The sequence below is a fragment of the Tursiops truncatus genome, chromosome 6 (assembly GCF_011762595.2).
Source record: "Tursiops truncatus isolate mTurTru1 chromosome 6, mTurTru1.mat.Y, whole genome shotgun sequence".
In the NCBI taxonomy this organism is placed as follows: domain Eukaryota; kingdom Metazoa; phylum Chordata; class Mammalia; order Artiodactyla; family Delphinidae; genus Tursiops; species Tursiops truncatus.
The window spans coordinates 82,504,743-82,632,757 of record NC_047039.1 but is presented as its reverse complement, the minus strand read 5'-3'; the positions used below and the strand labels follow the sequence as shown (position 1 = coordinate 82,632,757).

The 128,015-nt window shown below is 46.1% G+C and overlaps 2 protein-coding genes and 1 non-coding gene across 8 annotated transcripts; 2 read left to right on the top strand and 1 right to left on the bottom strand.

The window, feature by feature from the left end:
- Positions 1-10,550: 10,550 nt before the first annotated feature.
- On the bottom strand, positions 10,551-62,833 carry GALNT12 (polypeptide N-acetylgalactosaminyltransferase 12). 5 transcript variants are annotated; one of them, XM_073806330.1, is made up of 10 exons: positions 62,518-62,833; positions 35,222-35,391; positions 30,406-30,595; positions 27,525-27,710; positions 24,669-24,786; positions 23,107-23,283; positions 20,586-20,717; positions 18,552-18,665; positions 13,210-13,356; positions 10,551-10,996 (listed from the first exon to the last, which is right to left on the bottom strand). In XM_073806330.1, the coding sequence occupies exons 1-10, from the start codon at positions 62,580-62,582 to the stop codon at positions 10,856-10,858; spliced, it is 1,440 nt and encodes a 479-aa protein (XP_073662431.1). In that variant the 5' UTR covers positions 62,583-62,833; the 3' UTR covers positions 10,551-10,855. The 5 variants fall into 5 exon arrangements, with proteins under 5 accessions (XP_073662431.1, XP_004310864.1, XP_019804598.1 ...); XM_004310816.4 differs by lacking the exon at positions 62,518-62,833 and adding an exon at positions 49,044-49,463; XM_019949039.3 differs by lacking the exons at positions 13,210-13,356; positions 62,518-62,833 and adding an exon at positions 49,044-49,466.
- Positions 37,685-37,757, top strand: TRNAE-UUC (transfer RNA glutamic acid (anticodon UUC)). The gene has a single exon. It is a non-coding gene; the product is annotated as a tRNA-Glu (tRNA).
- Positions 62,834-63,439: 606 nt separating the features above from the next.
- Positions 63,440-118,236, top strand: ANKS6 (ankyrin repeat and sterile alpha motif domain containing 6). 2 transcript variants are annotated; one of them, XM_033858337.2, is made up of 15 exons: positions 63,440-63,971; positions 71,255-71,751; positions 76,390-76,434; positions 77,133-77,337; positions 78,340-78,446; positions 80,493-80,641; positions 81,956-82,154; positions 82,936-82,985; positions 86,104-86,307; positions 87,382-87,535; positions 89,612-89,781; positions 98,537-98,720; positions 103,641-103,708; positions 106,887-107,003; positions 114,515-118,236. In XM_033858337.2, the coding sequence occupies exons 1-15, from the start codon at positions 63,619-63,621 to the stop codon at positions 114,617-114,619; spliced, it is 2,607 nt and encodes an 868-aa protein (XP_033714228.1). In that variant the 5' UTR covers positions 63,440-63,618; the 3' UTR covers positions 114,620-118,236. The 2 variants fall into 2 exon arrangements, with proteins under 2 accessions (XP_033714228.1, XP_033714227.1); XM_033858336.2 differs by having other exon boundaries at positions 98,534-98,720.
- Positions 118,237-128,015: the final 9,779 nt, after the last annotated feature.

Sequence of the window (128,015 nt, the reverse complement as noted above, 5' to 3'; positions counted from 1 at the left end):
CATTAAAAAAACCCTGAAATTCATTCCCAATACAGGCAATGCAGTAGGAGGCATCCTGCCCTCACCCTCAGAGGACAGGGAACAGGCACCTAACAAAGTACCACTTCCAGCTCCAGAAGCACAGGGACCGACTGCTCCAACAGAAGGTGTCACCCAGGCTCTCAGCAGCCCGTGAAGTGGGGAGGGAGCTTTCCCCCCAGCATTAGGGTGAGCCTGGTCTCCTCACTGGGCAAGTTACCATCAGAGTGTGGCAGAGTTAAGTCTTCCCTCAACTTTTGATTAAGAAAACCACCTTGGGCTGGATTCTAAAAGGCAGGAGAGGCAGGGGTGGGTGATGAGACAGATGTTGGTACCGGCAGCAGCAGATGTGGCTTCTGGGTCCAGCCTTGTCTCCCCTCCATGTGTGATGCTGGGTAAGCCCCTTCCCTCTCTGGGCCTTGGGGTCCCCACCTGTAGTTTCAAGAGGTTGGACAGAATGAGTTCAAAGCTGTTTTACAGCTCGGAATCAGCAGCTGGAAGCCACAGGCCCTTGGCCATACTTTCTCGAAGTCTCCATGGCCCAATGGACCTCGGAAGTCTTTCAATCCCATTGCTCTACCCCTGACCTTAATGAAGCCACATCTGGAGTATATCTCCTCTGATCCCTGTTTTGTACAGTTCCTCACAGCTGGATCCCCATAAATCAATTTGTTTTGCAGACAAGTTCCCAGAACTGTCCAGAATCCTACCCAGAAAAGGCAGTTTTATTTTGCCTCAGTTTCTGGTTCCAAAAGGAGTGAGCTGAGCCTAGTCTACCTCGGGACAAGCTCCCCGAGTCTTCCAAATCCTGTGGCCTGCTAGGGTTTTGCAGAGAGGCTGAGGCTACTGCTCCTGTCCCCTACCCGCAGGCACAAAGGATGAACTGGCCTGGTGGCCCCCTTCTTGGCCGCTCTCGAGGAGCAGTGCCCCCACTTCATGGCCAAAAAATTGGACTGAAGTGACCCCCAACCCCCGGCTGCTCTTGGGTTCAAAGTTTTCCCAGAGATGAACTAGTTATGAGAGGAGAAGGGTTAAAAAACTAATTTCCGGGCTTCCCTGGCGGCACAGTGGTTGAGAGTCTGCCTGCCAACGCAGGGGACACGGGTTCGTGCCCCGGTCCGGGAAGATCCCACATGCCGCGGAGCGGCTGGGCCCGTGAGCCATGGCCGCTGAGCCTGCGTGTCCGGAGCCTGTGCTCCGCAACGGGAGAGGCCACAACGGTGAGAGGCCCACGTACCACACACACACACACAAAAAACTAATTTCCTTGAGGATGGAGAGGGAAGGAGGACTAGGAACCATTAAGGACTCCTGCTTGTTTGTTCTGCCATAAGGCACTGAATCCAGGACTTCTATGAAGAGCAAACATTCTGCAGGCAGGAGTTGAGACACGTGTTTTTTCTGACGGCTGCTCTGGTCCTCAGGATATCTCTGGGATCAAGCAACAGAGAATCTGTGGCCAGGAAATGGCCCCTGAGCCCCCATTCTGCTGGGTGCCCTGAGCCTGCCTCATCTCATTTAATCCTCACAACCCCCTAGAGTTAGCTCCTAGCACTGCCTCTATTTTACAGATAAGGAACTGTGGCTCAGAGAGGTTAAGTAACTTGCCCGAAGTCACAAAGCTGGCAAGTTCACCAGACCAAATTTATATCCAGGTCTGTCCTTCTACATATCTCAATGTCTTTTAAATCTACCCTGACAAATAAAGCCAAACCTAGGCCCCTAATTGTTTCCCTACTAACAAGACTTTGAGCCCAGACTCCATTTGGGAGAATTTTTAGAGATAATTTTCAACAAATACACTTAGCTTAAGTACATGTACTTAAAAAGCCTAATAGTACTCAAGGTTTATAATAAAATCAGCAGTCCCCTGTCCCAATCCTACCCAGATCTGGCTCTCAAGAGAGCCCCTCCTCTCAACATTTTCAGCAATTTCTTCCAGTATTTGCCTCAGAACTTCAAATAACACATTAGCCCTGCTTTCTCACGATTTTTCAGTTTTAGACCATTATTACTGACTTCCTATTATGGAAAATGAAGTTTCTCTTATACCATTTCTCTCCCTCTTGTTGTCCCACCCTACAGCCCACTAATGTCGTTTCACTGCCCTCAGAGCATTTGGGGGGTCCTGAGCTAGATGAGACTTCTCTGCAGGGATGGGGAATGGAGTCTTGACCTTTGGTTAAATGCAGAAGATTTAATGCAAGCGTCTATCTTTACTCCCTCACAGAACTCCAGTGAAAACCACATTCCATAATGATGTTTTGAAGAAGGGAGGGCTGACAGCCTGGAGGAGAGAAGATTGAGACACATATCCTCTCTCCTTGAATCTCTGAGGGGAAGAGAGAGCACACATGCTGGGTGGCCTCCAAGCGGGGGGTCCAGAGCAATAAGGAGGCTACAGAGAGACAGATTTCAGCCTCGTAAGAAGTTGTCCAAGAACACAACGGATGACCTGTGAAGAGGGGAGAATCCCCGCACCAGCAGTGGGCAAGCTAGGGCTGGCTGGCCACTGCTGGGGACAAGGAGGGACTCCTGCTTAGGAGGGAGTTGAACACATGACTTGTAAAGTCCCTGCAAATTCTATAACCCAGTAACTTGCTTCTTTTTATAACAGTTGGCAGTCAGAATCCAGTGGTGCTGTGCAATCACTGTTGAGTTAATAACCAGAGCTGCCCAATAGACACACCCATCGGGCAATTTCTTTTTAGGACACTGAAATAACCATCTTAACAGTCTGATGAGCAATCAGTTCCACTGACCCTTGCCTTGTAAAAGAAGGTTCGAGATGATTCACAGAGCAATCATGACATGGCAGATGGGACAGAACTCAGTCCCACGGGCTCTAAACCCTCCAAAGACAGCAAAGTGCTGGATGGGGCAACCGCAGGGGATCTGGCCACGGACTGTGGGCCTCCTTGGCTTTGCAGCAAGAATCTCAAAGGGGAAACTGAAGAAACACCCCCCACCCTCTTCTTGAATCCTGCCTTCCTACTCCTGCCTCGTTTTAAAGAGAAAGAGGGCAGAGTGTGGGTGTGGGCAAAACGGAGCCCACCAGGACAATGGCAGCTGGAGGAGCAGGTCTGCACCCCCAGCGGCTCTGAGCCTGGAGCTCTAGGCCTGGCTCTGCTCCCTGACTTGGCACTTGCCCAGAGACGTGACTCTGCTGTGACCCCTGTACTCTCCAAGCAGGACAGACTCTCATTAATTCTCGCGCCATGACCAGCAGTGTGCTGTAACTGGACTAAGAGTGAGGGGAGGGCTGTGGCCAGGGTGTACGAGCTGCCTGACTTGGGCAAGTCGCCTCCCCTCCCCTCCAGGAGGTACCAGGTCCCAGCAGTTACAACTGAGCTCTGGAGTTAGACCATCTGAGTTCAATTCTAGCACTGCCCCTGATTAGCTGTGTGACCTGAGACAAGTTCCCTACACTCTCTGAGCCTCAGTGTCCTCACCTTTAAATTGGGGATGGGGGAAGCTGGTAGGAGGTGAGGGGAGGACCAACACCTACGTTACTGGGTGTTTTCAGCATTAAATTAGCTCATTTACATGAAGTGCTTAGAGCAGTGCCCAACTCATGGTATTATTATTATTATTATCAGCAGATGCTGATAATAAAAAGGAGAGAGCAATCCTCACTCGGCTGACTTTATAGGAGCAAACAAAATAAAACTCTTGAAAACAAAACTCTAAAGTTGTGTATAAGTGTGAAAAATTTGGTGTACACTGCATTAAATCTCACAAACATTAGGAGACTGTAAGAGGCCAGCATTTCCAACCCCACTTGCTTAAATAAACGTTGCGGCTATGATACAACAAACCATGTGGCAAAGTCTTTAGAACTTCTTATCAAGATAGGAAACTAATTTTCCTTTTTATAATTTAATGTAATACAGCAAGCCAATATTTGAAGATACAATTTTTTTAAAAAGAGTACCAATTTAACACTTTAAGAAAAACACACCCAGGCCAAATTTAGAACACTGATTACTACATAGACTGACAGGTATTGACAAAGAAAACGCTGTCCCTAACTTGTTGTGTGATCTCAGGCAACCCCCTTCCCTCATGGGCCTCATTACCACCTCTACCCACTGGGCAAAGGATGATCTCTGGGTGCCTTCCAGGTCTGCATCCCATGGACCTGAGATTTGGAGGATTCTTTTAGATCAACAGACACGCCTGCAACTAAAGCATTGTGATATTTCCTGAGCTGACAACACCATCTAGTGTGTGTGTGAGAATAGACACCAGGGACCAGGCAACCAGGACCTGCATTCTTATTCTCACTTGAATAATCTGCTACTCAAAATTTGATCCAGTGTGGCATCATCTGCGTGCTTGTGAGAAATGCAGAATCTCAAGGCCTATCCCAGACCTGCTGAACCTGAATCTACCTTTTAACAAGATGTCAAGTGATTTCCATGCACATTAAATTGTGAAAAGTACTGCTTTCATAGGAGGAGAAAAGGGAAGCTAGTTAGCGCAGGAAATTTCCCTTTAACACATATCCAGAATCGACCCATATAAATAAAACAAATCCTTCCCAACTCATGTGTAAGGAGACTGTCATGCAATGAAGGTTCAGGTTCTTGGGAATTTTTACAAGTTTTCAAAAAGGAATCTTCTGGAATGGTAAGTAGGCATCTGATGAGATGGGCATCCCTGAGCCAGAGTTTCAAATGCACCTGCATGTTATTAATGTAATAATCATACTGATGAGTCTTTGTTTCCACAAATTCAACATGAACTTGACCACTCTGAGCTCCCATAGGCCACCTCAGGTCCCAGCCACAGGGCCCATCACAACATGGCAGCTGATTTCTTCAAAGCCAGCAGGAGAATCTCTCAGCAAGCGACCTCTAGAGGCTGAGGTTTGCAGTCCCACAACCTCAAGGAACTGAATTCTGCCAACAAACAGTGGGCTTGGAAGAGCCCAAGTCCCAGACGAGATAGCTGCCCTGGCCAACACTTTGATTTCAGCCAGTGAGATCCAGAGCAGAGAACCCAGCTAAGCCATGTCCAGACTTATGACCTACAGGAACCACTATATTTGCCGCTATATCTGAGGCAATCTATTACGCAGCAATAGAAAACTAATAAAGATTTTGGTACCTGGGAGTGAGATGACACTCTAAGAAATACCTAAAATGTAGGAGCAGCTTTAGAATTGGGCAGTAGGAGGAAGCTGGAGGAATTCTGCAGCACATAATAGAGAAAGCTTAAATTTCCTTAATTAAACAGACTGTTAGCAGAAATATAAATGTTGAGGATGCTGCTGGTGAAGGTTAAGAAGAAAGTGAGGAACATGTTATTAGAAAGTGGAAAAAGGAGATCCTTATTATATAGTGGCAGAAAGCTTAGCAAAATCGTCTCCAGCAGTTATGTAGAATTTTTAAGGGATGAACCTAGTTATATAGCTAAGGAGATTTCCAAGCCGTGCTGAAGATGCTGCCTGGTTTCTTCTTGCTGCTTATGGTAAAGTGAAAGAGGAGAGAGATTATATATGTATAATGTTATACATAACATTATATATATATAACTGTTATACAAAAATTAAGTAGGACTGAATTATTTAGAAAATTTTCAGCCACTCCAGATGGCAAAAGAGGCTAAAAATCAGAATGGCTACTGAAAATGTGGCACAGAGAAAAGACTGAGTGTGTGACTGTACAATCTTTTGTTAAAACCTCAGAGAGATCAAAAGCTCAGAACGTTCAGTCACACAAAGGGACCTTTTAAGAGATCAAGAGTGTGTGTATGTCATGGATCTTCTTGACTACACCAGGGGCATCCAGGAAGCTGAAGGTCATTATCACTCAGCCTTCTCAACAGGAGGCCAAGAGAGAAAAGGGATTTGTTTGAAAAGATCTAGTGGATGTGGCTTCTGTCTAATGGAGTGAAAGCAGTGAATCCATGAAAGACCACAAAGTTCTTGAGAATTATCTCAGCAGAAATCCTGCCAGCTGGGGGGACTTCCCTGGTGGTCCAGTGGCTAAGATTCCATGATCCCAATGCAGCGGGCCCAGGTTTGATCCCTGGTCAGGGAACTAGATCCCGCATGCCACAACTAAGACCCTGCACAGCCAAATAAATATATAAATAAATAAATATTAAAACAACAAAAAAAGAAAAGAAATCCTGTCAGCTTGGACAAAATGGGACAGAGAGAGAGAACAAAATGAAAAGAGGAGGTTGGACAACCAAAATTCTACTGGTGGGAAGCAGGCTCACAAAACGACTCAGCTGCAAACGTGTGTTACTTTTCATAAAATAGTAAGGATGACAAGAAGGTGGAACCACGTGCCCAGAGGGAAGAGCCAAAAGCCCCTCATGATTATTCCCAGGTCTTGAAATTGAATCAAGAAAAGTCAAATGTTTACCTGATTTCAAAACAATTATGGACCCATGACTCCTTTTGACTTTCATTTCCCCCTGTTTGAGCCAGAATATCTATAAACATTATCCTATGCCTTCCTACCACTGTATGTTGGGAGTATTGGGGTGGATAAATGGCCTCTTCAGTGTAACAGATGGAGAGCAATGGTGTCCTAGCAGCTGCATATACTGAAATGAGCTGCACCTGGACCTGGACCTGATTTAGATTTTGGACTTTTAGCTGATGAGATTTAGATTTGGATGATGAAAATTTAGACTTTGAACTCATGCTGTAATGAGATGAGACTCTTGGGAACCTTGGGAGGGAGTGAATGTATTTTGCGTGTAAGGGATGTGAATTATTGGGGATCAAAGGTGCACAGTGATAGGCAGAACTCTAAGATGACCCCCCAAGATTCCTGCCTCCTGGTACACATGCTGAATATAATGCCCTCCCCTTGAGTGTGTGCAGGATCTGTGAATATGATGACATATCACTCCAGAGAAGGAATTACCTGGATGTAATTAAGGTCCCTAATCGGTTGACTTCTGAGTTAACAGAAGGAAGATTATCCTGGGTCAACCTGACTAGATCAAGTGAGAACTTAAAAGAGATAAGAATCAGCAACAGACACTCTCCTACTGGCCTTGAAGAAGAAAACTGTCATGTTGTGTAGAAGGCCATATGGCAGGGAATGGAAAATGGCCTTTTAGAGCTGAGGTCCTCAGTTCTACAGTCTCAAGAAATTGAATTCAGCCAACAATCAGTGAGATCACAGATGAGATCACAGCCGTGGTGGACACCTTGACTGAAGCCTTGGGAGACCCTGAGCAGAGAATCCAGTCAAGCCATGTGCAAGGGACTTCCCTGGTGGCACAGCACAGTGGTTAAGAATCTGCCTGCCAATGCAGGGGACATGGGTTTGAGCCCTAGTTCGGGAAGATGCCGCGGAGCAACTAAGCCTGTGTACCACGACCACTGAGCCTGTGCTCTAGAGCCCACGAGCCACAACTACTGAAGCCCGAGCACCTAGAGCCCATGCTCTGCAACAAGACAAGCCACCACAATGAGAAGCCTGCGCACCGCAATGAAGAGTAGCCCCTGCTCGCCACAACTAGAGAAAGCCCGCACGCAGCAATGAAGACCCAACGCAGACAAAAAAAAAGAAAAAAAAAAAAGAGCCACGTGCAAACTTTTGACCTACAGGAACTGTAAGATAATATATTTAACGTTTTAAGCTGCTAAGTTACAAAGGCTTCAAAGCAGCTATTAAAAATATATTCAAATAATTAAAGAAAACTATAATTAAAGAACTAAAGGAAATATGCTAACAATGAGTCAGTATATAGGAAATCTCAACAGAGAAACAGATACTACTGAAAAGAACCAAATGGATATTCAGAGTTGAAAAAAAATGACTACAAAAAATGACTACTGGAATAAAATGACTACATAGCTCAATAGTTTGACTTGACAGAAGAAATCAGTGAATTTAAAGATAGATCATCAGAAATTATCCAATTTGAAGAACAGAGAAAGGGGCAGAAAAAATATTTGAAGAAATAATGGCTAAAACCTTCCCAAATTGATTTTTAAAACATTAAATTACATTCCAAGCTCAACAAACTCCAAGTACAATAAATACAAACCACATTTACACATATCTTAAACTCCTGAAAGACAAAGAGAACATCTTAAAGGCAGCAACAGAAAAATGATTCATCCCATACAGGTAACAAAATGATTAATGGATGACCTCTCAATCAAAACAATGGTGACACTATGGTAGTGTAATCCCAAATTCACTGTGCTGAAAGAAAAATTCCTTGTCAACTAGCATTCTATATCCAGCTAAACTATCTTTCCAAAAACTGAAAGCATAATAAAATCATTCCCAAATAAACAAAAACTGAGAGAATTTATTGCTAACATATCTATCCTAGATGAAATACCAAAGAAAAGCCTTATACTGAAAGAAAATTACACCAGAGGGTTACTCAGATTCACAGGAAGTAATGAAGAGCATGGAAAATGGTACATAGATGGGTAAATATAAGAGACTGTGTGTATATTATGTGTGCATATTTTTTCTTTTTCTCTTACTATTTAAAGCAAGACCTAAACCACTCTGTTACTGAGTTTATAACATATAGATATAACATATATGTCCATAATAGCACAGGGGAGGAGACAGGAGCTATACTGATACAAATTTGCTAAATTTTACTCAAATTAACTCAATACTAAGAATGAAGAAGATTGTAATAAATCCAGGAAGCATAATATAATCCCTTAGGGCAACTGCTAAAAAAGTAACTAAAAAATATATCTGAGAATTTAACAGAAGACATTCTTATCCATATCACGCAGATGAGGAAATGAGTGCTAGCAGGTGAAGCAACCTACCCCAGCTGGGGCTGGCCCCCAAGATCCTGACTCCATACAACAGGACTGGAGGCCAATCCATACCTTCCAGTGGGGCAGGTGGAGACCTACCCAGGCTGAGATTCCTCATCCATTAGTGAAGGGAAGATTCCTCAAAATATTGTAAATTGCCTTACAGTCTGAAAATATCTTCCTGGACACCCTGAATATTTTTATTAGTTCTTCCATCCTAAAAATTACCCCGTAGAAACTGCTGGCGAGAGTAAGAGGGATGACTTCTCAAGCAAAGCTAATTACCGGCAGTGTCCAGTGAACACACCCAAAAATGCTTGTGTAGACTCCCAGCACTCATTATGAATTTGATCAGCATTAATTTTCCGTCTGCCTGAACTGCCTTCCTATACCCTGGGAGGGGCTGACACCCCTTCAATGGAGCTCAGACTGACACTGCAGGAAGGGCGGGAGGAGGGGGCAGGGCAGGACTTCTTACCTCCATTACAGGCCGAGGGGGCATCTCACCTGCTTTGTAAGTTACCACAATGGAGGAGGGAAGCTTTGGCCTCACAGCATATTACATTTACAGGAGAACTGAGCTGTGCTGAAAGGAGTTCATATCGTATTCCTGCCTGCTGAGGAGCTATTTAATCCTGTAAAGATAAAATAACTAAATTATTTAATATTTATTTTTGAGTAAACACCTACTGATGTTTACTGTGCTTCACATTTTATAAAGTGCATTTTTGAAAACAGAAATTTAATGAACCCATACTGTATGCCAGGGACTAAGCTAAGCCCTCACCTGTTCTTTGTTATTTAATCCTCACAAGTGCCCCACAAGCTTGGTTTCATTATTCTCATTGCACAGATGAAGAAACTGAAGTTCAGAGTGGTTAAGATGCATCAGATTGATCCAAGCCAGGTGAACTGGATTTGTTCCTGGCTAATTGTTAAACTGCATCCCTCAAAGGGGAATGTGTAAAAAAGAGCCTGAGACAAAATTTGATGCTTTTTAATCAATTGAAGACATGTGTGTCATCTCTCACATCTGACTGACTGCAAAAACAAAGATTGTCAATGTTCTTGCTTTTTTTAAAAAAATCACTCATATTGACTTCATCAAGTTGACAAGATCTCAGAAGTAGATCTGGGATCGTTCACAAATCAGAATTATGAAGAGAAACTGCAGCAGCTGCTGTGGCACAAAATCTAACATGGATTGAAATGACCAAATATTATTAATGTACAAATTTGAAAACTGAATTTCACATACAGCATTACATTTCTCCCTGACACTAATGTGTGATAAAAATTAAAAATGATATAAACATGTTTTAAAGTCATTGTGGTAATTACTAAAAGTAGCCAGCCATCCCACAGCTAGGCATTGTCAGAAGTCTACTCTGTGCAGTTGAAGTTTATATTAGCCCAGTACATCAAATTGTTCCCCTGAAGTTTCAACTTTGGTGAGTCCTCTTCGACTAACATAAAGTTTTGACTATGACAGCAACACATAACCACATAGCATTCTTTATTAAATAAATCTAGATTATCTCAATGACCTGAAGGAATCAATATAATGTTCCAGTGTCCACCTATCTACAATGAGAAAAATCTTAACCCAATGTTTGAGGTATTATCAATTTATGCAAAGTACATTGCATGAGTCTAATTTCCATGCAAACATCTTCATACCTGGGAATCCTTTCAAATACCAAAATAAAATATTTACCTTTTTGCTAAGGGGAATAAAAAGACATGACAGTAGAATATACATCTTGATAGAAAAATAGTTAAAGCTTTTAATTCTCTGAATACCTAGAGTTAACATTTTATGACTACCCTTTGAAAACAGGGTATTTGGGAACAATTTTAAAGTTTTCAAAATCAGTACAAAGCTTATTCACATTTTTATTAAAGCCAACATCACTTTCACAAATCACAGAATGATTTCCTTATGAAAAGAAGAGCAGCCAAGTGTTTGGTGTGTCTGTCTCTGTGCTTAGCTAAGTCTGTTAAATACGGAGTCCAGGGGCTCCCCCCATCTCCTCTAGATGGGCTCCGTAGTACAGTGACACTTCATACCATGTGTTCCTTGAAGAACCATTTCTGATGATCTGAGTTGGTACAGTCTCGTAAGAGTGGTACAAAACTGTCGCTCAATTCCTTCCTCTCAGCCTGAACACATTTCTTGGACTGTACATGAAATAAAGAACCATCCTACAAAAGATAATAGACATTGGGTGTTCAAGATAATTATAAGCAATTCCTCAGAAAGTATCTTTTCCTTAAAATGTGTTGTTAAGTGCTCAGGGTGATTTTTATTATTTCAGAAATATTTATTGAGTAGTGAGTGTCTGCAGGTATGAAGGCAGCCCATGACTGTCTGTGCAGAGAGAGGGCCAGGCGTGTAGAAACGTATGTCATGCTTGTCTCTCCCCGGAGCTCTTCATGGGGTCCGTGACTCTACCGTCAGGGCCGATGGTGCCACCTGCTGGCCATTCTGGGATCGGTCAGACCCTATATCTCACCCTTACTGATGTTCTTTTCCTTCAGGGTAACCAGGACCAAAGATCCTTTATTAATCTCTTCCACTTCTCTTAGGTCAACTAATTCCATCTCTGGTAGTCTCTTTCTCCTATGTATTTAAGTGGAGAATCTGGAAACTTGGCTTTAGTCCCAGCTCAGCCACAGACCAGCTGGGTGAGGGTACAGGTCACCAGAGAGGAAACTGGTTCTGCAAACAATGCCAATTCCCAAACCCCGAAGGACAATGACCCTCTCTACCGCCTCTCCCATTTCTTCTTTCCCCAACTGTTGTTGAGTTAACTCGGCAAGTCTCTCCCCAAGTTCTGGAGTTTATTTTTTTCCCTCCGTCTCTCTCTGGTGTAAGCTGTACAGCCCCAAGGAACTTCATCATGGTTGAGAAGCAAAAGGGCAGAACAAGTGGCATACCTGTTCCAGGGAAACAGAACCCTTGGAAATAAAATTAGATGCAAAAGAATCTCTATAATATTAATCTGGAAAGCCCTTAAAGGTGCTCATAAGTTGCCTTTAGAATAATGTGAAAGTAAATAATTAAAACTTCCCTCCTCCCACCCTTCTAAAGAAACTTGCTTAAATGGTCACTGAAATTAAAGATTTTTAAGGTAAAATTTTAACGATATTTCAAACCAATTTCATGATTTCTTTTTTTTTTTTTTTTTTTTTACAGTACACAGGCCCCTCACCGCTGTGACCTCTCCCGTTGTGGAGCACAGGCTCCGATGGGCAGGCCCAGCAGCCACGGCTCAGGGGCCCAGCCACTCCACGGCATGTGGGATCTTCCCGGACCGGGGCACGAACCCGTGTCCCCCGCATCGGCAGGCAGACTCTCAACCACTGCGCCACCAGGGAAGCCCTATGATTTCTATCTTGCATTACTCTTCTTTGAGGGCTTACAATGGCTTCCAGTTGGAAGAAAGAAGGGCAAAACTTTCAGGGTTTACAAAAATATTTTTCCCTATTATTTTTTATATCACATAGACAGCACTATGGTGCCTGGTTTTTCCAGGAAACCTGCAAATTTCGTTGCTAATCATAACACTTTCTACAGGAAAGCATATTCCAACTTCTAATTATACTTAGAATTAATCCATTTATAAGTAGTATAGATGAATCTTTCTATCCCTGGGGCCAGGCTGGGAATGAAAGTTTTCCATTGACATAAAAGTGAACTAATTCTTTCTTCTGAATTATTTTCTTTGGATTTATTCCCTCAAGTGCTTTTTTAGTGAGTCTTTGGAGATGACTGGTGTATGAGTCCCACCACGGGCTTCCTGCAAACATGGTAGAGGTAGTGCCTTTCAGGCGTGAAATAACACCCAGTTCCAAATCAACAATGGCTCTTCTGATAGAGAACCAACTCCATCAGAGAGATTTTCTTGGTTATTATACAAGTAACAATTAATGTCTATAGAGCTTTACAGCTTCCAAAGACTCTTTCTGGCCATACATCTACTCTTCACTAGAGGTAGACAAGGCTGTGATTATTGTCCCCACTTTAGAGCTGGGAAAAATGAGACTTAGACAACGGGAGTGGCTTCTACTTGGATCTAACCTCATGTCCTCACACTTGGCAATTTGTTTCACTCGTTTGAACCCCACATGATCTCTGAACACATTGGCGACAGCGCCTCTTCCCATTCCAGCCAGTCGCAGCTCAACGTATAAGGAGGACAGGAAGACTGAAAGGGAGTGGACAGTGAGGAAAGAAGGAAAGTGCTATGAGTGCTGGATGCCACGGGATCCCTTGGGGTCACTGTGAAGTTCCTGGTCTCCTGTAGGGGGCACATCCCTGAGACTTGCTAGGGACTCGCTTTACTTCCAGACTCCCCTCTGCAGCCCATGGGACCAGGAGTGACAGCAAGGAAGGCGTGAGACAGCTCCCTTACCTCCTGCAAGATGAACTTCTGATCCTCTGGGGTGGCTCCCTCGCAAAGATGCATGATGAGAACATCCATTCCGGCCTCCACCGCCACGCAGCCTTCTGGCTGGTGGGTGTTATAGCGTATTTCATTCTGGGACGTGTACTCGAAAAACTAGAAACAGGGCGGCCAACATGTGCCAGTTACCCTCTGATGTGCAAAGAGGGAAGTCTTTAGAAAGAGGGATGAAAACCTGGGGTCACCAGGGCGTGGGTGCTGGGATCCAGCCTTCTCCCCTCACCCACCAACACCAGCCTGTGTCCCCGGAGCACCACGTGCACCTCTGGAGGGGTGCTTAGCAAGCATGAATGGAGGGGCCCTTTCTCATCCTTCTCGTTTGCTAGATTGTGAGGGTGGGGCTGGTTCCTGGGTCACCCCACACCCGCTGTGCCTATCCCCAGGCTGTTGCAGAACGGCAGGAAAGAAGATGGACTGGTCCCAGCAGTCAGGGGCTCTCTGTGACCTTGACCAGCCACTTCCTCTCCTTTTCTTCATTCCTTTCCTCCTCCTTCCCCTGAAATATAATGGAGGCAACCATACCTTGGAGACTATAAAATTTCTGTGCACAAGCAGGCAACAGGACTGCTAACAGGAGGACTTGTTCTTCAGAGCAATGGTTTTCCTACCCTAGTGTGCCTAGGAAAAATGCTGATTCCAGGCCCCACTCCCAAAGAGGGAATGAGGATTCCTTCTGTCTGAGATGGGGCCTAGGAAGCTGCACTTTTACACTTCTAACAAGACACACAGCCACCCATCCACCATGATCCATCCCCTTGCTTCCAGGAGATTCTGACACAGGTGACTGTTCGTAAGGCATATGGAGCACTGCTTCTCAAACAAATCTCCCTGAAAGCTGGTCAAGACAAGAGGTGGGTTAGGGAGGGATGGGATGGATCTGAGAATCTGCATTTCTAAGCTCTCAGGTGATGCTGATGGTACCACGTGGGGACACCTCTGAGGAGTGCTATTCTAAAGGGGGTTGAAGAACCTGAAAATTTTAAGGCTGTAGGGGTCCGAATTATGAAAGCTTACTGTTGACCATAATGGTGCATAATATTCAAATGGAATCGGGGTGACTCCAGGTTGGAGGAAAACTTGAATGCCCACCCCTCGTCTCCAGTGTCTGACACCTTACTTAGGACAGCAAGGCTTTGAAGGTCCAGAACCAATGCTTTGCTCTCTCCTGCATCCTCCCCTGGGCCCGCCCTGGCAGGCTTGCCTGCTTCCCGGGCAGGGTCCTGTTATGGTCCTCAGAACTTCCAGGTCTTGCTCCCCTGCCCAGCTTGCAGTTCAGCACTTAACCCAGACCGATCTACCTGGGCCCTGACTGATGAAACTGCCCTAAAAACAGCTTTGCAATGTGGCACTACACATCAAATCCTATAATTTCATTTAAGAATTAATTCTGGAGAGACCTTCAAGATGGCGGAAGAGTAAGACGTGGAGATCACCTTCCTCCCCACAAATACATCAGAAATACATCTACACGTGGAACAACTCCTACAGAACACCTACTGAACGCTGGCAGAAGACCTCAGACATCCCAAAAGGCAAGAAGCTCCCCATGTACCTGGGTAGGGCAAAAAAAAAAAGAATAAACAGAGACAAAAGAATAGGGACGGGACCTGCACTTCTGGGAGGGAGCTGTGAAGGAGGAGAAGTTTTCATGCACTAGGAAGACCCTTTACTGGTGGAGACAGGGGTGGGGTGAGGGAGAAGCTTCAGAGCCGCTGAGGAGAGCGCAGCCACAGGTGTGCGGAGGGCAAAGCGGAGAGACTGCCGCACAGAGGATCGGTGCCGACCGGCACTCACCAGCACGAGAGGCTTGTCTGCTCACCCGCCGGGGCGGGCGGGGCTGGGAGCTGAGGCTCGGGCTTCGGTTGGAGCGCAGGGAGAGGACTGGGGTTGGCGGCGTGAACACAGCCTGCAGGTGGTTAGTGCACCACGGCTAGCCGGGAGGGAGAGCAGGAAAAGGTCTGAAGCTGCCTAAGAGGCAAGAGACTTTTTCTTGCCTCTTTGTTTCCTGGTGCAAGAGGAGAGGGGATTAAGAGCGCTGCTTAAAGGAGCTCCAGAGACGGGAGCGAGCCACGGCTATCGGTGCGGACCCCAGAGACGGGCATGAGACGCTAAGGCTGCTGCTGCCGCCACCAAGAAGCCTGTGTGCAAACACAGGTCACTATCCACACCTCCCCTCCCGGGAGCCTGTGCAGCCCGCCACTGCCAGGGTCCCGTGATCCAGGAACAACTTCCCCGGGAGAACGCACAGCGGGCCTCAGGCTGCTGCAACGTCACACCGGCCTCTGCCGCCTCACGCTCGCCCCGCATCCGTACCCCTCCCTCCCCCTGGCCTAAGTGAGCCAGAGTCCCTGAATCAGCTGCTCCTTTAACCCCGTCCTGTCTGAGGAAGAACAGATGCCCTCAGGCAACCTACACACAGAGGCAGGGCCACATCCAAAGCTGAACCCGGGAGCTGTGCGAACAAAGAAGAGAAAGGGAAATTCCTCCCAGCAGCCTCAGGAGCAGCGGATTAAATCTCCACAACCAACTTGATGTACCCTGCATCTCTGGAATACCTGAATACACAATGAATCATCCCAAAAGGGGGTGGACTTTGGGAGCAACTGGAGACTTGGGGTTTGCTTTCTGCATCTAATTTGTTTCTGGTTTTATGTTTATCTTAGTTTAGTATTTAGAGTTTATCATTGGTAGATTTGTTTATTGATTTGGTTGCTCACTTCCTTTTTTTTTAATATATATATATATTTTTCCTTTTTCTTTTTGTGAGTTTATATGTGTATGCTTCTTTGTGTGATTTTGTCTATATAGCTTTGCTTTTACCATTTGTCCTAAGGTTCTGTCTGTCCGTTTTTTGCTTCTTGGTTTTTGTTTTGTTTTGTTTTGTTTTTGTGGTATGCGGGCCTCTCATTGCTGTGGCCTCTCCTGTTGCGGAGCACAGGCTCCGGACGCGCAGGCTCAGTGGCCATGGCTCACGGACCCAGCCACTCCGCGGCGTGTGGGATCTTCCCAGACCGGGGCATGAACCTGTGTACCCTGCATCGGTAGGCAGACTCTCAACCACTGCGCCACCAGGGAAGCCCTGTTTCTTGGGGTTTTTTTGTAGAGTTTTTAGCACTTGTTATCATTGGTGGATTTGTTTTTTGGTTTGGTTGCTCTCTTCTTTCTTTCTTTTTTTAAATTACTCTTTAATTTTTTATTTTTAATAATTATTATTTTTAATTTTAATAACTTTTTATTTTATCTTATTTTTTTCTTTCTTTCTTTTTTTCTCCCTTTTCTTCTGAGCCATGTGTCTGACAGGGTCTTGGTGCTCTGGCCAGGTGTCAGGCCTGTGCCTCTGAGGTGGGAGAGCCGAGTTCAGGACACTGGTCCACAAGAGACCTCCCAGCTCCACGTAATATCAAATGGCGAAAGCTCTCCCAGAGATCTCCATCTCAATGCTAAGACCCAGCTCCACTCAACGACCAGCAAGCTACAGTGTTGGACACCCCATGCCAAACAACTAGCAAGACAGGAACACAACCCCACCCATTAGCAGAGAGGCTGCCTAAAATCATAATAAGGTCACAGACACCCCAAAACATACCACCGGATGTGGTCCTGCCCACCAGAAAGACAAGATCCAGCCTCATCCTCCAGAACACAGGCACCAGTCCCCTCCACCAGGAAGCCTATGCAACCCACTGAACCAACCTTAGCCACTGGGGGCAGACACCAAAAACAACGGGAACTACGGACCTGCAGCCTGTGAAAAGGAGACCCCAAACACAGTAAGATAAGCAAAATGAGAAGACAGAGAAACACACAGCAGATGAAGGAGCAAGGTAAGCACCCACCAGACGTAACAAATGAAGAGGCAACAGGCAGTCTACTTTCCTGAAAAAACTTTCAAGAAGAAAGTTTTTCTACCTGAAAAATAATTCAGGGTAATGATAGTAAAGATGATCCAAAATTGTGGAAACAGAATGGAGAAAATACAAGAAACAAATACTGTATGCTAACACATATATATGAAAAAAAAATATGGTTCTGAAGAACCTAGGGGCAGGACAGGAATAAAGACACAGACGTAGAGAATGGACTTGAGGACATGGGGAGGGGGAAGGGTAAGCTGGGACGAAGTGAGAGAGTGGCATGGATATATATACACTACCAACTGTAAAACAGATAGCTAGTGGGAAGCAGCCACATAACACAGGGAGATCAGCTCGGTGCTTTGTGACCACCTAGAGGGGCGGGATAGGGAGGCTGGGAGGGAGACACAAGAGGGAGAGGATATGGGGATATATGTATATGTATAGCTGATTCACTTTGTTGTAAAGCAGAAACTAACACACCATTGTAAAGAAATTATACTCCAATAAAGATGTAAAGAAAAAAGTATTAATTGAGTAAGTCATCTGAAATGCAGATCTGTTGGTGTTTTTTCCCTCTTTTTTTTTTTTCTGACCAAAGATGTCAGTGGCAGGGTTATTTATAGTCACAAAAACAGAGAGAAAGGGAATCAGTTACCTCAACAGTAATTAATATAGCCACACAAAGGAATATCAAGGGGCCGTTAGGAATGATATTCTCAAAGGGTGTCTAACAATACAAGTAAAGTATGATTAAGTAATGGAAATAAGAGACTATAAAACATGTAGACATTATAACAACTATTTAAAATACATAATACCAAGCTCATGCATTAAAAGACATGGGGGGACTTCCCTGGTGTTACAGAGGTTAAGTATCCACCTGCCAATGCAGGGGACATGGGTTTGAGCCCTGGTCCAGGAAGATCCCACATGCCGTGGAGCAACTAAGCCCGTGAGCCACAACTACTGAGCCCGCGTGCCACAACTACTGAGCCCGTGCACCTGGAGCCCATGCTCTGCACAAGAGAAGCCACCGCAATGAGAAGCCCACGCACCACAACGAAGAGTAGCTCCCACTCACCGTAACTAGAGAAAGCCCGCACACAGCAACAAAGACCCAGCGCAGCCAAAAATAAATTAATTAATTAAAAAAAAAAGACACGGGAAGTAAATATATCTTAATTATAATGGTGGTCGCTCTGGGTCCTGTCATTTACTACTTGCTTCTACTTTTTATATTTCCCAAATGTTCTGTGATGAGTATATATTACCTTTATAATAAAAAGTCACATATTTAATGCTTTAAAAACACACAGATTTCCCCTCATCTCCCTCTTTAAAGGCCCACACCAATGATCCCTTGAGCACTGAGCATCCCATTGTCCATTGTCCCAGAGCTTGAGAATGTCAATCTATTAAAGAAGCAGCACCTACCTGGTTCTGACCCATCCCGTGACAGTGGTACAGAATGACCTGATGTCCTGTGATCTCGTGTTCATTGGGAGGGTTATAGTCAAAGCAGTAATCTTTTAGTCCTTTGTTCTGGAGCTAAACAAAACATAAAGGCATTTTAGTCCAGATTCCACCTAAGGCTGTGTGGGCGGGTAAATGGAGTAAGAGGAGTGGCTGCCTCAAGAACTGGACTCATTGCTAAGAGCCTCTGCCATTTCTAGTTTTAAAAGTGTTTTCCCATCCTATACCCCAGGCAGGAATCATAAGCTCCATTTTAAGATGATAAACCTGAGGAGCAGAGAGATGAACTCTTTATGGCCTGAGAGCTCATACCACTTCATGTCTCATTAGCGCAGCCTTACTGCTGCACTAGGCCAAACACAGCTGGATTGTCACCTTGCGTACGTACCAAGGAGCTCCTGCTATCGCACATCTGCGAAGGACACCCCAATTGAGAGACCCGGCATTCCACAGATCAGAAGTCCATCATTGTAGATTACAGGAACAGCATAATACAGAGCCAATGAGTCACACACAAAGTCACACAACAGGTAAGCGGAGATACCTGAGTCTTGAATCCAGGACCTCAGACTCCAAGTCCAGTACTCTCTCCATCACTCAACATTGCCTAATCTAATGTCATCTCTAAGGTACTTTTGGATCTAAATCCCTTTAATCATTCTAAGAGCAAAAAACCATGGGAGGTTCCATGCTCCTCCTCCCTTCCAGGAGCCTCCAGAGAAAGACTCAAACATCTTGCAAATCCCTTTCTGGAGAGTTTAAAGAACCTCCTTCTGAAGCCCACTCTTGCCCTGGCCCTTGTCCACCTTTGACTAGCCTGGTCCTGAGGATAAGACTCAGCCATATAGAAAGAAGAACCCACAATCCACTAGCTCATAAAACACAGAACAGCATGTTCTTGATGTCCCTTTGCTTGCGAAGGAATCTGGGAACAGGAGATGTGAATAATCAGAGCATCTTATATCTAGAAGAACTCAAACGTCATTAAGCCAAGTTGTCCCCACTCCTGACCACCAAAGAACCTCAACCTCAAATCAGCTCCCTATGTTCAAAAGATGTGGTCTACCAAAGAAACTACAAGAAAAACTAAAAAAGAAGAAAAAAAAGGAGAACCCCCGAAAGATTAAAACAGATTGATTAAGCTAACTATATCAACTTGGTGATAGACAGAGAGAATGATTTTGAATGACTTGAGAGCATAGTATGTTTGATTACACTTCCTTAGTGAAATATATTTTATAAATAAATAGAGCTGCAAGAAATCTTAAACCTCATTCAGTATTACACTGTCAGTGGGAGGGTGGAGCAGAGAAGAGGGAAAGCAAGAGAGGCAAAATCTTGGTAATTGTAGAATCTCAGGGACAGGGCCCGTTACACCACTCTCTCTGCATTTCTGTATGTTTGAACATTTTCGTAATGCTAACTGAAATGAACACACCAATGCCCTGCTTTGTATTTATCAAGACTTCCAGCATGGAACACAGCTCTTCTGATGAACACAACACAGCAGAAGAGGCCTCCCTAAGTTGGTGGAGTTTCAAGCAAAAGCCAAAGGTGCTGGACATTTTAGTTGACCTCATCCCAACAACATTTCTTTTAGGTTTTTTGAAATAACACAAGTGACTCTCCTTCCCTACTACTGCTTTTGTGGATCCCTGAGTTGGGAATTAGTAACTGGTCCAGTTACTGAGACTTGAAGTCATGTGATAGGAGTTAGTATAAAAAAATAGGACTTGGGAACACCAAGTTTCCAAGCCTCAGTTTCCATCTGTAAAATAGGAGGCTGTACTCACCAATTCTGAGATGCTTCCTGTGCTGACATTCTGGACCTGAGGCCCAGAGACTCAAGGGGAGAAGGAAGGACAGTGGATGAAAAGGGGGGAGGGGTGTGGGAGAGGCCAGCTGTCGCCATGAAGGGGTCTTTCTTTCACAGAGTTCGTCAATCAGACCTGGAGGCCAGGAGCACCCTGCCCAGCATGGGCCCACCTCGCTCACCATCCCGAAGAAGCCAGGCCTGTCCTCAGGCACGTGCAGTTCTGGATACACGGTACTCAAGAACCACTTGAAGTCCTTACACTGGAGCCTTGCACGGAGCTGCCTCCTCTCTGTCACATCCCCAAAGGGTTCCTGAGAAAATGACAAAACAGTGAGCCCCTGCAGGCCACGGCGCTTCCTATCAAAGCCCCTCTCTCACTCACTCAGTAAGCTTTTATTGAGCACCTATTGTGTGTGTAGCCTGCACGGTGCATGGAGGATAAGGAATGGCCTCAGACATAGTTGCAGCATCTTAGTAGGAGAGACTGCTGCACAAACAATGACATCCCCAGGTGCTCTCACTGCAGGGAGGTGTGGCCAGGTACAGGAAGGAAGAACACAAAGCACCTGCAGATGGGACAGGGAGCTGAATTCTGGGGCTGCACCAGCATCCCTGGCCCCATGTGTCATCCATGAGCATGTGATCACAGACCAGCAACAAGTCAGTAGCACACGTATGCCATAATGTTCTGATTCACCACTGATACCTGAACACTCACTTCCAAACATAGGTAAGTATTCTAGAGGTAATTATGAATGAAAACCTTATATGCCCAATCTATTGAAGTCTAAATATGTTCTTCGGATAGTAAGAGCAAAATACTGCAATAATAAATACTTGTAGAAGTTTAGTTTTATGGACAAAACCAATGATTAAGAACTTTTTTTTTTAGTTTATTAATTAATTTATTTATTTTTGCTGTGTTGGGTCTTCGTTTCGGTGTGAGGGCTTTCTCTAGTTGTGGCAAGCGGGGGCCACTCTTCATTGCGGTGCGCAGGCCTCTCACTATCGCGGCCTCTCTTGTTGCGGAGCACAGGCTCCAGATGCGCAGGCTCAGTAGCTGTGGCTCACGGGCCTAGTTGCTCCGCGGCATGTGGGATCCTCCCAGACCAGGGCTCGAACCCGTGTCCCCTGCATTAGCAGGCAGACTCTCAACCACTGCACCACCAGGGAAGCCCCCAATGATTAAGAACTTCTGAATTATTAAATAAAGCAAGCATCTATTTAGCACAGCAAATGTGCAACCACAAGAGCAATGCTGAGCGCAAAGATAGGACTGTCCCTGACGTTAAACTATTAAAATTTGACAAGTTAAACATTTAACAAAATGGTAATGACAGGAAAAACATTTGAATAAAATTTCCAATTTCTCCTTATTTCCCAGAAGTTCATTCTTTGATGAGAGTCACTATGACCTCATCTTCAACCAAATGTCCATTTCAACACATGGCCACTGGTCATTCAGACAAAAGGTGCATGCAGTGCCCCTCTTACTAACATATTATTCTTTGGGAACCATCAGGAAGCGGGATCTGTGGGTTTCAGACTGGGTGACAGGGAAAAGCAGATGTTTCTACCCTGCAGCCCTGGGCAAGAGAGAGGAAACAATGACCCTGGAGCCCAGAGGCAGAGAGAGACCAAAGGGGAGGTCAGGGTGAGGGTCCCGAGGGTTCCACAGAGCAGAAAGAGATCCACTGGGGTGGACCCAGTTCTACCCGCATCAGCTATGAGGCCTTGGGCAAGTTCCTTAAATCACTCTCTCTCTGAGCTTCAGTGTTCTCACCTATAAAATGAAAATTTCAGAGCTACCCTGAAGGGCTGCTATAAGGATTCACAAGAAGAGAGTTTCATCAAGGGGCCAGGAAAGAGGTCTTGGGACAGAGCTTCTTGTCTTTCCACGTGGCCCCTTAGTTATGTGAACACAGGTAAGTGGGAACCCTGTCCTGGGGTGTGCAGAGGTGGTGTGTCAGAGGCAGTGAGGCTCTTTGCTAAAATGTATTTGTAACCCCAAAATCAATACTTGTGGTGTCTTCACGCTTTCAGTCATTCTAAAACATGACAGTCACCCAACGTGCATGTTCCCAGCTGAGGTCACGTCTCAGCTCTTGTTCTGAAAGCAAGTGTCCTGTTCATGGTCTGTTTAGTGGCACGGTTTTCAGATTGTTCTGCATTGTGTTGGTGATTTCACTGTTTTAAATGGCCCCCAAGCGTAGCGCTGAAGTGCTGTCCAGTGTTCCTAGGGCAAGAAGGCTATGATGTGCTGGAGGGAGAAAATAGGTGCATTGTATGAGCTTCACTTGGGCATGAGTTCAATGTAACCAATCAACAGTATATATTAAATAAATTATTTAAACAGAAACACACATAAAACCAAGTTATGTATTGATCGATCGACAAAAACGTCCACCTGCGAGAGGTTTGCAGGACTCTAACCCTGTACTTCCCCACGAGCAATGGCTCAAGAGTTGGTTCGAAATTCAGTGACTGCAGTGCCTGTACGCAGCATTAACTGCTGCGAATAGTGAGAATCAACTGTCTGTTGTTACTGTAAGTGAAGGAATAAAGTTTTCCCATACAAGTGTCATGAGCACCCAATTTCCTCTCTATTTCTGGAACTAGATCTACTATGGTAGGAGGACAGAATTAGCTGCTGTTGTTCGGATGCAGCCAGATGGAGCGTGGGCAGGCCGGGAAACTCACCAAGCGGGCCTGGGGGTTGCGATGGTAGTAGAGCTCTTTAAATTCATCCATCCACACTTCTGCTGCGCGGACACTGTTGGCCAGAGCCTTGTTGCGGGAGTAGGGAGCTTGCCTGGGGAAAACGTGGCCAACGTGCGAACACGGGTGTGTCTCCAGGGTCCCCCCGCACTGCCAGATCTGTACACAGAGCGGGTAGGAGGTGTGGAGTGGGGAGTGAGCGGGAAGTCAGCTGCAGGTCCACAATGCCCAGAGCAAGGAGGCTGGACACACGGAGGTCACGGTGAACACTGCCAAGGCCTCACCCCCCATGGGGCAGGGGGCCACTCCCCCAGGATACTCAGGACACGGGATGCAGTCAAAGAGCAAGAAAGCAGCCTCAAAGACAACTAAGCCATCGGAATCCAGACCCCAAAGTCCATGCACTAAGGCGCATGCGCTTGACTCCTAGGAGCACCGACAGTGGACCTCGCTGGGAACTTACTTATTATGTAAAGCACAGGCTGATTACCTGGTCTCCTAGCCACAGAAGATAGGAAAGCAGCAAGTAAGAAGAGAGGTTTGGAAGGGGGACAGGAAGAGCTTCTAGAGGCAGACAGAGCAGCCTGACACCTGGGGAAGAGGTAGAAAGACCATTAAAAGCACACCCCAAAACTCAGCAGGTGGAGTCATCTGAAGCCTTTTCATGCTGGGGCAAACGGCTGTGAATACCCCATTGTCCCCTGGATGTATGACCAAGGACAGCATCTGGTGCTTATAATGGGGGGGGGGGGGGCGGTGTGAGTCCTTAGTGGAGAGTCAAAGCCTTGTTTATTAACTCTTAAAGCAGGAAACCATATAAAATATTTGTAAAGTTTAAAATTTTCCATTTAAAAGCACGAACATCGACATAAGGTTTTGATACTTAAAATGCAAGATTCAATTAACTAGAAAATCCACCCAAATGCTTGGGCTTTCCCAAAGGGGCCTCTGTGGATCACATACAGCAGGATCAATAGATGGGCTCATTACAAAAGGCAGATTCCCAGTCCCTACCGTAAATCTATCAAATCTGACTTTCCAGAGACCATGCCTTTTAATCCGCATTTTTAACAAGTTTCCCTAACAATTCTTCTATGTGTCAAAGTTTGAAAGTCACTGTGCCAAATAAAGAGGCTACTTTATCAAGCAGTCAAGCAAATCAAGGCTCCAAAACATGGGATCAGGAGGCAGGGACCCGTGTTTTAGTCCAGTCTCTGCCATACACTCTGTGAGTGACCTTCAGCCAGTCGCTACCCGCCTCCGGCCTCTGCCCCTCCTCTTTATGGAGTGAGAGGAAAGAACCAGGTGAGACTTGCAAGACCCTTTCCAGCCCCAAATCTATTAAAAGTGTATTTTTTAAAAAAGTTTACACAAGAAGACAGGCGTGATTACAGGATATGTGTGCCACTGTCATCTTTGAGGATCGTTGGATAAACTGCCAATATGGAGGAAAAGTCCACCAGGCTCTCCTAGCAAATACATCCTTCCCAGAGAGAAAGAGAACAGGTTAAGAATGAGTCCAAACAGAAGACTGGAATACTTACTCTAAATGAGAATTCGAGGTTTTCTCCGCCCCAAACTTCCATTCCTGTATCGTAAGACCCCAGGTATTCAAAATATTTCTTACTCACAGAAAACAGCCCACCAGCCATGGTTGGAGACCTAGAAGCGTGTGAATCATAATTCAAGGTAAGCGGCAGGAAACCATCACAGTTAGTTGAATCCCTTCTCACCACAAGTCTGGAGTCCATTCATCCATATAAGCATACCCTGAGTTCACGTTCTGGGCCTGGTGCTGAACTGGGCTGGAGGCACAGACGTGCCCCATAGCCCCTGCCCTGGGGAAGCTCACAGACATCTCACCAGGGAAGCACAGAGCAAGGTGTGGGATGACTAAGGCCAACCTAGGGCCCAGCGGGAATGCAGAAGCAGCCATGAGATGCGGAGGGGGGCGGGTAGAGCTAAGTTTCTCGGAGGAGGCATGGTCTGCAGCACAAAGGGAAGTTAGCCAAGAAGAGGAATGGAATGGTCCTCCGAGAAGACAGGAGCATGAGCAAAGGCCTAAGGGTGAGAGAAAGCCTTGTACTTCTAGGAGCACAGACAACAAGGAGAGATGAGAAGAGAGAGACCAGGTTCTAAGAGGGTGGCAGAAGTAAGGGTGCGGTGGCCTTGCTCGTGCAGCCCTCACAGATGTCCTTTATGGGCCAGTAGAGGCCACTCTGGCATCTTAAAGCTCCCCAAGGGCTTGAGCCTCTCCTGCTGGAATGGCCTCCCCTGCAGGACCCACACGGCCAGCTCTGGCCTGCTGCCTCAGCCAGCCCTGTTTTCTCCCTTCCAGGTTCATCTAGGAGACGGCACTGGTTTCAGAAATGGCCCAAGGCTTCCATCCTACCCCCGCAGAAAGCTATAGCGTCAACACACCACAGAGATGCAGAGGAATAAATTTAAAAATGGGGAAATTATAACATGAAGAGCCTAACAGTTCAAAATTTTAAGATCCTCCAGTAGTGCTTCCAGGCCTTGACAAAGTATTGGCTTCTCCTGCACTCCAAGCTCTGGGCCAATGAGAACAGGACAGCAAGACTATGGAAGAGAAGGTTCTGGGCTACAAAGCATTTTCATGTGTGTTCATCCTAAAGGCTAGGAAATAGGTAGGGTGGATATGCTCATACCTATTTCACAAGTGAGAAAACTGAGGCCCAAGGATATTACGGGAGGGGAAGGATAGCTGGCCACAGTGTCCCTGAGCATGTGTGTGCGTGCGTGCATGCGTGTGTGGGGGGGGGCAGTTTGTGTCAGCATCACAGGCTGCATATGTGACGCTTGATATGATCCCTCCTACTTGGTGTCTCAGTTTCCAAACCTGTTAAATGAGGGGTTGGGCAGGATGCCGCCCCTCAGGGCTCCCGTAGAAGCCTACATGTCATCCTTGAGTCGTCCTCCCCTCATTCCCATTCAATTCCTCCCAATTTTCCCACCACAAAGTCTCTGGAGTCCACCATGTCCCTCCATCTTCTCCTGCACCATCATCTCTAAGCTGGAGGACTGCAACGCCTCCCAGTGGTGCCCCTGCCTGCAGCTCCACCCCCTCCAGGCCCCCACCCCCCATCATGTGGCATCCAGCACAGACTTTAGAGAATGCAACAGGCTAAATAAGGTCACTTCCAGTTCAAATCCCTTCAGTGGCTTCTGAACACCCACAGTAAAGTCCAAACCCCTTTCCTTGGCCTTCAAGGCTGGATATGACTTGGCCCCATTCACCTCTCCAGCCCTGTCTCTCAACACCGTCTCCACAGTTGTTCCTCTCCAGCCAGCACTGGGTCATCTCAAGGTCTGGACTCAGGTGGAAGGATTCAGAAGGCCAGCTGCCAAACATGGGTGCAGATCTACGACACCACTTCTGGGTCAATACCCCAGTGATAAAGCTGAAGTCCAACCTCCACCGGCCTGACTCCCACATCTGTCTCCCATTTGGTGCTAAACTTGGAAGGAGAGGAAGAAGCCAGACTATGACTTCAACACCTCAAGAATGAGGGCAACCCAGCACCGCTTGAGCCTTCTCTTCTCAGACCCAGGCTCACCCACTGGCCAAAGCTGGACCCTGTACCCCCAGGTCTACTCATCCCCTGCAGCTCAGAAGGAGCCTGACAGTGTGTCCTCAAAATATTAGCCATGGAATTACCATAGCAAGTCCAGTCCTAGGTATATACCCCAGAGAACTGAAAACAGGCACTCAAACAGACAATAGTGCACCGCTGTTCACAGCAGCATTATTTACAATAACCAAAAAGTGGAAATAACCCAAGTGTCCATCAACAGACAGATGGATAAAGAAAATGTGGATGCATACACAATGGAATATTATTCAGCCATTAAAAGGAATGAAGTTCTAGAAGGACCTTGAAAATACTTTGTTAAGGAAAAGAAGCCAGACACAAAAGGATAAATATTGTGTGATTCCACTTATATGATGTACATAAAATAGGGAAATCCATAGAGATGGAGAGTAGAGTAGAAGTTACCAGGGGCTGGAGGAGGGGAGGAAAGGGAATTATTGCTTAACAGGTATAGAGCTTCTATTTAGGTTGATGAAAAAGTTCTGGAAATATGTAGAGGTGATGGTTCTACAACATTGTGAATGTGCCTGATGCTACTGAATTGTGCATTTAAAAAATGGTTAAAATGGTAAATGTTATACGTATTTCAACACAATTTTTAAAATAAATTTAAAAAATATATATATATACACCAATATAAAATCCACATATATAGCAATGATATTTAATAAAAGTAAACAAATACTCTGGAAAAAGAAAAGAAAGGCAACAGCTAACCATCCCTCCTGAGGGCCTTCACTGACAAGTTGGCCAGATGCGTGCTCAGAGAAGTCAACCCCTGACCTGATGACATCGATGGGGGACCGCATGCGGATCCTCTCCCTCTCGGGAACCACGTGCCACGTGAACACCAGCCTCCAGTCGAAACCGCCAATCTGGGGCTCCCCAGCGTTCCCCAGGTACTCGAAGGTGTTCCAGTCGATCACATCGATCACAGGGCACACCACTGCCAACTCCTCTTCATGGATCCTGAAAACAGTCAGAACAGCCTTCCACTAGAAGGAGGAACACCTGTCTGAGAAAGGCCTGCTTCTCTTATTCCAGGGGTCTACAGCCAAGTCAGCCCTGGCAGGTGAGCAAAAGGGGGCTGCTGGGCAGTGGGGGGAGGCAGGGAGCTAGGACTCTGGCCCTGATATGAAAAGTCCCACAGCTTTAATATTCTGATTCCATCTAGGGATATTCTGGTTAAATTTGAATCCCTCTATGAAAGTCATGATGTCAAAATTAAAGCTAAATTTTAAAACGGAAAGCACATTTTCAGTTTCTTCAAGACTGCAAAAGATTTCTTCATTTAATTAAAATGAAACATCTTCAAGTCAAGAAATAATTATCTCCCTGTGAACAGAGATGCGCCCAGACCAAAGGGTCTGCTTTGCAGTTAGAAAATAAATTTTAATCCTGCCTCTTATTTACTGTGTAACATTAGCATTGTCACTTAACTGCTTAGAGCCTGTTGCCTCATGGGTTACACTGGAAAAATACACCTACTCATAGGTTAATGTGGACTCCCTACAGGAATGTTTGTAAGAGGCTGGCAGAGAACCTGGAACTACTGCTATATTTTTCTTTTAACCTTTTTTATTATTAAATGTTACACGTAGTGGAAAATGTGATAATTTCCTTTTGCAAGCATCAGCTTGTGCGTAGCCTTCAGCAGTTCTCTCCACAATCATTCTTACAAGCCCAGCCATCCCAGCAGGCTTCCGGACTGTGTTTCTTTGCATTTGACAGCACACCAGGAAACATGAGCTGAGACTGAACCACGTGTGAACGCTAGATTTCTCTGGGTTACATTTTGGGGGCAGTTCTCTAGAATTTGAGACCTATAAATCATTAACTTGTGACTTGCAGTCCAGCTGGTTGGAACCATGGGTAGTCTAATTTTTGCAAGAAAGGGAAAAACGGGGGGAGCCTGCACTGGAGTAAAGAATTCTAAATCACGGTTAGAGAACGTGCAGGCCCAGTAGCAGTGGTTACTGGGTAGTGTTTCCTGGCATCTTGTGAGCCAGGGACCAGGGATGCCAAACATCCTGCAGTGTGCAGTCCAGCCCTACACAGCAAAGAATGGTTCTGCCCCAGATGTCAACAGCAGCTTATAAAATGCCAGGAGCACTACCCAGTTGATGTGACAACCAAAAACATCTTCCACTTCCAAAAGCCCCTGGAGGAAAGGGGCTACTGTGCCTGGTTGGGACCACCTGAGGGACAGTCTACACTCCAGTGTCTCAACTCTGGTGCACCCTCAAGTCTTCAGGGAGCTTCTGAAACATCCAGAAGGCCAGGATCTACCCCTCCAAATAGTCCAGGAGTTTTTAAGGTTCCCCAGTTATTTCTAAAGGGTAACCAGGGGAGAATCCCTTTGTCTCCAGGTATGGAGCAAGGACGTGATTATGGGGAATGCTGCCTCGCTCTCTCCAAAGGGTGGGACGGGGTGAAGTGGAATTCTAGATGGCATTAATGAATCAGCTGAAGGGGAAAAGTGCCCCTACCATGACTTTAGACAGGCCTAGAGGCAGCCCTCTGTATGCACAGTGGGGGAAGGGGGAAGGATGAACTCACTAGTCCGGGTTCCAGAGTGAGCACCTAGCTGTCACTATGTTCTAAGTAATCTCAGAGTCCATCACTGGCCTGAGGAATCCTGAGTCCTTTCTGCGGGTGAAGCTCACCAGAGCTGAGCGGGAGAAAGAGGCAGCAAAGGACCAGGACAGCAGGAAGTGGCAGAGCAGAGCTCAGTCTCATGCAGGAACAGAGGCGAGGGGGTCCCTAGCTCTTTCAAACAGACCCTGACAACCAAGCGTTGGATGCCAAGGGAGAGCAGTTTGCCAAATGCACAGGCTCTGATCCTCCAGCCCTTCACCCACTCCACAGGGAGGGGACCAAACAGAGACCCCCCAGACTTTCCTCTCCCACCCGGAGGAGCTCTGGGCTTGCCAGCTCAGCTCCTGATGCTGAATCAGTAGGATGGAAAGGGAAAGAGAGAAGAGAAGAGAACAAAAGTAGGCCCAGGGGTAGATGAGAAGGTGAGTGTAAGAGACTGTGGGACAGCAGGGGAAATATCCTTGAAGACACAGCCATATTTATACTTTCATGACTCTATAAAAAATATATTAAAACAATATTTTATGACTATATTGGTAAAAAGACAAACAATCCAGGCTAGATTCATTATTATATATTCATTATTATGATATTCATTTTCCATTCTGATTTTAAAAGAAATTAACATAAAATTTTTGGGGGGGGGTCCCTTAAAGTTTCATGGGTGAGCCGTAGGTATTGTAGGTACTGCATGTAATAAATAAGTCAGCCCAGCTTGAAGGAAATACACCAAAATGTATACCCTCCAGGAGTGCAATTCTGTGTGACTGATCATATTTTTTTCTTGGTTGATCATACTAAGTTTTCTACAATAAACGTGTATAATAAGCAGTAATAAAAGCAAACACTCATCTAGGACCTCCCACATGCTGGCATGTTCTAAGCACTGTCCGTGTATTAAGTCATTTAACGGCCTCCACAGCCCCAGGAGGTAGGGACTGTTACCACGCTGTTACCAGGGACAGAGGCTTTGCCCAAGGGGCATCTGAGCCCAGCACCCCTGCCTCTCATGCCAGTTTGGTCAGGGCCCCCGCCTCCCCCCGCCCCCCACCGACGGTCCACGCACCTCTGCAGCAGCGGCTCCAGCCACCCTTCGTGGCACTCGCAGTGGCAGTCCAGGAAGGTCAGCACGTCGCCCTTGGCCGCGGAAGCCCCCAGCAGCCGTGCCCGCACCAGGCCCTCCCTCTTGTTGGCGCGGATCAGGCGGACCTTGGGCAGCCTGGCCAGCTCGGAGGCCAGGCGTTCCTTCAGGTGCTCTGGGGAGGCAAGCGGGACACCGAGGGTCACCGCCACACATCCCCAGCCGCGTCCTTGAAGGGCCTCCCTGTCCCCAAAAGAAGACTAAGTAGACACGAGCCTCCTTTGCTCTGCACCAGGGACGTGCTCACCGCACCCAGAACCAAGGCTGGAAGCCCCTGAAGGCCAGGGAGGCTGAGGTGGAGGATTCCAGAACCACCAAATGCTCCCGTTCAAAACACACGCACATTGAACTGTACTCCTGAAATGAGTGAATGTGTCATGTGGATGTATCTCAATAAAGCTATTACCTCCCAAAATTACCTTGACTTGTAAACATTTAAATAAAAAGCACAAGAACCATCCAACCACGATTTTTCCAAAAAATTGTGTTAATATAAACTTTGTTCATTTATGTTAATTATGCAACACATCATAAAATTTTCATTTATATGGAATTATATTAACATAAATTTTATTTATAATACAATTACGTTAACACAAATTTTCTCAGAAGTACGTTTCAGTTGACACAGTAATAATAGTAACAATGGCAGCCAACATGAGAAAGCCTGCTGTGCTAATTACAGTCCAAGTGATTCATAGAACTCACATGAGTCTCATAACAACCCTATGAGGTAAGTACTCCTACTGTCCCCATTTTATGAATGAGAACATTGATGGCAGAGAGGCTAAGTGACGTGCCGAGGTCCCAGACAAGCGAGCTGAGGAGTCATGATGTGAACCCAGGGACTCTGGCTCGAGTCTGCAGGCTTAACGCTGCCTCCAGAGCTTTCTCCCACAGCTGCCCATCCTTGTTAAACAAATCCAAAACTTGTCAGGAGGACATGCTTATCCCATTTTGTAAGAGAGGAAATGAGTCCTTAAGAGTTGAAAGGATGTGCCCACAGCTAGAACTGGCCCCAGGACTCCCAACTCCACACACAGGCTCTGGGACTAGAGGTTCCGATTCATGCCTCTCGATGGGTAGGTGGAGGCAGGTGAGAACCAGTCAGGTAAAATAAAAATGAGAGAATCTCCCCACATCAACATGGGCTTCATCTCAAAGTCCCCCTCAATCATCAGTGACGGGAAAACTTTGTATAATGTTCTCAGTTGCTTTGTTGTCTGTGAAATGTTTCCCTAAGTACTCTTGATACTCAAACAAGAAACAAAAAACATTCATTGGTTGATTTTTTTTCAACCCTAAATATAACTGCGTATAAGCTAATGGCAGGAATAAGGAAGGTGACTTCCCAAGCAAAGCTAATTAGTGGCAGTGCCCAGGGAACACACAGGAAAACTGTGGTGCAGCCACCCAGCACTCAGGATGGGTTTGGTCTGCATCAATTTTCTGTCTGCCTGAACTGTCTTCCCCAATCCTGGAAGGCGCTGACATCCCTCATCAGCTCAGACTGACCCTGCAGGAAGGGTGGGAGGAGGGGGCAGGGCAGGACTTCTTACCTCCAATACACGCTGAGAGGGGCATCCTGCTGACTTTACAAATTACCACGATGGGGAGGGGAAGTCCTGTCCCCCCCCAGTCTTGGCCTTACATTTATGGGAGCACTGAGCTGTACTGGGCTGTATTCCTGTCTGCTGAGCAGCTGCTTGATCCCATAAAGAGAAAATAATCTGATATTTGCTTCTGAATGAATACACTTCTGAAACGTTTTTGGCACTCTGCCGTTTTTTAAATAGTTCATAAAAGCAGAAGTTATCGCTGAACAAGTGCCAGCAATGGGCCAGGCCCTGACGTAGCAAGCTGCCACCTTCATCTCATTTAATCCTCAACAATGACCCTGAAAGGTAAGAACTACTATTATGCCATTTTACAGGGCTGGAAGGCAAGGTTGAAACTGGTTAAGCTCCTTGCTCAAGGCTATACGGCTGCAAAGTGCTGGAGCTGGGATTCTAGGCTATGTGGTGTGACCCAGAACCAGTGTCTACACAGACATATTTAAAACAACCCTGAGAGGAAAGGAAATGGAGATGCATGCCTACTATAAGCTGGCTGCTATGTGAGGTTCTGTCCTCCACATGATCTCATTTATTCCTCACCACAAGTCTCTGGTATTAGTGTAGATAAACCCATTTATAGATTAGAAACTAAGGCTCAGAAGACAAGTGACTTGCCCAAGGTGCCATGACGGGTTATGGTAAAGCTCGCCTAAGACCCCTGACCACAGAATTCAGCACCTTGTAGGCTACACTAGGCCTCAACCCCCAGTCTGGCTTGCCTGCCGCCATGGGGAATGCCAGCTGTCCCCTAAGACTCACTCTCCCCATGCTTTTCAGCTGAGCACATGGACACCCTCCATAGAGACGATGTTCCTAGCCTCCCTCACAGGTAGGTGTGGCCAGGTGACACTGTTCTACTCAGTGGGACTGAGGGCAACTTCCAGGTGTAGCTCCCAGTCCCCTTGAAACCCTCCTGCTGACAGGAGTGAACAGGAGGTGAAGACCCAGCCTGGGCTATGCAGACAGAGGCAGTGCACCATCCTCGAGAAGAAGGAGACTTAGGGCAGGAGGAGCTGGGCCCTAATAGCGCGGAGGGGCCACACCTGCCCTAGACTATTACCCCAGATTTGTGATGTGAGCGAGAAATCAATTTTTATCTCATGTAAATCACTGTTATTTTGAGTCTCTGTGAGAACAGCCCGGCACACCCACCAATTAGGACCTATACACCAGGCTCTGAAGTCAGACAGACCAGCCTCAGAGCCTGAAGCAGCAGATGCCCAATAAGCAGTGGCTCTACCCTGATGGGTGGTCCGGGGTGGTGATTTGGTTTGAAACGGGCTCTAGCAACCAAGTCCACAGCTCTCCCTCTTGCAGGGCCATGACATTTCCCCTCACTTCAGCTTAGCTGCCCTCACGTCAGCTAGTGGGCAAAGATGTACTGGCTGACTACCGCTCCATGGACAGGGCTAACCCCAGCCAGGCAAGGCCATGGCAGTCCCTACGCCCCTCCCCCTTCCATCCGTGTCCACCCCCAACGTCAGCCTTGCTCCACAGGGCAGCACAGTTGAGTCCCCAAGACCTAGCGACGTTCCAGCTCTCCCGATAGCCCTCAGGCGGCTCCCAACAGGCTCCTATTTAAGCTAAACCCCTTAGATTGGCCTCCGAGGCCCCACCTGATCTGGCCCCACCCACCCTGCAACCTCATCCCCCAGGTCACCCTCCACCAGCCGGTGGTCTGACCCAGAGAATGGCTGCTGTTCCAGCTTCTGCACCTGCTGCTTCCAGCCCGGCCCCTCTCCCCAGACCTTCACTGCGCTGCCTCTCTAGCTTCTGGCTTAAAGGCTACCTCCTCAAAGAGGCCTCCCTGACCTCCACCCGCTGGAGTAGGCCTGGTGCCCAAGCCCCACTCGCTCTCCTGTTCCCAGTATTCTTTCAGAGCACTTCCTACTCGTGCTGTAGTATAGTATCACGTTCCATTATGGTATGCTATGTTATACTGTGTTGTACTATGTGATGCATATATTATGTTATGTTCTTTATATGTTTATTGACCATCTCCACCCACCTCTCTAGAATGTGACTTTTATGAGAGCAGGGATTTGTCTTGTTTCCCACGGAATCCCCAGCGCCTTAGCACACATTCAGAAAACGTTCACTGAATCATAAAGGACCAGCCTTGGACTGCAGTGAATTGCTGGATCCCAGGTCACTGGTTAGGTCTGTAGGGACAACAACCACCCTTTCAATGGAATGCCTCTCCCTGGCTTCAGTTCTTCTGTCTAGGCTGCCCCTTTTTGATCTCATCCCAAACTCAACATGTTCAAGGCCAAATGCCCCCCTTCCCCTGCCAGACCTGCCCCTCCTGCCCTAAATGGCTTTTCTAGCTCTGGGACCGCATCACCCTTCACCAGGAGACCCAAGCCGGAAGCCCGAGGGTCCACCTCACACCTCAGCCAGTTTCTGGGCCTGTGGATGCCACCTCCCGGGTACCCCTCCCCCCACCCGCCTGCCCTTGCCCTGCCCTCCCCTCCCACCCGACTCCAAGCCTCCATCTCCCACCTGGGCCACCTCCACAGCCCCCTGGCCTCCCTGCAGAGCTCCCTAGTACCTCATTCTCCACACTCCAGCCTAGAGGGATTCCCCAAAGAGCAAAACTGGTCTCCTGCTTGAAATTCTGCCTTGGTTCTCCCTGCCCTCAGGACAAAGCCCCAACTCCTCAGCCTCGGGTCGAAGGCCTGAGCCCTCTCCCCCCACCCACCCCCGTTCATCTCTTGCTACTCACTGCAGCAGCCAGCCCTCCATTCTTCCTGAACTACTTGCAGATCCTACACAGTCCGCACAGCACTGCACCTCTAAGCCTTTCCATATTCTGTGCCCTCCACTTGAAACGCCTCCCTCCACCTTTGCTGTCTGCAAACCCAGCCTTCAAGATTAAGGTCAACCATCCCCTCCTGAGCACCCAGGTGGGGTGAGTCCCGTAGCACCGTGTGGTAGAGCCCTCTGCCATCACATCTGCCTCCCCCCACCTGGCTCTGAACTCCCTGAGGGGAGTGGCCAGCCACACAGGGGTGCAGGAAGCCTGTCCTTCCAGGCCTGTTCTATATGTCCCACGTCACACTCTCGCTTCCCAGGCACAGCCACAGAAGGGCAGGCTCTTCCAAGAGCCCACGTCAGGGGCTCACCTCGATCGCTGTAGTCATCTACAAGGATAACTTCTTCTAGCAGGGTGTCTGGGGATGTCTCGAGGACACTGTAAACTGTCCGAAGGAGAGTTGACCAGGCTTCATTATAAAATGTTATGATGACAGATGTCGTGGGCAATTGATCATAATTGTATTTCTTCTCTTTGCACCTGCGAACACAACACAACTTCAGGAATCAAGACCCCACTGTTGACTGTATGTACCAGGCCCAGGCTGGTGCTGGGGATGGAGTGATGAAAGGGACGTAGGTCACGGTCCTGGGGCCTCCCCCTGGGGAATGGCAAATAGCTGCTGGGATGTTCCAGAGTCCCCCGTGTTCCATTAGGAGACCCAGCAGATTCTTTAAAAAGGTTTTAAATACTTAACGAGCTTGAACTGCAGATGCTGTTTTTAAGCTTTAAAGCAATTTTCAGATTTGTGCAACATGCAAACTCAGCAGAATCAGAAGGGAGGGGGACTGTTACTTTTCCCCGCCCAACAGCTCTCCCATCTGTCCACGCCTTTCCAATCCCACTGAGGCCTTTGCTCAGACTGCGCCCTTTCCTCCCTTTCCTGCTTGGCACACTCTCTGTCCTCTTTCAAGAACAACTCACCCCGCCTTCTCTGGAAAAGTCTGGGGACACCTGTGTGGGGCAGGTGCTCGCCCCTCCTTGCTCCTACAGCACCTTGCCCACGTCTCCGTTTCAGCAGGTGTCACTCTCCGTGCTCCAGAACTCACCACCACTTGAGTCTCCCCCTATCTTCTCCCAGCACCTTTCCTACTCTGCATCCCAGCAGGGGCTATGCTTTCAAAGGTGATGCACTGAATGCATAAACTGGAACCATGGCTAGGATGTGTGAACATTCCAGGAAGGGCTCTGTAGAGAACACTGACTACCCCCTAGCCCCCATACCACTGCCACCACCCACCCTCCCGTTCCATTCTGAGGCAGTCTCGTGGTGAGGAGGGCGCTGAGCCCACCCATCTCTCTGGGGTTAGGCCTTGGCTGGCAGTGATAAGAACCATTTAGCTCCCTCTTTCTTTGGTAGGGTTTTCTGTTACTTTGCACAGAAGGTTCCAGGTTGACACAGAATTCTCTCCTCAGAGTAATGGATGACAAACTCCCAGTGTCATCCCAGGGAGGAGGCAGTGCCTGGAAATCAGGACATGGCTGACAGCAAGATAGGGGAGGAACAGAAACCCACAAGGGACACCAGAAGGACCAGGGTTTGAAGGCTGGCCTGGCTAAAGGCCAGACCAAGGGATGGGGTGGAAATTCGAGAAGAAGATAAATGTTGAGGCCTGGCCAGCCTCCGGGGGCAGAAAGGGAAGGTCTTACAGATAAGCTAAGTGCAAGATCAAAGAGATGGAGAACCAAGCAGGGTGAGGGGTGAAACCAACATCTATTGACTATCTACCACGTGCCAGGCACTGTAGCAGTGGGACCTGTATCAGTCAGTCACCGATCATTTCCTCATCGCCTACTATGTGCCAGGCACATAGGCAAAGCCCCTGCTTCCCAGAGCTTACAATCAGGGGGATAATAATCAAATAAGTAAACATATCAATAATTTCAGAAAGTTAGGGTGCTATGAAGAAAAGGAGGGGGATGAAAGAGAGAGCAACTACAGAGGGGAGTAGGAAGGGGGAATGGAGGCAACCAAAGAAGAGGTAATCAGGGAGGGCCCCTCCAGGAGGTGACATTTAGGATGAGGCCTGAATAATGAGGGACCCAGTCCCACAAAAAGCAGAGGAAAAGCCTTTTGTGTACACAACTTATTTCTTTTTTTCTCCTTTTATTTTATTATGAAAATTTTCAAACATGCAAAAAGTAGAGAGAACAGTATAAGAAAGTCCTGTGACCCTTTCACCTAACTTCAGTAGTCCTTAACACATGGTCTTGATTCATCTTTGTCTTCACCCACTACCCCCATCCCAGACTAATTTTAAGCAAAACCCAGCATACCACAGCATCCATAAATATTTCAATATATATATCTAAGGGATAAAGATTCTTTTCATAATGAACACAATATCATTGTAACACGTTAAAAGTTAGCAATTCCTTAGTGCTATCACATCTCCAGTCTATAAGCTTTCATCAAAATTAATGGTGTGTCTTCCAATGGTTGGAAGACACACCATTCTCTTATGAACCAATAAGAAAGACAAATGCTACCAATCATAACTGCAGAATGCTCTGATTTTAAGAGACATCCTAATTTCAGAAATGTTTAAATATTTTTTTTAAAGTGGCTTAGAGCAGCGGTACCCAGGGACCGGTTTCGTGGAAGACAATTCTTCCACGGATGGGGGGTGGGGGGTGGAGATGGTTCAGGCGGTAATGCAAGCAATGGGGAGCAGCAGATGAAGTACCGCTCGCTCCCCTGCCGCTCACCTCCTGCTGTGCGGCCCGGTTCCTAACAGGCCCGGGGTTTGGGGACCCCTGCCTTAGAGGGAATTCCCTGGTGGTCCAGTGGTTAGGACTCTGCACTTTCACTGCCGAGGGCCCAGGTTCAATCTCTGGTCAGGGAACTAAGATCCCACAAGCTGCACCACGTGGCCAAAAAAAAAAAGAAAGAAAAAATGCCTTAGAATTGATGAAATGTAGCACTTTATTTCACTCTCAAAACCTCTTCCTATGTTAGCATTCACTGTTCCTATTTTAAAGACAAGGCTGAGAGGCGGGGTAGCCTGGACAGTTCTCAGAGTGCCTGCAAGTATGTATGTACTTGGCTGAACTCCTTGTGTCCCTGTGCGATCTTGTCACAGGGTTCTGGCTCGTGCCTTTGACCCTGCGGGAGGCTCAGGTGGGCCATCAGAATCTAAACAAAGATCCCTACATCCCCTCTCCTCAACCAGCCCGCCCTCCTACCAAGAAACAGGAAATTTCTCCTCTCATCCCTCTCAGGGTCTTCTAAGTAGCTCCAGGTCCCTTTTCCTAAGCGCCAGCACAGTTTCTGTAGAGGGCTCTGAGGCTACCCAGGCAGCAGCCCAGGCTCTGCCATCACTGGGGTGGCCTTGCCACATGAATAGGCTTATCTGAGAGTCTCTGAGAGGGGCTGGCTCTTCTCAGCCCCCTTTACATTCTCATGCCTGCTTCATCTGTAGGCTGGAGGCATGACCACGCTGGTGCCCTGAAGCGATAAGGCATTCCCATCAGCCTTAGACAGCAGGACCTGAATTCTTGGACACGCTGGTCTTCTGAATCACGGAAGTGATTACTTAGCGCTGTGCTCCACAGAGGGGAGTCCAGCCCATACTCAAGGGGAGGAGAATTAGGCTCCTTCTTTTAAAGGGAAGACTATCAAAGAATTTGTAGGTATATTTTAAAACCACCACACATGAACAGAATGCAGCAGGAGTAACAGTATGTGGCTTCTAAGACCAGGTCATAAGACACCGAAGGTTCCTCTTTGTTCCCTCCCATGGACCATCCAATCTGGGGAAAGCCAGCCACTATGTAGTGAGGACACTCAAGTGTCCCATGAAGAGATCTATGTGGAGAGGAACTGAGGCTTCTGACAGCCAGGACAGCCCAGACAGACTTTCCAGCATATGATGGGCCATCCTAAAAGCAGATCCTCCAGCCTCAACAGTCCCAATCAAACCTTGAGATGACAAAAAACCCAGGTAGCATTTTGACTACAATCTCATGAGAGACTCCCAAGCCAGACCACTCAGATAACACACTCACAAATCCTTGACCCACAGAAATTATGCGAAATAATAAACGTTTATTGCTGTTTTAAGTCATTAAGTTTTACGGTCACACATGCGCTGAAATAAATCGCAAGGAAACTATCAGACAGGCCTGAATTGACATTTTATAAACCAACAGGCCTGTACTCTTTTAAAAAACGTGACTGTCCTAAAAGACAATGAGAGTCTGAGGAACCATTTCAGACTAAAGGAGACTAAAGAGGCAGGACAACTAAATGTCCTACTTGATTCTCAATTAGATACCGGGTAAGGAAGAAAAAAGTTGCTCTAAAAGTTGGGACAGTTGGAAACATCTGATATTGTATAAATTTCCTGAATTTGATAACTACCTTCATGGTATCATGAGAGAATGTCCTCGTTTTTAGAAAATACACACAGAAGTAACAAAGGATAAAAGATTATCATCTCTGTAACTTATTCTCAAATGTGTATAATATTATAGGATACATATAGAAAGAGAAAAATTAAGTAAATGTGGCAAAATAATGAGTGGGTCTAGGTGAAGGCTATAGAGGATTTTGGCTATTCTAGCAAATTTTCTCTAGGTTTGAATTTTTCAAAATTAAAAGTTTAATACAAAAAGAAGAAAAGAAAATTTTTAATGTTGCAAAGGGTGTACCCAAACACCAAGCCAATTCTGACCTACACGTATCTCAATCTTAGTGGCCCTGTCCAAGGCCCTCTCCTTTCTCACTCATTCCCACTTCTACCAAAACAGCTGCCCCCTGAGGATGTGGAGGAAAAAGAACACTTGTACACTGTTGGTGGGAATGTAAGTTGGTGCAGACTGTGGAAAACAGTACGGACATTCCTTGAAAAACTAAAAATAGAACTACCGTATGACCCAGGAATTCCACTCCTGGGTTTATGTCTGAAAAAACCCAAAAACACTAATTTGAAGATACATGCACCCCAAATATTCACAACACCATTATTTACAATTGCCAAGATATGGAAGCAACCTAAGTGTCCATCAACAGACGAATGGATAAGAAGATGTGGCAGAGGGCTTCCCTGGTGGCGCAGTGGTTGAGAGTCTGCCTGCCGATGCAGGGGACACGGATTCGTGCCCCGGTCCGGGAAGATCCCACATGCGGTGGAGCGGCTGGGCCCGTAAGCCATGGCCGCTGAGCCTGCGTGTCCAGAGCCTGTTCTCTGCAACGGGAGAGGCCACAACAGTGAGAGGCCCGCGTGCCGTTAAAAAAAAAAAAAAAAAAAAAGATGTGGCAGATATATACAATGGAATACTACTCAGCCATAAAAAAGAACAAAATTTTGCTATTTGCAGCAATGTGGATGGACTTGGAGGGCATTATGCTAAGTGAAATAAAATACGTCAGACAGAGAAAGACAAATACTATATGACATCACTTATATGTGGAGTCTAAAAAAATACAACAAACTAGTGAATATAACAAAAAAGAAGCAGACTCACAGATACAGAGAACAAACCAGTGGTTATCAGTGGTGGGGGGTGCAAATTACTGGACGTAAGATAGGCTCAAGGATGTATTGTACAATATGGGAAATATAGCTAACATTTTGTAATCAATCTAAATGTAAAGTAACCTTTAAAATTTGTATAAAAATCTGAAAATTTTTTAAATTTTAAAAATAAAATAGAACAAAATAAAATTAAGAGAATAAAAAGTCAGAGACAAAAATTTTTTTAATTAAAAAAATGTTGATGAAAACAAAAACAAAAAACAGTTGCCTTCCTCCAAATATATGTTAGAGCAAAAAGAAAACACACACATATATGTATAAGAATATTAATAATTATGTCTGGATTTAATATTCTCCGAGTACTAGACGGGGTGCATAGAAAAGCCACCACAGCCCACTAGAAGCATCAGAAAGAACTGCTTATACTACATGAAAAAAAAATGTGTTTTTGTGAAACTAAAATTAAGATTTTTTTATCTTTAAAAACAAGGTAAAGCTAAAATTTAGTTTCACATATGCACCAGTCCAAAGAGAAATGAGTAGAAATAAGGACAATCAGGTTTTCAAACATGAAATTTATTCAATTTAAACGAACTGTCCTTTAGTTTGAAATCACATCCTTACTGTTTTGGATTAAAATTTATTTCTTCTCATGATGGGAGTAAATAGGAGAACAAGACAAGCTCTGTTTGACCAAATAGAGTTGGGGCTGTATGTCAGCCCCTCCTCAGTGTTTTTGTTTATGTGTTTTCACTGCTGTGCAAAATCCAGAAGTTCAAGGGCACTGTTCTCAAATGTCCAGGTGGGCTATTTGTGTGCTCTGAGATTACAAGATACCAATTTAGCAATATACACTCAGAGCTTTCTTTTTTTATTATTATTAAACATTTTTTATTTTTGGCCACGCTGCGCTGCATATGGGATCTTAGTTCCCCAACCAGGGCCCTCAGCAGTGAGAGCTTGGAGTCCTAACCACTGGCCCCCCAGGGAATTCCCTACACTCAGAGCTTTAAAATGTTCCTCTTCTCATTCATCTCATATCAATACATCTAAGAATTTCTCACCCAAGTGAATAATCAGAGATACCCTGAAGGAGGCTTGTCGTAAAAATTTTTCTTTGTAACATTATTTATAATAGTGAAATTCTGTAAACAATTTAAATGTCGGAGGATAAACATTCATGGTTGCATGAAGAAATGCTATATGGCCATCCAAAGCCATGTTTTCAGAGAATATTTAGCAATAAAAAAAGGATGACCACTCTCTGACATTTAATCAGAAAAGCAGGGTACAGATCTATAAACAGCATCATGTCAGTTCTTCGAACAACAAAGTGTGTGTGCATGCACTCACACATAAACAGTAAACAATAGAAAGAAATATGCCAAGAATGTTAACAATGGTGATCTCTGAGCAGTGGGATTATCACTGATTCTTATTTAATTCTTTATATTTTTCTGCATTCTAAAATTGTTCTATAGGGCTCCCCTGGTGGCGCAGTGGTTAAGAATCTGCCTGCCAATGCAGGGGACACGGGTTCGATCCCTGGTCCGGGAAGATCCCACATGCCACGGAGCAACTAAGCCCGTGCGCCACAGCTACTGAGCCTGTGCTCTAGAGCCCGCGAGCCACAACTACTGAAGCCCATGCGCCTAGAGCCATGCTCTGCAACAAGAAAAGCCACTGCAATGGGAAGCCCATACACCACAACAATGAGTAGCCCTGCTCGCCACAACCAGACAAAGCCCACGTGCAGCAACAAAGACCCAACTCAGCCAAAAATAAATAAATTTATTTTAAAAAAATAGTTCTATAATGAACATGCATCATTTTTATAATCACAAGAAAGATTTTTAAAATGCTGAATCATATTTCTTTAGCTTGCCATAGCAAATGTCTTCACTGAGTAATATTTAACATTCTGCCCTCTCCTTTTTTTGTTGTTGGCGTAGTACATTTTCTCCTTTGTTCTTTAAAATATCGCTTTACAATAGCCAAGACATGGAAGCAACCTAAATGTCCATTGACAGATGAATGGATAAAGAGATGTGGTATACACACACACACACACACACACACACACATATAATGGAACACTACAGCGACATAAAAAAGCGTAAGATGATGCCATTAGCAGCAACATGGGTGGACCTAGAGATTACCATACCAAGTGAAGTGAGTTAGAAAGAGAAAGACAAATACCATATAATATCATTTATATGTGGAATCTAAAATATGACACAAGTGAACTTATTTACAAAACAGAAACAGACTCACAGACATAGATAAAAAACTTATGGTTACCAAAGGGAAAAACGGGTGAGGGAAGGATAAATTAGGAGTTTGGGATTAGCAGATATAAACTACTATAAATAAAATAGATAAACAACAAAGCCCTACTGTATAGCACAGGGAACTATATTCAATATCCTGTAATAAACCAAAATGGAAAAGCATACATATATATATATATAACTAAATCACTTTGATGTACACTAGAAAGTAACACAGCATTGTAAATCAACTATACTTCAGTTGAAAAAAAAAGAAGATAAAACATCCTTTAAAAGCATTCTCCTTCATGAAGTTCAGTATATCCTTCCTGAATATCTCTAAATCTGCATCCAGGAAAAACACTTTCCCCTTTTCCTGGGTGATAAAAAGCTGTGCATCCTTCCATTAGGCAAGGGCAGCTATGCATCACTCAGGGTTCCACTTCTGCATAGGAGATAAAAGAGAGCTCAGAACCAAATTCACTGCTAAATCATAGTAAGCCATCCTTTCCTTAACTTTCTGGTATAATCCATGTGCTTTGTAAGGGCAGGGGCTGAACTGTGTTTTTCTCTGTATTTTCTGCATGCTTTGCAGAAAATACCTAGTAATACCTAGTAATAATAGTAACATTTATTGAGTGCCTACTACATGATAGGCAGCGTGCTAAGCATTCTACATGCATTATTCCCTTTAGCCTTCAAAACAACCCTACTGGGTGCGGACTACCATAACCTCCACCAGTACAATATATGTCTATGTATTTTATGGATATGAATGAATGGGTGCGGCAAATACTTCCAGGTCTTCTTTTATATTATATTTAGGTTATCACATAAACATCTTTAAAAAAATGAAAATTCATATCCTTTGGAGAACAGGCCAGGGAGGTCATAATATACATAGGTGTGTTTTATTGGCCCAGAATGCTTTCTCCTTTCTTCATCTTACTGCACTTTGCTCTTTCAGGAACCATGCCTCCTGCACTCTCAAGCTGTATGGTTTGTGCAGGGCTGGACACACACACACACACACACACACACACACACACACACACGCATACATACAATGTGTGTGCACACACTTGTGTATACATATGCACATATACACACCCCTCTGGGAAGGTCACATGCCCCTGGCCTGACCAATCAACATTTTCCTGATGAAATCAGTTGAGTCCCTGTATTCAGGGCCCAGAATAATCTGAACCCAGTTCTAATCTCAGGCTTTACTGTCATAGAAGTCAATATATTTTCTTTTATATTTAAGTCAGTTTGCATTGAGTTTTCAGTCACTTTCAACCAAAGAACCCTAACTAAGAGAGAAAATAAGTCTTTTTTTAAGGTGAATATAGGACTTCCACTCAAGGCAGTATGAAAGATTTAAAATATCTGGGAACACCTCTTGGTAAAGGACACCCAAAAAATTCTTGATAAAATACTTTAAAAAAATCTTTTAAATGCATGGATCAGCTTACAAAAAAGTAAAAGAAGTCCTCGGAGTACAGGAACAACAAGGAAATCTATGAACCTGGATATTAGAGGTATCAGACAGAGCATAAAATAAGTATGCTGACTATGCTTAAATAAATAAAAGAGGACCTCAAATGAATGACAAAGAAACAAGAATGACAGACAAATTTAACTCAGTATAGACATCTCACAGCAAAGAGCAAGCCAGGGGACAGTGGAATACTATCTTCAAATGCCAAACTATCAACCTGGAATTATATACCCAACCAAACTATTTTTTGAGAACAAGAGCAAAATAAAAACATTTTCAGATAAATAAAACTGAGTGTTTACAACAATAACCTTGTCTACAGCAAGAAATACATGATATCTTTCAGGAAGAAGAAAAGAATCCCAGAAAGATCTCTGAGATCCAAAGATGACCATTCAGGAAAGAATGATGGGAAGAGAAAATGGTAAACGTGTGGATAAATGTAAACAAATACTGCATTTTTAAAAATGTCTAATGTGTTGGTTTAAAAAGCAAGACAGAATTAAAATAGTGGAGTAAAATGACATACAAATTGGGAAAGAAGGTGATCAATGTTAAAGCATTCTAGGATCCATAGTTATCGATTAACTTTAGACTTTTTTCAGTTAAATATATACTTTCAAATTTACCACTAAAGATTGGAAATAGATAACTGCCAAATTAATAGAGAGAGAAAAATGGAACCAGAAGGTTCTATGGGTTCAAAAAGCAGTATGGAAAAAAGAGAAAAAACATAGAAAAAGCATAACAAATAGAAAGCATAAGTAAGATGGCATAATCAAACACTAAAGTATCAGTAAGCACAGTAAGTATAAATGGACATAACTATCTAGTTAAAGTCAAAGACTGTGAGTCAGGATTTTTTTTTTAATGATAACACAAAATCCAGCAACATGCTAATTAGAGACATGCCTAAAAGCTAAGTCACAGAAGAAGTGAAAATAAAAGGATGGGAGAAGGTATCATGAAACTCTAACCAAAAGGAACATGTTCTGTAGACTTAAGGTACTGATTCAAAGAAAGGACGCCACTCTGACAACCACAAGATGGGTCTAGGAAAAACTAATAAAATAGCCTCAGTTTACAACCTTGTCGGGGAAGCAAAGAAACATCAGTCTAATCTCCACACCATGTGTGATGTTTCTCCAAAGGTAATGTTAAGAGAACAGACAAGCAGGCTACCTCTCTGCAAAAAGAGAAATCTTAACCAACTCCCTTCTGCCAACCCCAGCAAGACACAAACACTTTCTTTTGCTGAATTACCTATTTAGAGCTATTTTGAGACTCTTTGCCATCCTAGCACCCAAGTCCTAGTCCTTAAACTTGGATACACACTCTGCAACTATAGCACTAATACGGCTAAAACCAGAGCAAGTGTTCAGGAAATGCAAACACCTGTGTGTATTATTTACACACTTTTCTAACCAGCAGTTCACAACTCCTTGGCAGTGGCAGAGAACAGCTGATGTTCACATGCGTGGCATCCCCATACATGTGCGGTGGAAATGCAGAGCCCCAAGGGCGCTGTCACTCTACCTTTCTCTCCTGCTAAAGAGGTCAGAATGCAAATGAGAATAACAGTATAGGATTATCTCAAGGCTTCCCTTATCTATGAAAACTAAAACTTCATGTAAGTATTGGTACATGATTACCCACCATCACTTGTGACACACCTTGTAACTGACTGTGATGTCACCACGAGTTTCATCTGCATTTGACCTGTTATCAATCCCCACTTTGTCTAATTCTGGTATTCTCCCACAGCCTCAAAAGCACCCACCCTTAATCTTCGGAGTGGGAAATCCAAAGGCTCTAAGCCAGTAGCTTTCAACACTAGCTGCACATCAGCCTCAGCCTAGGCCCTACCCACCAAAACTCTATTTAACCATTCTGGGGAAGATCCCTCACATAATTTTTCAAAGTTCCCCAAGGCCACAAACCCAGCTATCTGGCTCCCCACTTTGGCCTGCTGCCATCTCACAGCGAAAGTTCCCTCTCCTCACTAGGCTCAAATGAGACGGTATTTGTGAAAGAGTTTTGCAAACCCTATACTTACTACACTACCATGCAAGAATTCCTTGTCATCCTCCTCCCTCCTCCTTTTCCTCCTCGATTCAGTGCCGTAACTAATAGAAAAAAAGCGATGCACTCATCTACTGGCATGTGAATTATTAGCCTCACAGAAGGGCCAGGGTCTACACCAAGTCTTGAAGAATTAGAGCCAATACTTCAAAGTGTCTCTATTAGCTACCAAGGCTTGCAGATGCCAGAAGAACCAAGCCAAACAGTCCCTTGCCTATGATAACACACTGATCCCCTGTAGTGCAAAGACTTTGGTTAAAAACGTGTGTGGGCCTTTGTACATACTCATGCCTGAATATGTTCTCACCCACTTACCCGTGTGTATATTTTCAGAATCTATTTCTATACCTGGAAAAGTCTAGAAGGATACACAGCAAAATGTTAATAGTGGTTCTTCCCAGGATGGTAGGTTTATGGATGATTTTTCTTTTTCTTTTTTTTTTTGCTTCTCTGTATATGCAAACTTTTCTAGAGTGAACATGTATTGCTCTTATAATTAAAATTAACAGATAAATAATTGCTTCCATATCAAAAGGGAGGATGGAATAAAAGATCTGGGTTCTAGATCAGCTCTGCCCCAGATCTGTGTGTTACCTTGGGGGCATGGCTTTTCCTCTCTGGTTAGATTGGATGCTCCCTCAGGACCTTCCCTCCTATGACATTCAAGGATCCTAACCACACCTCTGCTTATTAATTAGTTCTAACCCTCCCCCTCACCCAGGACCCCGACTGTGACCTCATAATCTGCCATTCTGGTTTCTCAGGCTAAATCTCAACACCTTATTAGGTCCTCACGCCCGTATGAACTATAATAAAATAAGTCTATATAATAGACTTATAATAAGTCTATATAATAAAAGTGAGTCTTCGTGAAAGGCCTTGACACTACTGGCTACATCTAAGTTATACCTCAAGGCCTGGCTGGGCTGAGACCGACACAGATGGAGCTCACCTTTCTCTCTAGGCAAGAATGACCCAATAGGCCTTGCTGCAGGAATTAAAGACAGGAGGCATTCACACTCCTTATCACGCTGGGTTTGGATTAACTTCCCAGGGTCATTGCAATAGCAGGATCTATAAGCAAATCCTGATAGGACACAGAGCAGCTGTGTCACCATGGAGATGGAACACCATACGCCCCACAGGTCATCCACAATGTTTCAAAGAGACTTCACAACCTGGGACAACAGAGGAAGTTGGAACCTGGAAAAGAAAAACTTTATGACCAATCCCTGGACGACTCTTAAAAGCAACCTCCTGAGTGTATTGTTGGCAACAGGGAAGGCAGGAAAAACTAATAAGAACTGAGTACACAGTGTGTTCCCAGGTGTTAGGTGTTTTATTAACTCCTAGGTTGTGTTATTTCTACTCATCCCCTATTTTGCCGACAGGGAAATTGAGGCTCAGAGAGGCTAGATAGAGCTGATGAGCAAAAGAGCCACGATTTTATTTCACGTGAGCTGGGTCTGAACCCTGATTCTGACCTGAAAGCTTCCCCTAGACCTTGCCTCAGTGAGCACCCTTCGTGTTTCAAGCAGATAAACATATATTCAGCCATTTGGCTGAAGAGGAGGAACTACCACCAACCCCAACAAACAAAGCTCGACTCAAAAAGATAAACAGTAAAAGTGCCTAAGGTAAAAGCATAGGCTAGGCATGAGCAGATCCTGAAAAACAGCAGAGACAGTGAGGTGCAAATCCATTCAAACTTTGCCAGTGAGGGCAGAGGTGGGGCCTCCTCCTGCAGACATTCATGCTCTCTCTGACCAAGGACGCACAGAGCAGTTGCCTAAAATCCTGAAATCAGCACAGTACCATGGGGGCCAGGAGGGTCACAGTCCCCCAAGGCCAGTTCCACCACTTTCCAGCTGTGGGGCCTTGGGTGAGTCACCTGACCTCTCTGGGCCAATTTCCACACCTGTAAAGCAGGAGGGACAAGGAGCAGGGAGGAGTGGCAGATGCCTGGTAGATACAGGAGGTTGCCCACTTGGCTCCAGAACCCCCTCTCTGAGCCCTCTTTCCCTCAAAGTCTTTAAGGAGGGGGCTCCAGCAGGGACCTGGAAGATCCCTACCAAAAGAGGAAAGGAAATAGAAGGTCAGGAGGGCCATCCTCCACCTGCCAGCTTGTTCCCTTCTTACCTAAGCAGTGGGTACAACCCCTCCAGACAGCAGCTCCTATAGGAATTAGGCCTCTGACCACACAGGTTCCAGGACTGTGTTACCCACAGGAGTCAGCTCTGCTGGACCACAGCCAGAAGGAGCCCTTCCCAGCAGCCGCTCCTTCCTGACTTCCTCCACTTAAAGGTCAGGAGTACCAGAGAGAGGGCAAGGAGGCTTGCGACTTCCGACTTGCCCTTCCAGGCACCTTTCATCTCACCTGCCAGGCGGGCCCTCCCCTCCTGGTTGATTCATGGGCCCTGGTGCACACAGGTGCACACAGGTAAGTGAATGAAGCCTGTCTCGAACCCCACAGGTCCTTAGCTTCGCCAAAGCAGGACGTTACAGGCGTAACTGGACTGGGGGTGCCTTTGGACCCAGGAAGGGCACCCAAAGGGTCTCATCTGAAACCTGTCTGCAGATTTGTCAATTTCTGAGATTTTTCTATGTTCATTTTTTAAAACTTTCTCCCCCACCCCGCAGTATGAACACTTTCACTGCCCACTTCCGAGTGACTCAATAATACGCGAGATCCCCAGGTCTTTCGAGACCCCGGTTCCACCTTGCCACTTCACAGCTGCAGAAACTGAGGCCCGGGGACTCCGAGGGCGGTGCTTCTCCCGCCACCTGGGGACTCACAGAGGGTTCCAGCGCTCAGGCAGGCGGCGGTGCAGCGAGATGCGGTCGCTGAGGTAGATGTTGATCTGGTGCAGCCGCACGCTCTCCTCCTGCAGCCGCAGCTCTTCGCCCTGCAGCTGCAGCCGCACTGCCTCGCCTCGCGCGCCCAGAGCGTCCTCCCGCACCGGCGGCCGCGGCAGAACCGGGTCTCGCCGCCCAGAGCGCGGGGTGCGTGGGAGTCCTGGCTCGGCCGTCCCGGCCCCGCGCCGCGCCCGCAGCACCGAGCCCAGCCCGGCCAGGGCCAGCAACGCCAGCAGTACCAGCAGCGCCTCCCGGCCGCGCCGAAGCCCTCGCGGGCAGCGCCTCCACGCCGCGCGCCCCAACATGCGCCCGCCAGCTGCGGCCAGCGCCCGGCGCGCCCCGAGGCGTTGGCGCAGCCAGCGACCCGGATCCCGGAACCGGCGCGCCGCCCCGCCCCCGGCCCGCCCCACCTGCGCCCCGCCCCCTTCCCGCCCCTCCTGCCTGCTGAAGGGGCGAACTTTTACAGGGTCCTCAGGAGGGCTCGCTGAGCCGTGCACCTTCTTGGTGGGCTGTGTGCTTTATTAAAAAGGTAACGGCCGTAAAACCCTCAGCTCAGCGCCTGGCAAGTCGTAAGCGCTCCGTAAATGTTGGCCGAATGCGCTGTGCAGGGCGCTATGAATTTCACTGCCATTATCTCATCTGACCCCTACACAGTCCAATAAGAGAGGTACATTTTACAGATGAGGAGACTGGGGCACAGTGAGGCTAATTTACACCGGGCTATCTCATGGAGGCCTGCAGGCATACCGACCTAAGACGTACTGCTCGGATCCCTTGAATAACAAACCCTCCTCTGGCTCCCTATTAGTCGGTAATGTTTCTTATTCCTCACTTTACAGACGCCTCCAAGAAACTTATCAAAGAAATGAACTATCCTCTCAGAAAAACACGCAAACACACCCATGACTGCACACACCCCAGGCCATCCCTTCATGTTAAGTAGCCCGGTTCCTGGCTAGAGGTTTCCTTTGGGAGGATTGCGAGAATGAGGAAGCCACAGGGGTGCCGGAAATATTTAATAGGGTCCAGACGAGAGTGAGGCATGAGGCTCTCTCCAAGGCAGAAAATTGAAGCGTGGGCCAAATAAGCCTCAGTAATCAAAATAAACAATATTTTTCAAAATCAAAATGAATGCAAAAAATCCATGACAACAAAACACCAAACTTTTAAAGGTAGAAAATCTAACCCTGTGCTTGCACAGCTCACTTCACTCACCTCACCCTAATCCCAGCCCTGATTCTATCTCTTGATTTTAGTGAGGATTACATGGATAAATACATATGTAAAAATTCATCAAGTTCTTCTTTAAAACCCATGCACTTGACTTATGAAAGTTATATCTCAATTTTTAAAAATAAAGAAATAAAAGAACAAAGAATAAAAAAAGGTGAACCCCTAGCCTCCAGGACAAGTGCTGAAGTCCTCAGCTTGACTGGAGAGACCCCCATAATGTGACTCCAAATTCTGTAATGCCTATCCCCCCAACCACTGGGGGATAGGGGAGGCATGGTTTCACTTCAGGCCTTTACATAGGCTGTTCTCTCTGCTGGAAATGCCCTTCCCCACCTAGCAAACTCCTACCCATCCTTCAAGACCCTGCCAAAAGCCACCTCCTCCATGAAGCCTTCAGCAATTCCATGGTTTTTTAGGTAAACGTATTTAAAGATCACATCATCCTTTTGTGTATTAGTCAGGGTTCCGCAAGAGAAACAAAAGCAGGAAGAGATATATTAAGAGATTTACTGCAAGAAATTGGCTTATACAATTGCAGAGACTGGTTAAGCAAGTCCAAAATCTATAGGGCAGGTCATCAGGAATGACAGGCTGAAACTCTCTGACATAAGCAGAAGCTACAATCCACAGGCAGAATTTCTTATTTTCTAGGGCAATCTCAGTTCTGCTCTTTAGGACTTTAACTTATTAAATCAGGCCCACCTAAACAATCTCCTTCCTTAAAGTCAGCTGATTGTAAATGTTAACCATATCTACGAAATACCTTCATGGCAACATCTACATTAGTGTTTGATTGAATAACTGAGGATTAAAGCCTAGCCAAGCTGACGTATCAAACTGACCATGTCTATTAGTTTCCGAGAATTGCCATAACAAACTACCACAAACTAGGTGGCTAAAAACAACAGAAATTTATTCTCTCACAGTTCTGGAGGCAATAAGTCTTATTAGCAGAGACACATTCTCCCTGGAGGCTCCAGGGGAGAATCTGTTCCATACCTTTCTCTTAGTTACTCGTGTTGCCAGCAATCCTTGACATTCCTTGACTTGTAGATGCATCACTCCAATCTCTGACTCCATGGTCATATGACATTCTTCTAGTGCGTTTGTCTCTGTGTCCCTTCTACTCTTCTTCTAAGGGCGCTGGTCATTGGATTTGGGCCACTCTAATGATCTCATCTTAACTTGATTACATCAACAAAGACCCTATTCCCAAATAAGGTAACATTCATAGGTATCAAGGATTAGGACTTCAACAGATCTTCTGGGGGGACACAATTCAATCCATATCACCATCATACTTTGTTACAGCCCTTCATACCCTGGCCTTGTAAAAAAAAAAAAAAAAAAAAAAAAAGAATGTAAAGGATTAAGAGTATGGGCTGTGGTCACTTTATGATCCCAGAAGTTGGTTCAGTGTCAGACACAGTAAGTGCTCAATTCATGGCTGGCTTTGTGTCTCACACTCACTTAAGTAGGCACCTGTTTGAACTCAGTGGGGAAGTACCTGATGGAGGGCACAGCCTGGTTAAGTGCAGAGAAAAGTTACTCCCAAAAGGTAACAAACATGAATTCTTTAGGTCTTCTTGCTGGAAGGGCCTCAGCAACTCAGTCTGGACGTTTTCAGAATCTGCTCCTAGAAATCCCAAGGGGAAACCATCCAGGAAAGTAAAAAGGAGGCTGACTGGACAGGGCTCCAGTTATTCTCCCTGAAACCAGAGCATTGACACATTTATTTGCTTAATCCTTTGAGCTTCCTTATTAGATCATCGCAGCCACGTCTCTAATTAACAGAGGACTTGGTAACCAGGCAAAAGGAAGTACGTTGTCCAGGCCCACAGCTGATCAGTAGCAGAACAGGAAATAGAACAGAATAAAAAGGTATGGTACAAACTGCTAGATGTCTGCCAATATCCAATCTTCTCTTTTTCCTTCTCTAGAATCCTTTTTTTAAAAATGTGTTTGTTTCTCTGGACCCATTGTCTTCCAAAATAAAGACTATATTTCCCAGCCCTCCTTGCAACTAGGCATGGCCAAGTGACTAAGTGTGCCACCAATGGGCTATAAGTGGTGGTGTCAAATAGGGCTTCTGAGTAATGTCCTTAAAGGAAACTTCCTTACCTTTCTTTCTTGCTGGCTGGATTGTGGCTATGAAGACTGAAGCTCAAGCAATCACCTTGGGTCATGCACTGAGAATGGTGAAACACCATGGCAGAAGGAGTCCAGTTCCCTAACATTGTGGACACTGAACCAGTCCTGTTGGCCTCCTTCCAGGCTTTGTTTAGTGAGAGAGAAATAAACTTCTATCTCATTGAAGCCACTGTTTCTATGGGTTTTCTGTCTTAGGCAGCCAAGTCTAATCCTCACTGATAACAGATGATTAATTGCAAGAGAATTCTCCCCAAATCTGACTCTGATGGTACGGTGATTTTAAAACCAGGCTGAAAATTCTTTGATACTCCCTTCCCTTGAAACAAGGCAGACTTCTAACTGCTTCAACCAACAGAATATGGTAGAAGTGAAGTTCTGTGACTTCTAAAGCTAGGTATAAAAGGCCATGAAGCTTCCACCTTGTTCACGGGACCACTGTTCTCAGAGCCCTGAGCTGCCAGGAAAGAAATCTGACGATCCCGATGCCATCATGCCAGAGAAGCCACAGGCAGACACACAGTCAACAGGGTCAGCTGAGCCCAACCTTTAGCCACCCTAGACAGCCCAGGCAACAGACAGGTGAGTGAAGAAGCCATCTTGAAAGTGGCTCCTCCCCAGTCATTCAAGTCATCTCAGCTATGCCCCAGATGTCACAGAACAGAGAGGTGCTGTCTTCAAATCCCTGACCCACAGAACCCATGAACATAATAAGATGATTGTTGTTTTACACCATGACGATTTGGGATGGTTTGTAACACAGCAGTAGATAACTGGAACAACTGGATGATTTTAATCAACATATTTCAAGAGGAAATATTACTGAGCATCTAAACATGTGCCAGGTACTGTGCTACAGACTAGGCAAACTACAATGAGCAACTGTCGATGATAAACAAAGCTGGATACTAGTTAAATGGGAAAGACAGATTTGAATCGGTAACATACCATTTCAATAGGGAAGGAGGTCCAGTATGAACTGATTCAACTTTGATTTGCATAGGGGTAATTGGGAGTTTTAAGTAGAGCTGAGGAAATGAAAAATTACAAAGGATTGGTCAGCATAAATGCTGATTAGCCCAGATATGTCTGTTGGCTTGCAATCATCGAAGTCAGGATTCTATCCTCCCACTGAGACTGGCAGACAGAGGCCCTATCCTTCCTGACGATCGCATTTTAAAGGAATGACTGGGGCTTCCCTGGTGGTGCAGTGGTTAAGAATCCACCTACCAATGCAGGGGGACACGGGTTCGAGCCCTGGTGCGGGAAGATCCCACATGCTGCAGAGCAGCTAAGCCTGTGAGCCACGACTACTGGGCCTGCGCTCTACAGCCCGCGAGCCACAACTACTGAAGCCCGCGCGCCTAGAGCCCATGCGCCACAACAAGAGAAGCCACCTCAATGAGAAGCCCGCGCAATGCAACGAAGAGTAGCCCCCGCTCGCCACAACTAGAGAAAGCCCGTGTGCAGCAACGAAGACCCAATGCAGCCAAAAATAAATAAATAAATAAACTTAAATAACTAAATAAAGGAATGACTTTCAGGTCCTTGAGAAAGATACACCTGAATTGTAGGAGATACATACACATCTCAAAGGGACAGAGAAAGGATTCACAATTGTAAGCCCTTTTTAGTAAATGTTCTTAAAAAGGGTGGTCAGGGGCCTCTGGTTAGGTGTTGGACAGAGCAAACAGCAAATTGTTTGGGTAGTCTTCAGCTTTCTCAGGCAGGCACTTAAGGGGTGCTAGTGTCGCAGTCTTGGAAACTATGTTAGTGTTTAAGTCTTTTAATGTGAGGGGAGGCGGGTGGATGAAATCATTTGTGTTGAGAGTCTGTAGTTTTTACACGCCAAGTTTGAGCCCTAGTCAAGATGAAAGCTCAGAGGAACCTGTCTAGAATTTGGTCAAGGAGAGAATCTTTGTCACAAGACAGATACTTCTGACATCATGGTGCTGAGAGCGTAATGGAATGGACAGATAATAAAAAGATAACTTATTAGAGTTGTGATAAATATTTTGAAGAAGCATTGCAGGGTGCTAAAAGGACTTATACTAGTAGAACCTGGTTTAGTTTAGGGGTTTAGGAAGGTTTCTCTGAAGAAGTTATGTTTACACGGATACCTGGATGTTAAAGTGAGATCAGTGATTTGAAATCATACTTTAGGTTAATCTGGAACTCCCTTTGCTGCTGCCCAGCTCAGGGAAATGAATAGTTTTGTATCTCCTGTAGAAAGATAATGTGTAAACTGGTAAGCTAGTCCAAAGCTTTTTATCAAATATTCTGTATTTTCAAAGGGACCACAGCCCAAAAGTTAAGAAGCATAAGTCTGGTCTGATTCTCTCATTTTACAGATGGGGAGCCTAAGACACAGAGTGGGGAGGCGGTCTTGAACAAGTTGGTGGCTCAGGCAGAGTAGGATCTAACTTGCCATCTGCTTCAATTCACAGCCTCTGGTTACTGGCCTCCCTGGAGGATATGGCCCTTCCATGAGCAGCTCCCCCAGGGCTCCAGGAGGGGGATGGGGTTTGAGGTGAACCATACAAAGCAGCTCCTACCCGGAACTGCTGCTGCTATCAGACTATAGACTAGTGGGAGGTGACTCCATGCACAAAACAGAGTCCACTGGTTGGCGCTGGAAGGCAGGTGTGATAGGAAAGTCTTGGAGCTGTGCCTTTTGGCCTCTGTCCAAATGCCCAACACATTTAAGATCTGTCAGATTAGAAAACAGACAAGGATTACAACTTGGATCGGCTTACCAAATTGGAATGCTTCCCAACAGAGGCTTAGTTGCAGAGAAGAGAGTGATGGAATTAGGCCTTACAAGACCTGGGTTCAAGTGCCAGGTAATGGATACAAGCTGTCACTTACTGAGCACCTATATGTGCTGTAAACTGCTAGCATCTCACTTTACCCACTGACAATCTTGCAAGGTTTCTTCTCTGAGGAAACTTGGGCTCAGAGAAGTGAGGTGGTTTATCCAAGGTCACACAACATACAAGGGGCAGAACAAGGATCTGAGGCCAGGCCTCCTGACCCCTAGTTCAGGATTTCCTACCACACACCTCAATGGCAGGCTGCTGTGAGACCAAAGACCAAAGACAGCTTAGCCTCGTGGGTAAGAACACAGCCTTGCAGCCCGCTTGCCTGAGCTCAAATCCCAGCCCCATTACAGATTGCTGTGCAGCCTTAGGCAAGTCACTTAACCTCTTTCAATGCAATGTGCTCATGTATAAGATAGTGGTGATAATAACAGTACCAGAGTAGGGTTTTGGGAAGGATTGAGCGATGTAGTCCACACAGACAGCCTCCCTGGACACAAAGCAGGGTGGAAAGAGCTTCTGCAAGGGCAAATGGAAGATGACTAGTGCTTTGCTACTCAAAGTGTGGTTCTTAGACCAGCAGCATTGGTACCACCTGGGAGCTACAACAGTTTGTTAACAGAGGTAAAGTAACAGGAGTTACTCTGCTTACCCAGAGTAAGTACTATGTAAATGTTATTAATGATGATAAGTTGGCATCCACAGAGGGCGAATCCAGCTGGGACCTTAATTCTTTTCATACCTCTTCCCAAATTGACTAACTTGTCCTCTCCTTGGGTTTCTTGTTAGTTTGAGGAGATAACTTGTTCTTTGACCACACCATCTCATCTGCTGCTCAACCAACAAATAGATTTCTGTAGAAGGCACTTTTGATTTGTCATATTAGCTCCCTTCACAGGGGATCATTACATCCCTTTTAGAGCTTAATAAGTTATACGGTAGTGGTACTTCAAACATTAGTGGGGAAAAGATGGCTGATTCAACTAATGATTGGGGCAACTAGATAAACATTTGGGAAAATAAAGTTAAATGCCAACTTCACACCTTACACCAAAATAAGTTCCAAATGATCTAGAAATGTCAAAGTAAAAAAAGAAAAGTAAGAAAATCCAATGATGAAAGTACTGGATGAAAAAACCCAGAGACCATTATGGAAAAGATTTATAAATTTGACTACATAAAAATTTTTAAATTCTGTAAAGCCCCAAATAATGTAAACTCAAAAGACAGAAGACAAATCAGAAAGACATATTTGCAGATGACATTTACCCAGTATGTGAATCAACAGGGAAATAAAAAGAACAAACAGAAATAAAAATGACCAAAGGATTTGAAGACAGCTCCCACAAAAAAGAGATCTAAAATGGTCTATAAATGTATCGAAATATGCTCAACTTCTCTACTTAAAAAGCATGCAAACTTACTCCAAAATATTTTTTTCACCTATCAGATTGGCAAAGATTAAAAAGGTTATTAATTCCAGTGTTGTCAAGGATGTGAATAAACAGGCACTCTTATCCAGTCAGTAGGAATGCAAACTGGTACAACCTTTTGGAAAGCAATTAGGCAACATTTATTTGAAATGTTAATGTTCGTATCCTTTTGATTCTGCAATTTCACATCTAGGAATTTATCTAACAGAAATAGATTCATAAGTGCTCAAGAGACAAGCTTACAGGAAGCTTATCGCAGTATTGCAGGGGTCCCCAACCCCCCCCACCCCCCCCACCGCCGTGGACCGGTACCGGTCCTCAGCCTGTTAGGAACCAGGCCTCACAGCAGGAGGTGAGCGGCAGGCAGCGAGCAAAGCAAAGCAAAGCAAAGCAAATGAAGCTTCATCTGCCCATTGCCCCCCATCACTCGCATTACTGGCTGAACCATCCTCCTCGTACCCCCCCACCCCAGTCTGTGGAAAAACTGTCTTCCACAAAACCGGTCCCTGGTGTCAAAAAGGTCGGGGCCCGCTGCAGTATTGTATATAAAAGCAAAAAGTTGGAAACAACCCAGATATCCATTAATAGTAGATTATAAAATGAAGTACTGCACATCCATACACTAATATACCACAGTGTCATTAACAAGAATGACATTAATTCTAAGTGTTTAACATACAAATGTGTTTAAGATGCGTTGTTAAGTCAAGAAAATCAAGTTGTAGAGCTGTATGGATAGTATGATCCTATTTGAGTAAAATACACTAATATATAAAAAGGAAAAACTCTAAAGAAATATTCACCAAACCATTAACCATATTATATTTATTTCTGATTAGTGAGATTCTTTGGCCCTTTGATTTTCATTTCATTTTTTTTCAACGAATATTTATTGATTACCTACCATTTAGCAGGCAATGTACTAGGTTCAAGGGATATGATGGTAAACACCCAGAGCCATTGATCTCAAGAAGCTTACATTCTGTATTTCTACAACATTGGAACTCTTTACAACACATATTATCATCTTATTAGGAAGATATTTTAAGGTAAATAAATACTCTTTAGAGATTATTTTACTTCCAAACCCTCCTTACCTCCTTTCTAATCCATTGCACCAGTCTCTGATCCCCCTGTCCCTCCTTTCCAACCTGTTTCCTCTCTTTTCCTACAACTACCCAACTCACACCCAGTTTTTCTGCCCAACTTGTGGTCAAGCTCTCCCATGAAGCTGTCAGTGACACCCTCAAACTCTGAAACCTTCCTCTGAATTGATAACAAAAGCTCACAGACCACCCTGTTCCACAATCACGTGGGATTCCCTGGGGGCCAGGGGCTGTGTCCCTATCATCCAACACACATAATGTCTGCCACACAGGAGGCACTCAGTTAATGTTGGTTGAACAGGGATTGTGTCGGTGATGGAGGTACACCACTCAGACGGCCCTTCAAGAGAACCTGCTGCAGGGAGAACAGTTGACTAAGAGACTCTAGCTGCTATGCCTTCGGGTCCTCCGTGATATTCTTGCTGAGGCTACAGTTCCTCTGGTTTCTCCCAGTCAGTGACCGAGCATGGGAGGGACACCAGAACCCAGCCATTTCTGTTTGATGCAGGAAGACTTAGCAGACTCCCTTTGCCTGGGGACTCCCCATCAGCCTGGTCGAGTCATTCCCAGAACTGCAGGGCAGTCTGAAGCTCTTCCTACCCAAGCCTCCTCCCTTTCCACTCTCTTTTCCCAGTTGTCAGACCTGCATCTGGGTCTGAAGGCTCTCCTTCCCTTTTCTTCTTCCTTCCACCTTTATCCTACACAAGCATTTCTCCCAGGAAAAAAAAAACATTATGGCATTTGATTCTTAGAGGACCCAAACCAACATAGGGATCAGTGAAAAGATACTGGAAGAGAATTCATAAATAATAAGACTGTAGATACACTTGCAGAAGAGATTTATGTATAAAGATGTGCTGGATCCATTCTTCCAAACCTTTGTGCACACAAATCACCCGGGAATGGTGTTGAAATGGATTCTGGTTCAATAGGTCTGGGGTGGACCCAAGATGCTGTATTTCTAAGAAGCTCCCAGGATGTACTGATGCTGCTGGTCCAGGGACCAGAGTTTGAGCAGCAAGGTGATGGAATCTATTTGCCCCGCTCAGTCTCTCCTCCTGGGAGGCTGACTGTGAGGGCCACATCAGTAGGCTCTGAACCTCAGGCTAACAGTTATGTTTGGCCAATGAGGAGCATTGACAAGAGATCAGAGGGCAGGAGGAGGATGAGGTCAGAGGTTTTTATTCCTCTGGGGATTGCTTCCTACTGGGTTGCCATAGGATGGCTGCATCCCTCTACCAAAGGCCCAACTCCTATCAGGTAGATCTCTCCAGTTTTCTCTCTTGCAGAATTCCAGTAACTGCTCTCTCCCTTTCCCGCTTCAGGCCTGGGGTGGTGATGGCTCCCTACTGTTGCCAGCCTCTGAGTACTGCAACATCCCTTGTAACTCTTAGTAAATACTGCCCACATGCCTGTAATTAGTTCTTTAGTAAATGGTCCTCATTTCCTCAGCCAAATGTGCCAGCCGTCTCCTGCTGGGAACCTGACTGCTACAAGTGCTGTTCAATGCAGAATTTTTTTTATAAGAGCAGAAAACTGGAAACAACCTAATTGTGCATCATTAAAAAATGATTAAATAAATTACGGTACATCTGCTTAATGGTGTTACATGCAACAATTAAAGAGGATGCAGTAGGGACGTCCCTGGTGGTCCAGCGGTTAAGAATCCGCATCGCAATGCAGGGGACTCGGTTCGATCCCTCGTTGGGGAACTAAGATCCCACATGCCACAGGGCAACTAAGCCCACGTGCCACAACTACTGAGCACTCAGGCCACAACGAGAGCCCGTGTGCTACAACTAGAGAGAAGCCCGCGCCTGGCAACAAGGAGCCTGCACACCACAACTAAGACCCGACACAGCCAAAAAGAAAATAAATATATATATATTTTAAAAAAAGGATGCAGTAGATCTATGTTCATGGAAAGACACCCAAGTCATTTATTTAATGAAAAAAGGGCGGGGGAATATTCAGAATAGCATGCATAGTAGCAACCCACTTCTTTAAAAAGTAAAATAGTAAAATATGCATTTGTTAAGGCTTGGATTGCATCCCCTGCTCAAAACAAACCTAACCAAAAAGAATGGGGGTGGGGGGGTTCTGATCCCATCTTTTTCTATCACTTGTCTCTGCTCTTCTGTGTGGTGGCTTCACTCTCAGGCAGGTTGTCTTCAAGTGGGGGCAGAGCGAGCCCCAGCCTGGCTTATGACGTCCTGACAGCTGACAACCTTTAACAAAAAATCCTGCACTGAAGGAATTGGAATGAGCTTGGACATACGCTAATCACTGAACCACGTGGACTGAGAGTGGGGGAAGGAGGCTCCCGAAGAGAAAGAGGGTGTCTCTTCCCCAAGTAGGAGAGGCAGGACAGGTGTAAGCAATACAGATCCACTCTAGAGGGAATATTTGTAGTAGACATTTGTTATCCTTTTTGGCTGCCCAGCATGGGAACCCCCTTCCTATGCTGGAGAGTCTCCTACCTTCTGGGGCACACACAATGGAGCCTACCTCCCATTATACATGCTGAAAAAGCTAGAAATGCACTTTCCCAACTCCCTTTCTGCCAGGCAAAACACATGACCTGGCCAGGCCATTCAGATGCTCCCATCTCTGCCTTGGACTCTGAAGCTGGTGACACCAAAATGGGCCTGTGCAGACTCCATCCTGGTATAGGGTGCAGCCTGGCATGATTTGGGACATTGTTCTTGGTTGTGGGGCCTCCGGGGCTGGTTCTCTGGCCCCGTGGGATCTGTGAGCTATGAACAAAACCTCGTATTAAATCCCCTTTCTTCTTAAATTATCCAGAGGGTTAATTTCTGCTGCTTGCAATCAAGAACCTTGATTAATGCCTATAAGTAGGTGTGCATGTTTAAATATGTATGAAATATTTTTGGAAAGATAAAATAAATGTGAATATTGGTTACCTATGGGAAGTAGGACTGGGAAAGTGGGAAAGTGGAGGAGGAGGGAAAAAGGCTTTTGCTTTATGCCCATTTGTATTGTTGGAATTTTTTTTTTTACCATGTATATTACTTTTACAGTGAAACAACTAGTTAGTAAAATATAAGAAAAGACACCTGAATAAATACAATAAGACAAGGAAGCAATTGCTCAGGATTTTCAAGGAACCAAGTCTTCATTAGACATTCAAAAGAAAGTCATCCTCAACTCTGTTGTGATGAACAGAGCCAAATGTGGAAATGAGTGACAGTGTTTGTTTAATTAATTAATTAGTTATTTATTTTGGTTGTGCAACTAGCGGGATCTTAGTTCTCTGACCAGGAGTTGAACCTGTGCCCCCTGCAGTGGAAGCTCATGGAGTCCTAACCACTGGACCACCAGGGAATTCCCCACACCTTGTTTTATTGTGCTTTCCTTTATCGTGCTTCCCAGATGTGGCATCTTATAGACTGAAGGTTTGTGGCAACCCTGCATGGAGCATGTCTACCAGCACCATTTTTCCAACAGCATTTACCCACTTTGTGTCACTGTCACATTTTGGTAATTCTTGCAATATTTCAAACTTTTCATTATTATTATATCTGTTATGGTGATCCATGATCAGTAATTTTTGATGTCACTATTGCAAAAAGATTACAACTTGCTGAGGGCTTAGATGATGCACTCTCTCCAAATGTTAGCATAACTTGACTGCTCAATTCCTTCAGGTCTCTTTGCAAATGTCACATTCTCAGTGATATCTTTTCTACCCAACCTATTATAAAATAACATCCCATCCTCTAACCCATTTACTTGGATTCTGTTATGTTCTATTTATTGTTTTAATAACATTCATCACCATCTGACAAGGTATTTACCTTGTTTGTTTTCTTAAAGACTATTGCACACTTACTAGACTACAGTATAGTGTAAACATAAATTTTACATGCACTGGGAAACCAAAAAGTTGCATGACTCACTTTATTGCAGTGGTCTGGAACCGAACCCGCAATATCTCTGAGATATGCCACCTCCCACATGGCCAAAATGATTAGCTCTATTACTGAATCTCACACACTCAAACACTTGCCATGACTCTCCATTACTCACAGAATAAATCTCTAGCACTGAAGCATTTTGCAGCCTGAACCCTGTGTACTTTCGACACTTTTCCTCATTTTACCCTTCGCCTAGAAGACCTTATCTTCCAGCCCTGCCGGTCCATATCCGAAGGGCATTACCATCTTTGATCTGCCAAAGCCATGATCCTTATTCCTTCCTCATGCCCTCATCAAGTTTTGTTCTGTATTGTAATTCTATATACTAGACTTAGTCATTTAACAGTCAAGTTAAATGACCTAGCACCTACCATATGTCTAGCTTTTTGCTAGGCTTTGGGACCATAGCTCACAGTCTGTGGAAACCAATTACCCCAGATCAGAATGTTAAGTCTGTTATCGCGATGAGAACGTAGTGTAAAGCAATTGGCTGGCAGGGCTGCTCTCGTTAGAATCTCTTTCCCTCCGCCTGGATTGCACTCTCTCCAAATGTTAGCATAACTTGACTGCTCAATTCCTTCAGGTCTCTTTGCAAATGTCACATTCTCAGTGATATCTTTTCTATCCAACCTATTATAAAATAACATCCCATCCTCTAACCCATTTACTTGGATTCTTTTATGTTCTATTTATTGTTTTAATAACACTCATCACCATCTGACGTACAAGTTACTTACTTGTTTGTGTATTTACAGCCTCTTTCCACTGTCAGGTCCAGGACAGCAGGGATTTTATTTTGCATCTTCTCCGGGGCCTAAAACAGTGCCTGGCACACAGTAGTCACTCAATAAATACTTGTTGAGAGTAGAAAGAGAATTGGACTATATGTCAGAAGACCTGGGTCCTAGTCACAGCTCTCCCACACGACAGTCGTGTGGGCTTTAGCAAGACACATCCTCTTTAAGCCTCAGGTGCCTCCTCTGTAAATTGGGGGTGATCATCTCGGCCCTTCCCCGCGGCTGACAGCACTGCTGTTAAGTATCAAACAGTGCGTCTCAAACTTTAACATGCCTCAGAATCACCTGGAGGACTTGCTAAGATACCGGTGGCTGGGCTCCATACTCGGTTTCCTATTCAGTAGGTCTGGGTGGGATGAGAAAATGTTCATTTGTAAAATGTCCCAGACGGTGCTGCTTCAAGAACCACTGACGAAAAGAGATGAAGGTACAGGAGGTGATTGTAGGCCTAACGCCCGTCCCAGACAAGTATGGCACTGATGGCCCGGCAGGACATTCTGCGAGGACAGAGTGGACGCATCTGTTCCTTAATTCAGTCAACGACCATTTCGGAGGCGCCAGGTTAGTGCCGGGTGCCGGAGGGGTCAGCGGCGCGTGCCACAGGCCAGGCCCGTGAGCCCGTGGACTCAGACCTTGGCCCAGTGGTTGGGAGCTCGCAACGTGAGGAGGGCTGGGACGGCCGCTCGGACCTCCGCACGCGGCGGGAAGTATCCGGAGCAGCGGGGAGGGCCGCAAGCGGGCGCCCAGAACGCAAAGGTAACCTCGGGAGCCCGGCGGCGGACGCAGCTCGAAACTTCCCGGAACCCGCTGTCCAGCCCCCGCCCCCACCCCCACCCCCACCCCCGCCCCCGACGCCGGCGATTGAGGCGTGCCCTCGCCCTGGGCGCGCGTCCGGCACACAGTAGGCGCGCGGCCCGGCCCTCCTCACGCGGCCGGCACACAGTAGGCGCGCGCGCGGGCGGAAGGAGGCGCCGGCGCGCGGTATCCGGGGGCGGAGCCGGCTGGTTCAGCGGCGCAGACGGACGCGGGCCGCTGGCCGCGATGGGGGAGGGCGGATTGCCCCCGGCCTTCCAGCTGCTGTTGCGCGCCTGCGATCAGGGCGACACGGAGACGGCGCGGCGGCTGCTGGAGCCGGGGACTGCGGAACCGGCGGAGCGCGGCGCGGAGCCCGAGGCGGGCGCGGAGCCGGCGGGGCCCGAGGCGTCCGGGCCCGGGGCGGGGTCGGCGGCCGGAGCGCCGGTGCCCGTAGATTGCTCTGACGAGGCGGGCAACACGGCGCTGCAGTTCGCCGCGGCCGGGGGCCATGAGCAGCTGGTGCGGTTCCTGCTGCGACGCGGCGCCTCGGTCAACAGCCGCAACCACTACGGCTGGAGCGCGCTCATGCAGGCGGCCAGGTGAGGGGTCCGGGGCGCCGGGGGATCCGGGGTGGTGTCCAGCGGCCCCCGGGGCGCGGGCGGGCTCAGGCGGCCGGACCTGCCCGGTGGCCCCCCGCAGATGCCCCGGGAGGTAAAGAGTGAAGGACTGGTTCGAGAGAATTGGAATGGTAAACTTTGAGTAGCTTGGGATACGACGAGAAGTGGACGCTCTTTTTAATAAAGTAAAATCCGAATCTTAGAAACATTGGCCTTTCAAAACACAATCTGGAGACAGCAAATAGAATCTTAGAGACTTAGAACCTTAGTGATGTCCATTTATTACTTCTGGCAACAAGGGTTTTCTAAGAACCTACCTACCAACCCTAGCTTGGCGTTCGGGATGCTGCGGTACCCAGGTAAAGTTCCCACTGGAGCAGCTCACGTGCCATTGGGTAGGCCAGGTAAAGGAACAGCTTTCACGGGGAAAATTGGGGGAGCTTTTGGAGAGCAGACTCAGTTTCAGGAAGCGGGGGAAGGTTTCTGGTAAGGATGATGTATGTATTCAAGTCGAGACCTAAGGATACCTAAGAATTGACCTGGACGGAAGAAGTGGAAGGTGGGAATGGGGTGATAGGAGGCCCGTGCAAAGGTTTGGAAACCAAAGTGAAATAGGCATTGGTAGGACTGCTAGAACGATGTTGTGGCTGGGAGAGCCTGGGAGTAGTGGGAGATGCACCGTGGCAAGGCTGCGAAAGGTGAGCTATCCTAAGGACATTGGGAAGTAATGGAAGTTTCTAGGCAGAGCAACTGACAGAATGAGATTTATGTTTTCAAAGATCACTTTCACTGCACCGTGAGGATGGATTGGAGGGGTGAGCTAGAATCGGAAAGGCTGGTTAGGAGGGGATTGCAGCAATCCAGGAAGAGGTGTTGGTGTCCTGGACCAGAGCAGAGATGGCAGTGTGAGAGCAAAGCAATGAGTTTCAGATGTCCTCAGGAAGTAGGATGAACCGGACTTGAAACTGGTATAAAGAAACTCTGATATACAGTGAAGTCTCTCACTCCTGTCAGCCAACTACTTAGGTCCCACCCAGTTTCTTGGAGAAATTCCCCAAGGAGGGAACAGAAGTCATTTGTAATTTTGATGGATATTGCCAAATTGCTCTCCATACAGGTTCATTAGTTTCCTGTGGCTGCTGTAACAACTTACTACAAAGCCAGCAGCAATCACATCACTCCAAGCCCTGCTTCGTCATCACATCTTCTGCCTCCTTTGCCTCCCTCTTCCACATTTAAAGGACCCTTGTGATTCCACTGAGCCCACCTGGATAATCTCCCCTATCTCAAGGTCAGCTGATTAGCAACCTTAATCTATCTGCAACCTTAATTTCCCCTTTGCCACGAAACCTAACATATTTACAGGTTCTGGGGATTAGGATGTGGACATCTTTAGGGAGCCCATTATTCTGTTGACCACAGTAGTATTAACCAGTTTACCCTCCTGGCAGCAGTGTATGTGAGTGCCTTTTTTTCCCTGCAGCCTCTCCAACAGAGTATATTATCAAACTTTTGAATTTTTGTGTCTGATGAGTGAAAAATATCTCAGCGTGGCCGTGACTTGCATTTGTTAAACTGAGTGAAATGAAACATCTTTCCATATGTATGAGCCATTTGTTTTTCTAAAAGGCGTTGAAATCACAACATTCTTACCCATAATCTTCTCATTGTGACCCGATTATATTTCATTTCTGAGTTCATTTCCAAGTGTTACATGGTTGTTCTAGTTTAATTTGTATTTCTGGAAAATTTTTACTCTGCATTATTTCCGTCGTTAAATATATCGTTTTCCACTGCTGTGTGATATTCCATCCATGGGCACTACTTAACCATTTGTGGTTTGCTTAACCATTCCTTAGCCCTTGGGTATTTATTTCAGTCTGTAAACACACCTAGGTAACGCATCCCAGTTGTAACACTTGGGCTGCCCATTCACATGGGTAGTGCAGTGTTTTATGCACCTATCAGTGTGTTGGGACTCCTTGTCTTAAGACACTTGATTTGTTGCCCGGAGCAGTCTGGGGTGCCCATAAAACCTTTTGGGCTATGGGCCTTACTTCTGAGGTTCCCTGTCTCTCTTAGTGGCCCCATCCACTCTTCCAGGCTTTAAAACTCCAGGTAGGTCCTCAACCAAGTACCCGTCTAGGCCTTAGCATCTCTCCTTCCCCTCTGCGTTAGTCCAGGCCGCACATTTATAAGTGGCCTCCCACTGCTGTCTCCTCTTTCAGGTGTGCCTTCTGTAATCCATCCTCTGCAGAGCTTCCAGATCTTTCTGAAATGAATGTTTGGTTATGCCTCTCCTGTGATAGCTCCCCTAGTCAGAGCCCTTAGCATGGCATTTGAGGCTCTCACATTCGGACCTCTTCCCAAATCCTCTCTTCTTCTTTCCCCCTGGCTTCCTAAATTCAGGCCAAGATGACATCATCCAGGCCTTCTCTTGTGTCTCCCTGCATGTTCTTTGTTTTTTTAAGTTAACGTTTATTGAGCATTTACTGTGTGCCAAGAATTGCGTCTCCACTTTATGAATGAGAATTTGACATTACAAAATCTGCTCATGAGCATTCAGCTAGTCAGCAGATTTGGGGAGTCCAGCCGCAGAGTCCTCACCACAACCATGTACTGGAAACCTCTTCTTCCCCTTCTCCCCTCAGTGAGTGAAGCCCCCACTTCCTCCCAGCTTAGCTTCTTCTGGGAAGCCTGCCATGATATCCCCCCTGTTCTCTGGTCTCTCAGCCCTGGGCAGGCCTCTGCAGTAGTGCCCACCACTCCCACGTTATAGCTGGTCACCTTTGTCAGTGACACCCAAACCTGGCCGTACATCAGAATCATTGGGACGCTTTTCCAAATCAGATCCCTGAGTTCCCTTTCTGGGATTGTGATTCAGAAGACCCAGGGGAGGGACAGGGACTCTGTGTGACACGAGGCTCCCCGGCGACGATTCTCCCACATGGTAGGTTTGGGAGCCACTGACGCGCACCTAATCTCTGAACTCCCACCTGGAACTGAGGAACCCTTAGTGAGCCCCGGGGGCCTTGCTGAGTGAGATTTATGTCTGCAGCACCTGGTTTGCTGCAGGGTGTCTCAAAGACCCTAATCACCAGTTTTTTGCTGCTAACCAAGTTCTGCAGGATGGTCGAAGTCATCTGATTAATTTCATCTAATGAAATTTAACCTTGATGGGACAGGAGACTCAGAAGAATTAAGCTGAACTCTGCTAACTAATAATTTAACATTTTTAGAGGATTTTCCTTCTTCTCTACAAGTTGGTATTGTAAAAAGAGCTGGAATTTGTGGTCCAAGTGTCCTGACTTTATCACTTGCAAATCGAAAGGCTCTGGACTAATTATGTTCCTCTTTTTTCCTCCATTTATCTTACAGGTGCTATTTTGGAAGCGTTAGCTATGACATACTCTCTAATTTACTATGGTAGAATGGGATAGTCCTATGAGATGATGAGAATTGACTCAACCTTTAGCTGAGCCTAGACAGGGCCTGGGTACTTTAAAATTTATTGTACTTCAGTTTGTGATACTGACCATCTGGACTGTCTGTGCTGGCTTGTGCTCAAACATTCGCTTGCCTAACCTGCATCAAGAGCTCAGTGTTGAGGAATAATATGTAGGGAGACTTCCTAAAGGATACACAGTTTGTCTGACCCTTGAGTCAGGACGGCCAAGCACATGGCTGTGTGCCGACACGTTCCAGTCCTGTGCTCTTTCTCCTTGAAAGTAGATAGGCCTCAGAGATGGTGCTCCTGGCAGCCACCACTTTCAATGAAGTGAGCATCTATTTATCTTCCCAGCTCTCTGTGTTCCAAAGCTCGTCATTGGATCAGGACCATCAGAGGCCCTGTGCCTGGACTGCACTTTGGTCTCTTGTGAGTGTTTTAGCATCAGAGATGGTTTCATTCATGTTTTTTTTCCTATTCTTAAAATGATAACCTTTGTTGAGCACTTAGTTTGTGTCAAGCACTGTGCTAAGTACTTCAAATGAATTAACTCATTCAGGCCACACAGAATCTGAGGAAGTAGGTACTGTTGCCTTCCCCATTTTACAGATAAAGAATTGAGGCTCAGAGAAGTTAGGTTACTTGCCCAAGGCCACACAGCTAGTAAGAGACAGAGTCAGATTCACACCTAGGCAGGTGCTCCAGAGCCTATGCTCCCAGCCTCTGCTCTCAGCCATGAATCCTGTAACTCACCATTTTCCTCTTGGTGTTGGCCACAAGGAAGCCACTTGCCAAATTTGCTAAACACTAAAGGGACAGCTTATATGGTGTTTACTCTGGCTCTAATTTCACCCTTGGCTTCCTTACTTTCCTTCTTCTGCCCTTCACTTTTCCGCCTGCCAGCGTGGCAGAGCTGGCCTCTCAGCCCAGTGCTTTGAGAGTGGGAGTGTGTGCCAGGTCTTTCAATACAGGTGTTAATTGCTGAAATTAATTGGTAATCATAGCAGCTGCTCAGAAAGCCCTGAGCTTCCCTATCTTCAGTAATTACCTATTAGAAGCTTAGCGTCCACAAAATTATCTCAGCCTTCATTGAATCCTTTTATATTTTCAGCCTAATTGAATGACCTCTTGGGCTACTCACGAGTTCAGAAAGCATTCCAAGTGTCAGCATTTCTGCTCAAATTAAGTGCTTTTCCTCCTTTGTGAGTTTGTTTTACCAGAAAAAGTGGGCTTTGGGATTTTAGGGTCTAGGTTCAAGTTTTGACTCCATGGCTTCCAAATTGAGAGATTCTGGATTATTGCTTTCCATTGTAATCTTCAGTTTCCTCATCTGTGAAATAGGCATTATCAGTTTATCTCAGGGCTTACTAAGATCCAATAGATAAAAACAGGATTTTTATCTGTTATCTGCTGTCAGGGATTATGCTAGATTTTATCTCATGCTTGATAACTAAATAGAGAAATCTTTTTTAAATTTTTAAAATATTTTTGGCTGCGTTGGGTGTTAGTTGTGGCATGCGGGGTCTTTGTTTGCGGCGTGTGGGCTTCTCTCTAGTTGTGGCGTGCGAGTTTTCTCTCACTAGTTGTGGCGTGCGGGGTCCAGAGCGCATGGGCTCTGTAGTTTACGGCACATGGGCTCTCTCGTTGAGGCGCAAGAGCTCAGTAGTTGTGGGGCGCGAGCTTAGTTGCCCCACGGCATGTGGGACCTTAGTTCCCTGACCAGGGATCGAACTTGCGTCCCCTGCCTTGGAAGGCGGATTCTTTACCACTGGACCACCAGGGAAGTCCCTAAATAGGGTAATCTTTTAAAGTTATCTACTCCAACGGAGGATACACCAGTTCTTTGGCCATTTCTGTTGCCTGTCTGGGGACCAGCCTCTGCGTGGTTATGCCAACTGTTCATTCACTCACTCATTCGACAAAATTTACTGAGCTCCACTGTGGGTCTTGTCCTTGGAGAGTGCACAGTCTAACAGGAAGACACAATTATAGAAGGAGGGCCCAGGTACATCAGGAGGGGTGAGGACAGGGGATTGTGTGTGTTCAAGTGAGGGACACCTGAACTGATGTGGGGAGATGATCTGGAAGCTGCTCAGAGGAGGTGAGATCTGAGCTGAATCCTGCAGCAGGATAACGGGTGTGCTTAGACCCGTAGACAAGGACAGGAGGGTACTCTGGTCAGAAAGGCAGGATGGCAGAGGCATGGGAGGAGTATAACTGCTGAGTGCAGGTGAGCGTGGCAGTACAGTGTGGGAGTTGGGAGGAAGTAAGGTTGACAAAGTTGGCAGGCCTTTTCGGGAAGTGGGGGAGTGGCCATGAGATTTAGGTTTGCGGAATATCATTACGGAGAATGGGCAGGGAGACAGGCTGGGGTTGCAGCTCTCCACGTTTTTGCCAGATTCGGTCCACTCTTGGAGAAGAGGCCAGACAGGCCCAGTTCCCCTGCAGCTGGGGAAGCCAGTTCACCAAGCTCTCCCTCCGAGCTCCGCAGGCTGAGTGACCCGGTGCTGTTCAGGTTCACATCCCAGAAGGTATTTGTAAGTTCAAAACAGAGTTCAACCTTGGCTCTGCCTCCACAGGGAGGAGGGAGGCCCTGGGTTTAGAAGAAGCACAAAACCGCTTCCGTAAAGGAGGGGAACGCCACAAGAGATTCATTGTAAAAGCTGCCTCGCAGATGCAGACCTCATGCCGGCATTACGGTCTTGTAAAACCTGGCGCCGCCGGCCCCTTTCTTCTTGTTGTTCTTTCCTTTTAGTCCAAGGCTCCTTCCAGCTCTGAGCCCAGAAAGATTGCGCCAACCCCAAGCGCTGCAAAACAGAACTCTTCTGCCCTCTGGCGGCAGACGAAGGAAGAAATTTTGCTGGGAAAAGGCATCTGTTTTCCTCTTCCTGGTATTAGAGTTGGTGGGTGCGTGTCTGTCTCCCCAGCGTCCCAGCCAGGCAGTCGCTCAAGCTTCCCTGGAGAGGGTCTGGCCCAGATCGGATTCTCAGCCGCCAGCAGGGGACATTCCAGCCAGAAGGTGGCAGCAGGCCTCTGGCAAGAGGTGCCCCCGCCCGCCTCTGCTGACCACAGCTACGCCACACTTCTTGGCATGGGGTCCTCTGTCTCATCTCGAAGGACCTTCTGTGCATGTGTGTTTGGGGCTGGGAAGGGTAGACGTGAGTCAGACATGGGCCCTGCCTGTGGGGAATGAGAACACAGAGAGGGAGCTTACCCAGCTCTGAAGCAGAATCACACGAACTCTCTGCGATGTGGGAAGCAGCGTGGTGTAGGGGAAAGCGGGAGGGCAGCAGGATTCAGACAGACCTGGGCTCTGACCCTGTGGCCACCTCTCACCAGCTGGGTGACCTTGGCCTGTTGTGTGGTGTAAAATGTTTAAATGATTACAATTGTAATAGCTAACATTTATGTGGTGCTTCCTTTGGCCAAGCACTGTTCTAGGTGCTTTATGTATGTTTTATATTTATATATATTAACTCATTTAATCCTCCACAGCCCTTGAAGTAGATATAATCATATCCCCATTTTAGAGATGAGGAAATGAAGGCACGAAGAAGCTAAAATTCTTTCTCCAGGTAATGCAGCTAGTGGGTGGCAGAGCTGGATTGGAAACTAGACAGGGCAGTGGCTTGCCTTTGTGATGGTGTGTATGCAGGGCCAGCACAGTGCCTGGCAGCAGAAGAAGGCCTTTGATTATAAGCAGCTATTACAACTTCAATAGTTAATGATTCAATAGTTAATAACTAAATGATTACATGAGCTGTCTCCTCATCACTGCCCCATGTTGAGTGTCACTAATTGTCCATCTTCCTGGCAGATTTGGACATGTGAGCGTGGCACACCTCCTTTTGGATCACGGGGCTGATGTCAATGCCCAGAACCGGCTGGGGGCCAGTGTGCTCACCGTGGCCTCTCGGGGTGGCCACCTGGGCGTGGTGAAGCTGCTCCTGGAAGCCGGTGCCTTTGTGGACCATCACAAACCCTCAGGCGAGCAGGCGGGGGACGGCAGGGACGAGCTCCTGGACGTCACGGCCCTGATGGCCGCAATCCAGCACGGACATGAGGCTGTGGTACGTCTGCTGATGGAGTGGGGTGCAGACCCCAACCACGCGGCCCGCACTGTGGGCTGGAGCCCGCTGATGCTGTCAGCACTCCTCGGGAGGCTTGGCACGGCCCAGCAGCTGGTGGAGAAGGGGGCCAACCCGGACCACCTCAGCGTGCTGGAGAAGACCGCCTTCGAGGTCGCACTTGACCGCAAGTACAGGGACCTTGCAGACTACCTGGACCCGCTGACCACTGTCAGACCCAAGACAGGTCAGGCTGCGCCACCGCTAAACTACCCCCTCGTCCCGCCGTGGCCTCACATAGGACCCCAGATTGTGTTTAAATGGCAAACGCCGAGGGGTGTCCAAACAGAAGGGCATGTGGAAATCGCAGCCTGCGGGGTAGTGGGACTTAAGATGTGCCGTGGGGGAGAATCAGGCAGGGGTGCCTGCCACGTGCAGGTTCCTGGCCCACCCTCCCTCCAGAGAGTGATTTGGTAGCTCTCAGAAGAGCCTGGAAACCTGCACAGCAAGGCCCCTCCTTCCTAACCAGATGATTCTGGTGCAGGAGGTTCTGAGATCCTTCTAGAATGGGTCAGCAAACTTCTGTAAAGGACCAGATAATAAATATAGTATTTTAGGCTTTGTGGGCCACACAATCTCTGTCGTAACCACTCAGTTCTGCTAGAATGAAAGCAGCCTACGTGATATGTCAAGGAGTGGGTGGGGCTGTGACCAGGAAAACCATCATTCTAAAAACAGGCACAGGGGTAGTTTTGGCAACCCCTGCTCTAGAACAGTGTGCCTAACCTCAGTTGCCAATGACCAGTGCCCAGAGACTAAGTCACATAAAATTTAGCCTCCTTTTCTGTTGTGTTTTTTCAACACCTATTAGTGTATCCTGTTTCTTTTTTCTTTTTGCCATCTTTCTGGCACTTAAAGAGATGTCTAAACTTGCCATCTTTCTGGCACTTAAAGAGATGTCTAAACAATCCTTAGCAAATCTGCTACAGGACATATGTTTCAAAACCCCTAGTTCATCATGTGCAGTAGAATTGTGTAATGCAGAGTCACACAGCCTCAATACCCTCTGTCTGTGATGCTCTGATTTCAGTGGCAGGCCTGAGACGACCTGGGCTGTAAGGCTGGGCTGCAGCATGTGAGCACGTAGGACTGAAAGGTAAAAATTGGAAGAAAAGGTCATCAGACAGACAGGCTAAAAAGACTTGAAAGTGTTGAAAGGTTTGAACCATGCAAAGAATACGCAGTAGTCCTGTCAATCACTTTGTAAATCAACTACATTTCAATTAAAAAAAAATTCAAATGGTCAATTAAAAAAAAGTTCCATCAATTAAAAGATGCTGCACATTTGGGAAATGCTTATTAGAAATACACTGTCGGGTCAAAATACTCTGAAATAAACATGTTGAAAAACCCCGTAACAACAGAGGGATGGCGAAAATGAAGAGAACGCCAAACAGAAAGGAAAAAGAAGTAAAGTTTAGGAAAACCTATCTGGAGCCAGGAGACCTCTTTACTTTGTGCAGATCCAGAGAGGAATAGAGGCTGGTCAAAGGTCACATACCGGTTAGAAGCTGAGTGACACTCAGAAGGCGAGGGAATCCATGGGAAGAGCACGGGGATGTGACTCCGCCCAGTTGGAGCACTTGTAGGGCCGCTGGGAGCTGGGCATGCTTGTAACTCTCTCTGAGCCTTCCTTTGCCTCTTGTGTAAAATGGGGTTAATGACAACTACCAGGTGGTCATGAGCAGAAAATAAGCCGGCCTCTGGGGTGTGAGCCCTTGGGCTAGAATGTAATAGCAGTTCAGTGTTAGGTCCTGGGGAAGAGTTGCAGTTGGAAGGTAGGGCTCCAGCCTCACACAGGGTATTTTCCTTGACGCAAAGCTGCTGCCCTCCTTTAAAGGCTTTGGTTCCATTTGTCTCTGTAGCCAAGATTGGGACGGGAACTGCCTTCTCATGTCCCTGCTCTGCCAATAGGCAGACTCTTACCTCACCCCCACCCCGGGAAGATTGGCTTCAGCCATGTTGCAGGTGAGGGAGATCAGGCAACTCGCTCAAGGCCTCCACCCTAGAAGTCAACAGTCTGTAAGTTGCACCCTGCCTGTAGCCACTGAGCTGTGCCTCTCGTACTGCTTATTCTCCTCCTTCCTCAGATTTCCCCCAGCCGGCGTTCTGGGGTCTTAGCTCCCCACGTGCCTCCTTAGGGACTGCCCTGGCACCCTGGGAAGGCGATGCCCTCATCTCCTCAAGGTGCGGCGGGGCAGACACAGTGGTGGGTGTGCCCAAGGTCACCCTCTACCAGGATCCACCCAGCCTTGCCTGTGCTGGCCAAGGGACCTTGGACCAGCTGCCTGCGTTCTCTAAGCTTCTGTTTCGTCATCCATAAGTGGGTGACGGGAGTACCCCCTGCCTCACAGGACTGCTGTAACAATCAAGTGAGGTCATCCCAGCCCAGAGGGAGCACGTGAGAGATGCTGGCGGCTGCCTCACCCCTGTTACCGTAGTCATTCTATTTGATGGGACCGGGTCATGGTTACGAGCAGACTTCCCATCGAGCAGACCAGGGTTTGAGGCTCAGCTCTCCCACTTTGTGGCTGGGCGACCTTGTTGTATTCATTGTCCCTCCAGGACTCCAGTGTCCTCTTTCATAAAACAGCCATAATAAATGCACTTACCTTGTGAGGTCCTATGAGCTGTGGTAAGATAATGCCTGTAAAATACATACCCCAGTGCCTGGCACATAAAGAGCAGTGAGTGGAAGCTACCAAAATGGATTTTTATTGACCATTCATTCATTCCGTTACTCTGCAAGTATTTGAGTGCCTACTATGTACCAGGCACTGTTCTAGGCACCAGCAAACAAATCAGACCTAATCCCTGCGCTTGAGGACGCTGGCCTCTGTAGGCGAGACAGCCAAGAAACAGGAAATAAGCATATTAAATAAAATAAGTTACATAGTACGGTAGATGGAAGTACCATGGTGGGGAAGAAAACAAACAGGGGCGAGGTGGAGGGTGTGGGAGCAGTGGAGTTGGGGCGATACAGGCCACCGTTTGAAATAGGGCCGTTGGGTGGCCCCCTTGAGGTGAGAGTTCAGCCTACTTGCAGGAGCTGAGGAAGTGTTCCATGCGGCCTCTCAGGGAAGAGCCTTCGGGTAGGACAACAGCAAGGGCAAAGGCTGTGTTACTAATAATGACAGATTATTAAGTGAATAACATTAGGTCCCAGCTTTTTTTGTGAAATGCCAGAAATCCACCCCACATCGGGGCCTTGGAGATCCCCAGCTCTCTCCCTTGCATTAGCTGCAGGACAGGATATCTTTGAGGCTGTAACTGTCCTTGTGACACCCTCCCCACCCCCACTGTGGTTGTTCCTTGGGCTATGGAAGGGTCCCTGGAGTTGCTCTGATACTGATGCAAAAACTGGAGCCTGGAGTGAGGAAAGGACCAGCCCAGGGTCACTGGGCATCAGGCACAGCTGCCCCAGCTTCCTGGGGTAAGACTAGACTGTCAGTGATTCATTTGCACCAGAAGGTTGCTTAGCAACCAGCACTAGGGCCAGGTGACACACTCTTTTCTGTCAAAGGGTCTTGGCATGAGAAGGCCCTGGCCCACAGCAAATTAGACTCTTAAACACTTAAAGGAACGAGACATATTTTTTGAAACCAAAACACAGTATCATTTCTTAATAGTATTTCAAAGGCAAAATTAGACACTTGGTTCCATGGCCCTGTGTATACTTCCTTGTAAGAGCCCTGGAGTTAACTAGTACCTTTTCTGGGGTGGATGCTGGTCACTAGGAAAGATAACAAAAATTGCTCTTTTTTTTATAATAGAGCCTAAGAATTTCTGAAGCATTTTACCATCTATATTATCCACCCCTGCAACAACCACATGGTCCCCATGTTAGTGTGTTGTCCCCATATTAATGATGAGGAGACAGATCTCTCTGGAAACATGCATTCAGATTCGGGTACTCTGACTCCAGACTCTGTGCTCCTTGTGCCACGCTGCACCTTCCTCCCAGCTGCCGGAGGGGGCTGATCTGGACCAGGGATTTGGCCCAGAGTCACAGGTTTCCTCCTGCAGCTGCTCCATCCCCCCCGGAGTTAGTCAAAGGAAGTCCTACATTTGCACACCAGCGAAGAGCCTGGTCATGAGGATGGATGCTTTCTGACGGGAAGAAGCAGGGTACCCGCTAGCTCCAGCTTCGAGGAAGATGACAGAGAGCAGATGAGGGAGGGGCTAGCCCTGGGTGGGCGCAGCAAGGCCCAGCACGAAGACATCAGTTGGGCAGTCGCCTGCTGGGCGCTGCATCTGCAAGTCTGGGGTAGGGGTGACTTTCAGAATCATTCAGATGGCTGCTTATTTGGGAAGGAAAGCAAATATTAGCATTGGCTCTTCTGGTGGCCACGACCATGACCTCCTCTGGGATTAGCTGCTCAGTGTCTCAGGGGTCCTCTGCTCTGGAATTACCTCATGGTTGTACATTTAGTTTTTAGACTAAAAGAATCATTGTTTCTTTTTAAAATCTTCATAGGAATACAGATTTTTCCAAGACTGTACTTTTCCATTCTATCTGAGAAAGGCCATCCCAAAGTTTGGAGTGCCTAAAAATGACTGCTTTATGAGTTGTGGGATCGGGAAATGGTCTGCTCATTCATGTTTTCTGGGCCAGATGACCTCCCACGGTCTGTGTCTGAAGCATTTTCAGACACTCTGACAATAGCCCTTCCAGAAGGTCTGCTGGAGTCATCTCAGGTCTCTGATTAGACTGCTTTTGAGAAGCAGATCATTTTTAAAGCTAGGCTGGGTCGTTACACCCTTGTGACTTTTCTGTTGTTTCAAACCTTTCCGTGGTTAACTTGTAAAATCTTTGTTTACCCAGATGAGGAGAAAAGGCGACCTGATATTTTCCATGCATTGAAAATGGGTAAGCGCTTGAGAAAATCTTTTTGGATATTTAAGAATACAGTGCTATTTTTTTCCAACCGAATTAATATTTATAGTCCTTTCCAAGGCCACCCAGAGTATTTGAGAAAGAAACAGGCATTTTGTTGTTTCCTGACTCTAGTTTCACCCAGGGAGGTTCAGACCCTGGAGTCTGGTAGTCATGCTGTTTTACACACAGGTTCCAGACTGCTCTCTCAGGCCCCCTCTGCCTCTCCGGCTAAACCCTGTGGCTATGTCCTGGCTTTTACTTACCTCTAAAATGCCTGGCTGCCCGCCTACCCGCTCCACTCTCTTTGTAATGAAGGGCTGTTTAGCCTAATATTGCCTCTCCTGAAATAGACACCCCACCTCCAGGAAGCTCGCCCTTACCCTCACCTCTCAGGGAGACCTGAGCTCTCCTTCTGCGTGCGCATTGCCCTTCATCACCATTCTTTTAAGATGTCGGTGACATTTTCTGTCTTTTGGGAAAGCCGTTCGTGTGCTTGCCTCCATCCCTCCTAGACGGAAGGATTTGAGAGTGCGGGCTACCTCTGACTTATCTTTGTAGCCCCTGCGATGCCCAGTAGCCCAGTGCAGAGGCTGGCTTAGCACATCTGTTACATGAAACCACTGGGTAGATGATCCTGCGGTGCCAGGCCCACGGATCACCAGGGCTTCTGCTTCTGCTTCTGTTTGCAGGAAACTTCCAGCTGGTCAAAGAGATTGCCGATGAAGACCCCAACCACGTGAACCTGGTTAATGGGGATGGGGCGACCCCACTGATGCTGGCAGCTGTCATGGGGCAGCTGCCTCTGGTGCAGCTACTGGTTGAGAGGCATGCTGACGTGGACAAGCAGGACGGCGTGCATGGCTGGACGGCCCTCATGCAGGCCACCTACCACGGGTCAGTGCCAGCTCCACTCCCTCGGTGGGGAGGCTAAGATGTCCCGGGCTGAAAGAGGGTTCCTGATGGGTTTCTGGTACCGAGATGCTACAGATAAGCCCCCCCCCCCAATTATGACGATGTTGAGGCACTCAAAAAAGACTAAAAGCTATGCAGGCTCAGTCTATCCTGCATTCCTACCCTTTGTGTCCAGATTTCCTGTTGGCTTGGCACACAATTTCACCTGTGGTCATGAGAAACCATGCAGAAGGAAGGTTTTATACTGAAAGATAAGTTTCAGTTGAGCAAACAGATTAGTTCTTTTGGAGTTTCACATTGGTGTATATAGCAGCCTCCCTGTTGCCCCTGTTGGGAATGAACGTCGGCCATTTGTACCACTGGCTTCTCGTCTGATGGTGAGGCTTGTCCTAGCCCTCGTTTTGCATAGGCGTCAGCGTCGACTGGTGCTTCTGAATCCCTTCTCATCCAGTCATCCCTCTGCCCTCCTGGATGCCTCCTCCTTGGGGTGGGCTTGACCAAGAGGCAGGGATCTGCATACAGCCTTATACCTGCTCAGTGATCTGATTCCAAATTAGGGGCTCCACCCTTGTCCTGCTTCAGGTGATCAGAGCAGTCTCCTGCATCCTTTTGAAGTGGTTTCTTTCCTCATTTGATAGGCCTCAGACTTCCACATCAAACACCCTGGCCTGCGGGAGGCTTCATGTTTCAGCTGCAGGAGTCCTGATTTGGGGCTGGAGGGGCAGGGCCTGCATGTGGTCCTGGGGGCCAGTGGTTTTGGGGCAGAGCCCTTGGTTTTTGGTTTGTGGAAGGAACACTCAGGCTTTGATTTCTGTCATGGCTGGCCACAGTGTAGGGAACAAGGGCTGGGAGACACAGCTTTCCAAGCCCTTTTACAGGTGCAGAGATGCTGCTGTAGTTAAAGCCACCACTCATGTTACCCAGAAGCAAGGCCATGATTTCTCTTTCAGTGGGTCTCACTCTGGCTTTTTCTTTCTTCCACAGGAACAAGGAGATTGTCAAATATCTGCTAAACCAAGGGGCCGATGTCACTCTTCGTGCAAAAAACGGGTACACGGCCTTTGACCTAGTGATGCTGCTGAGTGATCCTGGTGGGTTGTTTCTGGAAAAGAGTTTTAAGCCTGCCGGGTTCTCTGGCTGGGAATTGAGATAATCACCTGTGATTAAGCACTTGCTTATTCAAGGGGGAAGCCACTCTCAGACTCCCAGAGCTCCCCACACAGCCTCAGGCAAGTCTTCACTCCTCCCAAGGAGGGTGGAGCTGGGACCAGGTAGTCCCTGAGGCCTCTCTCGGCTCCAGCCTTCTGGGAGTCTCCAGGAGGGAAGCCCTTGGCAGACTGCACAAATCCTAGATTGGTATTTGTGCTCCCAGCCAGAAACTGATTGACTCCGGAGGAAACAGGCCCCTCTCACGAGCAGAATCAGAGTAAGCAGTGACCCCCGTGGCTTAATTGTGTAGGTGGAGGCTGCAGGTCAAGGGTCCTGTGCTGGAGGTGTCGCCATTACTAAGCCCCCAGCTGGCACCTCAGACCCTCCCCCACTTTGACAGGCCTTCCTCTGGGACCTGGGGCTTCCAATTAGCCAGCTCAGGGGGCAGGGTCTGTCTTACCTATTGTCTCTCTTGTGACCCCCGAGTTTCAGCCCAGAGCAGGAGAAGCTGGGAGGCCTTCCTGGCCCGCAGGCTCTGAGCCCTGAGCTGGATTCTAAGCAGCTGGCGGTGGAGGGGAGGACTTTTGCCTCCTCAGTGTCTGGTGGAGGGACTCCTGCGGCCTCCCTTAGCTGTGGAGGTGGCAGCCCCTTCCTTACCGCCAGCATCACCTCCCCCGCCACCCTCCCCTCCTGCGGGCCCCACATATCACACATACGTGCTGGTCCTGTTGTATCCTTGGAGAGTAGCGAGAGAAGCAGAGCTGCTTGTAGAGGGGAGGAGCCCAGAGTCTGGGAAGACCTGAGCCCTGCTAGAGAGATAGGGCCCTCCACCTAAGTGCAGCGATCTCACTCCTCACGTGGCTAGGGTTCACATCATTCAGGATCAGTCTCCCGGGGACCCCGGCCTCCTCCCACACACGCTTTCCTCTGACAGACTCGTCTCTTTCCCTGTGTCTCTTCCCGCTCCCCCCCTTCTCCCCCACTCCCTTTCCCAATAAAACAATCTACCCCAATGGATTTTTTTTTTTTCCTAGTGGGTTTTCAAATGAAGTTTTTGCCTGAAATTTTCAAAGAAACACATGCTTATTATTGAACACTTGGAGAGAAAAAAAGGAAACAGTCATCAAGAGAAAAGCATATTAATAGTTGGTAGTATTTTCTTCTCAGTCCTGTTTGTTGTTTTTTCAATAGCCTAGTTGAGTTAATAATAACTAATACTACTTAACCTTTCTTAAGCACTTACTGTATGTTAGGAATTACCTCAAATCCTCCAGATACCCATATGTGGTGGTACTAATGTCACCTCTTAATCTACCTGCAGTTACATGGCCAGGGAGGAACAGAGGCAGAATTCAAACCTCAGTCATCTGGCTGTAGAGCCTGTACTTTTTTTTTTTAAACAACAGCTGTTTTATTTTACTTATTATTTGTTTTTAATATATTTATTTATTTATTTATTTTTGGCTGCGTTGGGTCTTCGTTGCTGTGTGCGGGCTTTCTCTAGTTGCAAGTGGTCTTCGTTGCGGTGCACGGGCTTCTCATTGCGGTGGCTTCTCTTGTTGCGCAGCATGGGCTCTAGGCACGTGGACTTCAGTAGTTGTGGTGCACGGGCTTAGTTGCTCCGCAACATATGGGGTCTTCCCGGACCAGGGCTCGAACCCGTGTCCCCTGCATTGGCAGGCGGATTCTTAACTACCGCGTCACCACGGAAGTCCCGAGCCTGTACTTTTTTAAACCCACCACCCCTCTGCCTTCCTGGTAGGACAGGACTTCTGGCTTTTATTTCTGGTTAAGTGGGTTAAGCCCTGCTCACCTGTTTGCCACCTTTTGAAGAGCCAGTGGAGGGGCAGGGACGCCTTGATCCTGGAGTAACACAGGCTCTGGAGCTGTGGGGCTGAGTTCTCAGGCTGATGGGGGTCATCTTGGGCCCCCACCCCATGGCCCGACAGACATATTTGCAGGTAATATGCTGCCTTTTGTGTCCATAGACACGGAACTTGTTCGACTGCTGGCATCTGTCTGCATGCAGGTGAATAAAGACAAAGGCCGGCCCAGCCACTCACCACCCCCGCCCCACTCGAAGGTCCGACAGCCCTGGAGTGTCCCAGTGCTGCCTGATGACAAAGGCGGACTTAAGGTTTGACTTCTCTTGTCTTAAATGGCGTCAGAGAGCCAGGCCAGGATGGGTGAAGCGGGGAGATGCTTGCCGCTTCCTTGTTAACCAGGGCTGGTGTAGGCTGGGGTGGGGGGCCCAGTAGGGGCAGGAAGTAAGCTGGAGGTGAGCAATAGGGAACGGTGGGGACCAGGGAAAACTGGGGTGATCGTAACCACTTAGTGGCCTTAGTCGCTGCTTTGCAAGTATGTGGGTCCATGTTGCCACATGTTCCCATCTTTTTCAGGAGAAGCTAGAAACCCAGATTTTGATGCAGAGACACAATTTGTAAATGTAGGGAATTTAAACATTTTTTTTGCATGATGTAGTACTGAGCTGGCCAACCTTGAACACCTCTTCTTCCAGGCCATCTGTCTGTGGCCTGTGCTTTAGTGTGGAAAGTATTTGCTGATTGCACCATTCTAGGATCTCCCTGTGGTCCACAGACCCCCGTCAGCTTCTTCCGGAAACCTCAAAACCAAGCTCCAGTTGCCTATTTCTAAGCTGCAAGCTGAATGTTTCTCTTTGAATTTCTTATCCTCCGAGCCCTGCTCTGCTTGTTGGAAATCAAAATTATTTTTTCCCTTGTCCTGGCTGGGGTTCTAGCACCTTCTCAGATCTGCAGACTTAGCATTCTTCTCATGTTCGTCGCTCACTCAGGCCCCTGGATTCTTCCTCACAGTGTTGTTTGCATAGATCTCTTCATTCCTGCCTCACTGCCATCTCTGTAGGCCAGGCTCTCACAGCTTCCCTTTGGCGCTGTGCCAGTAACCCCTGAGCTATCGTGGGATTATGTAGACACCCTAGGGGTGGCACCTGTCCTCTCTTTAGGTGGGAAGGCATCAGCTACAGGAGCAGATGGTCCGGGCGTTGGTGTGGACACCCTGACACCTCTCACATTGTTACTGGAATAGGGGGAAGGAGGTTATGCAGTAATAGATGTTAAGGTGTTTGGTATTGCCTCTGTGTCCACCTGTCTGTCCCTGTTTGACTGTAAGACATTGAGCAAATTGATATCCCTGGGTCTGTGTTTCTCTATCTGTGCAATAAGGAGATTGATTGGAGGAGGGTTAGCAAATAGGGTTCACTGCCAACTCCAGCCTATTGGAAAGGCCCCCTAAGGGCTGGGTCAGGAAGGATTTAGAGAGAACCATGGCTTTTGGGAAAGGGTGCTATGGTTGATTGGTAATGCCCGCAGTGGGCCCAGGAGAGGGGAAGGGAAGCACGTGTGGAGTGTGGTCACTGTCCCTGGGCTAGGTGTTCTTGGGGCATGACCTCTGCTCTGCACTTCCTTGGCAGTCCTGGTGGAACCGAATGTCCAATCGGTTCCGGAAGCTCAAACTGATGCAGACACTGCCCCGTGGGCTGTCCAGCAACCAGCCATTGCCTTTCTGCGATGAGCCAGAGCCAGCACTGGACTCCACAATGAGGGCGCCCCCCCCAGACAAGACGAGCCGCTCTGGGCTCCCCGACGTGACCCCCACGACCAAAGACAATGGTAAGAAGAAGTTGCATGTGTGGTAGAATTTCCAGAATGGTCAAACCCTGAATCTTTTTGCCCTCACCCTCTTCCCTTTGTCCCACCTCCTAGGCTGATGCCAGAGGTGAGATGCTGTTGGAATGTGACACTGGGGCAGAGTGGCTGGTCTGGCAAAGAAGGGACATAATTGCTGTCAGTGTGGTAGAATGGGGAAGCTGGTGGCACGAGTCCCAGGCTCCTGTCCCACATGCCCTGTTGAGACCACTGGCCAGTCACTGCCTCTCTCTTGCCTTCGATCAGCGATTTTCCCACCTGCCGAATGTGATTGGTCTTGCACTGACAGTGTTTTGGAATAGAGTGAATTACTAGGGTTGGGCTGGGGGTAGTGAGCTCCCCACCACTGGAGGTATTCAACAGATTGGATGACTTTGCCAGGGCACTGAGGGAGATTCCCACACTGATTGGGACGTCAATTAGATCAGATCCCTTCTAACAGTCAGACTTCCCACACCCAGACTAGATCCTTTGGCACCACTGTTTGAGACAGACTATTGAGCTGGAGGTACCACTGTCTGACCCAGCATGACAGTGGTTTACGGAAAAGCTGAAAACACACTCTAAGATACCTTTTAAGTGCTTTCCTTCTATTCAGATATAGAATACCAATTATTATTAAGTATTTAATCACTCAGGAGAGTTGGTTTTCCAGGATGAAGGCTGACCTGGTCACTTGTCATGCCATGAACTCTTTGTGGGGTGGGGGTGGGGTCATTTCAGGAAACTTCTATTTGTTTCTCAGGTCCTGGGAGCACAAGAGGAGAAAAGGAAGATGTGTTATTGACAACCATGGTGAGTGTGGGGCTTTTCTAAAAGCATTTCAGGTCTCTACCAATCGTTAGGGGATTGATTTCTAAGAAGGGATGTAGGCGTTTGTCTTTCTCTGTGGTGGTTACAGATGGGGTCGATATCAAAATGTGTAACAGTGGGTATATCTCTGGCACCGAGAAATCAGGACAGATGCCAGCCCTGAATTGCAGGTAAGGCTGTGCTTGTGCTTAGCAGCCGGAGGTAATCCCCAATCATGTTCTGAAGGAGGCAGTACTGAGGACAGGGGCCTTGTAGGCATAGGAATTGATGGGTGACATTGAACTCACCCTTTTGGTTACGGAAAGCCAAGGAGAGAGAAGTCAAAGAGGAGGGTATGTTTCCAGCCTGAGAGAGGCCTCAGTTTCCTCATCTATAAATTAGAGATGTATCAGGATTAGGTTCAGCTATGAGTAACAGAAAATCCCCAAATAACTGGCATAAATATATGACAGCATCACATTTCTGTCAAGTAAGTGAAGTTCAAGACTAGTTTATTGTTCCATAGAGTTTGGGACCTAGGTTCCTTTTACCTGTTGGTCTACCAGCCATGGCTACTACTACCAAGGTCACCTTTTGGTCCAAGATGCCTGCCAGAGCTCTCTCCATTACTACCTCACTCCAGCTGACAGGAAAGTTGAGGGAAGAAGAGGTGACCATAGGCACATGCCAGGTGTCTTTAAAGAAGTTTCCTGGGCTTCCCTGGTGGCGCAGTGGTTGAGGGTCCGCCTGCCGATGCAGGGGACATGGGTTTGTGACCCGATCCGGGAGGATCCCGCGTGCCGCAGAGCGGCTGGGCCCGTGAGTCATGGCCGCTGAGCCTGCGCGTCCGGAGCCTGTGCTCCGCAACGGGGGGGGGGGGGGGCCACGACAGTGAGAGGCCCACGTACTGCAAAAAATTAAAGAAGTTTCCTGGAAACTCACACATCACTTTTGCTTACATAAATGGGCCAGAATTTAGTCACATGGCCCATTCACACTGCACAGGAGGCTGGGAAATGAAGTCTTTGTTCCGAGTGGTCGTGTGCCCATCTAAGTATCAGGTGTGTCTGCTGAGGAAGATATCGAGGATGGACATTAGGTGATAGCTAGCCTTCTCTAACTTAGGGGATGATCTCTCATGGTTGTGGTTTTTCAATGAGATCATCCCCAGGAAGTTCTTAGCATAGTGGCTGGCCCAGAATGAGCTCTCATTTATCTACTGTGTGACGTTGGACATGTTACCTCACTTCTGTGGGCTTCATTTCTCTTCTCTGAAGTGAGAGTCTCCTGGTTGGAGTTGGGCTCAAGTCCCTTTAGCTCTGAGGCCTTAATCTGGAGGCTGGCCAGGAGAGGGCAGTATTGGAGAGAAGAAGGGAGCAGAGGAGCCTCCAAAAGACTAAGCTGCCCCAGGACCTGCGGAGCCCTGACCAGGATCTGCCCGCTCTGCCCTGCTGTGTAATAGGCATAAATTGGTGTCTGCACACTGACTGTGGGACTTGTACCACCCAACATTTGATAATGTTATTAAATAGCAAGAATTACTTTCAGTATGAAGACAAATGCTGTTACTGAAATTTTGGAAGATGCAGTAAAGTATAAAGAAAAATAAAATTGCCCTTGATCATACATCCAGATATAATCATGATTGACATTTTGTGGCATATATCTTTTGAGTATTTTCCCTAATCATTTTTTCACATCTGTGACTATGATATCGTGTTATATATAATAAACAAATACTTAACACAGCACTAAGTGTACCAGCCAAATGCTTATTAAGTATTTGCAGCACTTTACATATATTCACTCACTTAATATCCCCAACAACCATGCCAGGTCAGGCACTGTTATCCTCCCCATATTGTGCTGAACCTGGTGTATTAACAGTTTGTCATGACCATCTTTTCTGTGTCAGGAACACTCTTTGGTCCCATCACACCCAATGGCTGCAGGATGAACATTCCATCATGGGACTGTGCCCTCATCTCTTTATCTAAGACTGACCTGGACCTTGGGGTTCCTAGTTTTTCATTGTTCTAACAGCTCTGATGAATACCCTTAGGCAGATGAGGTTGTCGAGGTCCAGAGGGGACACCCCTTATTCACGGACTCTCAGAAAAGCAGGATAGAGCCAGGGTGGGAACCCAGGATGCCCACCCTCCCATCTTGTTGCTCTCCTGTCCCACCTCCTCATGCCCTCTAGAGGGCACGAGTGTGCCTGCCTGCCCCGTGGCAGATGGAGGATGGCCACGGTGCTCTGCTGAGTGGGCGTTTGCAGCCATCCTTGCGGAGATGCCCACCTGCCTGGCTCCCGAGGCAGGTTTAGCTGTGGTATGCCCTTCCCTGCAAAGCACCATCTGGCACCAAGTTCACTGTCTTTTCTTAATTAAAGTTAGCTTGGACTGTGTGAAAGCTTTTCCTTGACAATCCGCCAGTCATCATTGTGTGGATTTTATACTGACCCCAAATCACATTTTCAAAACTTAAATTGCAGTTAAAAATGTCAGCAGTGGGAGGTGTGGCTGGAGTAGGAAGGAAGTGGTGGGATGGGGGATGGGAGGGTTGGCTGGGTTCACAGATAGCCAGCCTGGGCCTTCCAGTACCCTCATTCCCTCCTCCCGAAACCCTCAGCTCTGGTCACACCAGTGTCCTTGCAATTCTGTGCACTGGTCTTGCTCCTCTTGCCTCCAGGCCTTTCCACATTCTCTTCCCTCGGTCTGCAGTGCCCTTTCCCCAAACCTCTCTGTTGTCCTTTGGGCTCAGATCAAGTGCCCCCCAACCCACAAGATGCCCTCTCTACCTGCAGGGAGAGGTGGCCCCTCCCCTGTGCTGCCCCATCACAGCACACGTGTCACCTCTTGGCTACCCCACGACTCTCCATACTCCCCGCCCCTGTTGTGTGTTTCTGCTGTGGACAGATGAACCTGGGAGTTGGAGCAGAGCAGCTATGGGAATCGCTTGGTTGCTGGGAAGAGAGCTGAGGACATCATGTGGGTTTCTGGCTTGGGTGGAGGGGTAGGTAGTGCTGCCGTTCTCTGAGAAGCAGGGGAAACCTGGAGCCTTCCTCGCAGAGCCGGGAGCCCTCTTGGTGCTTGCCTAACCCACAGCCTGTCTTTTTCAGCTTCGGAATGGAGCCCCCTTCACCAGACTCCCAAGCGACAAGCTGAAGGCAGTCATCCCCCCTTTCTTACCCCCTTCCAGCTTTGAGCTGTGGAGCTCGGATCGGTCCCGGACATGTCACAACGGGAAGGCAGACCCCATGAAGACTGTGCGGCCCCAAAGAGCCAGCAGGGGGCAACCTGTGGGCGGCGGGAGCACAGACACCGTAAGTTGTCCAGCTGACATGCTTTACATGTCACCACTCACTGACATTGCAGGCAGAAGGGACCTGAGACCCACTAATCCAGGGGGGCTGAAGCTTTTTATTTTCTTTTAAATGAGTGATATTCTTTTGTCTAATGAAACCCTACCAAAGAACTTAATATGTAAGCAGATTAAAATGTTAGAGTGAATGGAGTGAAAATGGGAGTCCCTCTCCCTGGAACACAGGTTGAAGACCTGATCTAATCCACCCTTCCCTTTAGTAGATGAGGAAACAGCCCAGAGAAGGGAAGTCAGTTGCTGAAGGTCACCCAGCCAAGTTGGGGCGGGGATGCTGGGACCAGAAATCAGGTTCTTGGCCTCTAATTTAGTTCCATACTACATTGCGCAGGTCCAGGACAAAGCTCAATGCTGGGAGGCAACTATGTGTGCTACTAGTGTTTTCTTGCAACCAGAAAGTGTGACTTGTCTCCTTTTGACCGCAGTGGTTTCTGACTTGGTGGCCCTCAGTGTGTCTCTGTGATATACTGAGGTAGTCCATCCCGTTGTGGGAGCTGATCTCCATATGTGTAGACTGTAAATAATGTAGGTACAGTAAATGGGCAAACCGAGGACAGGGATTTAGGACCTGACCCTGCCGCTTTGTGTCGACTGATTGGAGAACCTCAGGGCCCCCGTCTCTGTCTGACCCCCATTGCTTGCTGCTGCCTCCCTGGACTGTCGTAATACCAAATCACTAGTTGGAGACCAAGGGCCTGGTGGCTGGAGGTACTCAAAAATGGACAGAGCGGGTTTACATTAGTCCACCACATGGGAGCAGGTGGGTGACCTGTAGGAAACGATGTCACAGGTGCTCAGCCTGAGTTAATGGTCAGTCAAGTTGTCAGCAGATAGATGTGAACTGCCATCCCTTGGGGGACTCCTAGCAGGATGAGCACCGGTGGGCAAGGACATGCCAGTGGATGCAAGCACCGGCTGGGATGGGCCAGCTGAACTCCAGGTCCTTCACCACTGTGGTCTGTGCATCGGAAGGAATGAACAGCAAACCCTAACTGTGATATCCACCTTGTTCTTGCAGACTCCCGTCAGGCCAGTTAAATTTCCATCTCTCTCCAGAAGCCCAGCCTCTCCTGCCAATTCTGGAAACTTCAACCACTCACCTCATTCTTCTGGTGGCTCCAGTGGGGTAGGAGGCATGAGCAGGCACGGTGGGGAGCTACACAACCGCTCAGGTGGGTACCCAGGCAGGCCACTCCGTGGAGGTGGGAAGATCCCTTGGGGTTGAGGGTGTGAACTGGGGACAGTCCTAGAGACCACTGCATACAACCTGTCTTTCTCGTTGATGTGCCTAAAGGATTTTTCAGTGAATTCACAATTCATAGTTTCTTCTATGCATTTTCTTAGGGCAGGGGAGGGGAAGAAATAGTCTATAATGCTTTATTTTCTTGGAAAATTTTACAAGAAACTAAGAGAAATACATGGTGTTTTTGCGGTATTTAAAATCCTTGAAGATTAAACCTTAGATATCTTCTCATCCTGACCCTTCAATGAACAGATGAGGAAACGGAAGCTCAGAGTGGGTGACAGATTTGCCCAGAGACACACAGCAGATTTGCCCAGAGACAATTAAGACTCAAAGCAAATTGCCCCACAGTTATTTGGGGCTTATTGGCATACTTTCTTTTTCTTTAATTTTAATTTTTTTCACATCATTACATTTGTTTACCATATTCTTTCAGCAAATATTGTTGACCACTTATTAGATGCAAGGCAATGTCTAGGCGATAGAGCATTTAGCAATAAAAATTTCAAAGTCAGTTCTGTAAGAAGTTGTATTCTGGTATAAACAGATAATTTTTTAAAAATCTGATGATAGTAAATACTATAAAAAACCAAACAAAACACCAGAGTATGGGAATAGGTAATGAGGCTGGTTACAGGATATTTTCTGGTCCTCCCCGAGGGGATCCAGGATTAACCAAAGCCAGCTTTGCAGGAAGGCACCCTGCTTTATGCCATTACATAAGGAATGCATGCTTCTTATGGAAAAGCTTGAAAACCAGATAAAGAAAAGAAAAGTATAATCTCACCCACTAGGGATCATTGTTAACATTTTGGTGTATATCTTCGCAAAGTACTTTAATGCATATTTTTGAAAGCATAAAATAATTTATTAAGCACTTAGTGTGTGCCAGGCACAGTGCCCTTTAAATAGATTATCTCCTTCAGTCCTCCAACAACCTGTGAGGTGTCCTGTCCACTTTACAGAGGAGGGAACTGGGGCTCAGGGGAGTTAAATAACTCGCCCAGGACCACACAGCTGCGAAGTAGCAGAGCCAGGACCTGCACGCAAGCAGGCTGACTTCCCAGTGTAGTCTGCTCTGTAGCCTTTTTCCTCTTTGTACCCATTACCATGTTGTAAACACCTCTTTATGCCAGTACACGTGTAGCTACAGCATCTTTTAAATAACCAGACAGCCTTCCACTCATATGAGGTGTCAGTTTTAATTCACCAGTTCCCTCTTGTTGAATGGTGTTCAACCATTCAGGCTGTTCTCGATTTTTGCTCTTGGAGATCCCACTCTAAGTAATGGCTCCATAGCTCTGCGCTTGCCTGCTTGCTTAGCGATTTGCTTAATGTAAGTGCCTTTGAATCAGGGTGGCGGGGGCAGTGGGTGTGCCTGTCTTTGAATCTTTACACTTTGCCCTCCAGACCTAGTAAGTGCTTTATAAATGTCAGATATCAGTGTTCTCCCTCCAGTGCCCTCCCGCGCTCTGGATATTATCACTTTCCCCTTTTCCTTCCTAATAATTCAAGGTTGCTGGTAGGTTTGGGGAAACAGGGAGAGGGAACTTGGCAGTCAGGATTCAGTCAGGGAAGCTAACCCCTTGAGTATTATGGAGTCAGAAAGTTATTGACTCAACTGTGGGAGTAGCTGGGGGCGTAGAGATCCAGAAGCGGAGGCTGGATGATGGCAGAGGAGCCCTGGCGTGGCAGCATGTGGAGCTGCTGGCAGGCGCTGCAGCGGGGCTGCTGGGGGAACCCAGGGCAGGGCGTGCTGTCTGTGCCCGCTGGCGGCTGACTGAACTGGCCGTGGCTCGGGGGAAAGTGAGGACAAACTGGAGCCTTGATGGCCGTCCACCTGCCAGTTGTCATGCACAGTCCTCCTGTGGTTAGCCCTGACCCAGAGCCAGGGGCGGGGGTCTGGGAAACGGGGTTCTGGCTCAGCCAGGTCGGCACCTGATGTCCACCGCCCGCACTGCAGTGCTCTGGACCCAGGCAGTCATTCCTATTCCTGTTTCCTCAGGTGGAAGCATAGACAGTGTTCTGTCCCAGATCGCTGCCCAGAGGAAAAAAGCAGCCGGATTATCTGAGCAGAAGCCCAGCCATCGGTCAAGTCCTGTTGGGCCAGCGCCTGGCTCCAGCCCGTCTGAGCTCCTGGTCTCCTCTGCAGGCGGCAGTGTTCCTGGTGGCAAGGTGCTTGTTCTGTTTCCGTCTGCTCCTCTGACGCTCACAGGTCCTGTTCTAGCATGGTCCACGCCTGGGGAGCACAGGCGGTGCCACCGTCGTGGGATAGGACTAAACCTCCCATCTGGCCGCACCTGGGCTTTCTGAGAAGGGTGGCTGCTGAGATCATACCCTGTGCCCTTGGTCTCCTGCACACGTGTGTTCACCTCTCGCCCGATCTCCAGGATACCTGCAGGTGGGAGGGGTGCTGAGGTGCGGTGCGATGCCGGGGTGAGCACTAAGTTCTCCAGCCCTATACTGGTCATCCAGCCTCACACGGCACGTGTTTTTGTTCACTGATTTAGAGCAAAAGGGTTCAGAGTGTGGGTTCAGGAGCAACTGCCTGGGTTCTAATCACAGCCTCACACTTCAGCATTTAGAATGGGGCTGGTACCTGGTATGCCTGTATAAGTGTCAGCCCTTACTGTTGACAGTCGTAGCAGTAGTATTTGTACTCCTTTCTTATGCATCCACTGTCCACATCTTTGGAGCATCTGCTCTGTGCCTGGCACTTCCAGCAGTGAGGATCCAGCAGTGAACCAGGGCTTTGGTGACCGTTCTCAGGGTGTCACTGCAGACACAGCCATCTCACACTGGTGTGGTAGGGTCTGCTGTGGAGAGGGGAGGATGCTGTGGGGCACGGCTGGGTTTCTGCCGAGGCTTGAGGGCGTCAGTGACATCTAGACAGGGCTCTGAAGGATGAAGTGCCAGATGAAAGGGGCAAGGGTGGGGCGAGGGGGAGACTGTCCCAGGGTGAGGGGACGGCATGTGCAGAGCGCCGGAGATGAGAGTGTGGTGTAGGAAAGGAACTAAAGGGAGGTTGGTGGGCAGGACAGAGCCAGGGCCTCACCTCCCTGCTCTGGCACCTTTCTTCCATTAGTGCAGCCCCAGAGCAGTCACCACGTTGGTAGCAAACTGTGGGATTTGCAATGCGTGGAAAACCCCACATGCCTCTGGGAGGGGAGGTCTTCCAGTGTCTTCAGAATCTTCCCCCTCCACCTCCTGAGTCCCTCCTCCGGGGCTGATTAATGGAGTGAGCCCCCAGAGTGTGGGTACCTAGTCATGAGCATGAACTGGCTCCTTTACCAGATGGCTCTCCAGGTGCCCCTGCAGTGGGGCAGTATAGCCCATTTCCTCCTCTGAGAGGACCCCAAGTCCAGGCACAACCGCACTCTTCATCTTATTTTCTAGATGTCTTAAGCTTTTTCCCTGAGAAAAGGTAGATCGTCTGAAGGCCTCACTCTTGGACCTTTGCCCAGAAGTGCCTCCAGAGATTGATGTCTTAATGGATGTATGAGAAATAGTCTTTATTGTCTGCCCAACCACTGTTGGTTATACAACTCTTTTTGTTATTCAAAGTCCCTTACACAGTTGGACCTGTATAATTAGTTTCTTTACAATATAACTCCAGAAAAAATTTCTCTCTATACATTAGCATATTTTCTATTATGTTCAAAATTACTTGTGTAATAGGATTTATGTAATTAAGTTCCTTTTAGAATTCAGCTCTACGGAAAAAATGTCTCTACTGATACTTCGATACATTTTATTTCTTCAGATACTTCGATACATTTTATTTCATCAGATAGTAAGAATTCTATAATTAGCATATTTCACTTTTTGCCTTTGCTGCTAGGAGACTCAGCTACTCATTAAGGTAAATCTGCTACTCTAGAATTTTGATATAGTTTTCCTCTTCTCTGTTGTCTAAAATTTTCTGTTTCTATTTTGATGGTCTTATTAGATGTATTATATATTGTTAGCTTCCTTTAATTGGTGTTGGAAATAGGTAGGCATCTAAGTTATAAATTAAATTAACTATTACCTCACTTGGATGCACCTATCATTTAATCTATATACAAGTGTGTTCTGATGAAAGGAAATTGTGTCTAAAGATGCATTCAGGAAACAGAAGACTGGGGAAACGATGCAGTTTAATGATCACCTGATAGTCTTAACATAAGAATATACTGTAATCCTGGGGAGCTATTTAAAAAATTCAGATTACTGGGTTCCACACAACATAACTGAATGAAACTCTTAGGGTAGGGTTGGGGAATCTGTTTTTCTCCCCAGAGAGTGTTGCAGCCAGCCCAGTCCAAGTTCTTAGAAACCACTGCCCTAAACCAAAGGACACAGGAGTGGGCTTTCTGTCAAAGGCTCCAGCAGCAAAATGGAGACATGAAGTGCTTTTCAAAGACTGCGTTAGGAAGAATTAGCAAGTAGTATTCAAAATATGAGCCTCCTAAATCTGGGTTTTGTACTTTGCTTAAAACAAGCACCACTGCGATGGCGGGATATTTGTAAGGCATGGCTTCTCACATGAAGTGTGCCTTAGGAGACACAGAATTGGGGGGAATGGGATCAGAGTACGCTTCAACACTTCGCAGATCTCAGGAAGCCCAAAGGCCCACTGGGAATATCAGCTTTCTGTTCCCACCCGAAAGCACAGTGGTTTAAAACAGAAGGCATTTCTTTTGCTTGCAAGTCTGTGGCTGGGCAGTTTAGTCTTGACTTAGTTAGGCAGTTCTTCTGGTCTGAGGGGATCACTTAGATGTTTGGCTTTTGGCTGGGGTGACCAAAAAAACAGGGCCATGTATGCCCACAGCAACCTTGGGTATGTTCTAATGGCACTAGTCAAAGGCATAAGTTGAAAACCAATCAAGTAACTAAGTCATCACACCCTCTGTGCAGGAGACCACACAGAGTTACATAGCAAAGGGTATTGATCCAGGGAGGGGTGGAGATGATGCCATTACATGATCAATCTGCCACACTGCGCATGAGAGGAATGGTTCAAATATTTCAGAGCATCCCAAATTTTATATTTATCTGCTCCCTCCCGAATAATGCTGCACACAAGGCCTAGAGTATTGTGTTTCTTTGCTCTTGGCTGGGATAGATCTGTTTCTTAGGGATATACCAATTACCTTCTGCTTAACCAGAAGCTTTATTATGGAATGTCGGTCTTTATAGAAAAAGCAGAGGAAGAATTCCTTAATAATATAGGCAGCTTATTGACAAAGTCTTTTAAAACGTAAGAAAGGGACTTCTTTTTCCACTCTGGGTTGTAGGTAGCTCGAAGGAGCATTAAAGGCCTAGCAGAAGGAAAGGTGTACCCATTTCCAGGCAGGAAAATATTTGTCCTGGTCTCTACTATTCTAAATGAGATGTCCAATTTTTAGCATAAATTATAAGATGTACAAAAAGGCAAGAAACACCACACTCCCAAGAAGTAAGGCAGTCATCAGAATCTGATGTAGATGTGAAACAGGTGTTGGAATTATGTGACAGGAAATTTAAAAGAACTACAATTAATATGTTAAAGGCTCTAGTGGAAAATCTGAACAGCATGCAAGATCCTATGAGTAACAATTTCAGCAGAGAAATGGAAACTATAAGAAAGAATCAAATGGCAATGCTAGAAATAGAAAACCTGTAACAGAGATTAGAAATGCCTCTGATGGGCTCCTCAGTAGACCTGACACAGCCAAGGAAAGAATCAGTGAACCTGAAGATAGGGCAATAGAAATTACCCAAACTGAAACACAAAGTAAAAAAGAAGGTAAAGCAAAAGAAAAAAAGCAGAGCACCCAAGAGCTGTGAGATAATATCAAATACTCTCACATACAAGTAATTGGAACCCCTGAAGAAAGAGAGAATGGTGGTGCAGAGGAATATATACGTATTTTTTAATGACCAAGAATTTCTCCCCAAATTAATGACAGATGCCAAACCATAGGTCCAGGAAGTTAAAAGAACACTAAATAGGATAAATACCCAAAAAAGAACACTTTGTCAGAGTAATTCACCATATGAACAGACTAAAGAATAAAATGCAGAAAAAGCACTTGGCAAAATTCAAACTCCATTCACGATCACAACTTTTGGCAAATTAAGAATTGAAAAGAAATTCCTGGACCTCATGTAAGATACCTGTACTTAGCATCATACTTAATGGTGAAAGACTGAGTGCTTTCCGCCTAAGATCAGGAATAAGGATGTTGTCTCTCAACTTTGTACCAAAAACTATAGCTAGTGTAATAAGGTAAGAAACAAATAAAAGGTACACAGATTGTAAAGGAAGAAAGAAAACTATCTCTATTTTTAGATGATATGATGTCTGCTTAGAAAACTCAAAAAAATCTACACAAAAGCTCCTAGGACTAAGAAGTGAGTTCAGCAGGGTCTCAGGATACGAGGTCAATATACAAAAGTCCCAATTGTATTTTTACACACTAGCAATGAACAATTAGAATTAGAACAGTTAGACTTTTAAAATATGAAACTTAAAATATCATTTACAATACATTTGAAATGTATTATATGAAAATGTATTATGAGAATGAAATACTTAAGTATAAATCTAATAAAGTATACGCAGAGTCTATAAGTTGAAAACCACAAGACACTGATAAATCAAATAAGCTTAAATAAATAGATATCCATTTTTTTGTAATTTGATCTATAGATTCAATGTAATCCCAATTAAAATCCCAGCTAGCTCTTTTTGTAGAGATCTAGAAAGTGATTCTTAAATTTATATTTAGATGCAAATAAACTATAATAGGCAAAAGAATTATGAAAAAGAGAATCATAATACCTAGTTTCAAGACTTACTATAAAACTACAGTACAGTATTAGGGAAGGACAGACACACAGGTCAATGGAACAGAATAGAGAGGCCAAAGAATAATCAACTGAATTTTTTTTTTTTTTTACAAAGGTGCAAAGGCAATTCCACAAAGAAAGGGTAGTCTTTTCAACAAATAGTGCTGGAACAATTAAATATGCAGGAAAATGAACCTTCACATATTTCTCACAGCTAATTCAGAGATTAACTCAAAATGGATCATAGACTGAAATACAAAATGAAAAACTATAAAATTTCTAGGGGAAAGTCTGTGTGACTTTGGATTTGGCAAGTAAGTTTAAGATATAGTACCAAAAGCATGATCCATAAAAGAAGAAAATGTTAAATTCGACTTTATGAAAATTCATATCTTTTGTCTGTAAGAGACAGCATTAAGAGAATGAAAAGACAAGCCACAGACTAGACAATATATTTGCGAATCATGTATCTGATAAAGGTCTTGTATCCAGAATAAAGAACTCTCAAAACTCAACAACGAGAAAACAACCAATAAATTTAAAAATGGGCAAAGTATCTGAAAATTATCATGAAAGAAAATATGCAGATGGCACGTAAACATATGAAAAGATGTTCAACATCATTATTTAGGGAATGCTACTTAAAACCACAATGAGACAGCACTCTACACCTATTATTAGACTGCCTAAAATTTAAAAAAAAATTAAGTTACAAGTGCTGTGAGAATGTGGAGCTACTGGAATTCCCATTCATTGCTGGTGGGAATGCAAAAATGATACAGCTGCCTTGAAAAAGTTTGTCAGTTTCTTATAAAACTAAACATACATATAGCATGTGACCTGGCTCTCTCACTCCTAGATATTTACCCAAATGAATTTTTTTAAACTTCTGTTTATACAAAAATCAGTTTGCAAATGTTTACAGCAGTTTTTTCATAAATACCCCAAACTAGAAACATCTCATAACAGGTGAACAGGTTAACTAACTGTGGTAATATCCATGCAATTGAATACTACTCAGCAATGTAAAAGAACACACTACTGACACATGCAGTAACTTAAGTGAATCTTAGAGGCATCATGCTGCATCAGACAAAAAAGTGTACATATTGTTTGATTCCATTTATATGACAGTATACAAAAGGCAAAACTATAAGGATGGAAAACAGATCAGTTATTTCCATGGGTTGGGATGGGGGGAGGGGTTGACTAGAAAGAAACAGCACAAGGGAATATGGGGGATGATGGAACTGTTCCATATGGCACTCTGTTGGTGGAATACACAACTCTACGTATTTATCAATATCTGTAGAATTGTACACAACAGTTATTTTTACTGTATGCAAATTTTAAAAAAATCAACCAGGACCTAAGGATGTACGCAGACTATGACAACAGATGTAGTTGTATTACAAGTGAATGACATAACTGCACTGTAGGAGGTGGGAGAAAACATGTAAATGGATATTGTGAGAGTAAAGTAAAGACAAAAAGAACTGTACAAAAGCATTGTACTCTAGTTGATTTTTTTTTAATTGGGGTATAGTTGTTTTACAATGTTGTGTTAGTTTCTACTGTACAGCAAAGTGAAGTAGAGTTCCCTGTGCTATACAGCAGGTTCTCATTAGTTATCTATTTTATACATAGTAGTGTATATATGTTAATTCCAATCTCCCAATTCATCTGAGGTTTTTTTTTTCTTGCAGGCGTTATGGTGTAGCAGTTGTGAAGCTACTTTACATATATATACCTTTTGTGTACATATACACTTTATATATATACTAGGGTTGAACAAATAAGTAAATATATTATAGATAATGAGCCCAGTTTTTAACTGTCAGAGATTGAGTCAAAGGGGAAAAGCTAGAACTAATCCTGTGAGTATTGGATTGCAGTCAGAGGTGTCAGTATGAATCAGTATGAATGTATGCATAAATATACATATATACACAGATTGATAGACATAGGAATATACTTATTGTAGAGTTATGTGTGTATGCATGGGTTAGTAGACTTCATATATTTCCTTGCTCTGTTCACTGAGAGGACCTAGAAGCAGTGATATCCCAGTAGCCATGAGCAACCTACTATCCAGATTTTGGTTTCTAAATAGCACCCTCCAATACAAGGGACCAGGGCATAACAGTAGTATTGGATTATAACCCAGAGAATAAATATCCACAAGCCCATGCTGATACGAATAAATAACTGAATAAATAAATCGGGGGAGAAGGAACAAGTCTTCTGTACAGAAGAATTCCAAGTAATAAATGTGGAAGGAATAAGGGAAATAGCAAAACACCATTAGAACATCACAGTAGTAATTGCTCCAGAGAAGATGCACCAAAGAATGTTAAAATTAGCAGGCAAAACTTTTAAGAAAAAACAAAATATTTAGCTCAAAATGTCTTCCCAAATATTTATTGGTTATAAAGGGAAAAATAGTAACTTCACAATGGAGAAACCTGACAGACACCACCTTAACTAAGTCATCAAGGCTAGCATCAGTGATAAGGTACTGATACTTTGTATCTCCTGGTGTGATGCACTGAGAATAGCACATCATCTCAGTGGTCATCAACCTCAAAATCCATAAGTAAATCTAATTATGAAAAAATAAGACACACCCAAATTGAGGGACTGTCTACAAATACCTGACTAGGACTCTTCAAAAGTGTCGAGGTCATGAAAGACAAGGCAAGACCAAGGAGTTTTCACAGATTGGAGGAGACTAAGGAGACCTAACAAGTCAATGCAGTATGGATCCTGGACCAGAATAAGAATCAGTGTAACAACCAGTGATATTTGAGTACCGTCTGTAGTTTAGCTGATACTGTCCCAGTGTTAATTTCTTAGTTTCCGTCATTGTAAGTCTAAGAGTACTCACAAACATAGAAAACAAATTTACGATTACCAAAGGGGGGCGGGGAGGGACAAACTAGGAGTATGGGATTAACAGATACAAACTACTATACATAAAATAGATAAGCAAAAAGGATTTACTGTATAGTCCCAGGAATTATACCCAATATCTTGTAATAACCTATAATGGAATGTAAACTGCAAAAAAACCCTACCCAATTCACTATGTTGTACACCCCAAACTAGCACAACATTGTAAATCAACTGTACTTCAATAAAATAAAGTATTTCAAAATAAGAAGGGCTTTTTGTGTGCAACACACACAAAGGAAAAATAATAAGTGTTCTGTGGTGAAAGGTTAGAAGTGACTGGTTTAAATGAAGAAACATGAAGAGCAGAATGGGCCTTCGTTTGTAATAAGCCACACTTCCATTTTAGAGCTGGTTAACTGAGAGGTTAGGGGACTCAGCCAAGGACACAATATCGCAGCTGTAGGGGCAGGACTAGGACCTGGGTTTTCTGGCTCCTTATGTGCCACTTTTTCCATCCCGTTCCCTGCCTCTCTGCTCCAGGGGAGGATTTTCCTGTAACTGTTTTGATAATACTGTTTCTGCTTTGCATGTTTTCTTAAGTAGATGTCATAGTCCTGGTTAGATACCTTGTTGAGTCAAATGTCCCACGTGTTCCCTGTTGTGGGTGTCTGTTTGAATCATGTCTACCCTCCAGGTAATGGCTTATGTATTTGTCTTATTCTTTTTTATTTTTTTTGACTTTATAATCAAATTTATTAATAACCTCTGGAAATAAGAAAATATTACACAATGAAGGATAAAGGCCTTTCTAATCTACAGACATACAGAGACAGATAAAGAGGGCTTATAGCTTGGATTCTAAAATTTCAGTCACAGGTCAAGAGTAAATGCAGAAACCCCAAATCTCACCAGTCCTGGCATGAAAGTTGTTTTCCCTCCCAGTGGGCAAAGGACTCAATTGATTTGGGCTCAAAATTGTATTTGTCGGGCTTCCCTGGTGGCGCAGTGGTTGAAAGTCCGCCTGCCGATGCAGGGGACATGGGTTCGTGCCCCGGTCCGGGAAGATCCCACATGCCGCGGAGCAGCTGGGCCCGTGAGCCATGGCCGCTGAGCCTGCGCGTCCGGAGCCTGTGCTCCACACGGGAGAGGCCACAACAGTGAGAGGCCCGCATACCACACACACACAAAAATATTGTATTTGTCTTATTCTTTTCAGCAGAAACTGGAGACGAGCAAAAGGCCTCCGTCTGGAACTTCCACTACCTCCAAAAGCACCTCCCCCACGCTCACGCCTTCACCTTCTCCCAAAGCGCAGGCAGCCGAGTCCTCCGTGTCCTCCTCCTCATCCCACCGGCAGTCCAAGAGCAGCGGGGGCTCCAGCAGTGGCACCATCACTGATGAGGGTGAGTCCCCGGGGTCCTGAAAGCCCACCCTTTCCTCTTTACCATGGTAACCTAGCAGCTGCCCTTCTTTGCTATAGCCATCCTAGGTCAGGTGTTTTATCATTTTTTCAGTCAGACAAAAACACCTGTCTTTCCCCTTCCCTGATTCTACCTTGTATTTTTGTCTTCATTGAGCTTACGTACCTAAAAGGTGTATAGTAGTTTTTGAATGTAGGTGATTTTCGTTTATATATACAAACAAACACCCATAGAACTGCTTCTCCGACCCCAGTTATGTACCTTTCCCTGAACCTTGTACAAATCAGAACTCTGTCAGTTGCAAGGGATGGAATCTCCACTCAAACTGATTTAAACAAAAACAATACCAAAAACTGATAATTTGTTGGCTCATATAATGGAAATATCTAGGGTGTTCTTCAGGTGTGTCTGGATCCAGGTGCTTAGGGAATGTTTTTCTCCATGTCTCAGGTAAGCTCTCTTCAAGTAGTGGCAAGGATATATCCAGCAGCTTCATGCTTACTAACTTAGCAACCCCAGCAGAAAGAGTGCTACTTTCTCAGTAGGTACAGCAAAATCCCAGGGGTAAAGGTCATTGTCCTGTCTTGGCTATATTTATAACAACTTGGGTTGTTTGCCCATCCTTGACTATCTCTGTGTCCCCAAGGGTGGAGTGTGTCTGCCTTTGGAGCCAGGGTTGGGGTCAGGTCTGTGTGGATTGGGAGAGGGAGAGAAGTAGCTCCTCAGAGGAAAATGGAAGTGGATGGAGGGCAAGCAAAAGCAGGAGATGTAACCAGAGAACGTTGGAAGTTGCATGAGTGGGGATGATGAGGAAAGGAAGATGGACCAGACGGCCGGGCAGGGGTGGAGGCTGTGCAGTGAGGCCCCAGATAAAGATGTGAAGATATAAAAGATAAAGGAGAGAAGAAGCTCATCCTTTACAACTGCCCTCTGGTGGCTCCTGGGAACAGGGATGGGGGAGGAGGGAGCAGGGCTTTGATGAGAGATGGGGCCCAGGCAGGTGCAAATCAAGGAGTATAAATCAGAGAGGGGAGGAAACTCTCATTGTGTGTGTGGTCCTCACAAGTGCATTTGCAGGCATCTTGCTGCAGCTACTGGGAGGGAGTGCAGAGCAGGTTCTGCCCAGCAAGTGATAAGTTGAAATCAACTGCACAGGCTCTGGTCTGTACTGAGTTGATAAATGTACACTGCCATTGGCATCCGCTTTATTTGGGGCTGCTTTTATTGTTTTGTGATATCTAGTGCAATCATTTATAAAAGCTTCAGAGATTCACTTAGCAACCCCATTCCTCCCTAACTGTGTTTTCTCTTTTTTATATAATGTTTTTTTCTTTTTCTTTTCTTTTTTTTTTTGGCCACACCATGTGGCTTGTGGGATCTTAGTTCCCCAACCAGGGATTGAACCCAGGCCCTTGGCAGTGAGAGCCTCGAGTCCTAACCACTGGACCACCAAGGAATTCCCCCTAACTGTGTTTTCTGTGTGGAATCTTAATTTCCCTACCCATGAACTCTCCCGCCTCAGAGGCTTTCAGGAATCTAAACTCCTACAGTTTCAGTTTGGGATTTGTACCCCACCTTTTTCCAAAAAAAGAGTTGAGACAGTCATCAGAATGCACTGTCTATGCCCACTTTGCTCCCCTCTCATTCATTATTTAAAAAAAGGTTTGCAAAGCCTAGTTGGGATAAAAACAGGAGGACCTGACAGCAAATTCTTTTTAGATTACCTTCTCTGGCTTAGAAAGCCTAGTTTTCCCTCCTGGGGTTCCTGGGTCCCGAGGCAGCCAGACCCTTGTCCTTCAGGCATTAGATTATCACAGACCAGAGCCTGCAATCTATCCCCAAATAGCCATTCTTTATGATATTTTTGTGGGAAATCTGTAGCCTCAGTCAAGGACTGCATGCAAGCCTTTGCCCTGCTCATCCTCCCACCTGTGTCCATCTGTTCATTCCTCCTGGAGGAAGTGGTGGGGTGGTGATGACGTGGCCTTCTCAGCCTCACATTCCTACTATGAAGGTGACTGGGGTAGGCCCTGGGTGCTGTAACCTGTGCCAGTGTCAGCATAACTCATCATCAGGCTGGGGATTCAGATACATTCCACATAATAACATTAAATGATTGTAACGCAAGGTGGGATCAAACGTGTGTTATCAGCAAGGCACGAAGCACCATGGCAGTCTTCACTGAAGAGTGGCCCTCGTGCCGGGCCAGGAGGACTGAGAAGAGTGGGGGGCTGGGAGCCGGGAATGGTGGCCCAGAACCGATTGTTACATTTGTAGGAAACAGTTGAGCTGGCAATTAAACACAGCTGTTTAAAGTCAAATTACAACAACAAAAATATGTGTAAAAAAAAGACAGGGACTTCCCCAGCGGTCCAGTGGTTAAGACTCCATGCTTCCAATGCAAGGGGTGTGGATTCGATCCCTGGTTGGGGAATTAAATCCCACATACTACATTGTGCGGCCAAAAAGTTTTAAAATATAAAAATAAAAATGCTTAAAAAAAAAGAAGACAAAAAAAAAGTCAAACTGCATGAACTTATAATTAAGCTGATTATGTTACATGTAAAGGTATGTGGCATTTAAAACAATATATTATTTACTGATTTTTAGTGCGTTTTACTAATACCTGTTCTCTTAAGATTCTTTATGTCTCCTTTATCTACGTGGTGGGAATACTGTGTATTGATGTGTTACTGCTGTGCATCTTTCCCAATTCCACTTCCAGGAACATGATGTTGGTAGGTTGAAATTGACCACAATGGGGCATTTATACCACGAAAATCAGCAAATACCCACTAGGGCTTGATTTAATGTTTTAAAGAGCATCTGGATGTCATCTAGACAGTGACGGAGACAGTGTTAATTATACAGGTTAAACTTTAACTATTTAACCTGTTATATTGAAAATAACATTAAAAATTGAGAAAATATTCTTCAAGATTTTGAAAACCATTATCTGATTCAGCAAAGTTGCTCACATGAAGTTCCAACGTATGTCTTCATCATTTCATTTCATCTCGCACGTTCACGTAAACGGAAGCATTAGTGAGCCTTCATGTAGGAGCTACACTCATTGGCTATGTCTTCAAGAGTAAGGCAAAAATCAATGAAGGCATTCAGTGAGACGCCTGAAATGCAGTGAAGGCATTGGCTATATGGAATTTATAATACAGAGTATTGTGTAATTTATTATTGTATGTAAATTGTGCACACACATCCTTAAATCAGTAAAATCATGTACTTATATACGTGCGTACATTCCCCCTCCCAGAAATCCAGTTGTTAAACATTTACCAGCACACAGATGTGGAGAGAGACTCGTGGAGGGAATGACAGCAGCAAAGCATGATAGGCGTCATGAGCCTATAATAGATTATGTGTGGACTGGGACTCGTTTCACCTCATACATCCTATTTCATTAGCACCTCTTCTGCAAAGCCTGTCCGGTCCCTTGGGCTGGTCAGCTGTCCTCTCTGTCCCCAGATCCCCTTATTCATGTGCTTCGCCATAAACTCATCACCAGTGGGAGAAGTGGCAGAGCAGTGTGTGTAGCAGAAGCCTGGTAGCTAAACCACTGTGTTTGAATCCCTGCTGTGCCATGGACTAGTGGTGTGACCTCACTCGAGATATGGTACCCAGCTTTCTGTGCCTTCCTCATCTGCAAATGGGGACAGTAAGAGGGTCTACCTCATGGGGTTGTTAAGAGGAGATGCATCATCCATACAGGGTGCCTGACAGTGAGCACTGTGCATCAGCTGTCATCCTCTTCATTATATCTTCCCAGCTACACTGAGTTCCTTCACAGCATGGACGTTTCCATCCTTGCATTCCCAGTACGTAGTAGGCACAGTAGTAGCCACTGTTGAATGATGAATGAGTGAATAAAAGGACCTCTGACCTCCTAACCTCCAGTCCACTCTTTTGTAAGCTGCCCCCGCTGCCCCAGGACCTTTGCACTTGCTGTTCTCACTGTCTGGATGCTGCCTGGTGCTCTTTGCCTTGATATCTGCACAGCTCACTCCTTCATTTACTGCTCAAATATCTCCTTCTGAGAGGCCTTCCCTGACCACCCTCTATAAAACAACATTCTCACATCCCCTGTCAACCTCCCCCACCCTGCTCTGTTCTTCCTCATTGCCTTGAGCCTGACAGCCTGCTTATCGTCTGCTTTGGTCCCTATTGAGCCCCCAGTGCCTAGTCTGATAAATCCTTATCGAATGTGTGAAGGAATGTTTCTTAAAGCCCCCACAGATGCTGCTTTTGTCTCCTTTATCTTCCCTGCTCTGATAACTTGATACTCAAAATTTTCTGTTTTCCCCTGGTCTGTGCCCATCTGGCTCTGCTGTCCCATTCAGACACGCCCTTCCTTCAGGAAGCCCACAGCCTCCAACGCTTGAGGCAAACCTTGACTCTGGTCTGAAGCCCACCTACCTGTTCTCTCCAGTTCTTTCTCTGTCTAGCTGAGGACTGCTGGCATTAGTGTTTACTGCAGCTGTAGCTAACAACAGTCAAGAAATCATAATTAAAAATTGTTCTGGGACAGACGGGAGGGTTTTAGTCCCAGCAGCTAGACCTCCAAGAACTTGATGGTCCCGCCATTGGAGAGTCAGCCTTTGGAGCCTGGCCATGAACTGCCCCCACATCTTCTGTCTTCATAGCCCAATCTGGGGTTTTGGCAAATGCTGAGAGCCTGCCCTAAGGGAAGATTATGGTCAACAGGTGGCTCGGGACCCACCTTCAGCTTCATCCCCAGGAACGCACCTTAGATCTGTTTTCTGTGTTGGGGTTTCTGGTAGAATTTCAAAATAAGATTACCACTGTTTTATGAAAGTTTGAAGATCACTCTTGATACATTTTACCCAATGCTAAAATATCTTATTTTACATTCTTTCCCTCTTGAAGATGAACTGACTGGAATCCTTAAGAAATTATCACTTGAGAAATATCAGCCCATTTTTGAGGAGCAAGAGGTAAGGATGTTCTTTTTTGTTTTTTTTGTTTTTTGGGGGTTTTTTTTGGTTTTTTTGCAGTACGCGGGCCTCTCACTGTTGTGGCCTCTCCCGTTGCGGAGCACAGGCTCCGGACGCACAGGCTCAGCAGCCATGGCTCACGAGCCCAGCCGCTCTGCGGCATGTGGGATCCTCCCGGACTGGGGCACGAACCCATGTCCCCTGCACAGCAGGCGGACTCTCAACCACTGCGCCACCAGGGAAGCCCAGGATGTTCTTTCTGAATGTCAATTTATATCTTACCATAAAACAGTTGTCTAAATATGTAGGTTGTCATCCTGTAAGCCTAGATTGATCTTTTTCACTTAGATAGCTGAGGAAATAGAATTCTTGTTCAGCACATTTGGTTCAGTTCATAACAGTGAAATCCTGGGGACCTTATAACTTGTTTTATTATAATAGAATTGTATAATTTTGAACTCTGCTCTCTCTAGTGAAGTTTGTTTCTGTCCTTCTAGTTGAAGGGGATTGCCTGGCACGTTCTTAGGTTTAAAGCAGGTAAAAAAGCAAATCCTGATGAACCTGTGTTCAGTATCTGGATGTAAATAGTCTGTGTTAGTCTAAGAGGTTCCTATTTGCTCTAAAGCGCTCACCACCACATTTTTAAAAATTACTGTCCTGCAGTTTGGCAGTTTCTCAAAATGTTTAGCAGAGTTACTTTATGACCCAGAAATTCCTCTCCCAGGTATATACCCAAGATAACTGAAAGCATGTGTTCACACAGAGTGTTCATAGCAGCACTATTCTTAGTAGCCAAAAAGTGGAAACGACCCAAATGCCCCTCAGTTGATGAATGAATAACTAAGACGTGTTACCTCTGTACCGTGGAATGTAGCTAGGTCATGAAAAAGAAGGAAATGCTGATACACACTACAACATGGGTGAGCCTTGAAAACACTGTGCTAAGTGAAAGTAGTCACAAAAGGCCGCATATGGTATGACTCCATTTATATACAGTGTCCAGAATAGGCAAATCTATAGAGACAGACAGTAGATTAGTGGTTGCCAGGGAATGTGGGGAGGATAGAATGGGAGTGATTGCTAATGAGTATGGGTTTTCTTTTTGGGGTGATGAAAATGTTCTAAAATTAAGTGTGGTGACGGTTGCATAACTCTGCACTAAAAATCTTTGAATTGCACACTTTAAATGGGTGAATTGTATGGTAGGTGAATTACGTCTCAATAAGATGTTAAAATTTTTACTGTTGGCCAAATAAAACTCCTCAGTGGGCCCATTAGCCACCAGGGTGTAATCACTGGCTTAGAACATTCTGGTGCCCAGTTTAGCACATGACAACTGTCATAGTTATTGTAGCAATCACGAGAGTCACTCATTGTCCCCAACAAGCTTGAGATGCAGTTGAGGAGTTTGTTTTTTTTTTGGGGGGGGGTAATACACAGTATATTGGCATTCAAAGTAAATACAACAGATCATGTTTAAATTTAAAAGGGTCTGCCTCCGAATAAAAGCCAAAAGCCATTATAAAAAAAGGCATTGTGGTTGTGAAGAAAATCCAGTCTCTATAAAAATAATTCAAGCTAAATTATGGCAAGAGAAATGTTCCTCACTGGGCAGATGAACTCAACCTAGTCAGTTTGATTTAAATATTATTTAACATTTTCTCTGTTATTTGAGAAGGCAGAATTATTTGGTCATTAGAATCTTATCTAATTCATAAATTCCAAAATCTGAGGAGTTTGTATTTTTGTTCAAGAAACAGTAAGGGGTGCTGTGGCTTTCTTCCTTGGTTTGCTTTTCTGCCCTATCCAGCCTGTCCTTCCTGCCTCCTTGATGTCTTAAACTTCAGTGGCGATTGTTCTCATCGTCAAAAAAATCTTTACTGTTTGCTGATGGCTGCCTGCTTTTATTTTATGCGTTCCGTGCTTTCTGAGGAGCTGGGTGTGGGGTCTCTGCCACAGGTCTGGGATGGTGGGGGAGGGGAGTATCCAGCAGGGCCAGGGGCAGGTGGTTTCCGTCAAAATCATGTCACCTCTTCCTTGATCCCGTTAGCACCTTGTGATCTGTAAAGTGTCCGAGGGATTCAGGGAGCTTATCCATTATCAGAGGGGCCCTTTCTGCATCTCAGGGAGAGCTTGATGTTGGATAAGGGAGCAGACCCTTCCCCACTAACTCAAACCTGGTTCAAGATTTTTTTTTAAATCCATGAAAGTAAAGTGACTATTAAAAGAGATCAAGACAGGGAAGAAATTTCTCCTGGAGCTGAGGCCTAGGCAGGGATGACAGAAATGTTAGAATTTCTCTGGCAAAAACCAAGGATTGAACAGCTTTGAGATGCCCTTTTTTTTCTGGTAAAAACCAATGGCCCTTCTTTCCTTTATTGCTTCTGCTTGTTTATTTTCTCACTCTGTCTTTCCACAGTCTGCATCTCTCTTGTCCTTGGGGGGGGGGGAAACATGGTGAGTACTGCCACATACTCATATTTTCTGTGCAGTATCGGATACTGTTAAAAGTGCAGCAACATTGGAATTAACTTTCTAGTACCAAGACTTGGATTTTTTACCACTCGAGTCACCCAGATTACCGTCTCAGAGACTTCCCTTACTTGTTTCGTTTTCAGAGTCTTTCCAGAATGCACCTCTCCTAAAAATCCCAGGCTTAGAGCTGAGGAGAGTTCGTTTTTTTTGTTTTGTTTTGTTTTTGTTTGTTTTTTATTTTATTTATTTTTGGTTGCATTGGGTCTTCGTTGCTGCGCGCGGGCTTTCTCTAGTTGTGACGAGTGGGGGGCTACTCTTCGTTGTGGTGCGTGGGCTTCTCATTGCGGTGGCTTTTCTTGTTGCAGAGCACGGGCTCTAGGCATGCGGGCTCAGTAGTTGTGGCGCATGGGCTTAGTTGCTCCGCGGCATGTGGGATCTTCCCGGACCAGGGATCGAACCCGTGTCCCCTGCATTGGCAGGCGAATTCTTAACCACTGCACCACCAGGGAAGTCCTGAGGGTTCGATTTTAATGATGTTTTCAAATAAACTTTCAGCATAAAGCCAGGACTTGGAAGTAGTAAACCATAATTAATTCACTGCTCATAAGCACTAATAGCTCGTTATCGTGATAGTCTGGTTGTGGTTGGGGAAAAGAGGTGTGGCGCCGAGCAGATAGCAGCGAATCCCCCTCTCTCTCCCCAGGTGGATATGGAAGCGTTCCTCACGCTCACCGATGGCGACCTGAAGGAGCTGGGGATTAAGACAGACGGGTCCAGGCAGCAGATTTTGGCAGCGATTTCTGAACTGAACGCAGGCAAGGTATTGTTCTCAATCTTTTTTTTTTTTTTTCCTGTTTCCAACAGCTGAGAGCTTCACTAGGATCCTCGGCCCCAGTGTTCCAGGGACCTTCATGGTCTGATTTCATCTCTCCCCCACACCTGGTGGACGACAGCCCCGCTCATACACCTCTCATGACCGAGGGGTCACTACCTTTGAGTATGCCTGTTCCTTTTCGAGATCTCTCTTCCCATAAGGTGGTTTCTCCTTAGATTTGGCTAAAAAATTCCCTCCGGTCATCTCACCCCACCGGGCTGGGTTTTGCCCTCCGGAGCACAGTGGAAGTTGATTAAGACAGGCGGCAGGGTCAGGCCGACCTGGGTTTGAATCCCAGCTCCTCCACTTACAATGACCCTGGGCAAGTCACACCCTCCTCTGAGCCTCGCTTTCTTGTCTGTAGGGTGGGGGTGATGGGCTCGCTGCCGGGACTAAAATGCTCCGCAGAGCACCTGGCACACAGAGATCTGTCAGTCAGTGTTGTTGTTGTTGTTGGCATCCTGCATTTTTGTCTAATGTTCAACTTCTGTTTCACCAGCTTTAGAGCTAAAGATTAGCAAAGCCCCCACCCACCCATCCACCCACCCAAAGGCACATGTGCAAAAAACAAACAAGCAAACAGAACACAAGAGAAGTGAGGCACCACTCACTCTGCAGACAGTTGTACAGTCGCTCTTGGGCTATTCACATTCCTTTGCCTTCTGTCTTTCTCCCTAACGTGGGCTGGATTTTTTTGGTCTCTTATTCAAGCAATAACGTATAAATACTTGCATACCTGTTGCTCTTTCACACTTAGCCGAACAGCTCCCCACTTGTTCGACGATAGTGACAGGTAAAATCTGGGATTTGACCATTGTAAATAGTACCAGAATGGACATCTCTGCGTTTTTGCTTTTTCTGCTGTTGTTTTGTTCTTCAGGCTGTGTTCCACAATACAAGGTTATGTTAGCGATCGTACCATTTTATGGTTCTTTCTATATATTGCCAGGTAGGCACAGAAATATTGAACAGACCTGTAGTGACAATCTCAGGTAAATATCCACGTAACAGTTTATCATTCACAGATCACTGTGCATACCTTTCCTCAGTTAATCCAGGAGGCCGGTACCCTCACACTCTCCTCGTGCAGCCCAGGAGCAGAGTCGGGGGTAGGGAGGGGGTCCTTCTCACTGGTTCCTGCAGCATCACACTGTGTGGAAGCAGCTCCTCCAGCCCTGCAGCCTCGCCGGGTTGGGGGCTGGTTTTTCTGCCATCGTGGTCGTCACTGTTTTGCCTGTGTGTAGGCTGTGAGGTCGTCCTTCAAAGTGATGTAGTCGGCATTGCTTCAGGCATTGCAGGTGTCTGCAAGCCTAAGCATTTTCCTGCAGGTCTTTGCTGTGTGTTCTTTCTCCTCTGCAAGTGGCCTGTTCCTAAACACTGCTCACCTGTCCTGGGACCCTTGCTGCCTCACTTTACAGATAGGGAAGCAGAGGCTCCGAGAGAGGCAGTGAGCCCCAACTCGGAGACCAGCACCGTTTCTGCCCTGCCCTTAGACATGAGCAGCAGAAGGTGGGCAGGTCTCGGCTGCTAGGAAGGGTTCACCTAGGGAACGGAAGCCTCAGGGTGGCTTACTGCAGGTGGATCACCTGAAGCCAGCACTAAACTCTTCAGAGCATTGATTTACTCATGAGAAATCTCCCTTTAACTGTCTGCCATGTCCCAGGCACTGTGTGGGTGTTGAGCACTGAGTATCACTCAGTGCCCAGCATTGCTCTGAGCACGTCACATCTAGTCATTCGTGTAACCCTCACGAAAGCTGCTGAGGTTGTTTCCAGTTTACAGATGAGGGAACTGAAGCACAGAGAGATCAGGGAACTTGCCTAAGATCACACAGTCAGTAAGTGGCAGAGGCAAGATTAGAACCCAGAGTTTGTGTCCTGGCCTCTCTGCTATCCTGCCTCGGTATAATCCACAGGCACGGGACAGGCAAATTGTGTTGTGAGAGCTCCTGACTTAGAGTGGGGACTGGTAAGGCAAGGGCCTGGAAGACGTCCCCGAGGAAGGGCAGGAGGGCTGCAATGTGAAGGAAGACAGGAACCACCTGGCAAAGGGGTAGAAGAAAAGTGCAGACCAGGCAGAGGGCAGCACATGTGCAAAGGCCCTGCAGTGAGAAGATGTGTGGTGCATTTAAAGAACTAAAGGAGTGGCTGGAGCATGGAGAGAAAGATGCCTCGTGTGAGGGGAGGCCAGAGGGGACAGATTAAGGCTCTCAGGGTGGTTGAGGGTGACCCAGTCAAGTGTCCAAGGGCTTCGGGGTGGGGACTAGGTGAGTGATGGTAAGGAGGCTCTGGCTCAGAAGTTAGGACCCTTCCTCCTCCTGGCCTCCAAGGGCCAGATGTGTGAGCCAAGGGGAGGAAGGAGGTGAGGAAAGCCAAGCCTAGGCCAGTCGAGAAGGACAGAAAAGATTCTAGATGTAGGGCCAGTGAGGACCTCGGAGGGCATGGAAAGACAGGAGCTAGGTGTCCCTGGAGCCTGGCCTGGGGCTTGGTAGATGGTAACCGCTAATGCTTCTGGAACCTCTCCTCTGCCCTCAGTGGTTATGGCCTCCTTGGTCCGGAATCATAAAAAGAAAACAGACTGGGTTGATTTGCAAATCTTAGGAAACTGTCATCATCAGAGTGGATGATGTGACATCTCAAGCCCACTCCAAAGGAGGACATTTGTCTTAAAGTCTGTACAGGCTAGAACATTTTTTTCTTTAAGTTTTCTCTGAAATTCATTGCCCCCCTTCTCCTTGTTTCTGTAACAGCTTGTATCCCATACTAAGCGGGGCCCCATCGAGAGGAACATCTGCTGGTGGTTGTCTTAGTTCGGGCTGCATAACAAAATACCTACACCAGGTGGCTTGTAAATGGAAATTTAACTCTCAAAGTATGGAGGCTGGAAGGCTAAGATCAGGGTGCCAGTGGTTGAGTTTGGTGAGGATCCTATTCCAAGTTGCACAATGCCACCTTCTCATGTGTCCCCATGTGACCCATAACAGAGAGAAGCCAATCTCTCTTATCTCTTCTTATAGGGACACCGATGGTGTCATGGGAGGCTGACCCTCATGAGCTCACCTAATTCTAATCACCCCCCAAAGGCCCCACCCCCTAACACCATCACATTGATGGCTTAGGGTTTCAACACAGGACACAAACATTCAGCCCAATACCGTGGTCTTCCTTGGGGGCCCCAGCTGATCATCTCCCAACTGAAAGATCCGAGTGCATCCAACATGCCACGCCACCCATGTCCTCCCCACAGGTAGCATCCACCCTGCAAAGTCAGGCAAACCCACGTGGAGATAGGTGCAAGGGGAAGGGGCCGAGCTGAACTAATCGCTGGAGAATGGCCCTATTATTCAAGGGTCAGTAGTGCCAAAGTCCTGTGGAAATGAGGACTGTGTGTCAAGTGCATCTTAGAGCAAAGGTATGATTGGGAGACTAATCATATGATTGGGAGACTTTAGTCATCTCTGTTTTTCTTTAGTTCTTTTAGATCTTTGTTAAATATTTCTTGTATTTTCTCAATCCGTGCTTCCATTCTATTTCCAAGATTCTGGATCATCTTTACTATCATTACTCTGAATTCTTTTTCAGGTAGATTGCCTATTTCCTCTTCATTTATTTGGTCTTGTAGGTTTTTACCTTGCTCCTTCATTTGTGACATATTTTTTTGCAATCTCCTTTTTTTTTTTTTCTCTTCATGAGTGGGATTGTATTCCTGTTTTACTGATTGTTTGGCCTGAGGCTTCGAACACTGGAGTTTGTAGGCTATTGGGTAGAGCTGGATCTTGGTGCTGAGATGGGGACCTCTGTGAGACCTCACTCTGGTGAATATTCCCTAGGGTCTGAGGTTCTCTGTTAGCCCAGTGGTTTGGACTCGGAGCTCCCACCACAGGAGCTTCCGCCTGACCCCAGGCTCGCAAACCAAGATCCCGCAAGCCACATGGAGTAGCAAAAAATAAAAGGGGCGGGTTGGTGGGAGGCCTTGGCTGTGGAGGGCGGGGCCTAAGCAAGGGCGAGGTTTGGGCGGTGGGTGGGGCCAATACTCAGGACCCACAGGGCTGGAAAAGGCCCCTGGGGACTGTGGGGGGTGGGGCTTAGGCTCAAGGAACAGAAGGGACACCGATGTGCCCCCGACCCCTGGTCTCAGAGGGCAGCAGACCTCACCTGGGAGCCCAGCAGGCTTTCTGGGCTCAAGTGGGTGGGGCAAACTCCCTCCCACCTCTCCTGCTCCTCAGGTCTGGGAGGGCCCCTCCCGCCTGCCTCTCCTGATCTCCCTGGCCTCCCTCCTATGCTCCCAAGGACCTATTGGTCTGGACGGGGCATTGGAGGGCAGGGGACCCGCCTGGGAGCTCAGCAGGCTCCCCGGCCCGCGTGGGCCAGGCGATTGCCCTCTGCTCCTCTCATGCTCTTTCCGGAGAGTCCCTCCCACCTGCCTCTCCTGATCTCCCGGGCCTCAGGGGCGCTGATCCTGTCTGGCCTCCACTTCTCCTCCCCCCTCAGTCCCCCTACATCCTACCAGTTCACTCTCGGGTTCTTCCCGTCTCCTTGGGCGTCAGAGTCCCCCACCAGCGGCCGGCAGGCACCCTAGTTGTGGGGAGACGCTAACTCTGCATCTTCCCACACTGCCATCTTGACACCATCTTTGCCTCCTCAAAATTTTTTTTTTAATGAATATTCGCCCAAAACCTGGCTCAGCCATAAAAATATCAGCAAAGCAGCGTGGACCCTCAGCCTGCAAACTATTTGACTTCCAGGTGAGCCCACCCCAGTATCCGAGTTGTGATATATACTCAAGTCAGCTTATTAGTCTGTTAGTTTCAGACAAGTGCTATATTGGAGAAGGTTAAACAGAAATGATGGCCTGAGTTTCACCTTTAGTTGGTCCTAAGCCATTGCTTCTTTCCATTCCCATTTTTTTGTGATTATTCAAAGTTGTGCATATTTGTCTTACTAAATTTGCACAGTGCCAGAAAGGCGAAAAAAACTTTCAAAGGAGTCACGATCCAACTACCCAGAGGCCAGCACTGTTCGTATTTGGTAAGATCGCTCTGCAGTGTTTTGTGCTGAATGTTTTCTTTATGTGGCTGAGATAAATTTGGATCTATAATTTTATATTCTACTTACTTTGTTTAACAGTAAATATATGCAGTTACCCATGTCATTAAGAACTCTTTTAATATAATAAAATAAATTTGCAAGGATGTACTAAAATTATTTTTTTTTAATCCCTACTTGTTGGATATGTAGATATTCAAACTTTCTATAAATAGTGCTACAGTGAGCAACTTCGTGTATAAGGCTTTCTAATTATCTCCTCAGAATAGACATCTAAAAAAAGTGAAATTATGGAGTCAGAGTCTAAGTCAAGGTATATGGTACTTTGTCCTGAAATACCTTCCAGCAGGAGCCAGTGAACACCCCCACCAGCTGTGGTTATAAGTTCCAGTGTCACCCTTGCCAGCATTGGGTACTACCAATTTGCTTTTTAATTTTTATTAATTTGATAGGCCGAGAAGTATGCTTTGTGTTGGTTTGTATTTCTTTAACTACTAGATAGACTGAACATTTTTTCTACTTTTAATGGCCATTTGCTTTTTCTCCTTTTGAGAATTATCAGGCAGGTCCTTTGAAACTTGGGGGTTTTTAAAGGGCAGTTATCATTATCATCTTCAATCAGGTGTGGGTGCAGGGAGTGATTATGGTTTTCATCATCTGCGGCTCCCTCCTGAGGTTAGGAAGCATAGTGTGCTGGAACCCTGTCTCGCCCTGACCTCATTTCTCAGGCAATTAAGGCTAAGGTGGTGTCTAATAATGACATGGTTGTCATTCCCTCTATTTATTTTTTAGCCCTCTGCAGTTTGCACAGTGTCACCCCGTTCATTATCTCAGGTTGAGCCTCATCACAGCCCCAGCATGTGATACCATCTCCCTTTTACAGATACAGAAACTCAGCAGCATGGGGTCATGCCTGGGACAGAGTGAGTAGTGGGTTAGGGATTCGGGGTCCTCTGACTCCACCTCCCCACCTCCAATGCTCTGTCCTCTTCCCTGCTGCCTTTAGGTGTGTGTTGATGGAATCCTGATGGCACTTTCCCAGCTGTCTTGGAAGGATGACCTGGAAGGATTGTGTGAAGGGAGACTCTTCTGCCCTCCCAAGTGTCCAGGAGGCCTCGTCAGCACTAGAGGTCTCTGCTTGGGGATCTGGAAAGGGCAGTCCATGCAATAAAGGAAGAGAAAGTTTAAAGTCTAGGCTCATTCAGTGGAGTTTCTTATTTTTTTTCCACTCTTGGCAGAAAACAATCTGCCAGAGATTATTCAGTTTTAATTTGCTTTACATTTTGACCACATTTATTTCTTAGTTTAAAAAATATATGTTTAGGGCTTCCCTGGTGGCGCAGTGGTTGAGAGTCCGCCTGCGATGCAGGGGACATGGGTTCATGCCCTGGTCTGGGAGGATCCCACATGCCGCGGAGCGGCTGGGCCCGTGAGCCATGGCCGCTGAGCCTGCGCGTCCGGAGCCTGTGCTCTGCAACGGGAGGGGCCACAACAGTGAGAGGCCCGCGTACCGCAAAAAAAAAAAAAAAAAAAAAAAAAAAAATATATATATATATATATATATATGTTTAATCTACACTGCTGTTCTCTGAGGTCAGGATATGCTGGCCTCCTGCTGCCCACCCACAGCCCAATGTCAGCAGCAACCATCTGAGGTACAATTATCATCCTCGTTTTATAGATGAGGAAATTAAGGCCCAGAGAGATGAAGTGTCTTGCTCAAGGTCACCCAGCTAGTAAATGGGAGGGTTGGGATTTGAACCCAGGCTGTGTGATTCCAGTCTCTGTTCTTCACCTCTATATATCACTGCCTCTCGCCTACGTATTCAGTGAAGATGTTCTTTGGGCTTAAAAAAACATCCACATCCCCCCTCTTTTCCCATCTCAAAATATGTGTGTAAAGAGCAGCAACTAGGAGGGGGGTCTGCAAGGATGGGGTGAGAAGTGAATCACTGTGAAAACGAATCTGTCATCTTTTGGACAAGGGGGAGTAAAGGCAGTTCAAACTCTCACTCTGTATCAGAAAGTTCAGCTCCCTCTGAAGTCCCTGGAGATACGAGGGCTGGAAAGATGCACAGGGCAGGGTAGGAGACGTCCCTTCCGGGCCGAGTGACCCAGGGCAAGTCATTCTTGCTCCCTGGGTTCTGCTGCCCTTCCTCATCTGGGAAATTGGACCCCTGCATCTTGGGGCCTCTCCAGGCCTGGCATGCTGTGTTTGTGGGTGCTGGGGGAGATTCTGACTCAGGATGTTTTTATTAAACTCAGTACTCTTTCAATTAGGTAATTTGTTTTCCCCAAGATGCCCATGGGTTTTTCAAGTATGAGTTAAACGTTAACAGCACTGTGTCAATTGAATTAATGGTTAAAAGATTTAACAAGACTTTCTGTGTCTGTTTTCAATTTCCTCCACAGGGACGCGAGAGACAAATTTTACAGGAAACCATTCACAACTTCCACTCTTCCTTCGAGAGCAGCGCCAGCAACACCAGGGCCCCTGGAAACAATCCCTGTACGTGACCTTCCTTCCTGTGGTGACCAGCGTGAGCTTGCTGAATCTCAGTACCCCCTTCACGTGGCCGGTGCTCCAGCCACCATCAGACCTTCCCCATTCCCTGAAACACACTATGTTTTTGTCACACCGCTGTGCCTCAGTCCTTCTGCCTGGAACACCTGTCTTCCCTTCCCTTCTGTAGTAGTTGGTGATGCTTGTTGCTGTAACAAACTCCAACACTGTAGAGACTTACTCTCCCATACAATCCAGTATGGCTGCATCCGCTCGGCAGAAGCACACGGTGATTCAGGGACCCAGCTCCTTTCATCTGTGGCTCTGCCATTCCTGGGGCCTCAGAGGCTTTGTTTCTGGCTGGCAGAGGGGAAGGGGATGGTGAAGAAGGCACAGCCATTTCTTTACTGCTTTGCTCTTAACTGCTCACGTTCCATCGGCCGCTCATAGTCACGTGGCCCCACGTGTAGTCGTTGTTCAGGTAGTGGCTTCACAGCAACAGCTCTGTACTTAGATGGGGGAGCACATATTTTGGCAGAAGGTTAGCCACTCTTCCACATCTTCCCTTAGAACTTCTAACTTCTCCCTAATGGTCCAAGTCACCTATCACATGAAGCCTTTCTCAACTCCCTTACACAGAACTAACTCCTCCAGCCTCTGGGGCCCTTACTGCTCCGTGTGATAACTCTGCTCTAGCACTTCACTGCACCTGCTGCAGATAGCGTACAACAGCTGTTCAGGATGTATATGTTGAATGCGTACTTCTTTCTTGCAAAGGCAGCCTTTTATGTAGGAAAAATGGCAAGGCCCAAGGTGTGATCTTGAGGGATCCCTTTTCCTTCCTGGCCTTCAGTTTCCTTGTCTGTCGTCAGGCAAGACAATGCTCTGATATTCCACGCTGCTCACCCCATATCACAGTAGGGCTTTTCCACTTTGAGTGGGAGCAGAAGACCCTAATACATTACATTGTAGAAGGACTTGGATACTCACATTTTCTAGGCAAAGAAGTGAAGAATTTAGAATTTCTTCTAAGGCTACATTCCTCAGAAGGGAATCAGCCTGTGTAGTTTTCTACTGTGTCATATTCTATGAAAAGGACTCTGACTTTTGAGTCCAGTAGGTTTCTGAAATGTTTTCAAGTGCGTAATTCATTCGACCAGCACCGCTGGGTGCTGGGGGTGCAGAGATGAGTCAGAGCCAGTCCCCACCCTTGAGGACCTGGACAGCAAGAGAAGAAAGGAATGGTGGTCCCAGCCTCGAGGGGCAGCACGGAAGAGTGGAGAAAGCGTGTGCTCTGGACTCAGGCTCAGAGTTCTGGTTCAGCCCTGCAGCTAGCCAGCTGTGTGGCCAGGGACGGGTAAGTTGGCGCTTAGAGCCAGCGTGCGTCAAGCACTTGGTCCGTGGGACATGCGCAATGGATAGCAGCCTTTGCAGAGTTCTCATCTTTACCGTGAGCTCTGCCTGGCCGCATGCTGGTCTCCTTGGGAGATGTGGCCTCTCACCTCTCCCTCCCCCGGCCATGAGTGCCCATTCACCCTCTGCTGGCTTCTAAAGGGAGTCCTGACCATGTTGCCTGGAGCCTCATCGTGTTCTCCCTCTGTCCGTTGATCCAGCGGATGCTGTTCCTCCTTCATCCTCCCATCTTCCCGCCCATAAAAGCCAGCTTCCCACATGACTGGAGAGAAGAGGTTTTGTTTTAGCCATCACTGACAGACACCTTTATAAATGTTCCTCGCATCCCAACCTTTTTTAAGGAGACACAGTCATTGAGCACCTTCTGTGTGCAGCAGCTGGAACCCAGTGTCATCTGTCCTCACCAGAAGCCTGGAGGCTGGCATGGTTTAACCTCATCCTGCACGCTGGGGAAACAGACACAGAGGACTGGAGCTGCATGCCAGTTCCCCAGCCCGGAAGGAGTAGAGCTGGCTGAGAACCGGATCTAGTGGGCTCTGAGCCCATGCTTTTGCCACCAATTCCTATAGACTCCCGGGGCTAGAGGCACCAGGCATTCTCGCTGTTTTAATGTACTCATATCTTCAGAGACTGTGGAAGAGCACTGAATCTATAGTCGGTCCTAGCACTGGGTTTTGGCTCAGCCACTTCTTAATGGGTAACATATTTCTAACATTCCTTGGACCTCAGTTTCCCTTTCAGTTACAAGGGGGTAGCGCTCCCCAAGGCGCTGAGGAGCAGATGAAGGTGAAAGCCCTTTTCACACCATGTGGAGCTCTGCAGATGGGAGAAATCTCCACGATGCTTGCCTGTTTGAAATACTCTGTTTCTCCCCTGCCCCACCCCGCCTCCCACTTGCCCTGATGTAGCCAGGGCTGCGTGGGCAAGGCCAGAAGCAGCAGCCTCCAGCCAGAGGTGGCAGCAGCTTAGGTGGCTCTGCTGGTATCGGAGCCCCGAGGAAGTGAGGGTTGTTGTTGAATCCCCACCCTCCAGTTGTGGCTGACTCTGGTGTTTGTGTCACTGGGATTCCCAGCAAGGTGGACAGAAAGAAGGGAGGCCTTCCAGCCTGATCACAGGGGCTGAACCAGGGGGCAGAGAGGAAGCAGGAAACCCCTCCAGTTTGCTCTTGCCTCAGAGCTGCCTAAGGACAGTGCCGTGCAGGCCAGTCCCGGGCTAGACAGCTGTGAACATCTACGCTGACCTTCCAAGAAAGCACCTTTTGAGGGCTTGGGACCCTTCCTGGGCAGATTCTGCAGCCCAGACTGAAGGTGTGAAGCACCATCTGTGCTTTGTTCAGGCAAGGTGATCATGTCTCATTAATCAACAGATCCTGTTCAGCATGTAAGGAGACCTGATGCTTTCCCTGACAAAGTTGATACCAAATTCTGAAGGACTGGCCAGGGACTGAATCTCCTTCCTGGGGGAGGTGGGTGGTGAGTCCCCTCTTCAACTTCTTTCCTAAGGTGGGGACCACCCAGGGCCCCTCCTCAGGGCCCTCCCTACCCAGTGGGTTGAGCCAGCCCCCATGAGTCTTAGTTCCTGTTGGAGCTGCCTCCCTAGGGCTCATAGACACAGGGCATGGCCATCCTCTTCCGGGAGACCTTGTTCCCACTGTCCAGGTGGCTGGGGTAGGGTTTGGCCTCAGCAGTGCCACTGGATCCTTTGATAAGAGACCAAGGTGCTGTTTTGTTTCAGCTCTACTGTGTTTCCATGTTCCTTACCATCCAACACTTCTTTTTTTTACTATTTTATTGTTTTTCCATACAGGGATTTGATTCTTTGAAGGACTTTTGTTTGCCAAATGTATATTAAATAATGGTGAGTTTGTGTTCTCACTTTGTTTTTGCTCATCGAAGGTATAAAATGCTGCTCAGATTTCTTCCAATGAGAACTGTTATGGAGCAAGTGCCTATGGTGTGCTGGGCGCTTCTGTTGCCTCACCTCCTTCATGATAATCTTGTGAGGCAGCCTTAAAATCCCCTTTCTACCAATTTGGTGAGTGTGGCACACAGATATCAACCTCACCAAGGTCACCTTGTAACAGGCGATGGTCGATTTGAATGCAGGCCTCACCTGTCAAGTCTCTCCATGCTGTCTTGCTGCCTTTCAGCACAGAGAGAAATGTTGAATTGGGATAAGCCCAGCCAACATAAAACAAATAAAACCTTGTTAGTCTGTATGGCTTGTTCACAATTTTTTTTTTTTTTTTTGGTGGGGAGGTGTTTATGAAATACCATAATACTATACATATATGGCTTGGAGATTCTCTTTGTTTCTGCTGAGAGTCTTTACAAGTCTGGGGCTCCCTCATCTCCACCTCTTCTGCTCTCAGTGTCTCATGTTGGCTGTGCTCAGCCCTATAGAGCATTCAGGAAGCAGAAAGTAGCATGGGTCCCAGGCCCAAAACAGGTGGAATGAGGCCAAGGTCTGTGGGGAGCAAAGATACTGGGGAGACCATGGGAATAGGGCCAGCACTCCATGAGGAAGAACATTCCAGGGACCAGGGCTACCTAGAAGGGAGAACATCCCCCAGCTGAGCCCCAGAGGCTGGTCAAGCCCAGGGCAGCTGGAGAGGGGAACTCAGACTTTAGATGAAGATTGGACCAGGCAAGTCGTTCCCAAATGACCCAATGGTGGAGGTGATAGGAGAAAAACAAGTACAAGGCAATGAGTTTACCTGACACTAAATATACTCATTTTATGAGGCTGGCCTTGATCCTGACACAAATCCCTATTACTTTGAAGGGTGAGGGTGGTGGTAGTGGTGGTTTTAGTTTCATGGATGTGTGAAATCCAAAAGTCTGAGAAACATTGCTCTAGGTCACTTTTGAGGTCCTTTCCAGCCTTCTGAGTCTGTGAAAATCTATAAAAAGAAGGGGGAGTGGTTCCTCAGTAAGTTAAACATCGAAATACCATACGACCCAGCAACTCTACTCCTAGGTAATATACCCAAAAGAATTGAAAATAGGTATTCAACTAAAAACTTGTATGCAGATATTCATAACAGCACAATTCACAACAGCCACAGGTGGTAATAATCCAGATGGCCATCAACAGATGAATGGATAAACAAAATTTGGGATTATCCACACAGCGGAATATTGTTCAGCCATGGAAGTAGCGATCCACACTACAACATGGATGAAACTTGAAAACATTGTGCTAAGTGAAAGAAGCCAGACACGAAAGACCACGTATTATGTGATTCCATTTATATGAAATGGCCAATCCATAGGGATGGAAAGCTGAGATTTGGGGATTGAGGAAATGGGGAGCCATGCTTAATGGGTAGGCGATTTCCTTTTGGGGTCATGAAAAACTTCTGGAACTAGATAATGGTGATGGTGGTACAACATTGTGGATGTGCTTAATGCCAGGCCACACTTTAAAGTGGGTAAAATGGTAAGTTTTATATATTTTTTGCTATAATTTTAAAAGAAGGAAGAAAAGGGGAGCTCAAGACCTGGCTGGTCTTCCACCCTTTTGTCAGTGTTCACCTTCTCCACTTTGTCCTTCAAGGTGAAGGATACATCACCATTGTAGGGTCTTGCTCTCCCTCCCCCCTCCCCCCAACACGTGTATGTACACACACCTTTCTGTCCCCTTCATCAGAGGGGTCTAGATGGGCTGCCAGTCTCAACCAGAGCCCCACACAGAAAATGCTCAGGAATGAGGTGGGGCCACCCTTGTCCTGGCTCTGCGGGAGGCAAGCCCCTTAGGAAGGTGGGAACGCTCCCTGAGGCACCACGTGCTCCCGGCCCTCCAGCTACTCCTCTGGCTCTCATTTCCTCTCTCCACGGGGCTGGGGGCTTCTCCACTTCACTTGCTCGAAGCTCTTTCAGCAGAATAATTGTCTTCAATTTCCTCACAATAAGAAACACTCCCTTTGGGTCATAGACGAGGGTTTTCAGAAGCGCTTCCGCGTTGGCCTCGACTCTCGCTCCACCGAGGGGTGGGCCCCAGCCCCATCGACGCCCACTTCCGCCCACTTCTCCCACCAGCCCCTGCGCTTCCGGTGAGACGGCCCCAGCCTCCGTCCGCCCAGTCACGCTTTCCCTGCCGTGCCACAGGTGTCCCTCCCGAGACCAGTGCCTAAACCACGTGCTGCAGGCAGTGGCCACGCACAGTCTGCCCCTGGGGAACCCGGCCTGTGAGCCAGCACTTTGTTAAGTTTAAGGCTGTGCGTGTGTGGAGAGGAACTTCAGCCATAAAGAAGGACCTAGAACTGGAGACTTCACACTAATGTTCCCTCAGGTTCTGTAGCTTGACTTCATCCGTGAGGGGGCCTCAGGGCAAACTGATTTTACTAACTCCTCATGAGGGACAGTGGCCGAGAGCCTGAGTCAGACAGAATCCTCCGAGGGAATGTCCGTCAGGCGACCTTGGAGCCGCAGGCTCGCGGGGAAGCCGTGTGCATGGTGACAGCTTCCTCAGGTAAGCGAACTCTGTTTCTCGCCGTCGCACGTCGCACGGAGCGAGGGTTGACGCACTCATTAAGCAGACAGCCGCTGATGGGGCACTGGGGATGCCCAGAGGGCAAATCAAAGCCCCTGCCTTTGTGGAGCTTATGATCCACTGGGGTGATAACAATCCTGGCTCCCAGGGCAGGACAAGGGTTAACTGAGATAATGCGAGTCAAGGATAAGTGTCTTGGGGCAACAGCCGATTCTAATTGCTCATTCCCTCTCCCCGTTCCTTGAGGGTCAGGGCCACATGAGCTCTTCCTCACCAGCTGCAATGCAGGGGGACGTTGTGCTCTGCTGGGGCCGCAACTCATTAATGCAGCCGCGTTAATGAACCCTGAGCTGGTAGCAGTTAGAGGAACTAGGTTATGGACCTAAGACAGGGCCAGGGATGCACCGGCCAAATGAAAGAATGACGGAAAAGATGTGTTTATTGCATAGCAATGAATTTAACACACGTAACTCAGTTTACAACCCACAATTGTATAAGGAAGAATTTAGAGCAAAGAAAGAATTGGAGAAAAAAGCACAAGATGCAGACTGTGTTCTTTAGACCTGTGGAATAGCTGTCTCTACTTTGATCCACTTCGCATTCTTGGATCACTTTTTTTTGTTTTTTGTTTTTTTTTACTTAAAAGTTTTATTTTTATTTTTAAACAATTGTTAAAACAATTTTGACAATTTAAATTTAAACAATTGACTTTTAAACAAAAGTCATTATCAGTGAGTATAATTTGATATACATAATGTAACACACTGATGTTTTTACATCTCTTGAGCTTTAAGATCAAATATAGCTTTCCCCAGAGTCCTGTGGGGGTTCCAGGATGCACAGAGCCTGGGACTGTGGCCCTAAGGAGCCCTTGCCTAGCAGAAATTTCCCACCCGGAAAAACCCTTCCTGCTGACATTTCCAGTGGGCTTTCCAAGTTTCTTAAACTTTCAACTAAGCTTATAACCGGAGGCCTATGGGCATTGCACTCCGCTTTATTTGTTTGTTTGTTTGTTTATTTGAAGTACAGTTGATTTACAATATTGTATTATTTTCTGTGTACAGCAAATTGATTCAGTTATTCTTTTTCATATTCTTTTTCTGTTATAGTTTATTACAAGATATTGAATATAGTCCCCTGTGCTATACAGTAGGACCTTGTTGTTTATGTGTTTTATACATAGTAATTTGTATCTGCTAGTCCCAAACTCCTAATTTATCCCTCCTTCCCCCTTTCCTCTTTGGTAACCATAAGTTTCTATGTCTGTGAGTCTGTTTTGTAAATAAGTTCATTTGTATCATATTTTAGATTCCACATATAATGAGTATCATATGGTATTTGTCTGGTTTCCTTCACTTAGTATGATAATCTCTAGGCCCATCCATGTTGCTGGAAATGGCATTATTTCATTCTTTTTTATGGCTGTGTAGTATTCCATTGTATATGTATATATACCACATCTTCTTTATCCATTCATCTGGTGATGGACATTTAGGTTGCTTCCATGTCTTGGCTATTGTAAATAGTGCTGATATGAGCATAGGGATGCATGTATCTTTTTTTTTTTTTTTTTGCGGTACGCAGGCCTCTCACTGTTGTGGCCTCTCCCATTGTGGAGCACAGGCTCCGGACACGCAGGCTCAGCGGCCATGGCTCACACGCCTAGTCGCTCCGTGGCATGTGGGATCTTCCCGGACCGGGGCACGAACCCGTGTCCCCTGCATCGGCAGGCGGACTCTCAACGACTGCGCCACCAGGGAAGCCCGCATGTATCTTTTTGAATTAGAGTTTTCATCTTTTCTGGATATATGCCCAGGAATAGGATTGATGGATCATGTGGTAGCTCTATTTTTAGTTTTTTAAGGAACCTCCATACTGTTTTCCATAGTGGCTGCACCAATTTACATTACAGTGTCAGAGGGTTCCCTTTTCTCCACATTCTCTCCAGCATTTATTGTTTGTAGACTTTTTAATGATGGCCATTCTCACCAGTGTGAGGTGATACCTCATTGTAGTTTTGATTTGCATTTCTCTAATGATTAGCAATGTCGAGCATCTTTTCATGTGCCTACCAGCCATCTATATGTCTTCTTTGGAGAAATGTCTGTTTAGATCTTCTGCTCATTTTTTGATTGGATTTTTTTGTTTTTTTGTTATTCAGTTGTATGAGCTGTTTGTATATTTTGGAAATTAAGCCCTTGTCGGTCATATCATTTACAAATATTTTCTCCCAGTCTTTAGATTGTCTTTTTGTTTTGTTTATGGTTTCCTTTGCTGTGCAGAAGCTTATAAGTTTGATTAGATCCCATTTGTTTATTTTTGCTTTTATTTCTATTGCCTTGGGAGACTGATGTAAGAAAACATTGCTACGATTTACATCAGAGAGTGTTTTGCCAGTGTTCTCTTCTAGGATTTTTATGGGGTCATGTCTTATATTTCAGTCTTTAAGCCATTTTGAGGTTATTTTTGTGTATGGTGTGAGGGAGTATTCTAACTTCATTGGTTTACATGCAGCTGTCCAGCTTTCCCCCACCAGTTGCTAAAGAGACTGTCTTTTATCCATTGTATATTCTTGTCTCCTTTGTCAGAGTTTAATTGACTGTAGGTGTGTGGGTTTATATCTGGGCTCTCTGTTCTGTTCCATTGATCCGTATGTCTGTTTTTGTGCCAATACCACACTGTTTTGATTACTGTAGCTTTGTAGTATTGTGTGAAGTCTGGGAACATTATGCCTCCAACTTTGTTCTTTTTCCTCAAGATTGCTTTGGCAATTCTGGGTCTTTTATGGTTCCATATAAATTTTAGGATTATTTGTTCTAGCTCTGTAAAAAATGTCATGGATAATTTGATAGAGATCACATTAAATCTGTAGATTGCTTTGGATAATAAGGCCATTTTAACAATATTAATTCTTCCAATACAAAAGCATGGGATAACTTTCCATTTCTTTGAATTGTCTTCAGTTTCCTTTATCAATGTTTTATAGTTCTCAGCATAAAGGTCTTTTACCTCCTTGGTCAGGTTTATTCCTAAGTATTTTTTTAATGCAATTTTAAAGGGGATTTTTTTTTTTTTTTACTTTCTCTTTCTGATATTTCATTGTTAGTGTAAAGAAATGCAACAGATTTCTGTGTGTTAATCTTGTTTCCTGCTACCTTACTGAATTCGTTTATCAGTTCTAATAGTTTTTGTGTGAAGTCTTTAGGGTTTTCTAAATATAGTATCATGTCATCTGCATATAGTGACAATTTTACTTCTTCCCTACCAATTTGAATACCTTTTATTTATTTTTCTTGTCTATTTGCTCTGACTAGGACTTCCAATACTGTGTTGAATAGAAGAGGTAAGAGTGGGAATCCTTGTCTTGTTCCAGATTTTAGCAGGAAATCTTTCAGCTTTTCACCATTGAGTATTTTATTTTATTTTATTAGAAAAATTTCTTTGTAAAGTTTTTTTTTTTGGTGTGGACCATTTTTAAAGTCTTTATTGAATTTGTTACAATATTGCTTCTGTTTTGGTTTTTTGGCTGCGAGGCACATGGGGTCTTAGCGCCCCAATCAGGGATTGAACCTACACCCCCTGCACTGGAAGGCAAAGTCTCAACCACTGGACTGCCAGGGAAGTCCCACCGTTGAATATTATATTGGCTGTGGGTTTGTCATAAATAGCTTTTTTTATGTTGAGATATGTTCCCTCTATAACCACTTTGGTAAGAGTGTTTGTCATGAATGGATGTTGAATTTTATCAAATGCTTTTTCTGCATCTATTGAGATGATCTTGTGGTTTTTGTCTTTTTTGTTGATGCAGTGTATCACATTGATTGATTTGCATATGTTGAACCATCCTTGTGACTCTGGGATGAATCCAACTTGATTGTGGTGTATGTTCTTTTTTATGTGTTGTTGGATTCAGTTTGCTAATATTTTGTTGAGAATTTTGCATCTATATTCACCAAAGATATTGGCCTATAATTTTCTTTTTTGGAAGTGTTTTTGTCTGGTTTGGGTATCAGGGTGATGGTGGCTTCATAGAATGAATTTGGGAGTGTTCCCTCCTCTTCAGTTTTTTGGAAGAGTTTGAGAAAGATCAGTGTAAGTTCTTTGGTATAAGAAGAAAACATATATCCAGGTACAAGAAGCACAGAGATGAAACAAGTGAACCCAAACAGACCTACACCAAGACATATTATAATTAAAATGACAAAAGTTAAAGATAAAGAGAGAATTCTAAAGGCAGCAAGAGAAAAACAAAGAGTTAATTACAAGGGAACCCCCATAAGGCTGTCAGCTGATTTCTCTACAGAAATATTGCAGGCCAGAAGGGAGTGGCAAGATATATTCAAAGTCCTGAAAGGGAAAAACCTGCAGCCTAGGATACTCTACCCAGCAAGATTATCACTTAGAATAGAAGGAGAGATAAAGAATTTCTCATACAAGTAAAAACGAAAAGAATACAGCAATACTAAACCTATCCTAAAAGAAATCTTGAAAGGTCTTCTCTAAATAGAAAAGAAGAAAGAATCTATAGGGAAGAAAAAATCACAATTGGAAAGTAAATCACTTAAATAAACCAGTATATAGATTAAAATTTTTTTTTAACTTGTGAAAATTCTGATAACTACAATGGACAGCAAAAGGATGAACATGAAGATGTAAAAGAGAACATCAAACTCATAAAATGTGGGGGAGGGGAGTATGAAAATGCAGGGTTTTTTTTTTTTAAGAATGTGTTTGAGCCTATATGACTACCAGTCTAAAACAAGTAGCTATAGTAATGGGTTAACATACTTGAAAAACAGGGTAACCACAAATCAAAAACACAATAGGCTCACAAAAACCAAAAAGAAGAGAACTCAAGCATAATACAAAAGAAAACCATCAATCCACAAAAGGAAAAGCAAAAAGAAAAAGAAAGGAACAGAGAAGAAATACAAAATCAAATGAAAAACAAGGTTTAAAATGGCAATAAATGTATATCTATTGGGACTTCCCTGGTGGTCCAGTGGCTAAAACTCTGCACTCCCAATGCAGGGGGCCTGGGCTCGATCCCTGGTCAGGGAACTAGATCCCACATACTGCAACTAAGAGTTTGTGTGCCACAACTAAAGATCCTACATGCTGCAACTAAAAAAGATCCCACATGCCGCAACTAAAGTTCCCACATGCAGCAATGAAGATCCCCCATGCAGCAAGGAAGACCCCACATGCTACAACTAAGACCCAGTGCAGCCAAATAAATAAATAAATACTTTAAAAAAATAATTAAAAATATATGTATCAATAATTACCTTAAATATCAATGGGCTAAATGCTCCAATCAAAAGACATAGGAATGGCAGATTGGATAACAAAACAAGAGCCTACAATATGCTGCTTACAGGAGACCCACTTTAGGACAAAGGACACCAGTAGGATGAAAGTGAGAAGGTGGAAAAACATATATCATGCAAATGGAAATGACAAGAAAGTGGGAGTAGCAATATTCACATCACACAAAATAGACTTTCAAACAAAGGCCATAAAGAAAGATAAATAAGGATACTATATAATGATAAAAGGATCAATATGAGAAGATGATTAACACTTATTAACATACATGTGCCCAATATAGGAGCACCTAAATACATAAAACAAATACTAACAGACATAAAGGGAGGAATACAATAATAGTGGGAGACTTTAACACCCCACTGACATCAATGGAAAGATCTTCCAGACAGAAAATCAATAAGGCAACAGAGATTCTAAATGACACAGTAGAACTGTTAGACTTAATTGATATTTTCAGGACATTACATCCAAAAAAGAATACACATTCTTTTCAAGTACACATGGAACATTCTCTAAGATAAACCACATACTAGGACACAAAACAAGCCTCAACAAATTTAAGAGGATAGAAATTATTTCAAGCATCTTTTCTGACCACAACAGCATGAAACTATAAATGAACCACAGAAAGAGAAATGAGGGAAAAATGGTTACATGGAGACTAAACAACATGCTATTAAAAAACCAATGAGTCAACAATGAAATCAAAGAGGAAGTTTAAAAATACCTTGAGACAAATGACAATGAAAGTACAACCTTACAGAATCTATGGGATGCAGCAAAAGCAGTCCTAAGAGGGAAGTTCATAGTGATACAGGCCTTCCTCAAAAAACAAGAAAAATCTCAAATAAACCTAACCTACCACTTAAAAGAATTGGAAAAAGAAGAACAAACAAAACCTAAAATCAGTAGAAGGAAAGAAATAATAAAGATCAGAGAGCTGGTTTTTTTGAAAGGGTAAACAAAATTGACAGACCTCTGGCCAGCCTCACCAAGAAAAAAAGAGAGGACCCAAATAAACAAAATAAGAAATGAAAGAGGAGAAATAACAGCCAATACTGCAGAAATACAAAAAACCATAAGAGAATACTATGAACAAGTATATGCCAACAAATTGGACAACCTAGAAGAAATGGACAAGTTTCTAAAAACATACAGCCCACCAAAACATAATCAAGAAGAAATAGATAATCTGAACAGACCAATCAGTAGAAGTGAAATTGAATCTGTAAACAAAAGTCCAGGACTGGATGGCTTCACTGGGCACTCTGCATTATTGATTGTTAATAACACTTGAATGGTGGTTTCCTCGCTATAGCCTTGGTTTTCAAAGAGTGGTCCATGGACCAGGAGCTTTGGCATCCCCTGGGCACTTGTAAGAAATGCCGTCCTGAGCCAAAATCTGCATCTTCACAAGGTCCCCAGCAGATGCATATGCACACTGCAGTGTGAGAGAGGGTCCCTCCAAGGCACCTTCTGTGCACTAGTCTCATCACACGTGACATCCCTATGAGCACCGTGATGCTGTCACCTCTTACACAGAGGGGGAAACAGGAACCAACAAGCAAAATGACCCACCCAAGGTCACAAGATGGTTAAAGTAGAACTGAGACTCACCCAGGCTTGTCAGCAAACATTTACTCTGGTATTACACACATGCTAATTCAATCCTCCCATCCATCTAGAGGCACCACTATTACTACCCATTTTACAGATGAGGAAAGAGGCACAAAGTTAAGCACTTTCCTAAGGATTCACACCTTGGTCTAGACCCATATATATGTATGGAATTGACCACTTAGGAATCCTAAGTGCGTAGTTGGTCTGCCAGGCAGGGCACAGTGGAACAGTGGACCCCACATGAGGTCCAAAGTCATAAAACCTGGGTTTGAGTCCTACTGACACCGCTGAGGGCCGAGAGGGCAGATTGCCTCATCTCTGAGGCTTTGGTTTTCCCATCTGTGAAATGGAAGAGATAGCAAATGCTACCTGGCAAGGCTGTGGTGAGGAGTAAATGAGGTACTAAATGCTGGGGTGTGTTGTAAACTGTAAAGTGCCATGCACATGCTAGTTAGTGGCTTTATTCTCCAGGGCCCCTGGCACAATGGTGGAAGAGGAAGAAGCTCAGAGAATGGGAAAGTTGCAGTAGGTGGAACTTCGGGGTTGTCATGG

Excerpts from the sequence above, each read along its gene's own strand:
- GALNT12 (XM_004310816.4), bottom strand. The coding sequence starts at position 49,408 with ATGTTGGGGCGCGCGGCGTGGAGGCGCTGCCCGCGAGGGCTTCGGCGC. Across the intron at positions 27,711-30,405 it reads CTGGAGCCGCTGCTGCAGAG|GATCCATGAAGAGGAGTTGG; the intron begins GTGCGTGGACCG and ends GACTGTTTTCAG. Across the intron at positions 23,284-24,668 it reads ACCTCGAATTCTCATTTAGA|ATCTGGCAGTGCGGGGGGAC; the intron begins GTAAGTATTCCA and ends CTCTGTGTACAG.
- ANKS6 (XM_033858336.2), top strand. The coding sequence starts at position 63,619 with ATGGGGGAGGGCGGATTGCCCCCGGCCTTCCAGCTGCTGTTGCGCGCC. Across the intron at positions 71,752-76,389 it reads CACTGTCAGACCCAAGACAG|ATGAGGAGAAAAGGCGACCT; the intron begins GTCAGGCTGCGC and ends TTGTTTACCCAG. Across the intron at positions 80,642-81,955 it reads ATGACAAAGGCGGACTTAAG|TCCTGGTGGAACCGAATGTC; the intron begins GTTTGACTTCTC and ends CTTCCTTGGCAG.